The sequence below is a fragment of the Lethenteron reissneri genome, chromosome 13, assembly GCF_015708825.2.
Source record: "Lethenteron reissneri isolate LAM-NWPU_2019-01 chromosome 13, ASM1570882v1, whole genome shotgun sequence".
NCBI classification, from domain to species: domain Eukaryota; kingdom Metazoa; phylum Chordata; class Hyperoartia; order Petromyzontiformes; family Petromyzontidae; genus Lethenteron; species Lethenteron reissneri.
Genome location: NC_083791.1, coordinates 6339661 through 6483839, shown reverse-complemented (window position 1 = coordinate 6483839; position 144179 = coordinate 6339661). Strand labels below are relative to the sequence as shown.

The 144179-nt window shown below is 45.7% G+C and overlaps 2 protein-coding genes across 6 annotated transcripts; one reads left to right on the top strand and one right to left on the bottom strand.

Annotated features, from left to right (window-relative positions):
- Window positions 1-55631: 55631 nt before the first annotated feature.
- LOC133342050 (alpha-tectorin-like) lies at window positions 55632-97595 on the top strand. Its single transcript, XM_061550951.1, has 27 exons — window positions 55632-55765; window positions 57203-57268; window positions 64305-64438; window positions 68077-68364; window positions 68824-68955; window positions 70254-70413; window positions 72050-72576; window positions 73465-74023; window positions 75141-75742; window positions 77129-77708; window positions 78412-79013; window positions 79376-79937; window positions 80886-81496; window positions 81904-82492; window positions 82901-83496; window positions 84089-84653; window positions 85529-85728; window positions 87109-87498; window positions 88284-88573; window positions 89438-89706; window positions 90318-90416; window positions 91023-91222; window positions 92525-92685; window positions 94138-94383; window positions 94846-95008; window positions 95185-95263; window positions 96587-97595. The coding sequence occupies exons 2-27, from the start codon at window positions 57214-57216 to the stop codon at window positions 96694-96696; spliced, it is 8769 nt and encodes a 2922-aa protein (XP_061406935.1). The 5' UTR covers window positions 55632-55765; window positions 57203-57213; the 3' UTR covers window positions 96697-97595.
- A 7546-nt stretch (window positions 97596-105141) lies between these two features.
- Window positions 105142-138156, bottom strand: CEP164 (centrosomal protein 164). Of its 5 annotated transcripts, none has more exons than XM_061550954.1 (33): window positions 138106-138143; window positions 137898-138005; window positions 131707-131830; window positions 131053-131164; window positions 130396-130624; window positions 129717-129968; window positions 129520-129594; window positions 128823-128894; window positions 127962-128048; window positions 127736-127825; window positions 127444-127533; window positions 126783-126871; window positions 125267-125410; window positions 123334-123678; window positions 122191-122322; window positions 121757-121886; window positions 121501-121578; window positions 120892-121011; window positions 120425-120547; window positions 120139-120282; window positions 118878-118961; window positions 117994-118062; window positions 116586-116776; window positions 115892-116006; window positions 115225-115298; window positions 114516-114699; window positions 112072-112179; window positions 111342-111459; window positions 109423-109621; window positions 108822-108943; window positions 108118-108187; window positions 107345-107467; window positions 105143-106642 (listed from the first exon to the last, which is right to left on the bottom strand). In XM_061550954.1, the coding sequence occupies exons 3-33, from the start codon at window positions 131774-131776 to the stop codon at window positions 106546-106548; spliced, it is 3936 nt and encodes a 1311-aa protein (XP_061406938.1). In that variant the 5' UTR covers window positions 131777-131830; window positions 137898-138005; window positions 138106-138143; the 3' UTR covers window positions 105143-106545. The 5 variants fall into 5 exon arrangements, with proteins under 5 accessions (XP_061406939.1, XP_061406938.1, XP_061406937.1 ...); XM_061550953.1 differs by having other exon boundaries at window positions 137898-138026; window positions 138106-138141; XM_061550955.1 differs by lacking the exon at window positions 137898-138005 and having other exon boundaries at window positions 105142-106642; window positions 138106-138156.
- Between the last annotated feature and the right edge of the window lie 6023 nt (window positions 138157-144179).

Here is a 144179-nt window from a genome sequence, read left to right as displayed (position 1 = left end):
AAAATGGCGAAAATAAATACATCACGTTTTTTTTTATCTCACAACAGTGAAGATTTCAGAGGGAGTGCACAGTTCGTCCACCCTCCCGTACATCGTCAATACTTAATGTGCAACATCATCTGTGCCTTGTATTCCAGTTACAAACACAAGATTCGAACGCCATACAGAAGAATTCAAAGTACAGCTGGTATCAATTTGAGTAAAACAGCTGACAGCTGCACCATCAACCCATGGGTTTCCTGGGAGAGAAAAAAAAACCATAGTAATTTTCACAAACGGCTTTGCACCTCATCGTAATGATTTATATGTGTAAAAAAAAATGTACTGCCATTCCCAGCATTGCGAATCTACAAGCCACTGCCATTTAACAAAATTGCTCCACATACTGGGTAAAGAGATTGAAGCAACCTCAAAAAACCCTGCACACATAACATCACGATCTGCAGTCAGCCCCATCGTTCGATGTTGAGAATGGAAAGAAAAAACAAATCGTACGCTGAAGTCTACTAAATCACACTTTCAAAACTTTTACCAAATCAAATGAGCAGTTGCACAGCAGGGCAATATCTTACAATAGCCTTTTTTTTATTGCAGTTGTTCATTTTGCCAATTACGCTGAGGTTTGCCAGACAACTTAGATTGTCTGAGACTAAATGACCGCAGTCTGAACGAAGCCAGTGTATTGAGGTGGTGACCTAGTGTAATCGAGCACACGTTAATTGCCTGCAGAGGCGCCGTGAAGTTTACAGCAACGCGAATTCGTGAGGGAGCGTTGAATTATTGGCTATAACAAAAAAAAATCGGTGCCAAATAAACTCCATGAACCGCAAACAAAAGCTAAATTTACTACGATAATAACCGCATCTTGGATAATGTTTAATAAGCACGATGCACCTACAGTTCCCAAAAAAAAACTATTTTCTGAAGTTAATGAAACTAACTAAATCAAATGTGTGTCGTTTTTATGAGCTGATAACTGCCTGTGGCCATCGTGTGTCAGCCTTATTTAAAACAAAAAAGCATTAAAAAGAAATCCGAGGCGGGGCGGTGATAGTAATTTATATATTTATTTACATATTCTGACGACGTAGTTAAAGGCACGGTGATTTAATGAATCGCCGCGAGATTTGATTGTGGTTATGATGGCGGTAATAAACATCGCATATTTTACGTCAAGACGTCTGACGACGATGCTCACCGTTTGCACGCGCAAAGAGTGACATCCGATTTAACACTTGGGCTTTCGCGACCAATATCATCAATAATAGAGGGTTTTTTTGGGTTAGATCGCGTAAATTTAGTCAATTTAATAAATTTACGCGGTCTTACCCCCCAAAAAAATATTTAGGCAACTATTAATGCTTCAAGTAGCTTTACAATGCACAATTGTGCATTTGTCTGTCTAAGATGCAACCTATTACCAATTACGTCCAATTAAAGAAATCCCAGTTGTGTTTAGCTTTAAAAAAAATCCTTCAAATTAGGTAAATCTACACAAAAGAATTAAGGAATGTGCCAAATAAACATTTCAGATGTATTTGTGTATTTTTTAACCAAATCCCTATACATATCGAAATTAATTCACTTGCTGTACTACCATTCACCTGGCAAGGTGGCAGATGGTGACCTCGATAGCCAACGGGTAGAGAGAGTGTTTCATAAATGTTGGTGACCCACCAACCCTGGCCTACCAGAGTTATGAATTACAGTCATGAACCACCAGTATCTACGGTTACCTGGCGATGTGACTGAGGAATCTTGTGATGTTGCTAACTTATCTTTTTTTTGCAGCACTGAATGAATGCTCTAGCAGTTGCTCCAACGTTACACTTCAATCATTCTCAACATTAAGTCTTGTTGTTGTTCTTCGACCATACTTCACCATGCTGGAGAGCACGAGATGGCATGTTGCCTGCCTTGACATGGATGCTGACCAGGGGACACGGAACAAAATGTGAAAATTGTACAAAGGAACAGGGAGAGAGGCACGTTGCAAAATATAGCGAGCAACAGAAAGGGCAATAAATATGCAGATTAGAGAACAAACACTCATTGAAGATGCCACAATCACTGCGAGGGATATTGAGTGGGCTTCAGCAGAACGCGTCGCTAGGAGTGATGACCTATAGATGGGACTGGCGACAAAATGGCAGCCAAAGGACATGGTAGACCAGATGTCTTGTGACCCCTAATTAAATTAGTCCAAAAAATAATTCCTTTGTATATTAATTCATGTTTTAAATAAACCTTAGTTGAATAAACTTTTTTGAAGTTTTAGAAAATTAAATGGGGGGGGGGGGGGTCACAAGACATCTGGATCACAACTGTAGAGCGCACGCCCGAGAGGGCGCAACCACTGCGGAGATGGAGCTACGAGATCAGCGCGCGTTCAGGTACGAGGTGGGCTGTGGCATCACGGGACCGTACGAGATAGCAATGGGGTAGGGAGGCCTTTAAACCCAGCAGCGAATAGGGCACGACTGACGATCACCTATAATGCGGCATTAGTTTCCCGAGTCATCCAGTCACGAAGGAATAATTATCAATATAAAAACGGCACACACAAAAAATGACATCATATTCCAAGCTTAATTTTGAATGACGAAATTCCATTACTATCACATTCACAAAACAAGAGAATGTTTCAAGTCAAATTACCGAGTAACCTGGAGAGCTTACTATGGGAATTCTAAAAACATTCCAGGTATTTCTGCTATATATTTTTTTTTCGCAAAAACTGATTTTTAAACATTCGCATTAATATAAATGTCAGAGATAAAATAATGTGGCCGTCTGCCGCAGAAATGAATTCGAGCACACCTCTAACAATCCAATACCATTCAGTCCATTCTGTGGAGCACAAACTGCCCATTCAAATAGCTGAGGGAAAAAAAAACACTTTTAAAACATACCCATCAGATGTAGGTGAAGAAATTGTATATGAATTCAAAGTAGCCTTGACATAATGGCACTTACATTGATATAGGACCCGACCAAAAATTAGACGATGGAAGCTTGTTTTTTTCCATACACCACCAAACCCCTGCAGAGCCTACATTACATGGCAATTTAAAAAAAAAAAGTGAGTAAAAAAGAATATCGTAAATGTGGCCACCCTTTCAAAAATGGCAAAAGATTTCTTGAGACTGGAAATGAGATGCAGCCTTCATAGAAAATGGGGTCAACTGTACAGGGTTACGGTCCTAACTGTGAAGCCAATCCAATATGTTCCATGCCCCGTGTATGCATCATCCCAGCATCAATTTATTATGAAGCATCTCTCCAAAGTAAATGTCAATTTCAGTGCCAATGTTGCTTTCAAGCAGACAATGTATAATCAGAACACAGCCTGCGAGGAATGCATTGCCCACTTAAGCATTTCTCTGTGGAGCACGGGCAATGATTTTCCAATAGGAATGTATAGACAGAACTTCATTCTATCGTTATACCCCAATTGTTCCCTTGCTAATGTTCTCCCTCTGTGATTAATTGCGAGGCACCTGTAAAGGCGTCGCTGTTATACCCTGTATTCTTGTTGATAATACACAACGATCGCATAGTTACGTGACAAAACTTGTTTGATTACAAGTTATTCAAACTACAAATTACTCACTCTGCGAAAACTGAAAGAAAATGTTGCCCCACGACTGTGAAACACATCAGAATTCACTTGAAAAAAAAAAGTTTTAGGCTTTTCTGGCATATAAAATCTCCACAACATGCACACTTTATAGACTGCTTCCCATGGGCACCTATTGTATGTATGTATGTTTAACATCTTTCCTACCATACGTAGCCAACAGTGCCTAATGGCCCTGCCAGTGAGCGTCCAAAGCACTTGCTGGCTCCAACTCTGCATAATCCACCAAACTCACTAATAAGTCATCCTTGATTTGAAGCTTTCGTGACTGCAGCAATTATTCTTTGGTTCTTTCGGTAAAGTCACGTGTGTGTGTGTCTCTCTCTCTCTCTCTCTGTGTATATGTCTCTCTCTCTATCTCTGTATATGTCTCTCTCTCTATCTCTGTATATGTCTCTCTCTCTCTCTCTTCGAGCTTGCATTTACATAGTTCTCACCTGATGACGGTTGCTTGTGTTGCAATCGAAACGTCGTATTCTATTATTTATTTGATTTTAGATTTTTACGTGACTTTACCGAAATAACCAAAGAGTCACTAATAAGTCATTAAACTGCAAATTGTGCAATGTCTCCATGCCCATGCTCGTTTCCCAGGAGATGATCTCAGACACCTCTTCGATGTGTTTGTTTTTACCGTGAGTTGTTCGGCATCATATTCACATCTTGGAAGGTAACCCTCGATCTTTAAAAATTAACTTCCAGCACGTGCGGTGAAATGTCGGACATTGTGCTGAACAGCACGTGGTACACAACATGATCCTCACACCGGAGAACAACACAGCACAATGTCTAAATCCTACGCAAGTGTTGCTACGTAGTGGCACCAGATTTTATTTTTAGGGACCTGACCAGATATTCTGTGTGTTTGGCCATATTGCGCTGCTTACAATGATGACGAGCAAGCGCATCATATTAATTCTGCGTTCAAGAATTAAAAGCCAGGTTGAAAAGATACGACTTTAGAAGTTTTCCGAAAGATTTCTTTTTATTTTTCTCAGCGCTCAGTTCACTGGGGAAGTGAGTTCCAACAAGCCTTAGGCAGTCATCAGAGCCGTCTGCAGAGCGAAGACCAGCCCGTGATATGAGTTTTAGTATGAGTGTGAGGGTCTTGGACAAGTAGACTGGATAATTGTTCACGTAAGCCATGCGCGTTAATAGGCAGGGGTTCACACACTGCGGAAGAGCACTGGGAGCCAGAGGCAACTCTCGAATAGCGAGCTGGTGTGACCATGACCGTGGAAGAAGGAGAGTCCCCGTAGCCAAGCCTGGCTGCTGCTGCAGCCCGTAGGCTCTGTGAGGCAGCGATTGTGGATTTGGCGTGCAGAGTTGCAAGTGGTTGAAACGACTGAGAACAAGGCGAATGCCAGGTTTCCCGATCAAGGAAACGTCTCTGACCAGTCGCAGTCACCGAATGCTGCCACGCTGTTTCGTCGCTAAGGGGCCGTCCATAAATGACGTCACGCGATTTTGTACGATTTTTGACCCCCCCCCCCCCCACTCGTCACACGGCGTCATAAAAAGTCAGACCCCACCTCAAATTTGACGTCACAAAGCTCTGCCCCCCCCAATAAAAAATGCTTCAAATTACTTTAAACTATTGTCATTGTAGTGCGTATTTAATGTTGCGCTGCACTCTGATGTTCTAGGAGAAAACATTTATTAAAAAGCCGATTTAAGTAAGTAGAACGTGTTATCTATATATATTTAAAGTTGTGCATTTTGATGTGACGTCACATTTCTCAACCCCCCCCCCCCTCGTCACACATCGTCACAAATGTCTGACCCCCCCCCCCTAGGTGCGTGACGTCATTTATAGCCGGCCCCTAAGGTCACCGTCCAGCCCACACTCCCAAGATTCCAAAACGAAAAAAAACACAATTATATTTTTTACTGGCAAATGAGGTTCCAATGGTGTAAATGCTTACCCCGAGCTCTCATACTCTGATGGTGCATTGTCTTTGAGCTGTGCGCCTTTTGGCGTCATCTGGTCCAACACCATGTGAGACTAGGCTCTAAGGAAAGCTGTCTCGGGTGTGAACCAATCAACTTCAAGGATAGTGCATACATTATCAGAGTTATGTTTTTTGTTTGCATTACGACTGCAGGTATTGTGGTCTATGCAAACATGACTCCATGTAAAAAATGTGTCAGTTTTGTTGCCAGATAAAAGGGTAAAAAACCAATGATATTCCAAAACGACTCGTACAGGCTCAACTTTAGTGGCAAGTCTTGAAATACCCAAATTCGTGGTCGCTCGTCTTCCGAAGGTTTGTTTTGGCTGCCGAACCGGATTAGTTCGGTTTTTAAATCCTTTATATTAAGTTTGCTTGCTTGCTTGCGTGCTTACTTGCTTGCGTGCTTGCGTGCTTGCTTGCTTACGACCATGCAAATCTTTCGGTCGTTTTTTAACCCACTTCCCGTGATCCAATCGAGCTGACATTTTGCACACAGACTCGTTGTGCGAGACAATTAATGTTCGTGAAATTGTTTTTTCCAAATTTTTACACTGTTTAGGGAAAAACAAATTAAATATTTAATTACCAATTGCTTAATACTGGCAGACAATCATCTGACCCATAGGTGGCAGCCATCTCAAGCCAGAGGACGAGAGGACTCTAGCCGCCACGCATATAAAGGATTTATAGTGAAAAACTTTGTTTTTACGGGTTATACTTATTGTTCAGATTCGGTTTGGCGTCGCCTTGATGCACAACAGCCCTTGATCTCCGTGACCACACTTTTCAAAGTTTTTACAAGGGCCGTAGGGATATCGGTTAATTTAGTGTGAAGATGCACTTATCAGCATATAAGTGGTAGAGTTTTATCAAATAGCCACACTGAGAAAAGCATGTGAAATAATAGCGTGTCTTTATTGTTCAACGTCACAAAGAGATACACCAACGACAACGTTTCATACGGACACTTTACGTGCCGCGAGTTACATGTGATTCACATAGACGATGACATGAAATGCCTTGTAAACAAATGTATTACACATTACCCCACGAGTCTCTCCTTGTAGCTGTTATGGGCTGACGCCATAGCCTGATTTCTGCTCTTAGGAAATCCTATTTCATATTTCAAACCACAAAGTAGCTTAAAACTAGTACATTTTTCCCCCATTGGAATCCTGCGACCTCAGTATAAACGAAGTGACTTGCAAAAAGCATGAACGCATGAAGATTTAATTGCATTGCGATAGAAACCATTTGTCCTCTGCTCGACACTGATAGATAATAAGTCTACTGTGGGAGACTTGGTCTGCAAAGGCGAACAGGAATGTCTTGTAGTTATTAGGACAGCTGATTAATTCCTAATTGTTGATTGATGATCTTCTGATGCTTATCCCTAGAGAGTCACTGGTCTAGTTAAAGTATCAATTATATTACTTATATATGTATTACGGTTAGACTGGTTTCTCTGAAGCTAATACAGGTCGCCATTGCAAAAGAGGCAATGCTTCAGCTGAATCAACGGGTCTATATTTTATCTCGTGGTAAATACGAGATACTACGACTACTGTTGCAACGTGATTGATAGATATCAGGCCTTTGTCTGTAAAACGGCGTGTCCTATTTTGTGTTTGCAAATTTAAAATTGAAGTCATGTAAATTCATATAAAAATGTAGAACAACAAGAACAAAACAGCGGTGCAATTTAGCACTGTACTGTTAAACAGTGCATTTTAAACCCCACTCAAAACGTACAATAAATACAATTTCAAGTGAAAAACTAAACACAGCAACTAAAAAATGTTGCACGTCCTCTTGAAGGCGATGCATTCTTTGCTTAATACGACGGAACTATGTGGGGGGTTTCGGCCAAAATCAACCACACATTGGTCGCTCGCCGCATCGAAAGCAAAGAAAATTGCGAGCGAGACCGTTAACCCTCGGCAACACCTCGGCGCGCCTCGAGCCGCATGGCTCCTTAGCGTTGCCCTTTAATAATGCACTCGCAAGCCACGACCCCGTTGACCCGAGGGGTGTGCACTCGTCACGAAGAGAGCGGTGTACCACCGAAGAGCGGCTTGTCCGCCGAGCACTTTACAGGCTGTCGCCACAGGTGCCCAAGCACATTTGGGGACAGCGTTGCTGCCCTGGCCCGTAATGTTCCTGGCAAAGAGTTAATGTAATCACAGCCTATCACTTCCCCTTTGTGAGGACCAGATGCAGTGGTGTTTTTTTGTGGTGGGGGGTAAGGAGGATGGGGGGGATGATTCGGCGGGAGCAATAGTAGCCTTTCTACAAATTACGTTCTTTGTGTGCACTGTCATCAGCAGAGATCACTAATTACCATGCGCCCCTTGAATTTTAATTGCGGGGTCTCTTCGAGGTGACTGAGCATATTCAATTAGCGGGCAGCCCTTTCTTTTCTTGCCATATCTCCATTAGGTTTTTTTTTTATTAAATCATATAAGGCATATGTGAAAGAGAGAAGGGAAAGTATGTGGCCTATAAGATGCTCTGTCGTTTTTTTTTATGACAGACGGGGGAGGTTTTCTCACAGGGGCATTTTTTTTTTATTATTTTACAATTAAAATCCTTTTGGACAATTGTGTAAAATTAATTCAGAGTTCAGAGACAGAGCTGGCATGGAAATTTTAATTCAGGGTCCCAGGCATAATTTGCACAGAAACAAACAAGCAGTAAATCAAGCTTGCAGTGAAATAGCTTTGTGTGTATTACGTTATGGGCAGTAAGCACAAGGTTGTCGGGAAAATGCACTTGGTTCTGGGCTATGCGAATGTAATGTTTATTGAACTGAATTTTGCCTTCAGGGATTTTACGTGTTTGTATACATAGGTACCCATTACTATTTTACATATCTATTATTGGTGCACAATGCAAGACACATCACAACACCGTAATGCGTGTACCGTGTGTAACTTTTTTTCTTTTCACTCCAATGTGCTCCTAGGGTTCTATTATCGCCTCGTTCATCATTCGCCATCATTATCAGCCATTGGCAATCCACTGCTGGATGAAGGCCTCCCCAAGCTGTTACCATCTGTTATGATCCTGTTTTATGATAACCCACCTCATTAATGTATCATTTTCTTGGTTCTTTCGGTAAAGTCACGTAGAAGGGAAGTAATAAAATAATAAAAATAAAATATTTTATTATTATGTTTTATTTGTATTATTTTATTCTTTTCCTTCTACGTGACGTTACCGAAAGAACCAAGAAGATGAATCCCTGCAGTCACGAAAGCTTTAAATCGAAATTTAATGTATCATTAATACGTACTCCAACCAGATCTACAAACCTATACTTTATCACTTTCCAAGCAACATATATACATATACATTTTCAATGTTGTTTATGTGAACTTGTTAATATTATAGCATCCTTTAAATTCTGTTTCGTATATATACATCACAGAATGTATATTTTGCATAAAATGGATATGGCATGTTTTTACACACGATACATTTTTACATGATGCGCACCATGCTTGAAGGTTTTAAACTGTCATTGTTACCAAACGTTGAGACGTAAATATTGGTGGCACGCGTGTTCAGGACAATGGTTCTTATCAGAGTTAGGCTGCATGTCTGGGTAGCACTGATAGACCACCGCTATTATTAACCATGCCTTTCAATTCGTACTCTTTACCATATATATAGCAGTGTTTGGTAGTGACAACAGAAGACAACCTGAGCTTAATGGTGCTTTGGTACCACTCAAAAGGCTAACGTCATGTCCTGCTCAAATTAGCATTGAGTTGGTGGCTCATCTCCTGTTACAGCCCTAAGCAAGTCGTGGAAATTCCATGTTCCTATGGAGGGGAGTGGCTACCCATAGAACAACCATTGTTCACTTCCTCACAAAGCAAACACTGTACTTATTTTATTGACCACGGAGGGATGATGGGCTGAGTCACTCCCAACCAGGATTTGAATAAGCAACTTTCCGATTGCAAGCTATTCCCTCTATCACTGAGCCATCTGCCACCACTGCCGACAGTTTTATGCATTTCTGGGAAATTGCATAACATCATACGCCTTTCATAAATTATGTGGGTATTCCTCAACTGGTCGCATACATGCATCGCTTTGAAACAGTGCTGTTTATTCATGTATTCAATAGCAGATGGATTATTATTATCTCGAACCATCCACTAACCCTAATCTCCCTGCAGTCAGATTTCATGGGCAAAGCTGCAACAACATTCAGCAAACTGATGGACATCAGCTCCTGCAAGCAGCCCCATCTGCCGGTGATACGTGGAAACAATCAGCAATCGCCAACAACCGTGGGTTCTATCAACGCATTCACAATACAGACACGAAATTCTGAAGGCAGTTTTCAAGTAATGAAATAAAAATTAACTGTCATTTTTTTCTCACTGCCCCCCGTCCTGCCCCTTACCCCAGCCCCCCCTCCCCCACAACCTTTTGTAGATTGTCAACATGTTGGGGAAAAGGATTAACTACATTTGTCGAAGTCACCCCACGAATGAGGTTCTTTTGCAGGTGAACAAGCCCCTGATTGCTAAGAGCTAAAATTAGGGCAAACTGATCAATAGCTAATTGCTCAAGATGTATCGTCACGAGATGAGATTCGAAAACGCAGGGGACGAACGGCAGTTTCCACGCAATTTCCGCCTCTAGGCCACAGAGGCCGTGCAATCACCATTTTTAACTTATTCAATTACAGCACTGCCTTCCTTTGCCAAATGCAATTTCTGCCATGCATTCCATTAAACAACCCACTCAAGGCAAAGCAGCATGAAGACAAATATTTCTTAAAATCGTAAAAAAACACATGACATGCTGTGAGATTTTCAAAGGTAACAATTACGATCCTGGATTGTGTTAATTTACATCTCTTTGTCAATCCACTGCTAGTTGAAGACCTCCCCACACACTGTTGGTTATGGAGGTTGGAAGGCCAGACTTCACGATATGGGTGAGTGAATATTGTTGAAGGGGGGCCGATAACTCGTTCAGACATCACTCACCATATAAAATATATATTATTTTAAACTACGTGCATATGTAAAATGTGTCATACTTAAAAATACGTATTTATATGATTATTGCAGTATTTGTCATACCTTTAAGGTTATTCATGTATTTATGGGTTTTTTTTATTTCATATTTTGTGCATTAAAAAAAAATGTCGTATTTCAATGACTTGCTTACTTGCATAGCTTTGTCACGAATGTCTCCTTTGGCTTTGTGTCTTAGTGGCTCTCTCAAGAAAACACACAAGGAGCTGTGGTAGAGTGGTTAACATACTGCACTATGAACATGAAGAATACTGAGTTCGATTCCCAGCCACAGCTAATACCAGCGTTGACTGATATCTGAACTTTTTGCCAACCCACATTGACCGGCATGGTCAAGGATGGTCAAAGAACCCCCGTGACCGACCAACCATGGGGAGGCCTTCATCCAGAGGTAGATTGACAAAGGGCTACACACCATCTTAATTTAATTACATACACACGTTATATCCGAGGGATGTACTCCCAATATTCGGAAAAATCCAAAAGTCAGGCTTAGATATGACAAGCTCTTTGGTTCTTTCGGTAAAGTCACGTAGGTATAAAATAAAATAGATATGACATTTCAGACAATCAGAAAAAAATAAAGGAAGTGGTGTCACTAAAATGACATTGTTTTCCCACCAAAAATGATGTCCGTCGGCATTGAGTGGCGTTAATTTTGTGAGCACCAAGACACATAAATATACAACATAATGTAAGTAATACGAATATCTGAATCACATTAAACTTTTCCATAAAAATGCAACATCGATTTATTTCTGTATGCAAAACTCATCCATATTTGGTTGTATATATTATTGGATTTCATGGCTTTCTAAATTAATAAACAAGTCCAATCCTATTCCTGTACTCATATAATGTAACCTCTGTACAAGAGGAAGTATTGATATATGAGGGGGGGGCTGTTAAATCCATTTAACCCATTTAACATCCCATTGGTTGGAGACCTTTTCTCCTGAAGGCAATCACTGCCAATGTGGCTGTGCTGTTGGAGATATCCGTGAAAAAATGTGCTCCCAACCGCCACTCAAGAGCTGAAGCGGTAAATTAAATTAAATCCGACGCAAGCGATTATTCACACTCACTGTTACACTAGTAGCGTGAAAGAAATGTAATCCATAAATTATCGTACTTTTTTTTTAATAAAACCACAAATTAAATCAATCACTGCGGCTCTTTCACAACGGCATGAAGCTTCGAAAGCATACTGAACAACGTACCAAGCTTTACATTAAAGTGTGCTTGTTTTTTCTAAATTTCCTGAATTAATTAATACGTACTGTAGTTGACAAAATAAACATTAAATATGCCTACACATGCTAGCGGCTTTCTTGGCCTATTGGATACAATCAATTCAATTAACACAGTGATTTAAATTAAATTCCGATTAACCGATCTCTATTTTATAGAAACAAAAGACTAATTTGGAAGCCATACATGGACCATTGTCGCTCATGTCTTGCAATTAAAATAAGGATGATTTCACTAAACACTCATGCACAACAGCCTGCACTTTCAATGTCACAGCATCTTAAACATCCGCTTCACAGCAGACGCGCTTTCTCTCCTAATCCACGCCAATTAACTCAGCAGCGCAAGTGGTTACCACTGAATGATCCAGCTTGTCAAAAAATATATATATAAATCAGAGGTGCCCAGGTGGCTCAGACCACGAATAACAATTTCAACTTGTAATGTGCCGCTCAGTATTCGCTCGCTCTCGAAAGTGAGAGACAACCACTTGGAGGCCCATGGCACGGAAAAGAAAGCCATGCAATGGGCCAGCTTCAAGTTCTTCCCCCAAGCTCTGTGGTCCTCTATCAATATACGAAGGTGATATCGGCCGAATTGATGTGGGAGGAAGCCAAAGCACCCGGAAGAAAAGAAATCCACACGAACGAGTATGCAACGCTATTCCGTACAGATGGAACGGGTGGAGTTTACATTTGCCATGCAGGCGTGAACCACCACCACCGTGAACCACCACCACCGCCCTCAGCCAGCACTGCTAAAGGCATAGGTTGGCATCCAGGTACCCACCTGTGATGAAACATTGGTCTAAAGTTACGTGAGTTTTACTGCATGGAGGTGCTCAGATCAAGTTACCGTTGAGTGCACAATAAATATCACATTCAATTTGGTTTCCACTTCATACGGCTAAATTCCAGCTTTGAGGCCAAAAAAATAATATTGGTTTGACAGCCATCTGATGAACGTTTCTTTGATCATAGCATATGGGGAAAGTGCACCTCCAATTATGTGGCTATAAAAGGTCATCTGAAGTGATCTGAGAAGCAATGCGGTGATGTATATACTGCACTTCCAAGGGCCATTCTCAGGTAATGCACTTCTTTCTACGAAATCAAAATGGGATGCCTCTTCGTCCGGTGTCACGGTCGCTGGCGGCACAGTTGTAATGAAATTGTGGAAAAGGACGAAACTGAAATGAAGGAACGAGCTAAATTAGACAATATCAGTTTGTGACACGTGTAAGAAGGGGGTACAAAACGCGAGCAGGAAATTACGAGCACTGGATTAGAGGGAATCTCGGCTGTCACATCGCGGCAGCGCCGCCCGGACAAAAGATTCCAGCTCATTCCTTTCTTCCATCTCGGGTCAAATCAAAGCGGCGAGCTCTTTCAGCCCCTCCGAGGACGGTGGCTTTGATGTGTTGGAAAGCCCCAGTTGATTTGACACGAATGATAGCAGCTGGGCCAGTCTGCCGAATCCTCCGCGAGCGTCTAGGGATGGAGCTCCCTCGCTCCGATATTCAGTGCACGTCGCCACATGTGCTGCCTTGTGTCCGCGTGCCGCTCACACAAAAATCTCCCCCCGCCCCGTATCGCCTGTAACAGACTGTTGGGGCAAGTGCCCTTCGCGAGCACCTATAAAGGCCGGCACGGCACACGAGGGGGGGGGGGGGTGGCCAGCACCACGCCCGGCAGCATTTTGTCTCCTTTGTCTGCGATGTTTACACACCACAACAGGTACTCATTATGAGGCTGAGTCGACGTAGGGGAGGCTCAGGACCGGTTCTGATAATCGTAACTGGTGCTGGCCCTGATCGGGTATCGAACTCGGGATGCCCGGGTTCATTGAGCAGCGCGCTAACTGCTACACCACCGCTCACACAACCACACACGGCAAAGTGCCCGATCTCGTTTATATTTTTTTTACATCTACGTATGTATATGTACGTGTGTTGAACGTACTGATCGAAGGTGCGGGGGAATGCCAACGAACTAAACACAAAAAGTGGTTCGACATAAATGCGTTTCCAATCTGGATTCAAAGGTGCATCATAGCTCCCGCTGGCTTTCTAATATCGGAAGGAAGAGCGTTCCAGACGGCCACAGCAGCGCGTCTGAAAGCACGCGATGCAGCGACCGTCTTTGTCCGATGGCAAGCCAACAAGAACATCGAGGATGAAAGACTCATCCCATCATTCGGTACACGGTGGCATTCTCAACTCCGCAAACGGTTTGAAGAGGAGTGCACGCGTGTGTGCCTTACCCCCCCCCCCCCTCCTTGCTAAAGTCAGTGGATGTACTCGACATAAGGACACTAAGCACAAGGTGAGGTGCCTGAAGTAGCTGAAGGGGTCATCGATTCATTCAAACCAATAGGTGCGTCTCAAATAGCTTCTCGAATTAAAATCCTCGTAAGCAACTTGCGAATCAACATAAAAAAGCAAATAACTCTCGTTCGTCTATGTTGTCTGCATCTAACTAACCTCACTGCTTCTCTATATGTTGCCTTTATCTCTTCTCTGATGTCACGAGAATATTGTGACTTGTAACTGATAACTTATGCATTACGAATGTACACCACCACTGCGCAAATTCCTCTCCAGAGCGACGTCAGCAAAATGTTTGCGCCACGAAATGTTTGCCAACGTAGCCAACATTGCGTCGCTTACATATCACAGGACCGTTTTCACGTTGATAATTGTTTTTTTACCCTTTTACCTGGCAACAAAACTGACACCTTTTTTTACAAAGAGTCATGTTTGCATTGACCACAATACCTGCGGTCGGAACGCAAACAAAAAACACAACTCTGTTAATGTTTTCACGTTGTTTTTTGTTTTCTGAATCTATGAAACCCAAAATTGTATCGAGGCTGTGATGTGTTCATGAGGCCTGTGCCGTCCCCTGGTGGCGATTGTGTACACTGCAGGGGCCACTCTCAATCGGCAGCGTGAGATTACACTGGTCAACAAAAAAAAAATTCTGGCCTGGACTTTTGCAGCTGTTTTAGACATCTCATTTTATGCTATCGGCATATTCCATTTTAATTGATTTTACCCGAAATTAACTCTGTCGCTTATGATTGCAAGTTGTTGCGAGTCAGTGACTGCTTTAGTATTAAAATATGGTGCTGTATTTTTAGGATAGTGTGTTTATAATATCATTTTATGTAGATATCCACATTTATTTAATATTTTTCTTCTGCAGTTTTTATTGAAAATGCAATATTTGATATCTCAAAAACCTGATGTGATAGACAAAAACTGATGCCAGATTTGGAATCAGCAGCCCCAAAATTACCTTAGAAACCGTTGGAATAACTTATGCCAGAAAAAGTGTGTTGACCAGTGTTATTCGAGTCCAAAGCTGCGCCCGAATCAACAGAAGATGGAACAGCTCCGAGCGTGGACTGCGAGCGGTTTAAGGTGCAGATGTAAAGACGTGCGTCGAAAAACTCTTGGTGTTTGGTTCTTTCGGTAAAGTCACGTAGAAAGAAAATAAAATAAATAATAGAATACGACGTTTCTCTGCCCCAACTCACCTCTCGACATATATATAAATACCGCGTCACAGAGGCGTTGTTTCTCTGAGTGTCTCTGTGTGTCTCTCTCTCTGCGTGTGTGTCTCTCTATGTGTGTCTCTCTATGTGTGTTTCTCTGTGTGTCTCTGTGTGTGTCTCTCTGTGTGTTTGTCTCTCTCCGAGCTTGCATTCACACCTGATGACGGTTGCTTGTGTTGCAATCGAAACGTCGTTTTCTATTATTTATTTTATTTTATTTCTACGTGACTTTACCGAAAGAACCAAAGAGTAATTCCTGCAGTCATGAAAGCTTAAAATCAAGTTTGAACCACCTTTACGGGGAGGATTTCCACACAACTCATACTTAATTTCAAATTTAGCAATCATTGGAAGTACGTAATCAAGCAGGCAAAGTGTTAACTGTTGTGTTAGCCGACTCTCTGTGTTGCATTGCATTACATTTCTAAGTTGACTTGGTTTGTTTTCTCAAACTTCCAATTTCTCTCCCGCTCTCATTGACATGCTAATTTATCTCTATGTGTGTTTGTCTCTCTCTCTCTCTGTGTGTCTCTCTCTGTGTCTGTGTTTGTCTCTCTCCAGTCGCGAAAGCTTCAAATCAAGTTTAAACTCTTGGTGCTTAAGGCAAAGCTGCTGCCGTTACCTCCACTCATGGTCGTGTCACCGTGATCACTCAAAAGTCAAAGTGATGCCCTGCTCAAACGAGCGGAGCGTTGAGGCGGTGCTGATCTCCCGTTTACAGCCCTGAGCCAGTGGCGGAAATTCCACATTCCCATGGCGAGGGCGAGCGTATCCATGGGACAACTGCTGCTTACTTTTTGATTTAAAGCTTTCGTGACTGCAGGGATTCATATTCTTGGTTCTTTCGGTAAAGTCATGTAGAAGGGAAATAATAAAATAATATAAATATAAAACAATAAAAATTATCACGACGTTTCGACTGCAACACAAGCAATCATCATCAGGTGTGAGACTTTTTATTGTTTTATATTTATATTATTTTATTATTTCCCTTCTCCATGACTTTACCGAAAGAACCAAGAATATAAATTTAACAGAACTTTATTTTTCAGCAAATACATTTTTTTACGTGCTATTTTCTGCATGTGGGATGCTGCCATTGTGTATCGTTTAATAGCACACAGGACAATAAATTTGGTTTCATCCAAATTTAGCATCATCAGCTCAGTACAGCCATCTTTGCCAATTATAACGCTTTCTGTAAATTACGAGAAGCATATCAGCTAGAACGGTGCACGCAAGCTGTAAGCATTTCCTAATGCTATGCTGGCATAGCAGAGGTGTCGACTCGAGTCATGTGACTTGGACTCGAGTCAGACTCGAGTCATGAATTTGATGACTTCAGACTCGACTCGGCAAAATGTACAAAGACTTGCAACTCGACTTGGACTTGCATAACAATGACTTTGTCCCACCTCTGAGGTGTGGACTCGAGTCATGTGACTTGGACTCGAGTCAGACTCGAGTCATGAATTTGATGACTTCAGACTCGACTCGGCAAAATGTACAAAGACTTGCAACTCGACTTGGACTTGCATAACAATGACTTTGTCCCACCTCTGTGGCATAGTGATGCCACGTCATGCCAGATACACAGCATCAGCAAGCTCACGTAGCGCATATTTAACAACACACCTTGAACTTGGCACAAGGCTGAATCTAGTCAGGTGTGGAGCTTGTAATAATAACACTGCTGCACTTTTAATAGTTCCACAAACGACTTGCATGTCACCTGGTGAATTATTAGAGAACCCAATGGCAAACCCCATAAATGAATATACAGCTCCATACATTACACGGTTTTAATGACATTCTTAAACTACCACTTCTGAAAATAGCCTTGTGGCATATTTAACATCGTTCCTGTTTGAGGAATAAAACAGTTCTTGCTGTCTGAGTGTCAAAAAATAATTGCCGTAAATGTTTTGATTTAAAGCTTTCGTGACTGCAGGGATTCATATTATTGTTTTTTTTTCGGTAAAGTCACGTAGAAGGGAACAATAAAATAATATTTTTTATATTTTTATTATTTTAATGTTTCCCTTCTACGTGACTTTACCGAAAGAACCAAGAATATGCCGTAAATGTGTTACCCGTGGGGCCCCCGATATCCATTTATCCACAACACTGAAATCTAATCGAATGTGATCTCATTTTATATTTATAGAGCACCTTCACTGAAGGCACTTGACATAGTTTGACGAATGGTGACAGAATATAATTATTTAGATGGCAGGGGGCGTACAATGATTGAGGAATGGGTGACCACGATAGAGAGAGCTTAGCGATCAGGAAATGGTAGGGGAGGGATGGCAAGGAGTGGAGGGGTGAGAGGAGGGAGGAGGAAGAACATGGGCAATGAGGTGAGGCTTTAAGAAAGGAATGGAAGGTTAATGAGGGGGACTGCTTAATGTACAGGGGCAATGTTGAGTCTATGGGCAGTGTTCAGTCTATGGGCAGTGTTGAGTCTATGGGCAGTGTTGAGTTCAAGGGCAGTGTTGAGTCTATGGGCAGTGTTGAGTCTATGGGCAGTGTTGAGTTCAAGGGCAGTGTTGAGTCTATGGGCAGTGTTGAGTCGAAGGAAAGTGTTGAGTCTATGGGTAGTGTTGAGTCTATGGGCAGCGTTTATTATATGTGCAGTGTTGAGTCGATGGACAGTGTTCAGTCTATGGGCAGTGTTGAGTCTATGGGCAGTGTTGAGTTCAAGGGCAGTGTTGAGTCTATGGGCAGTGTTGAGTCTATGGGCAGTGTTGAGTCTATGGGCAGTGTTGAGTTCAAGGGCAGTGTTGAGTCTATGGGCAGTGTTGAGTCGAAGGAAAGTGTTGAGTCTATGGGTAGTGTTGAGTCTATGGGCAGTGTTTATTATATGTGCAGTGTTGAGTCTATGGACAGTGTTGAGTCTTTGGGCAGTGTTGAGTCTATGGGCAGTGTTGAGTTCAAGGGCAGTGTTGAGTTCAAGGGCAGTGTTGAGTCTATGGGCAGTATTGAGTCTATGGGCAGTTTTGAGTCTTTGGGCAGTGTTGAGTCTATGGGCAGTGTTGAGTCTATGGGCAGTGTTGAGTCTTTGGGCAGTGTTGAGTCTATGGGCAGTGTTGAGTCTATGGGCAGTATTGAGTCTATGGTGCAGTGTTGAGTTTTTAGGCAGTGTTGAGTCTATGGGCAGTGTTGAGTTCAAGGGCAGTGTTGAGTTCAAGGGCAGTGTTGAGTCTATGGGCAGTATTGAGTCTATGGGCAGTTTTGAGTCTTTGGGCAGTGTTGAGTCTATGGGCAGTGTTGAGTCTTTGGGCAGTGTTGAGTCTATGGGCAGTGTTGAGTCTATGGGCAGTGTTGAGTCTTTGGGCAGTGTTGAGTCTATGGGCAGTGTTGAGTCTATGGGCAGTATTGAGTCTATGGTGCAGTGTTGAGTTTTTAGGCAGTGTTGAGTCTATGGGCAATGCTGCTTCATGTACAGGGGAAGTTGATTGCAGTGGAGGGGTCCAAGGGGGGAGATGCACCAGAAAGGAGATTGGGCACAGGGAGAAGAAGGGACAGAGAGAGAGAGACAGAGACAGGATTGGGGACGAAGAGGACGAGAGGGGACTTGGAGGGAGATGAGAGAGGTGAGATGAGGTGGGCAAGACGTCAGGTTTTCGAAAAAACAGAGGTGAAGCATCATTAGACCTCCTTTGCCAGTACCAAAATATAATAATAGGGTTTTTCCCCTTTTTTCTGGCAACAAAACTGAAACCTTTTTACAAGGATTCATGTCTACATTAACCACAATACTTGGAGTCAAAATGCAAACAAAAAACACTGATAATATATGTATTGTCCTTGAAACTGATTGGTTCACACCAGAGACAGCTTTCTTTTGAGCCTCGACTCAATCGGTGCTAGACCAGAGAACGCCAAAAGGCGTACAGCTTGTTGCCATAAAAAAGGGGAAAAACCCTATTATTATATTTTGGTCCTGGCAAAGGAGGTCTTATGATGTAGATGCTCACCCCGAGCCCTCATTACTTTGATAGTGCATTGTCTTTGAGCTGTACGCCTTTTGGCGTCCTCTGATCTAGCACCAATTGAGACGAGGCTCAAAAGAAAGCCGTCTCCACTGATGGTGGAGAGCGAAAGACAGCGGGAGTTGAAGGAGGAGAGGCGAAGTGTGATAATTAAATGGGGGGATGGAAAATAACCACATGTAGAAGCATTTGAAATTTGTTAGAGGGGCAGTGAGAGCGGAGGCAGGGAGAGACCAAGAATAAGAAGAGAATCCCAGTAGTCCAGATGGGGCAAGGTCAGAGAATGATCCAGGAGTTTGGCGGCAGAAATTGAAATGAGAGGGCGGCTTTTGCTGATGTTGAACAGATGAAAGCGGCAGATGTAAGCGGTAGTGGAGGAGTGAGTGGAAATAGTGAGGGAAGAGTCAAAGGTGACGCCAGAGACAACAAGAGGGAGAGAGGAAAGGAGAGAAGCATATTGTGGAGAGCGAAAGAGAGGAAAAATATATTAATCGTATTTCTCCCCAACAAAATGTGTTGCCCGTGAGCAAGCTATGTGTGGTCTCTTAGTTTTAGCTTGTCACAATGTTACTCAATGTGTACACTGTTTGCATTGCTATTGTTTGACAAGTCGTGCTGCTCGCAACTGTTAAAATCCCCAAGTAGTCACAATGGGCACATACTATTTAAATCAACGGTTGACGTTTCATATTCCTTGAATCACGTGTAGACAAAAGGAGGTTTTAACTTAATGTTAGCATAAAGTTAAGGTTAACTATAGACAATGTTTTACTTCATGAACACTTTCACAGTATTACAGCAAACAGCATGTAAGTTAAAGTAGGGTATATCTTTAAATTCACCATTCCTCTTGCAATCGTAAAAAAACACATTCTTTTCTTTGTTGTGAGTTACACAAAGACCACTTTAAGACCGAGTAATTTGATATTTTCTCTCTGTCTTTTGTTTTTATTTTCTCGTTTCCCCTTTTCAATGAATAACGCTGGGTAGTTTCAGCCAAACAAACGTGTAGCATAGGCACAATACTCACAATTACATATACCGGATCCATCAACACCTCAATTGAGGCAAACATAAAGCACCCTATTGCCGTGCCTTTCCATCCAGTAGTGTGAACATGCATTGTATTTCCCAAAGGGTTTTAAGTCATAAAAGAGTGTCATAAATTGCGGGACACTCAGACCATGCACACGCATATAGCATTGACCAGAGCCATTGTATATCTGGCAAAACATCTCATGGCCAGTAACCGTGACCTTGACATTTTCCCAGCGTACGTGGTCACGTTTTATTTGAATGTGAGATGCAAATGAACGCCTACTCCGCTTCCTTGAAAATGGCAATTCTTTTTTTGGAACACTTATTTAAATGATCTGCTGCTGCCCTCTTGTTAAATAACATGTTCCCTTTATGTATGTATATTGAACTTATGTCGCACCGTACGTAGCCAACCGTGATAACTGGAGGTGCTATAGATGTTGACTGCAGTTTTGCCTCAAGTTGTAACCACAAAATTAACCTTTGGATCTCCTAACAAATGCAGCGTAAACGTCATTAAACTGCCATATATGTATGCTGTAACATTTATCAGAATGAAGAATGAGCTTATTGATTGTATTGTGTTAACTATTGCAGTGCAAAGTTACACCCATTATGTAATTTCGCATACAGTGAATTGATAAAACACGCATTTTCCTTTGGACACATTTAAAATGTTCCTTATCTGTAAAGTCACGTAGGTAGACATTAAATAAAATAAAAAGACGACGTTTCGATCGCAACACAAGCGACGTTCATTAGGTGGCTCCGATACAGCAGGACAACCGCTGACATACGAGAAACAGCTGCTGACAACAAAAGTTTATAAGAGGTCGTGGTGGGCCCAACTCAAGGTCAAGTGGGCGGAGCTAGAGAAGGAAGAAGGGGGGGAGGGAGGGGGGGGGAAGGTGAGAGGGGGTGGCGCAGGTGATCGGTGGAAGGCGGAAAGAAGCTGTGCCTGTAGGGCCAATGTGAGAAATTAGCATGTAAATGTAAATTAGCATGTAAATACTCAACATTGGAACCTCATTTGCCAGTAGCAAAAGATGATAATTGTTATTTTACCCTTGTATCTGGCAACAAAACTGACACTTGTCAGAGAGACGTTCTCTGATGGTGCATTGTCCTTGAGGTGTGCGCCTTTTGGCGTCATCTGGTCCAACACCATGTGAGACTAGGCTCTAAAGAAAGGTGTCTCGGGTGTGGACCAATCAATTTCAAGGACAGTGCGCATACATTATCAGAGTTATGTTTTTTGTTTGTATTTCGACTGCAGGTATTGTGGTCAATGCAAACATGACTCCTTGTAAAAAAGGTGTCAGTTTTGTTGCCAGATAAAAGGGTAAAAAAACAATTATCATATGTAAATACTCGTTGGTTATTTCGGTAAAGTCACGTAGGTAGAAATAAAATAAAATGTAACAATATGAGGATTCGGAAGGTTGCCCTGTTAATGTGAGAAATCACAAACGTCAGGCAGGATGGAAGTATTACAGCGAATTCCGACCAACCTGGTTAATAACGTCCTTCCAATGGTTGCTTAGCTTTTACCAATCTTGCCGGTTGAAATTATCTCTGTGTTTATATATCTGGATGGCTTCATACACAAATCTTTGAAGGTAGCCCGGCAGTTTGCAGAGCAGCTTGGTCTCGGAAAAAAACAATATCATACGAGCTCACAGCGTTATAGCAATGGTCAGCTACGGCAGAGGTATTGGTTATGCCGTGTTTCAGATCTGCCTTGTGTTCGTGTACACAGTCCGAGACATGTCGTTTCGTTTCCCCAATGTAACTGCTGCCGCCAGTACAACTCAGTTTGTAGACTCCTTGGCATTGCATGTCAGGAAAGACCTGCTTCACAGATGGGATTAGATCACGGATTTTGTGTACTGTATTGAATTGGACCTGGATCGTGTGTTTGTTTAATATATTTTTGTAACACCTACTATGTATGGTAGAGTGATGGTTTTGATTGGATTCTCAGGCGATTGTCTCTCCATGGTTGGAGAAACAGCTTTGCGAATATAATGGTCCGAGTATCCATTCATCTTGAGGGCTTGATGTACGTGTTCCAGTTCACTGGCTAGGTGGTGTTGGTCGGAGATGCAGTGGGGCCTATGGTGTAGTGTTTCGATGAGACCTTGCTTCCATTCACGGGCAAGACTTCCTCAACAGTAGCTAATTCAGGTCACTTGGTCTCTCTAATCAAGGACATCTCACTGTCTCCAGATGATTTGCTTGTCAGCTTTTATGTAGTCTCTCTGTTCACCAGGTCCCTGTACCTGAAACCCTAGCAATCATTGAAGACTTGGTCCAACATGGACTGAATCCTGATGTACCAACTTTGGTGAGGCACTGCCTTACCAACACTTACTTCATCTGCAATGGCACTTTCTACAAACAAAATAAAGGTACCCCGACCTATCCACAGCCACACTTTTGTGTAACTCGTTTTTTTTGCATTATATTGGTGCTGTTGTAAATGTCGGCACCCGAGCCTACATGTTGTATCATGCAAAGTGCCTCATCGCAATGTTGACTTTTGACCACAAGCATTAATTGCTATCAGCACAAGCGGTAGCAACGGAAAGCCCCTGCCGAGATACCCACCACCTTCATGGTTTCGACGGCTATTTCAAACGCAATGCACTTGTCAGAAAGACATTTTTTGAGCTGGACAATGCAGCGCATGCAGCGTGACCATAATTTACGTGACTTGTACGTGCGCTCTTGGTGTGTGAATAATAACGTGCAAGCGCATCTTGTGATCTACCAAGGAGCAGTCAGAAGCGTTTTCACAAGTGGCAGCTGAGTGACATTGTGACTTTTCGCGGCAGCTTCGTGTTCTGTCACTCCAAACGAAGCTCGAGGGGGGGGGGGGGGGGGTTCCCGACCACAAGAGCTCAGCTCCAATGGCTTCTTAATATCGAAAGGAAGAGCATGCCAGACGACCGCAGACAAGGATCTGAAAGCACGCGATATGGTGACTGTTTTTGTTCGATGGCCAGCCAAACGCCGCTGCTGCCAGGATGACTGGAGTTTGCGTGATGGTTGATGGTATAAGAGGATGCTGGGTCATGTATAGCTGGGCCGTGGTGGCAGACACCTGTCACCCAGCACTGTGGAGGCGAGGGTTGGTAGATCACACGATTGTTTTGAAACTCCTTTCCCGTGGTCATCGAGGTGCCATACCCTGACACGCCAGGAGAAGACAGTACAACAAAAATATGGACTCCACCTGTTCCGTCTGCTTGGGACAGTATTTCAACCTCGCACGCGTGGGGTTTCTCCAGGTGTTCCAGTTTCCTCCCACATCTAAGCACTCATTAATTCGCTGATAGCGTCTTTATATAGAGAGACCCGCAGAGCTTGGGCAATTTTAGGCGCCAGCTCACGGTGTGGCTATATTCCTGCTTGCCTGTGCTTCCTTGTTGCCTTTGAGTCGTTCTCTCTCTCCAAGAGTGAGCGAATACTGAGCGTGTTACAAGTATAAATTGTTATTCATTAGGCACAATCTGAGCGTCAGTGGTGCATCTGAAAATAATATCTGTCAATTAACTCTAAATTCCTGGGTCTGCCCCCTGAGTCCTGCCAAGGGAGCAATTAACAATTCACGTGCCCTCAAAGTACATGTGACCTTGAACATCACCTTCACTTCGTGGTGAACGGCGGTCGATGTGTATTCCGCGGCTCTTACATGTGTGCATAGGCGTGTACTGTGTCGCACAACTTTGAATGAGTTGATGAATGCTCTCTTGTGGCTGGCTCATTCACTTTAATAGCAAGTTTAGGGTTAACCTCTGAATACTGCTAATATTATATAATCATGATTATTATTAATTCCCATTCAATCATAGTTAATGATGTATGTAGCTTTAGTTGCACATTCGATGCTTGTGAGTTTTGCAAAAAATATATAAGGAGCCAATCTTGATTTGAAGCTTTCGTGGCTGCAGGAATCCATACTCTTTGGTTCTTTCAGAAAAGTCACGTAGATAGAAATAAAATAAAAAACACGACGTTTCGATCGCAACACAAGCGACCTTCATCAGGTGACTCCGATACAGCAGGACAACCGCTGACATACGAGAAGCAGCTGCTGACAACAAGAGTTTATTAAAGGTCGTGGTGGGCCCAACTCAAGGTCAAGTGGGCGGAGCTAGAGAAGGAAGAAGGGGGGGGGAGGCAGAGGGGGGGGGGGGAAGGTGAGAGGGGGTGGCGCAGGTGAACGGTGGAAGGCGGAAAGAAGCTGTGCCTGTAGGGCCAATGTGAGAAATTAGCATGAAAATGTAAATTATTATGTAAATGTAAATTATCATGTAAATACTCATTGGTTATTTCGGTAAAGTCACGTAGGTAGAAATAAAATAAAATGTAACAGTATGAGGATTCGGAAGGTCGCCCTGTTAATGTGAGAAATCACAAACGTCAGGCAGGATGGAAGTATTACAGCGAATTCCGACCAACCTGGTTAATAACGTCCTTCCAATGGTTGCTTAGCTTTTACCCATTTTCCCGGTTGAAATTATCTCTGTGTTTATATATCTGAATGGCTTCATACACAAATCTTTGAAGGTAGCCCGGCAGTTTGAGAGCAGCTTAGTCTCGGAAAAAACAATATCATGCGAGCCCACAGCGTTATAACAATGGTCAGCTACTGCAGAGGTATTGGTTCTGCCGTGTTTCAGATCTGTATTGTGTTCGTGTACACAGTCCGAGACATGTCGTTTCGTTTCCCCAATGTAACTGCTGCCGCCAGTACAACTCAGTTTGTAGACTCCTTGGCATTGCATGTCAGGAAAGACCTGCTTCACAGATGAGATTAGATCACGGATTTTGTGTACTGTATTGAATTGGACCTGGATCGTGTGTTTGTTTAATATATTTTTTGTAACACCTACTATGTATGATAGAGTGATGGTTTTGATTGGATTCTGAGGCGATTGTCTCTCCATGGTTGGAGAAACAGCTTTGCGAATATAATGGTCCGAGTATTCATTCATCTTGAGGGCTTGATGTACGTGTTCCAGTTCACTGGCTAGGTGGTGTTGGTCGGAGATGCAGTGGGGCCTATGGTGTAGTGTTTCGATGAGACCTTGCTTCCATTCACGGGCAAGACTTCCTCAACAGTAGCTAATTCAGCTCACTTGGTCTCTCTAATCAAGGACATCTCACTGTCTCCAGATGATTTGCTTGTCAGCTTTAATGTAGTCTCTCTGTTCACCAGGTCCCTGTACCTGACACCCTAGCAATCATTGAAGACTTGGTCCAACATGGACTGAATCCTGATGTACCAACTTTGGTGAGGCACTGCCTTACCAACACTTACTTCATCTGCAATGGCACTTTCTACAAACAAATAAAGTTACCCCGACCTATCCACAGCCACACTTTTGTGTAACTCGTTTTTTTGCATTATATTGGTGCTGTTGTAAATGTCGGCACCCGAGCCTACATGTTGTATCATGCAAAGTGCCTCATCGCAACGTTGACTTTTGACCACAAGCATTAATTGCTATCAGCACAAGCGGTAGCAACGGAAAGCCCCTGCCGAGATACCCACCACCTTCATGGTTTCGACGGGTATTTCAAACGCAATGCACTTGTCAGAAAGACATTTTTTGAGCTGGACAATGCAGCGCATGCAGCGTGACCATAATTTACGTGACTTGTACGTGCGCTCTTGGTGTGTGAATAATAACGTGCAAGCGCATCTTGTGATCTACCAAGGAGCAGTCAGAAGCGTTTTCACAAGTGGCAGCTGAGTGACATTGTGACTTTTCGCGGCAGCTTCGTGTTCTGTCACTCCAAACGAAGCTCGAGGGGGGGGGGGGGGATTTCCCGACCACAAGAGCTCAGCTCCAATGGCTTCTTAATATCGAAAGGAAGAGCATGCCAGACGACCGCAGACAAGGATCTGAAAGCACGCGATATGGTGACTGTTTTTGTTCGATGGCCAGCCAAACGCCGCTGCTGCCAGGATGACTGGAGTTTGCGTGATGGTTGATGGTATAAGAGGATGCTGGGTCATGTATAGCTGGGCCGTGGTGGCAGACACCTGTCACCCAGCACTGTGGAGGCGAGGGTTGGTAGATCACACGATTGTTTTGAAACTCCTTTCCCGTGGTCATCGAGGTGCCATACCCTGACACGCCAGGAGAAGACAGTACAACAAAAATATGGACTCCACCTGTTCCGTCTGCTTGGGACAGTATTTCAACCTTGCACGCGTGGGGTTTCTCCAGGTGTTCCAGTTTCCTCCCACATCTAAGCACTCATTAATTCGCTGATAGCGTCTTTATATAGAGAGACCCGCAGAGCTTGTGCAATTTTAGGCGCCAGCTCACCGTGTGGCTATATTCCTGCTTGCCTGTGCTTCCTTGTTGCCTTTGAGTCGTTCTCTCTCTCCAAGAGTGAGCGAATACTGAGCGTGTTACAAGTATAAATTGTTATTCATTAGGCACAATCTGAGCGTCAGTGGTGCATCTGAAAATAATATCTGTCAATTAACTCTAAATTCCTGGGTCTGCCCCCTGAGTCCTGCCAAGGGAGCAATTAACACTTCACGTGCCCTCAAAGTACATGTGACCTTGAACATCACCTTCACTTCGTGGTGAACGGCGGTCGATGTGTATTCCGCGGCTCTAACATGTGTGCATAGGCGTGTACTGTGTCGCACAACTTTGAATGAGTTGATGAATGCTCTCTTGTGGCTGGCTCATTCACTTTAATAGCAAGTTTAGGGTTAACCTCTGAATACTGCTAATATTATATAATCATGATTATTATTAATTCCCATTCAATCATAGTTAATGATGTATGTAGCTTTAGTTGCACATTCGATGCTTGTGAGTTTTGCAAAAAATATATAAGGAGCCAATCTTGATTTGAAGCTTTCGTGGCTGCAGGAATCCATACTCTTTGGTTCTTTCAGAAAAGTCACGTAGATAGAAATAAAATAAAAAACACGACGTTTCGATCGCAACACAAGCGACCTTCATCAGGTGACTCCGATACAGCAGGACAACCGCTGACATACGAGAAGCAGCTGCTGACAACAAGAGTTTATTAAAGGTCGTGGTGGGCCCAACTCAAGGTCAAGTGGGCGGAGCTAGAGAAGGAAGAAGGGGGGGGGAGGCAGAGGGGGGGGGGGGAAGGTGAGAGGGGGTGGCGCAGGTGAACGGTGGAAGGCGGAAAGAAGCTGTGCCTGTAGGGCCAATGTGAGAAATTAGCATGTAAATGTAAATTAGCATGTAAATACTCGTTGGTTCTTTTGGTAAAGTCACGTAGGTAGAAATAAAATAAAATGATACAGTATGAGGAATGGGAAGGACGCCCTGTTAATGTGAGAAATCATAAACGGCAGGCAGGATGGAAGTATTACAGCGAATTCCGACCAACCTGGTTAATAACGTCCTTCCAATGGTTGCTTAGCTTTTACCAATCTTCCCGGTTGAAATTATCTCTGTGTTTATATATCTGGATGGCTTCATACACAAATCTTTGAAGGTAGCCCGGCAGTTTGCAGAGCAGCTTGGTCTCGGAAAAAAACAATATCATACGAGCTCACAGCGTTATAGCAATGGTCAGCTACGGCAGAGGTATTGGTTATGCCGTGTTTCAGATCTGCCTTGTGTTCGTGTACACAGTCCGAGACATGTCGTTTCGTTTCCCCAATGTAACTGCTGCCGCCAGTACAACTCAGTTTGTAGACTCCTTGGCATTGCATGTCAGGAAAGACCTGCTTCACAGATGGGATTAGATCACGGATTTTGTGTACTGTATTGAATTGGACCTGGATCGTGTGTTTGTTTAATATATTTTTGTAACACCTACTATGTATGGTAGAGTGCTGGTTTTGATTGGATTCTCAGGCGATTGTCTCTCCATGGTTGGAGAAACAGCTTTGCGAATATAATGGTCCGAGTATCCATTCATCTTGAGGGCTTGATGTACGTGTTCCAGTTCACTGGCTAGGTGGTGTTGGTCGGAGATGCAGTGGGGCCTATGGTGTAGTGTTTCGATGAGACCTTGCTTCCATTCACGGGCAAGACTTCCTCAACAGTAGCTAATTCAGCTCACTTGGTCTCTCTAATCAAGGACATCTCACTGTCTCCAGATGATTTGCTTGTCAGCTTGTCAGCTTTTATGTAGTCTCTCTGTTCACCAGGTCCCTGTACCTGACACCCTAGCAATCATTGAAGACTTGGTCCAACATGGACTGAATCCTGATGTACCAACTTTGGTGAGGCACTGCCTTACCAACACTTACTTCATCTGCAATGGCACTTTCTACAAACAAAATAAAGGTACCCCGACATATCCACAGCCACACTTTTGTGTAACTCGTTTTTTTTGCATTATATTGGTGCTGTTGTAAATGTCGGCACCCGAGCCTGCATGTTGTATCATGCAAAGTGCCTCATCGCAATGTTGACTTTTGACCACAAGCATTAATTGCTATCAGCACAAGCGGTAGCAACGGAAAGCCCCTGCCGAGATACCCACCACCTTCATGGTTTCGACGGCTATTTCAAACGCAATGCACTTGTCAGAAAGACATTTTTTGAGCTGGACAATGCAGCGCATGCAGCGTGACCATAATTTACGTGACTTGTACGTGCGCTCTTGGTGTGTGAATAATAACGTGCAAGCGCATCTTGTGATCTACCAAGGAGCAGTCAGAAGCGTTTTCACAAGTGGCAGCTGAGTGACATTGTGACTTTTCGCGGCAGCTTCGTGTTCTGTCACTCCAAACGAAGCTCGAGGGGGGGGGGGGGGGGGTTCCCGACCACAAGAGCTCAGCTCCAATGGCTTCTTAATATCGAAAGGAAGAGCATGCCAGACGACCGCAGACAAGGATCTGAAAGCACGCGATATGGTGACTGTTTTTGTTCGATGGCCAGCCAAACGCCGCTGCTGCCAGGATGACTGGAGTTTGCGTGATGGTTGATGGTATAAGAGGATGCTGGGTCATGTATAGCTGGGCCGTGGTGGCAGACACCTGTCACCCAGCACTGTGGAGGCGAGGGGTGGGGGATCACACGATTGTTTTGAAACTCCTTTCCCGTGGTCATCGAGGTGCCATACCCTGACACGCCAGGAGAAGACAGTTAAATAAAAATATGGACTCCACCTGTTCCGTCTGCTTGGGACAATATTTCAACCTCGCACGCGTGGGGTTTCTCCAGGTGCTCCAGTTTCCTCCCACATCGAAGCACTCATTAATTCGCTGATAGCGTCTTTATATATAGAGACCCGCAGAGCTTGGGCAATTTTTGCCGCTAGCTCTCCGTGTAACTGTTTTTCTGCTGGCCTGTGCTTCCTTGTTGCCGTTCAGTCGTTCTCTCTCTCCAAGAGTGAGCGAATACTGAGCGTGTTCCTAGTAGAAATTGTTATTCATTAGGCACAATCTGAGCATCAGTGGTGCATCTGAAAATAATCTCTGTCAATTAACTCTCAATTCCTGTGTCTGCTCAATGAGGCCTGCCAAGGAAACGATTGACACTTCACGTGCCTTAAAAGTGCATGTGACCTTGAACATCACCTTCACTTCGTGGTGAACGGCGGTCGATGTGTATTCCGCGGCTCTTACATGTGTGCAGAGGCGTGTACTGTGTCGCACAACTTTGAATGAGTTGCTGAATGCTGTCTTGTGGCTGGCTCATTCACTTTAATAGCAAGTTTAGGGTTAACCTCTCAATACTGTTAATATTTTATTCTCATGATTATTATTATTTCCCATTCAATCATAGTTAACGGTGTATGTAGCTTTAGTTGCACATTCGATGCTTGTGAGTTTTCAAAAAATAGATAAGGAGCCAATATTGATTTGAAGCTTTCCCAAGCAGACGGAACAGGTGGAGTCCATATTTTTGTTGTACTGTCTTCTCCTGGCGTGTCAGGGCATCGCACCTCGATGACCACGGGAAAGGAGTTTCAAAACAATTGTGTGATCCACAAACCCTCGCCTCCACAGGCGAGGGTTGGTGTCTGCCACCACGGCCCAGCTTTACATGACCCAGCATCCTCTTATACCATCAACCATCACGCAAACTCCAGTCATCCTCGCAGCAGCGGATTTTGGCTGGCCATCACACAAAAATAGTCACCACATCGCGCGCTTTCAGATCCGCGTCTGCGGTCGTCTGGCATGCTCTTCCTTTCCATTTTAAGAAGCCACTGGAGCTGAGCTCTTGTGGTCGGGAAAACCCCCCCCCCCCCCCCCCAAGCTTCGTTTGGAGTGACAGAACACGAAGCAAAGTCACAATGTCACTCAGCTGCTACCTGTGAAAACGCTTCTGACTGCTCCTTGGTAGATCACAAGATGCGCTTGCACGTTATTATTCACACACCAAGAACGCACGTACAAGTCACGTAAATTATGGACACGCTGCATTGTCCAGCTCAAGAAATGTAACTCTGACAAGTGCATTGCGTTTGAAATAGCCGTCGAAACCATGAAGGTGGTGGGCATCTCGGCTGGGGATTTCCGTTGCTACCGCTGGTGCTGATAGCAATTAATGCCTGTGGTCAAAAGTCAACGTTGCGATAAGGCACTTTGCATGATACAACATGTAGGCTCGGGTGCCGACATTTACAACAGCACTGATATAATGCAAAAAACCGAGTTACACAATGGTGTGGCAGTGGATAGGTCGCGTAGCTAGGCATTTGAACGAGCAGCTCACAATTGTAAAGTTCAAGAAAGTACAAGTTTTTGGGTAGGTCAACATTGGTATGTCCTGTGGATTGTTTCCACCCTGCCATAAACAGGACAGTGGACTTTCCACCACAGGCTGTTAACAGGAGATAACCACTGCCTTAAAACACCATCGACCCCATCAGAACATGAACATGCCGATGCGCACATCTCCTTAACTCACGGAAAATTACAAACAAACCACAGTGGTGCGATTGTGGCCATGTAAGCCAAACTACCAAATCACGTCGTCCAACCACTGTAATGATAATTCATATATACAGGCCATAACCCTTAATGCTGTAAAGGTGAATTAATTATTAAACACACGCTTAGGTGCCTCTGTGGCCAGAGCACTGAGCAGGCAGCATTGAGTTTTTTTTATTCAAATCTGGACAGCCACTCGTGAATTAAAATGTAAATGGTCCTCAGGCCGGTCACCTATGACTGCACAAAAAGACGCGTCACATTAAATTATTTGATCGTTATGGCGGTACCCCGGGGTACCAAATAATACAAAATGGCCGAGGCAATTAGATATTTAATTTCTGGGACACTATTTTTTTCAAGGGGTGTACTTAACTTCGCGACTGGGGTACCAATCAATCCGGAGTCAGTGCTACTCTGCTATGTCGAAACGCCAAACATTAGCATCAAAAATCCGTTATAGAAAATTTAAACTTTGAATAGTGCATCGTGTATAGCTCGTCGAGATGAGTCGATTGCCGCATCGCTGACCATCAACAAACTCAAAATGACTGCATCACGGACATTATGCGAGAGCCGGGGTACTATGGTACCCCGAGATACCGCCATAAAGTTAATTTGTGCACTCAAGTTGGCTAAATTTCACTCATGATTGTGAAGAATATTGGTTTGACGATGTCACAGGAGGGGACATGGGGAAAATGCAATCGCCATTTTTTGTAAAAAATAAACAGGCTCCCAAAAGTGTTTGTCGAAAGTCGTCCTATGGAAAATATCTACAGCCATTCTCCACACTGCTCTACAAGATTTCCGGATGGATTATTTAGGTCATGCCACAATGACAATAGCACAATTGTAGTATACATTTGTAATAAAAGACTCTTAGGCGATGTTGGTCTCCGTCTGTCCTTTATTGGGTTCTTGTCTCACACCCCGCGATGTCCCCGGTCGGACCCGCACCTCTTCCGTCGCGTGCCCTCCGCACGCCGTTCGAGTCCTCCGCTCTCTCTGCAGCCACACCGCTGCCCGTGTGCCCCGCACACTCCACAGCCACTCCGCTGCTCCGTGTGCCCCGCACACTCTGCAGCCACTCTGCTGCTCCACGTACACCGCTGGCCGACGGTGCCGTGACTCCGACCACGTGGCAATTCGTGCCACTCCTCCGCCAGCACCCCGCGTGGCTTCTCCTATCTTCACTCTCTCTCGACTCCCGATCCCCTTCCGGTTCTCACCCTATATCCTCCTCTTCACGTGACCCTGACTCCTCCTCCTCCTCACGTGATCCTGACTCCGCCCCCACTCACCCCGACGACCAGGCTCCACCTCCCCTAATACTCCGGCCCGCGTGAGTGGTGCGGAGGCAGCACCCACCCTGTCCTTGCTCGCATTACACATTGGAAGGAAAGTCGAAATATGATATTTAGAAGTGTTGATGAGGACTCTGTTTAGCAATCTCAAAACCCAACTTCAGTGAACCTATGTGTGCTTCTGGGTAGAGAGAGGTGATGGTTGTGGATGGTGAGGGTGGGGGATTCGAACTGTCCACCTCTGGATTGCAAGTCAGGTCCCTTCACCATTGCACCACAGCAGCATTCCTAGATTATAGTATTTAAACGAAAGAAAAACACAAACTTTCAAAACAGGTGACTTTCTGCACTATACCCATTACACAATATCTTCTTCATTCTGGCGTACGTTTAATAAGGGCTTTCACATGTAAGTTATTGTAAAAGAAAAAAACAGACAGACCAAATAAATAATCGTCTAATATTGGCAGGTAGTAAGAGAACATCAAAGCAGTCAAAACTTTACCTGGTTGATCACGTCCTTCCAACGATTGCTTAATTTGTATCGATTATCTCGGTTGAATTATGTCTGTTTATAAATCTAGATGGCTTCATGGACAAATTTTTGATGGTAGCCCGAAGCTTTGCAGAGTACCTTGGTCTCGGAAAAGACAATATCGTGTGAGCCTACCGCATTCAAACAGTGATCAGCCATGGCAGAGGTATTGGTTCTGCCGTGTTTCAAATCTGCCTTGTGTTCACGAACACGGTCCGAGACATGTCATTTTGTTTCCACAAAATAACTGCTACCGCAGACACAACTTAGTTTGTAGACACCAAGGTATTGCATGCCAGGAATCACATCTTTCACAGATGGGATCAAATGTGTAGTGTGTTGAATCGTACCTGGATCTTGTGTTTGTTCAACATTTTGGAAATATTTTTGGTAACCACTGCTATATATGGCAAGGTGATGGTTTTGATTGGGTCCTCAGATGGTTCTCTCCCTATGGTTGGGGATACAGTTTTGTGGATTGTGCGATCCGAATATCAATTCATCTTGAGGGCTTGACGTACGTGCTCCAGTTCACTGGATAGGTGGTGCTGGTCGGAGATGCAATGGGCCCGATGGTGTAGTGTTTTGATGAGGGAATTCTTCTGGGCTGGATGGTGGTGGGAATCAGGCTTTAGATAGGAATCCTTGTGGGTAGCTTTCCTGTAGACAGAGTGTCCCAACGAGCCATCACGTCTCTTCTTGATCAAATCATCCAGGAATGGTAGCTTGCCATCATTTTCCACTCCCATGGTGAATTTTATGGATGGGTGTATGGAATTGATGTGATTGAAACATTGGTTCAGTGCTGGCAGGCCATGTGGTCAGATGACGAATGTGTCATCTACGTATCTCTTCCACAAGGAAGGACGTAGGGTGGATGTCTGGATGGCATCTGACTCAAATTAGGGTACCCCAATGGGTTATCTCTTATCGCCAGCGGTAGCAAATGTTTTCATGAAGAAATTTGAGACAATGCAGTCTTGAAATTATTGGCTTGCTTACTCCACTGCTGGTGGACAGGTCTCCACGTCGAGAAATCTCCAGGGGATATTTGCTCGACTCGTCCGTGCTGATCAGACATCTTGGAAGAGGTCGGGATGCCTATACTCTCTACCCCACCACACTCAACCTGCCGATCAACGAACTGTGGTGTACCCATTTACACTTCTTCTGCAATATTTTTGCTGTCTTTTCTTGAATTTTCTGTTTGCACTTAGTCACATATTCACTTTAAGATGTTTTTTGTTCATGTTTTTGTTTTTTGTTTTTTGCGGTTGCACCCGATTCAAGAGCTGAATGGCTCACAGGGCTATACCTAATAAATGAACTTGAACTTGAACTGCTGAGTAGACAGATGCGATGGGAATGATGGGGCGTGGGAGGAGGTTTAAAAAACATAGCTCTCATTGTTTTATCCGCCGTGCCAGGATATGGAATCGAGCCAGCAACCTCTGGACTCCAAGCGTGCCAACCATGACACCACTGCGGCACCTCACCCTGTGTTCGTCAGTTGCAAAGGTAAGCAGATTACATTTACATACACTAATCAGGTATTTGCTGCATTATTGACTGTTGTTGCAGGTAATGCAATAAAACATTATTGTAACTGCCCTGGTTTATATATTCTCAGTCAGTGGTGTAACTAAATTATCAGCTCAGGGAGTGTGGCAATCGGTCAGGGTGGGGCCCCAATATTTGATTTGTCTCACACGGTCGCACCCAGGATATTGTATATATGGCTCCTCTTGCCAAATCACATCGTTACACTCACGGTCTCGAACATTAAACGCTGTAGGCGGGCGCTCCCTCTTTACAAAATGCAGCCATTGCAGCTCCATTTGATAGAGGTTATCAAATCTACACCTTTAACTGACTATTGCCACATACAATGTGCTCAAAGTTCCTGTTGTTATCAATTGGGGGTCATCAAATCCACACCTTGGACTTACCGCTGCTAGATACCGTGTGCTGATCATCTGAATAAGGGAATCGCTAAAGAGTTTTAGTTTCAACACTACATTGCAAAGATTTTCCCAGTTAACATTTGGGTGTCTTAAACCACTGTAAACATTTTGCCTACATTAATTCGACAAACCGTGATGATTTAGAACACATATAACCAAGTAAATAAGATAAAAATGCCATACAACATTGTAATTCACGATTTTGATGAGAAAGGCGGTGAAAGATGCAGAGACAAGATAGTTACTGGTAAGTTTGGTTGGGGGAAATGATTGGTAAGTTTGACATCAGAATGAGGAATGCGAACCAGCAAAGACGTGAAAATAATTACTTATCTCAGAAATAATGATTACACGTGTAATAAAAGGACTTAGACACTTCTTACTGACTCCGTGTCCTTTATTTGGGGTTCGCGTTCTCCTTCCCACACGGCACTCCTCCTGAGACTCTCTCCCTGGCAGCCCCACATCTGCCTTCGCTCCCGTAGCCTTCCACGCTCCTGCAGCTCCGCTGCAGGCTCTTGGTGCAGCCCTCCGGCTGCCCCCACAGCAGCTCCATCGCTGCTCCCTGTTCCTCCGTGCGTGGCGATCTCGCCACCTCCCAAGTTAGCCCTTCGTGGCCTCTATGGCTACCTCGCCATCTCCAACCTCAATCCTCCATTCTCTCTTCCACCCCGCTGGCTGGCGCCGTCATGAGCCCCTCAGCCACCAGGCTGAGGCACGGCGACCACCCAACGTGTTCACCACCCTTCACTCCCCCGACTCCCCAGATAGCTTCCTGTCTCCCCGCTATAACTTCTCCCCCACGTCACCCTGACTCCTCCCTCTCGGATCGTCATATCCGCCCCGCCCATTTACGCCCGCATTACACTACCCTCCCCCGTAGAGAAAATCCCAGCCGTCCTCGGCTGAAACAGAACAAAATAATGCGGGCGAAGGCATCACAATCAGGAGTCCCCCAGACACAACGGAGATTATAACAACAACAACACAAGCAACGAAAGGGGAGGTATCAGGAACTGGAACAGAACACCGGCCTGTCCTCCGCGCAACATCAACAAGAATAAAAATGGCACAATGAACAAAAACGGCAACTGACACGCAAGAACGGCCAACGCGCACAATCCAGAAATGTGATGTTTTAGTGCGTGTCCATGTTGCAGTTCCATCCGCTCGGCTCAAGTCCAACGTCAAAGAGCAAGTGGTAGAGCAGAATGACGAACGGCGCTCAATTGCTCCTTCAAGTCCTCATCCAGCTAGCACACCAGGTAACACCCAGTGCGACGGGAGCTGAAGAATCTGTGACGAGAAGGAGAATCCAATCCCCTGAGGCACAGCACAACAACGCACATCCGCATGTCGTACACGACAGCCACCCGGCCTCAGGGTAGTGGAGATGATGTAAATCCAGCCCGCTTAAAAAAAACTCCCCATAAATACCCAAAATAACGCAATGGATGCCCCAGTATTTACATTTTAACAACAATATTATTTACACGTGACAACAACAACAACAAAATTTCCTGCTCTTACCCACCAGCAGTCCTCCCTTGAGGACCAGCAGACATCGCACGTACACAGCATGTACCCACGGTCACTCTCAGCAACCCAACAAAACGCCTAATCGCACACCCTCGCGTGGAGAGAGCCACGCTCCCCAGCGGTGACGTTTAACTCGCCGTAACCCTCACCGTGGTCGTCAACCCACAGCAACATCCACTGACCATACTCTCAGCTAGTGCAATTTCGGGGATGAGCAGCAACTCGGCCACGCTCCTCCCTTACTATCCCATCAGAGATGGACACACACCAGCCTCGTATAGTCCGATGCTTTATAGCCCAGGGAAGGTTCATCCCCCAGCAATGCCAGACCCCCTGTACTCTCCCCACGGGGCAATGTTCTCTTATAGAGACAATAACACCCTAACCCAGATCCCGTGAGCCCCAGGCACACCAGGTTCAGTCTGCCACCGCACAACTGAACCATGACTCCCCGAGCCATATGAGCACATGGCCCATTAGTTTAAGACATACCACGGAGGTTTCGCCTCCGGGCTGTCAGGTCAGCCATCAGCCATAGGCCGATGTGACCACAACTCGTGCATCACCCAATCAACAATGGCAGGCATAACAGATGGAATATTTGCCCCACCCCGGTTTTTCCCGCGCGCTCAAAAATGGCGTCCCCCTTCGCCCAGCGCGTTCGCGCAATCTCTCGCGCGCACTCAAAATGGCGGCCCTTTCCGCAAAGCGCATCGTCGCCATACCCCGCGTGCGCGCAAAATGGCGGCCCAACGTGCGAACACGTGGCCAGTTTTCTCCATTCGTGCACCCCAGCTTCCCTTAGCTGGGGGTCACAAGACGCATCCCCCGTCACGTTATAACAACCCCACCAACGATAGACGCACAGCCCCAGCTTGCTGCGCACAGCTGTCATATCGTGGAATTTTTAACCAATATTTTACCAACCACATTAGTTACACAACCCAACTCGCCAAGCAACTCGTGGCTGCATGCGATCAACCGAATACGCGACGCCACTTGGCGCCAATTTACGGTCCCATTAGCATTAACCTTTGAGACACCCACAACGGCGTCATCACGCACCCTCAAAGCGCGCTCTCTCTCTCAAAAAGCGCAATTACCCATAATATACACGAAATCTCGTGTGCACAACACCAATACAACCAAATTTTTGGGTCCCCCTCCAATTTGTTACCAATTTCCAACAAGTACGCACAATATAATAACAATCTCAATTCCAATAGTCAACCACTGCATCGCACCCCATAACCATACAGAACGGTATAACAGCACATGCAATCAGCATATCGCGATCACACGCGTACATTTAAGCACAATAGCAAGCAGATCTGCAGGCAACCAACACACCATTAATCCTGTCGTAACTTTGCAGCAACAACACAATTATTCTCTCTCTTGCAACAATCGCATCGCACACAGCACCTCGCAGCACAATACACCAAAAAATATATATATATTTTTTTTCAATTAAGCCCATCACACAAGGTAACCCACAAATAATACAGCGCAAGATACCCGACGCTCCCAAGTTAATAATTAACTTCACCATCAAGATAACAACTCCACGCAGCAGCGCACACACACAATTTGACACTCAGCAAATACAGCAGACTCTCCGTCCATTCTCAACACACGCACACACTTATATTGACACCAAGCAACAAGCAGATAGTGCGTTCATCGTTATTACACACATATACACACAGTCCGAACCGCGCTCCGCACAATCGAGCCATAAGAGAAAACCAAAATAGCCCCCCGGCCCTCGAAAGATGAGTGAGGTGTGTGTTAAGGCCGGGTGCGTATCGTTATGACTCGCCCGGGGCTGCAGCAAGAAGAGGACGGCAGGGTGGCAACTTGAGACGCCTCGCAGAACTCGTTCGGCGACTTGACGGCTCCGTTGTCACGCACCCGAGCCAGGACGGGAAGCTCCCGCCCCAGCAGCTGCAGCATCGGCGTCTTCTCCTCGCAGCACCCCCTCGAAAAACAGCAGCTCGCAGCAGGCTGCTCACCCCGCGGCACCTCCAGATGGCAGCGCAAGGCTGCCTCTCCGCCGCGATGTTGAAGATGGCGGCGTCCTCCCACCGCGGTGAAGACAAGATGGCGGCTTCCCGCCGTTTCTCCCCTGCCACGCCCAAGATGGCGTCTTCGTGCCACGTGGCAATGGCGCTGGCAGCGCAGGAAAGGCAGAGGCCTGCGGATCACCACCGGGCCTCCCCGACGTCGTCCTCGGCGTGGTGAACTCACACAGTTGCGCCAGCACGATTTTCAAGGTCCCCATCTGCATCGCTATCTGTCTCCATCGTAAGTTGGCGTCCTCCGGCACAGACAGGTCCACCGACGCGGCGACACCTTGCTCACCCGGACCCGTACTCGTTCCAGAACGGATCTCCTCTTCCATCGCAGGCAGGTCCACCGTCTGAGGAAGGTCGTCGTCGTCGGATGATGTAGCAGGAACATTATTTTTTTCTTCTTTCTCTCAGTTGTTTTGAGATGCCGTTTCACTTCTGACTCCAGTGTAATAAAAGGACTTAGACACTTCTTACTGACTCCGTGTCCTTTATTTGGGGTTCGCGTTCTCCTTCCCACACGGCACTCCTCCTGAGACTCTCTCCCTGGCAGCCCCACATCTGCCTTCGCTCCCGTAGCCTTCCACGCTCCTGCAGCTCCGCTGCAGGCTCTTGGTGCAGCCCTCCGGCTGCCCCCACAGCAGCTCCATCGCTGCTCCCTGTTCCTCCGTGCGTGGCGATCTCGCCACCTCCCAAGTTAGCCCTTCGTGGCCTCTATGGCTACCTCGCCATCTCCAACCTCAATCCTCCATTCTCTCTTCCACCCCGCTGGCTGGCGCCGTCATGAGCCCCTCAGCCACCAGGCTGAGGCACGGCGACCACCCAACGTGTTCACCACCCTTCACTCCCCCGACTCCCCAGATAGCTTCCTGTCTCCCCGCTATAACTTCTCCCCCACGTCACCCTGACTCCTCCCTCTCGGATCGTCATATCCGCCCCGCCCATTTACGCCCGCATTACACACGTATGGACGTGGAAAAAGCCAAATAAAAACGCGAAATCAGAAATGAGATCAAGTTGGTTCTGGCAAACCACAGATTTGTAGTAACAACTCTGATAGGTGTTATGTCTAAATATATCTTAATCGTATTAATCATTCTCCACGATATTTATTTGTGCATTTGTGAATAGAATCAGTCATGCACGAGAGTACTGGATACAACATTAACCATGTCAAAAAATTGCATAGTGGTCCATTGCAATAAACCAGCATTCGGCTTGGTCAACCACTAATTCTCTGTTTAACAGTATGCTTTTAAGTAACAAAACTGGAGGATTTCTCCACAAATCTGACTGTTGCCTGATGAAGCTTGTTGTAATTACTGGTGAAACGTCGTACTCGGATTGTAAATGTTGTGGCTTTTCTCTCCAACACACCGGTGTGCTGTACTAGTTACGAATTGGCCACGTTCTATTTACGTGACAAGCCCTACCAATTGGCTGTGTCGGTTGGTGACGGGTTTAATGACATATATTTACGCGATTTAACCCAAAAAACCTGTATTATGCACTAATTCTCTACTCACTCTTATAGTTAATTCATTTTGCAGGTTTCTTGAGATTTAACCAAATTGTCCAACACCCTATGAGCCAAAATATGGAACTTTAATGGGTAAATGTTCAATATTGAAAGGTTTCCTGTTGAAAATTGTCTGGATACTCCAAATTCATTATACTGTACTCTTGACTGAAACTAATCCTGATCGACTATTTCCAACCAATTACCTGACAAATAATTGGCAGTTCTAAACATGATTGATGGAATAAAAAATGAAAAAAGCGTAGTTGTAATCGTTATGTTCGCCCTAGTGATTGTAGAGATGCCGAGGTTGGAGGGAGTGGAAAGAAGATTGGGATGATCAACAATGTTCAAGGCAGAGGAAAGGTCGAGAAGCATGAGAACATAAGAAAGGCCAGTATGGAAGCAATTTGCAAGATACTTTGGACGATGAGAAGGGCTGTTTTCGGTGGAATGAAGAGGGAGAAAACTGGATTTTAATTAGGAATAGAGGGAATGTAAAGAAATGTGGAGTGATAGCCGGGCAAGGAAGAAGGGGGGTCAGAATGGGGTGGTCAATAGCGGAAGAGGTAGGGTGAGTTTTGGAAATGATCATGGAGAACTCAGGTGAAGATGTCGGGGTGAAGGTGGAGAGAGGAGGAACAGTGACCCAGGGATGAGAGCAGTAGGGGGAGTGGTAGATGGAAGGGATGACCTAATGAGCTCAACCTTAGAGGAGAAATGGTGATAGATGGCCAGAGCGGAAGCGGCATTGGAAGGAGTGGAAAGGGTAAAAGAAGAGGGATGGAGTCAATTCTTGATGGAGGAAAATAGTAGACGAGGGTGAGGGACAAGGGAAGGGATGTGGGACAGAAAATAGGACTGTTTGCAGATTCATGATATGCAAGAAATGTATAAAGAAGAGTGTATGGTAACGGGCATGGGTCTGGGCTGAGTGGGAGGCTTTCCAGCGATGCTTTGCAAGCTGAGTGGTGGTCAAGTCTGAGGGAGGAAGAAAGCCATGGTTGAGGGGGCTGAGGGGATGGGGAAGGAACACAGAGGAGCAAGGGTGTCGAAAGAGGAAGAGAGAGCCAAATTACGAGTATAAGTGGCGTCTTCGTTGTGAGGGAGGGAAAGTCGAAGGTGGGGGCAAGGGTCGTGGAAAAGAGGGATATCAGCAAGGAAGGGTCGAGGGCATGGAGATTGTGGTGGAAGGGGGTGTGAGGGGAGATAGGATAGAGATGGGACGGGAGGGTAAAGTGATGGTCAGGGTGAAGATAAGGTGATCCGAAGGGGGACAGAGGTCCATATTTATGGGGGGAAGCTGTGCAATCAGAAAGGAAAATAAAGTCCAGAGTGTTACCAGATGTATGGGTGGGGGGGGGGATGGAAGAAAGTTGAGATTAAATAAGCCAGTTCAAGGGAGTATAACTGTGGAGATAGAGGGTGAATTAAGGAGACCTATTTAGAGACCAAGTTCACGTAGTCAGCCAAAAGTGGACGATGTCAGGCGCTGAGCAGAGTGAGGCTGAAGAGGACCGCTCACAGGAGGGAAACAGGGCCAGGGTTCCGATGGATTTCCACCAAATAAGAGCTTAGAACTAGGCAAATGCAAAACACTGCAGACAATTGGTGTGGTGATGGAGTGGCCAGGCCAAGGCGATGGAGCAGCCTGGTGACCGAACAGCCTGGCAGCAAGTTGACCACTGCAAAGTAGGATAGCGGCCTGACGATTGTGCGACGCAATGATGTTGCAGTCAAGGCCAAGGCGATGGAGCTGCCTGGCAGTTAAGCGGCCCGGAAAATTGTTAACTGCAGCAAACAACGAGGTAGGCCGGTGAAGGGACCTGGTAGCCATGGAGGCTAGCCCCTTGACAGGCCGGTGACCCAAGAGCAGGCGAGAAGCGGCTGGGATCCGAGTTGCAGTGGCCCCATTAATGAGGCCTCGACGCAGAGGTGCCATCTCGGCCCAAAGAGTAACGAATTAAAATAGAGAAGTGAGTAGAAAGAGAGGTGAGGCAAGGTAGAGAGGAAGAAAGAGGACAACACGGAGGGAATGTGGAGAAGAAAATTAATGTACTGTGGTGGGATGAGCAGGAGGAGAGGCAGCCTGCAGGTATGGTACCATCTTGCAAATTCCAACTTTGTGTTTTAGCCACCTGGTGCTCCCGTTCATTGTTGTGAGCATCGCTGCTCTGCCCTCCATTGTTCGTGGAGGACGACCGCCTCTAACTGCACAGTCGGTGAAACTCCAATAAATGAAGCATAGTAAACATATGTTTTGTGCATGTATGTACTAAACTGTATGATACGCCATTGTATGGATTTAACCTTTACAATTAGCAAAACAAATGGGTATTCTGATCGATAGAAGAAGCAGTGAATACATTCTTAACAAAAAGCCAGTTAATTCCATCAAACTACATGCAGTTTCAAAACGTATACAGGTAGGAACAACAGTTCCACACTGCCCACCAGGGATTATTTGTCTGTCTGTCGTGCATATTTTCTGTCGTGCACGAATGCGCTGTCCAACCAAGCTCCTACCTGCCCACTCTGAAGGAACGTGTTTAAAAACCGCCAAAGCATTTCGTTTGTTGTCATTTCCCACACTTCCGACTAGCACGGTTAGCTATGTACGTTGTAAAAGAAGTTCAACATACATATGTAATAAAAGACTCCGTCAGGCACTGCTGTCTTCGTTGGTCTTTTATTTAGTTTCTTTCTCTGCACCCCGCTGGGTCCTGTCCACGGACCAGCGTCGTCTCGCGCGCGCCCCGCACGCGCTCCCTCGTCAGCTCCTCTGCTTTTCCTTCACACCCCACTGGTCCTCATAGTGGACCAGCGTTTCCTTGCGCGTGCTCTGCATGCGCTCTCCTCGCGACGTGCCCCGCACGCGCTCTTCCGTCAGTCTCTCCATCCTCGCGATGTGCCCCGCACGCGCTCTTCCGCCAGTCTCTGCAGCTCCCCCCCCCGCTCCGCACACCGCTGGCCGACGATGTGCCGAAGCCCCATCAGCCACGTGGCTGATGGCGCGGCAGCCACCCAACGTGGTCCCGCTTCTTCACTCCAACAACTGACCCCGATCCCTTCCGGGCTCCCACCTATATCTTCTTTCCCACGTGACCCTGACTCCTCCCCTTCCGGATCGTCAGATCCGGCCTTCCCATACTGCCCTGCTGGCTCCACCCCCATTCACCTCGCTTCCAATTGGACCCTGAGGTGAACGGCGGCCCCTCCCACACGCCCCCCATACTGGGCTCCGCCCCCCAATACCCCGGGCTGTGTGATTGGGCCAGAGCCCAGCAGCAACCCCATTGACGCTCGCATTACACATACATGCAAGTTGCTCAGCGGTCGAGTGAGCAGCTCGCAAAAGGAAGTTTTATGTTCAAATCCTGGTTGGGATTTTGCATCTCCTCCATTGCCACGAACATAGCCCAGCCTAGGTCCATCAAAACTATGCAGTCCCACATTGTGTTAACTTTGATGGTGTTGTAGCCAGCACCATGCGTGCCCATCTCTATCTCTCCCATGTCGATGGGCTCATTGAATTTTGGAGATGCCCAGGCCATGTTCAAATACCAATCTCTCTTCATAGTGTAATAAAGGATGCCGAGTCGCTCTTCGTTTATTGCGTGTGTTTGTGTAAACTCTTTATTGTTCAACTTTATTATTGAACTTCACCTCAACATAAAAACGCCGACTCCCGTGTTTTTCCTGCACCGTGTACTCATCGCCAAACGCCCACCCATGGCACGAGTGGGTGGCTAACAATGCCTGCAAACATTTGCGCTGTGCTTGAGCGATCCAAGTATTATATTACATCAGTACTCTCTGCCACTTTGTTGCCACTGTTGTCTGTCGTCCGAGTTGCCATTGAAAAAAAGCTCTATAGCTTAATGGGTCATGGGACCTTTTTTGCCAATATCACAATATAATAATTGGTTTTACCCTTGCTGGCAATAAAACAGGTGTTAAGATGTTAAAACACCAAAACAAACCTTTTGCAAGGAATCATTAACCACACCTAATTGTGGTGAATATTCAAACAAATACATGCTCTTACCAGAGCATATGCTTTGTCTTTGAAACTGATTGGTCCGCACCAGAAACAGCTTTCTTCATAGCCTAGTGTCAAACAGTGTTAGACAAGAGAACAGGGGCGGTTTCTTCATTAGGGCGATTGGGCGACGCACCACCAATGTCATTCAACCACAGAGTCACGCTAGCCGTCACTGTGCCTCTGGATATAGTCCAATCAGCGTCATGTCACGTTCTGTGGAGTACCGCCTCTTTTTGGGCGATTTCACTCCGGCTGAGAATCGCCCCGAGTGGCCCCATAGACTTACATTCAAAGATGTTTTTTTTCGAACGGGGGGCGCTGCAGTGCTTACGTCATCATACGTAAGCACGTTTCATCCAGCAATATAATTTGTCGCCACCTAGTGGAATCTTTAATAAAAGAAACTTAAGTGGATTGTATTAATAGTGAGTATAGAAACAAGCAAGATGTATTGTAAGAGTAACTTTATTTTTCATTAATATTAAAGAAGTGAAGTTGCCTTTACATGCGTAAGCTGTTAATTTATCCATTGCATGGGTGGACCTTATCCTTATCAATCATCCAGACATTCGCCCCCCCTGAGAGATTTTGCAGGAGCCGCCCACTGCAAGAGAACACCAAAAGGCGAACAACACAAAAACAATGCACTATCAGGGAATTTATAGCTCGGGGTGAGCAGCTACATCATTGGACCTTGCAGACATGATTCCTTGCAAAACGTTTCTGTTTAGAATTTTAACATCTTAACACCTGCCTTATTGCCAGAAACTGGTAAAACCAATTCTAATAGCTTAATGGGTAAGTCCAGCAATCCCGTGTTCAGTGTAATAGATAAAAGCGATGTTTATACATGTGTAATGACAGGGTGCCACCTGTCGGCCTGAAGGGGTAATCGCGGTTAATGGGCATGTTACATAACGTCTAATTATAAGGAGGGCGTATCTGGGGTAAAGTTGAAAGGCGGAGTCAGTCGGGAAGCTCCGGGAACCTGCTCGAAGGTTCTGGAAGGGGGCATGGCCGTAGGCGGAGCTTGGCCACGCCGGGGTGTACATAGGGGGGGCCGAACCAGAGGTTCATTGCTGTTGCAGGTCCTGAGTCCTGGCTGCGTCGCTGCTGGCCGTCATCTCTCTTGGTCATCCGGCCACGTGGCCGATCTTCTGCAAGGATCTCATTGTCGCCGTCGCTGCGCTAGTCAGACAGCTGTGTATATGGATGCCGACGATGGGGTTGTGTAGAAGGGTCGGCTATGTGTAGCTACGTTGAACGTTACATAGAAGTACATAGATGTATCGCCCATTGGTGTGCTTAAAGTGTGAGAATAAATAATAAGCCCTCTCCACGACGTGTCTCGGAAGTCGCTCACTACACATGCATGCAGACACTTTCTCTTATGTATGGCAAAGTGAAATTTTCCAACATTGTGTGTATATTAAGGTTGTTATTACGAAGAACACTACCAATGACATTCTTATTTTTTTTAACAATTAAGACAGGTCCATGCCTATTATCTTGCTACTGAGTTGGCTATACGCTTGATTAAACACGAATTGCAATCTTCTTGGTTCTTTCGGTAAAGTCAAGTAGAAGGGAAGTAATAAAATAATAAAAATAAAACATAATAAAATCAAATAATTCTCACGACGTTTCGGCTACAACGCAAGCAGCCGTCTTCGAAATTTAACCGCCTCTACGGGGAGGGTTTCCACATAACTTTGAGATCCTTCACATTCTTTTGTTGAGGCTCTCTTCTTCTTCCACCTCCAACTCAGCTTATATATAAGCTCTTAGCTTGGCAGTGTCTCATTCTTCACCTGAAGACGGCTGCTTGCGTTGTAGCCGAAACGTCGTGAGAATTATTAGATTTTATTATGTTTTATTTTTATTATTTTATTACTTCCCTTCTACGTGACTTTACCGAAAGAACCAAGAAGATGAATCCCTGCAGTCACGAAAGCTTTAAATCGAAATTTAACGACTTGCAATGTTACGTTGAAGTTCCAGGAGTGAAAAATAGTCAAGCCTTCATCTCTTAATTATCCAATTTTGGCTAAACCTCACAATATCTCAAGTCACAGCATAGAGAATATTACTAGTTTGCATTTCCACATAGGGATATCTTGAAACTGGACGACAGGGCCATCTTTAAACCTGTGTCAATCAATTAGGATCAAAAACTGCAGTTATAGGACACTTGCGGTTGTTGTCAGGAAATCACTTTACATGTGATGTTTTTTTTTATTGTTTTGCCTGATTTATGTTGCTCTGCATGTTTTCACCTGTACTGTGTGATGATTGTTGATTCTAGGGGGGGGGGAACAATTCTTTAAAAATATATCCAGATGAAATGTCCTGGTATAACCAGTATCATCTGACATCCAACGTCGTTATCCTGAGAAATCTGTAATGTTGACACATTAAAAGTCTAAAGTTTGTATCAGTAATGTAATAACAAGGACTTGGATCCTCCTAATAACCTAAACACACTTGGAGCATGTGCCTGTTTGCGAGCATCTACGAAGGCCGGTAAAGTACCTGAGCGGCTTCGTGGCCAGCTCAATGCCCGACCGGCTTCGTGTCCCACAGTGGTGATGTTTACGCACCACACCAGGTACTCATTTGAGGCTGAATTAACCTAGGGGAGGCTCATGACCGGTTCAGATAATCATCGCTGGTGTTGGCCGTGAGCAGAAATTTAACTTGGGTCACCAGGTCCGTAGCGCAAAATGCTAACCTCTACACACCCTCGTGTACCTCACACACTTGTAGCAATACGTGCATAACACTAGCCAAGGGAGGGGGGCACGTACACAGACCAAAATGTACATCAACACCTTTGTCGGCATGTCATACTCAACTTCCTTCTTGTATTATACACTCGTAGGAGGCAGTCTTCTGGCAAGGGTTGTATTGCACAGGCCTCACTCGCAACACATACGCACACAATAGGAAGCCGTCTCTCCAAGCGCACCCCAATCTCATGCCACAACCCCGTTTTGGATCCTCCCAGAAGATTCTCGAACCTTGCAGCAGGTTCTTCTCTATGCCCTCCGTCTTTACACCAATCCGTCTTCCCCTGATATCTCTCTCTCCCCACCTCGAATCGACTCGTGTCCCTCATTTCCCTTTCCCGCATTTACCCAATCGCCCTCTTGCTCATCCCCCCCCCCCCCCCACCGGCTGTGTCGCAGACATCGTTTATGAACTACGCTAGGTAAAAGTTTTCAATAAATATCATTAACCTGATGTGATTTTTGTACAATTTTAACTACGATCAGACACTAACAGCTGCTGCAAAAATGTATTTTTCTGCAAAACAAACCAAAACTGTTGACTTTATTAAACTTTTTTATATTTAAATATGTACCCATCGGAAACCGCTCAATTTAAAGATTCCGTTCTTTCGTTCAAACCCACTTGAATCCTAAATCTCTCAAAAATAATCAAAGATAGAACAATGCTTCTTGCTTCAATTGTACAATATTTGCTGTTTAACGCTCCATCAAACGAAAAAACCCACAATCTTATATTTTGAACGGTTTCCTAATGACACACACAAACGTTTTTATGGGGCAATTAAATTCGAGATTTTGCGGCCTTAAAATAAAAAAAATCGGATTTTCTAAAATGTCCCATTGTTTGTGTTCTACAAGCTACCTGCAGTATGTACCAGTGATGTGCGGTGAGGTCAATAGCTGGGGAGGCACTGGCTTGTGTCAGAGCCAGATTCACACACTGAGGGGGGCGTGTTAGACACGTCCCCCTCAGTGAGGCAGATGTGATAGCTGCCTCCCCTGGTGCTTTTTCATTGCAGTTTCATGACGAGACCAGCGAGCCTAAATATATCTATACACAAACGTGAAATAAGTTACCTGGAGTATGGAAGGCGAGGACATAAAATTAAGGGATCTACAAACATTACATTGGCGACATACTGAGATAGTAACAGGCACGCGCTTATTGCCCACGCTCCATCCAGTTACTGAGGGGTTGCGCAATCAGAGGGGAGGCTGAGCTCGTCGCTGCCTCACCTCTCGTTTCTTCCTGTATTAGCAGCGGAGCTCCGCAAATTTGGCGATTTGGACTATAAAAATGATTGGAATCGTACAGAAATTACATTTATAACACAGATCATTGGAAAAATCTTAATATTTATTTTAATTGATTATTCTTTTTTTTTTTCGTAACAGCTATTTTCATTGGAGTATGACAGGTGAGGCTCTGCCTCCCCTGCCTCCCCCGACCGCACGTCCCTGCTATGTACCAAATTTCAGATTTTTACCTTGTCCGGAAGTCCCTCGAGGTTATTGAGACGTACGTACAGATTAAGGTATTTATTTATATTAGATTCATGAGACCTTTTTTGTCAGTATCAAAATGAAAAAATATATATACACACTGTATATAACAATAGGCTTTACCTATTATATGAGCATGTTTGTTTGCAAGGTTTTCCACAAGTATGTGTGGCTAATGCAGACTGGATGCCTTGCAATAAGTATCTATTTGTTGTTTGAACATCTTAACACTCGCTGTTTAATTGTCAGAAAGGGTAAAGCCTATTCTTATTTTTCATATTATTTATTTGCTTAAGGTGTCCTTACACGACTCCTCCGTTACGTTAAGGTTTTTTTTTAAATGACCCTTACACACGCACAAGCTTACAATACCAAAACGAAAACAACTATATGTTACAAATTTTAAGTAATCACAAACAACCGTTTAAGGAGCAGGGGAACAGGGTTTCCTATGTGCATTTAAAAAGTGAATTGCGTTTTAGTGTTGTGCTTGTGCATGTGTGCTGAAATGTGTTCAGGGCAATAAAACAAGATTTGTTTTTTGCACCCTGAGGTGTCCAATTACTCATAAGCCAATGACTCAGTGTCCTTGAAATGTAACCAAAGTCCAAAGCCCCATATGAGAGACAACTATCAGAAGACACGATAATCGGTGTTCCCCATTTTTTTCTGGCAACAAAACAGGTACATCATTGGACCTCCTTTGCCAGTACCAAAATATAATAATAGGGTTTTCCCCTTTTTCCTGGCAACAAAACTGAAACCTTTTGGGTCGAGGCTCAAAAGAAAGCCGTCCCTTGGTCTGGACCAATCAGTTTCAAGGACAATGCATATATTATCATCGTGTGTTTTTGTTTGCATTTGACTGCAGGTATGAATCCTCGTAAAAAAAGGTTTCAGTTTTGTTGCCAGGAAAATGGGGAAAACCCCTATTATTATAACAAAACAGGTGTTAAGATGTTAAAACACCAAACTGAAACATTTTACAAGGAATCATGTCTGAATTAAACACACTGCTTGCGGTCAGAATGCAAACAAAAAACATACTCTGATAATAGATGTGTAGTGACATTGGGGATGTCACTGTGTGGTGCCGGCCCTGGGGGGCCATGGCGTGCGATGTACTTATGTAGCGGACAGCATCGTGTGTGTTGCTGAGTGAGGCCGGCTCTAGCAGAGCATGGTGTGCGATGCACTGTCATCACGTATACCCTGTAGATGGGTGTAGTACCAGCCTAGCGGGGTTTGGTGAATGCTGGGATAGCAAGGGCACCACGCATGGCGTGCAGAGCGGGAGAGTGAAAGTCCAGGGACAGGGTTGCCCCGGGCCATGGCACTCTGGTTGACCCCGTAACCACGTGATCCGGAGTGTCCATATAGAGGCCTCCAGATGGGGGGGGGGGGGGCTAGAGGGTGATCACGTGTCCGGGGAGAGCTCTCGAGAGGGATCGAGAGAGAGCTGGAACGCTCGCAAAGGTGGGCGGAGCCGAAGGCAGAGCCGGCCCCAACCCGGGAGGACATAAGGTGGAAGCTCCACATTCTACGTCTGAAGAGGCACCAACACGTGGCCCGGGACCCGAGTGGGAATCCGGTCCATCCTAGCCATAACTCCTGTATGGTAGTGTACTTAGCTGGGTGCTCACCACCCTAGGCTGTATCTAGTAAAGGGGCATCTACCCCTTTTGTATGTACGTGTTGTGTAATAAATGTGTTGCCTCTGAAGAACAACGTCTGTGACTCAGTTGGACTCACTCGATATGCATTGTCCTTGAAACGTATTGATCCACACCAGAGACAGCTATATTTTGAGCCTCGTCTCAAACGGTGTTAGACCAGAGGACGCCAAAAGGCGTACGGTAAAGTCACGTAGATAGGTTAAAAGAAAATAATAATAATAAATTAAGAAACGACAACATTTTGATTGCAACACAAGATGAGCATCAAGGATATGGACTTTGAGGGACATCCTACAGCCCATTGTGCCGTAGTTCTTCACCAGAGTCTCAACCAGCTCCACGTAGTTTTCGATCTTGTGATTGCCCAGGAAGCCATGAACCACTGCGACAAAGCTGTTCCAAGCCGATTTATCCTTACTAGTTTGCTTCTTACTAATGACCCTTGCCTCAGACAGCTTAGGGAAGAAGTCTTGAAGGTACTTGAAGGCTGCCGACTCCTTATCTACAGCTCTGACAAATTGTTTCATAAGGCCCAATTTGTGCAGTGGTGGCATCAGCACCTTCCGGGGGTGCACCAGTGGCTGCCACTTGACGTTGTTCCTCCCCACAGAGAACTCGGTCCGTTGTGGCCAGTCCCGCCTGTGGTACTGCGCCTTGGTGTCTAAATCTTTCGTAGTAATTTTTTTATTACTTTAGTATAAATACATGTTAGTTTTTATTAATATGTTGTCTTTTTTCTGATTTTCTCATTGAATATAGGTACATTTCAAAATATCACCATCCTGGTCACAGAAGCAAAGTTTGTGGGGAATAATAGCCATTTTCTGTACTTTTTAGGCATAAGCAATAAGGAAATAACACTTACTACCCAGGAACAAAAAATAAATAAAAATTTGTTACACAGTGTTATTATTTGTGACCTACCAATGTCTGCAGCCAGGATCAATCGATGACAATCTTATTACCTGCAGATATTTAACATATGAGATGCGTTGCACCGTTAATTCCCCCTGTTTGATACTACTTCTCTTGTCCATATGCATGTGCAGATCGGTTTTTTTTCGCGGTTAAGCCATAGTCCCCACATACCGCTCGTAGAGTAACATTTGTATTAACGCTTGTTACAATATGAACAGCGCACTGAAAACGCGTACTATTTCATGTACTGCTTACAAAATGTGTTCACAAATCCACACTGAGAAAAACGATGATTGACAGACGGGTGTAAATTATTTTTTCGATAGTGTATTTAAATAGAGGTACTGCAGGTAAGTAGTTTTCAGTTTTAAATGCATAGTTTAACAAGACAACACTTGCCACCATCCTTAAAACCCATTGGTGAAAACGAGCAAAGTTATAGTTTAGTTTAACACGTAGGCTTTCGCGACCAATATTATTCATAATCAACGTTTTTGGGTTTAGATCGCGTTATTTATAAATGTGTCGTAACCCTCCACCACCCGACACGGCCAATAAGTAAAAAAGTGTCACGTTGACAAAAGACAAATAGTTCACTGCTTTAGCCCACCGGTGTGTTGAAGCGTGAAACCACAACATTTACAATTTTTTTTTAGTTTACATTATAATATGTTTATGCGAGAGCCAGGGGATTAAAGGACCCCGGGGTTCCGCCATGAAGTTACATTTATGGTTTTTAAAACTCCCCACGCTAACTGGAAAAGTTTATGATCTCATAGCACGGCGGTGATACATTGAACGAATAATAACCACATCACTGCGCTGTGTCAATCCGCTCCTGGATTGCACTTCCCATGCCATATTGGCCATCTGGATTGTTTGGCCATACCTCAGCATACTGGGTCAGTGTACTGGTGGGGGGGGGGGGGGGGGCAGCCTTCATTGTTTAGCTGTGGCCGGGAGACAAACCTCAAATCGGTGGGGTTGTTTTCTCTCGGTGCCCGCGAATCACTGCTTCACGGCCCACCGCGGTCGATGATCGTTTTTTTATAGCAAACGTGAAACGTTGAGCTAACGCTGGTCCAGCGGTTCCAACCACGTGTCCCTGTCAAATATGAAGGCAGCACCTCAGCTGTGCTGGTATTCGACTCGGTGTCTTAATGTCGTCGTCAAACATCGTCTCGCTCCGTTCTGAACAAACACCGCTTCCTTCATCCACAACAAAAAAATGGCAATGCAAACACGTGTCTGACAAAGGTAAATATACACTTCAACATTTAATATTTGCAGAGTTCAACAAGCATTATTACGCATTTTTTGGGTCTTTCTGTAAAGTCACGTAGATAGGTTCAACGAAAATAACAAAAAAACTACGACGTTTCGATCGCAACACAAGCGGTCGTCTTGACTTCTGAAAAATAAGCCGTCATGACGACCGCTTCTGTTGCGATCGAAACGTCGTAGTTTTTAGTTTTTTTGTTATTTTCTTTGAACCTATCTACGTTACTTTACCGAAAGACCCAAAGAATGTGAATTCCTGCAGTCATGAATGCTTTGAGTCAACATTATTACGTAAGCATTGATGGAAATAGATGCTGTGGTATGTTGCATTACAATTGTCTTGTTGTCCAGGCTGTTAAAAGCACTCAGGTAAATGAGGTCATAATCATGACTCGAGCAATTTCCGACGTAGGTTAAAAATGTTCATGCGTGAGCTTTGTATTTCTTTCCTTATATCTGTAAAGTGAAGTCCCAGTAAACATGAATGTTGGGCCAACATTGGGCCAATGTTACCTGTTTAGTGCGATTACGATCAACTCTGAAACATATATAATCCAATAAAGACTACATTGTATTATAAAGTTGTGTTGGCTGTCAGGGAAAACTAACCTGTAGACAACGGGTAATAAATCCCCCCCAAAAACTGGTATGAAACGGTAAGCCCTTTTTGTTTGACGCCACACGCACACGTCCAGAGGATCGTCTTTACTCGCAGCATCGAGCGTCTTGTATATGCGCGTGTATGTTGAACTTCATTCGTAGCCAACCGTGCTAACGGGAGGTGCGTTCTCCGACTCGAATGCTAAAGGCAAATCCATCATCATCATCAGCCATGATCGATCCACCACTTGCGTAGAGGCCTCGGCAAGCCCGCCACCATTTCTGGCGTTCCTGTGATTTAACAATAGACCCCCGATCCCCAACCCCACCTGTATGACCATAGGGTTTCCCCTTTCTGGCAATGTTTGGAGTCTGCGTGTCTCTCTCTCCCCGGGGGTCGCGTGGATTTTTTTTTTTACCTCCGGGTCCTCTGGATTTTCCCTCCACATTTAGAAACATGCATTGAGATTATTTCGATTGTTTTGCTGCTATAAATGTGCAAATAAGAAGCCACATTGTTGAGCTGCCATTTATGGCCAAGTCACTTCTGAAAAATAAGTTAATATCTCAGTGGGCTTTGCCTGGTAGGATGGGGATGGTTTCGTTTTATTTGTATGTGTTTGGGTGATTTTTTTTACCTTTCTTGAACTTTGCACTACTATCAAGTGTTTGCACTGTTTAAATCTTGACTTAAAGATTTCGTGACTGCAGGAAATCATATTCTTTGGGTCTGTCGGTAAAGTCACGTGGATAGGTTCAACAAAGAAGACGACCGCTTGTGTTGCGTTCGAAACGTCGTAGCTTTTTTTTGTATTTTGTTATTTTCTTTGAACTTATCTCCGTGATTTTACCGAAAGATCCAAATAATTTGTACTGTTTGTTGTTTGAACGTTCTTACCCGCCCTTACTGGACATCTGTGAACAAGAACTGTATAGCTCACCGGATTCCTCCTCCGGTATAAATACATATTCTGATTTCTGTTGATTGTGCAGGAGCATAGATTTTGTTTACGTGACACTCCTCGCACGTCGGGGTTTATGTTCTGTATCAGGCTCTTGTTGAAATAAAATTATAAATATATATCGAGACCTAGCATCTGCACACCAGTTGGTGTCATCGCGACATCTCCAAGCATGGACGTCCTCTCAGACACGTTCCATTCCTTGGCTGCCACGTCATCGTTATTGAGATGTCGTTCTTCCCCCGCACCTCCGATTAGCAGGGTTGGCTTCGTACGGTGCGAACGAAGTTAACCATTCATACATTCGGCCATCATCCTTTCCAGCGACATTTACTGACCAACAACAATTTAAAGCTTTCGTGACTGCAGGGATTCATCTTCTTGGTTCTTTCGGTAAAGTCACGTAGAAGGGAAATAATAAAAGAATAAAAATAAAACATAATAAAATTCTCACGACAACGCAAGCAGCCGTCCTCAGGTGAAGAACAGGACGGCTGCTTGCGAACACCTGTTCTTCACCTGAGGACGGCTGCTTGCGTTGTGGCCGAAACGTCGTGAGAATTCTATTTTATTATGTTTTATTTGTATTATTGTATTATTTCCCTTCTACGTGACTTTACCGAAAGAACCAAGAAGATGACCAACAACAGTTTCAGTCATTAACCGTCTCTAAAAATAAGCAACACTTAAGTACGAACGCATGTGTAGAGAGGGAAATAAATAATCGACGTATATGAATGATGTTTCGTCTTGTTTTTGTGAATAAAAGGTATTTGGATATCCGTGCAAAAAAGCTACCTAAATTTCAATGTCATATTTCAGGGAAGCAAAAGTTGAAGATTTTTGTGGCAAAGTTCAAAATGCCCCAACACCAGCCTCGACACACCTGTGCCATGCATGGTGGTCATTTTTCCATGCACTACCCAGGTAAAGCCACGGTTATCTTCCCGAGACCTGACGGACATGTGTGGCGCATTGCATGTGATTTAATCACAGGCAAATGTTACCTAATTAGAGCATTTATTTTGTGATACTGCGTTGGCAGTAGTGCGCAAAGCACACACAACAAAACCTAAACAAATTTGTCGATAACGCTTCCAAATAATTTTTTTTTATTACATTGAAAATCTACTAATTGATATGGCGGCCAAAAGAAAATACGAATACAAACATAATTGAAGATTTAATATTCAGTTTTGGTCTTACGTGTCAGTTGGCCCTCAAATCAGCGACCTGGTAAACAACGTTGGTATGTGGAAACGTTGAACGAACGTCCACCCAACGTTCGATGTTTACTGGATACATCTCTTTACCCAAACTACAAAAAAACAGGAAAGAATTATGCAAATCATCTGTAGTCTGAACGTGCCCAGGGCGGATTACTACTCGACTGTTTCATTCGTGTTGTTTATCGATGTTCTGGGTGTTTCCACAGAGCGTAATAAAGCTACATTATTTGGGAAGTTGCTTCACCTGATAGGCGTTGTGCAATCATATCCGCTGAAGGGGGTATAAAAACCACAGCCGTTCCTCACTTCTACGAGGTGTGAGCATTCAGTTACACACACCTACTGGATTCATCTCCGAATCCCCCCCTCTACCCACGTGAAGCAGTGGCGTGTGTGGGTGCCTCTCTCTTGGTAAGAAATCAGCCACTCGTACAAAGCCTTTCGCTCTGCCCACCATCTGTTAACATGTTACTGTTGTGTGCATTCTATATGATAATTGCAAATGTTGTACTGTTTGTTATTTTGTGCTTGTTATTGCAACGTTCTTACCCGCCCCGCCTGGACATCTGTGAAAAAGAGCGTTACAACTAATCGGATTCCTGCAGTATAAATCAATCTTTTATTTCGTTGTATTGTAATTGTTGTATATAGATATCACCATCATTATTATTTAGCTGTAATAGTGGCATATTGGGGTGAAGTGGTGGCGCGGTGATTAGCGCTGTGCGGCTATCACGTCAATGGCGAGTGGTTTCTGAACCGGTCGCAGTCCTCGCCCCTCCTTCAACTTGCATTGACTTGCGTGGTGAAGTATGGTCAAACAACCTTCACAACCAACACAGCATGGGGGAGGCCTTCATCCAGCAGTGGAGTGATACAACGGCTGAAAACTTTAATCTCGTTTTTTTTGTTCTTGGTACATGTTTTCTTGTTCATATTATTTGGCAGTTTTCCTTGAATTGTCAATCCACTGCTGGATTGAGGGTTGATTGACCATACTTCACCACGCTGGTCAGTGCGAGTTGATGAAGGCGTGGGACAGACGTCTATAGTCTTTGATGTAGAAAGCTGTATTTTTTTGCATTCATATTTGCTGCCTTCTAATTTACGATAATTGTGAGTACATTATTTTCAAATGGTCTTGAGCTATCGGTATTTTAACTTTAATAATTTGATCGCATGGCTCGAATCTTACGTGTAATTCCTCAATAACACCGCCTTAAAAGCAAGACATATACGAAAGGCGACGTGTCGAGCGATGACCCTTCTTCATGTGCCATTGCCCAGAATGTCACCCTAAATAAATGTGTTCGTTCAAGGAAGTGTGATTGACGAATGCGTTGTTGAGTATTCCTCGTTAACGCTGCTGGTGTAACCACTGCCAACGCAGCAGTAGCAGTAGCACCGCCACATTTGTGTAACATAACATTTGCGTAAACAACAGATATCGATTCTAAACAGGTATATGTTGCTATCTTTGCAGTAGTGGGTAATACACTAACGTACGATATACTTACTAAACAAAACATTCGTATTTTGCTAAAACACAAAAACGGTAGGAATAGTCGAATATATAACGGAGTACAAAAAAAATTCTGCTGGGTCATATCTCAGAATCACACACACACACACACGTTTAGACAACGCATACAGATTTCAGACATTAGACAGCACACACGTATCGATAACGTGAACAACTTCAGAATCAGAATCTTGATTTAGACGAGAAGAAATCCGATGAGCTATGAAGCTCTTTTTTGTCACAGATCTCCAGCATTGGCGGCTCAGCAAGTTACAATTAACAGTGTCTATGCCCCCTTTCAAATTGATTTTTTGAACTCCTCCTAGGCTGAGCAGCGATGGCTCGTCGTTCGGTGGGGCTGCTGCTGATGGTGTTGCTGGCCAAGGTGTCAGGTGAGCACAGTACTCTGCATCCCCACGTGATGTTCACGCACAGCCCTCTGTCAATCCACTGCTGGATGATGATGGCCTCATCCCAACGCTGTGCACATCGTGGGGTGTGGAAGGGCAGTGCCGGATTAGCCTAGTAGCAAAAGTAACGACATATGCCCCGCACTAAATGATTTCAAGCTATCAATTCCGGTTCAGTTATTCTTCACTTGCTCTATTACTATAGTACTATACTGCCTTCAATTTTTATGAACGACTAGTTGTTTAAGGTTAGCGATTTGTTGTATTATCTGGCTGTATAGCAAATGAAAAAAAGACAATTATTTTCATCTTGATTTGAACAGGAATCCATACTCTTTGGTTCTTTCGGTAAAGTCACGTAGTTAGAAATAAAATAACGCAAGTAAAAATTTGTGTTAATATATTTTATTATTTAAGGCCCCTTTATAACATAATATGCTATAGGCCCCGCACTAGCTTAATCCGGCACTGGGGGGAGGGGTGTCGTTTGATCACACTTAACGGAGTTTGCTACAATGCCCACTTAACCTAGCCTCGCAGCAGACGACAACAACCTGCAGCTGTGCCTGGTGGTTACCCATCCTAAGCACTATCCTTGCTTATATTCCGAGGTCTCAGTGAATGCTAACAGCAATATGAGTACATGTTATTGCAAGACTGCGTTAGCGGTGAGTAAATAGGAGTAGATGTTAATGGTGCACGAGCACGATTTATGAAAACTAAACACATGCGTCAATAAAACTTCCTTAAAACAAGCTACTGTATATGCCTAGTAGTAATATATAATAGGTGACGTTTTCTGGCAATATACGGGGGCCATTACCCATGATGTCACAAGTTTAGTTATCTTTTAAGGTAGTTTTATTGACGACGGTCAGTCTTTTATCAATGTGACTAAGATCGCTCTGCGAATGACATTGACCCCATTGTTCAAGAACCGAGTTTTTCGAAGCATGCCCGCAGAATCTGTACGCAAACCTTCGACTCTTGTGGGTGTCCAAAGCCAACCCGGTAATGTGACTGTTTAAAGGTAGCTGCAAACAAAAAACTCAACTCAACGTTATAAACAAAGTCAACGAATGCTAACCGCAAAAACAGGCGGAGTCACAGATGCGATTCGCTGTTGTCCGTTGTGCATTCTACTCTAGCTCTCTCACCCACATGTACGCGGTACACGAGGACACTAACGGGTACATTTAAACAACGCGTTGCATATTGTACAGATCCCCTCTGAACATTGAAGTAAAGTATACAGGCCACAATTGTTTACTTGAAGAATGTACGGTGCTTTTAACAGAGGAATGCCGTGACCCTGTGACTTACTTTAGAGATATGTCCAGATGATTTTAGAAGGTAAATAATTCTACAGTTTTATATCTTAGGTTTAAGGAACTGACCTACTTCAACTATTTTTTTTATCCGGGGTGCGAGAACTAATTTTGAGAACCAGTTGGGTGCAGGCTGCAGTCAAGGTTAAAGCACCATTGGTCTAAATCTTGATTAGAAGCTTTCGTGACTGCAGGAATCCATACTCTTTTGTTATTTCGGTAAAGTGACGTAGGTAGAAATATAAAATAAAACAAAATAAAATACATCACGACGTGTCGATCGCAACACAAACGGTCGTCCGTCAGCTCTCTCGCTGGTTCAGCAGTTCCACTGCTGGATTATATTTTTTCCGCCTGAGGACAACCGCTTGTGTTGCGATCAAAACATCGTGATATATTATTTTATGTTTGCTTTTATTTTTCTACCTACGTGACTTTACCGAAAGAACCAGAGAGTATGGATTCCTGCAGTCACGAAAGCTTCAAATCAAGATTTAGACCAATGGTGCTTAACCTTGACTGCAGCCTGCACCCAACTGGATAAAAAAAAACGTCGAAGTAGGTCAGTTCCTTAAACCTTAGATATAAAACTGTAGAATAATTTACCTTCTTACATCATCTGGCCATGCCTCGCGCCCCAAGAAAGGGCATCTCGCACCCCCATGCGGTGCGTCCACACCAGGTTAAGAACCACTGCTTTATACGAACATATAATTAGGGGCCGTCCATAAATGACGTCACGCACCTACGGGGAAGGGGGGGGTCAGACATTTGTGACGATGTGTGACGAGGGGGGGGGGATTTGAGAAATGTGACGTCACATCAAAATGCGCAACTTTAAATAAATATAGACACCACGTTCTATTTTATTAAATAGACTTTTTAATAAATGTTTTCTCCTACAACATCAGAGTGCATCGCCACATTAAATACGCACTACAATGACAATAGTTTAAAGCGATTTGAAGCATGTTTTATTTGGGGGGGGGGGGCAGAGATTTGTGACGTCATATTTGAGGGGGGGTCTGACTTTTTGTGACGTCGTGTGACGAAGGGGGGGGGGGTATAATCGTCCAAAATCGCGTGACGTCATTTATGGACGGCCCCTTACCCATTTTTTTCATGACATATACCCGGGGAATATTCCGAAGTCCGTTTCTCCGTTTGTGAGATAGAGCTTTGCAGCTCTTGAGATTCATCCAGTTCTGCCTCCGTCTGTGGACTCTTCACACAAGTTTAGGTGGAAACAATACATTCCCTTAAACAAGCCCACTTCCAATCTCACCCGCCATTGGTGGACATGCACAAATAACAAAAATAACTCAAGATATTCGTCAACAACACTGTGGCCTTAAAAATAAAGAAAGATATTTAATAAACGACGTTTCGGGAAATTGCCCTTCTCCAATAGCACGTGAAGAAGGGCAATTGCCCAAAACGTCGCCTATTATATAGTTTATTTCAAGGCAGTGTGATTGACGAGTGTATCGAGTTGTTTGTGTCACTACACAGAGTATAAAATTGGCGACATTTCGGGTAATGACCATCCTTTACAGCAGATATAAAACCCCTGGGGAGATGTTTTTGGTTTTATTTCACGAGTGTGTCATCGGGGTGTATATATAAGTTCGTTTAGAGGCCACGGCTGCGTTCCAGCGCAATATGTGCGCTAGACCGCGTGCCCGTGAGCGCACGCCCACGTGCGCTAGAACGAGGTTTGCTTCCTGCCATCGTTTTTTTTTTCCCAGAATCGTCGTGCTTCTGTGTTTTTTAAAATAATGTGTCAGGCTTCCTGCTATCTTTTCGAAATAAATACACGACCCAAGCAGTTTGTTCTTCTTCTGGATATATACCGGGTGGTTTAGTTTTACCACAGAGGTGGCAACCCCAGCTAGAGCTTGTGTGAGTGTGGGTGTAAGTTCACTGGGGAGCGGTGGTGCAGCGGTTAGCGCTACGCTGCGCTACGAACCCTGCGACCCGGGTTCGATTCCCGCTCACGGCCAACACCCAGTGACGATTATCTGAACCGGTCCTGGGCCTCCCCTAGGTCGACTCAGCCTCAAATGAGTGCCTGGTGCGGTGTGTAAACATCGCCACTAGGGAGACAAAGGCGGTCGGGCGTGGTGCTGGCCACCCACCCCCTCGTGTGCCGTTCCGGCCTTCATAGGTGCTCGCTAACAGCACTTGCCCCTACAGTCTGTTAAGGCTACACGGGGGATCTTTGTAAGTTCACGCACCTATGGGACAGCCTTAGGGTTAGTTGCTATAAGTTTCCGCTTATATTTGTTTGTTATTGCATGTGTTTTATTTTACGTGCACATTTCTTTGCACGTTAAACTCGCTCGTGAGTTTATTTTTGGGCAATGCCTCACATTAGTGGCATAGTTAGGGGGGGGGGCGGTGAGCAACGTTGTGTCCGAAGTTTTACGAAGCATTCGAACATTGCCTCGGGGATCATTAACAAGATTCGGGCTCCCTTATTGGCCTGGCTCTGTGAGCTTGCGCGTATGTATGTCGAACTTCTTACGCACCGTACGTAGCCAACCGTGCACGCCACTGAAATAACGACGCCTGATCCTCTGTGAAACGTTATAGGGGCCGTCCATAAATTACGTCACGCACCTGGGGGGGGGGGGGGTCAGACATTTGTGACGATGTGACGAGAGGGGGGGGAGGGTTTGATCAATGTGACGTCACATCAAAATGCGCAACTTTAGATAAATATAGACAACACGTTCTACTTAATTAAATAGACTATTTGATAAATGTTTTCTCCTACAACATCAGAGTGCAGCGCCACATTAAATACGCACTACAATGACAATAGTTTAAAGCGATTTGAAGCATTATTTTGGGGGGGGGGGGCAGAGCTTTGTGACGTCATATTTGAGGGGGGGGGGTCTGACTTTTTGTGACGTCGTATGACGAAGGGGGAGGGGTAAAATCGTCCAAAATCGCGTGACGTCATTTATGGACGGCCCCATACCGCACGTGACACATACAATCCTGTCATATATATCACGTTTCGATGTGACTCCTCACCATTATCGCCATCATCATCATTCCCACAGGGGTTGTAAAGTGAGTTCCACATGATGAGGTTGTACTGCACCACTTGGTGAGGTTGATGTCAGGTGGAGACTTGGGTTCCAGTCATAAGGAATGTGAAAATTCACCACTGGCTCAGAATGCCCGAAGCTTGTTTTGGATATGGACATTGCACTTCGATTCTTTAGATACAACAGAACATATGCAATCGCCTAAACTCTGAATATGGGGTGTGAAAGACGCGAGGGTTACTGAGCTGTATGTGCCATGGTGACAAAACATAGTGCGTGAAGTGACTTAAATACATTACACAGATCTTAACACGAACGGGTGTTTTATTTATCTCTATATAATTGTATTCGATGATAATTTAATTCAGCCAATAATGCATTTTGTGGTACATGTTTTAATTCACCTTGTTCCTCTATTTATTTGTTTTCGTTCTGGCTGTGTATCCAACGTGGGCCTCTCGATCTCCGGTGTAAACCAGACAAAATCAACATTGCCCCTTGTTTAAGAATAATGAGCGTAGGTTAAGCCCAAAAAAATAAAGGGCGTGTAAACACATTGGTCAATCAGTATGTATGTATGTTGAACTTCTTTCGCACCGTACGTAGCCAAACAGTGCGACAAATTGTTTGCCAAGTTCCATTTGTAACTGCCCAAAGTCCCGAGAGAGGCGGTGTGAGTGGGCGAGACCGGAGGGGAAGTTCACCGCAAAGTCTAATCGGCCCAAGTCAAAAGCCATGTCCGAGCTTGCCACATCACATCCAAGCTTGCCACATGTATACAACATTCCCCTGAGCTCACTTGAGATGACTCAGTTCCTCATTTTATATACCCCTTAGGCAAATACAATCATTCTCCCCGTGTACTCGGCTCATCTGGGTCAGTCACAACGCCCTTGTCCAACATGGGGGTTCATCTAAATCCAGTATTTGCTAAGTGTGTATTTGATTATTGTCAACGAGGAGGAAAAAAAATGTGAACCTCCTCTTGGACTTGTTGAGAAGCTCACAAATAAATTACCACAAAAGCCTCCGTCTCGAACTTCTGGCAGTCGGCCAAAGTGACTTTGGACGCGTGCTTGTTGATCATCTATTTACACTCACCGAGCACACAACAAATGATACTTAAGTACAGGCAGTCCCCGGGTTACAGAAGGGTTAGGTTCCTGAGAACGATCGGTAACCCGAATTTTACGTATGTCGGCAACTGAACAATTTTCCCCCAAAATTCAATATTAATTCCATTGACCTCAATACGAGTAAAGCTCGAACGAGGCGTAAGGCGACTGCCAGCCTTGCGCCTCCTGGCTCCACAGTGTTCATCGGCAACCTCACCGCGCTGCACTTCTTGCGCTTACGAAACTAACGCAACATCTTTTCACGTGTCGAATTTTTTTACACGATTTATGGGAGAATGTACGTAATGTCAGATTTCCGTAAGTCGGGTCTTCCGCAACCCGTGGACTGCCTGTACGTATTGTTTGTAATACAACCTCTATCATTCCACTGACGGATGAAAACCTCCCTACTCCCTTCGGTCGTGCGGGCTGTTTGACCATACTTCATTGTGCTGGTCAATGCGGGTTGTCAAGACGGACAGCATAGATGTGGAAGAATTGAAGTCGAGTGTAACAATGGATTTTCCTGCCCTCTGCTACCCATAATGCCAACTGCATTATGGGTAGCATAATGCCAACTGCATTATGGGTAGCATAATGCCAACTGCATTATGGGTATCTCTTCAAGCACTTTCAAGGCTCAACCCTGATTTGGTTATGAGCGATGTTCTCTTACCTGCTTTTAATTTTGAACATTAGTAGGAGAATTTAAGAACAAAAAACATGTAAGAGAAAACTCTGAATTTTGTTATAGCATAAAACCGATCATACGGTTGCATGATTGCAATGTGATGTTGGAGTAAAAGTACAGTTAAATAAAGATTCCGATTCCAAAAGTGACAGTAAATATTCAGTTTCATTCTAAAATTCTGTTCTGGAAGTGTATTCTTATAGTCCATTTTACTGTTTTCATTGGTAGTAATTAGGCTGATTATATATTTTTTCAGTTTACATGAAATAAATACTTCACAATATACTGCAATTAAACAGAATACTCTTTTGCAAGACATTGGTTGTCCATTAGCGTCCTTGTACCAAATATTCTTTGGTTCTTTCGGTAAAGTCACGTAGAAAGAAAAAGAAAAATAATAAAAAATATGTTTTTTTAAGTTTTGAGTCGTGATTTGCAGAAGTTACGGAGGGTGGAGCGGGAGCTCCAGACAGTTTGCTTGGTTTAAAAAAAATGTCGTTTGAAAATATTGGTCTGCTTGAAAATATATGAGGTTGATAGGCCGATGGACTAAACCATATATCCATATGTATATGTGGAGACAAGGAACGGACTTCTGATTAGTATATGCTAAATACAATTACAGGTTAGTTTAGTTGACAAGACAAATATTGTAAAACAATTGCAATGGACCTAAACCATGCACACACATTTGTAATTACAACCGCATTAACTCAAACATTTCCGTGTGCATGAATTATAGCCATGACTTATAAATGTGCATGGATCCTACTTTTTAGGAAAGTGTGATATCGTTATTCCTTGTTTCGTTTTTCTCTATTTCAGCTCTTTCACATTTCTACCCATATGGAGTGACAACAGGAGATTCTGTAAATCCACAAGTTGATGATGGTGGAAGTCCATCCGTTCCCATTGCAACCTCCTTTGCGTTCTTTGAAAGAGCGTACCAAGCACTGTTTGTAAGTATATTACATCACATTTCCTCTGCTTGCTTAAGGTCCGTAGCATAGATATATGCCACAGACTGCTGAAACTGCTTCCTGTGTATAGTTTGTTGTCCTTCCTCTGCACCTCCAATTAGCACGGTTGGCTACCTACGGTGCAAAAGACGTTCAACATACATAGACTCACACAGAGACCAATAGACTCACACAGAGACACATAGACTCACACAGAGACACATGGACTCACACAGAGACACATAGACTCACACAGAGACACATGGACTCACACAGAGACACATAGACTCACACAGAGACACATAGACTCACACAGAGACCAATAGACTCACACAGAGACCCATAGACTCACACAGAGACACATAGACTCACACAGAGACACATAGACTCACACACAGACACATGGACTCACACAGACACATGGACTCACACAGAGACACATAGACTCACACAGACACATGGACTCACACAGACACATGGACTCACACAGAGACACATGGACTCACACACAGACACATGGACTCACACAGAGACACATGGACTCACACAGAGACCCATAGACTCACACAGAGACACATAGACTCACACAGAGACACATAGACTCACACAGAGACACATGGACTCACACAGAGACACATGGACTCACACAGAGACCCATAGACTCACACAGAGACCCATAGACTCACACAGAGACACATGGACTCACACAGAGACCCATAGACTCACACAGAGACCCATATACTCACACAGAGACCCATATACTCACACAGAGACCCATAGACTCACACAGAGACACATGGACTCACACAGACACATGGACTCACACAGAGACACATGGACTCACACAGAGACACATGGACTCACACAGAGACACATGGACTCACACAGAGACACATAGACTCACACAGACACATGGACTCACACAGAGACACATAGTTTGTACTTCGTCTGCACCTCTGATTAGCACGGTTGGCTACGTACGGTGGTGCGAAAGAAGCCCAACATACGTACGTCTACTTTTATTTCTGCAACAAAAAATTCAACAATGGGTTACAGTAGTACAAAACGGGTTGAGAACCACCTGCTCTAGAGGACAGTGCCATGAGAAACCAAATGCAGGACTGCACCTTTACCATTGTTTTATATAATATATGAGCAGCAACAAAGCCAATGTCTTTGTTTGCCGTCTGAACAATGGCTGGATAATGTCACCGGATGCGAATCTTTTCGGACTTGAATTACTGGTCACAAAGAGCGCCAGGTAAAGTTAAAGTGCTCCTTTAACAGAAAGGATAAAACACATTACACACCATTCACGAGAGTAATGTATTTGCAATCTGTGGAGAAACCTTTAATGACAATGCGTGGGCGGCTCGCCCTTCAAAAAGGTAGAGGTGGCACTCGTGATGTAGGCATTATTCATTGCGCTGAGAAAAAAGATTGTCCAAAAAATCCTGAAAAAAGTCTTCAATCGCGTTGAGGATGTTTCAATGCAAATCGTTATAACTTCATGGATAATCATTCGCATGACTGTGATTTCACATTACTCTACAGCTATGCATGTACTCTGTTGAATCTATTTGGTAGCGTACGTAGCCAACCGACGCTAAATGTAGATGCGGGGCTAGGACAACAAACAAAGCCAATGCATTCAGGAATTGTTTCTCTTTTACCCAATTTTATTCGTAGTAGTAGGTTTTAACCCTTTTAAACTGGTACAAAACTGACACCTTTATTCAAGGCATCATGTTTGCAATAACCACAACACAAGTAGTCAAAAAAGCAAACAAAAAAGAAGCAACTCTGATAATGATAATAATATGCACTATCCTTGAAGTTGATTGGTCCACACCCGAGACGGCTTTCTTTAGAGCCTAGTCCCCATTGGTGTTGGACCAGATGACACCAGAAGGCGTACAACTCAAACACAGTGCAATATCAGAGTATTGAGAGCTCGGGGTAAGCATTTACACTATGATATCTCTTTTACCAGTGGCAAAATATAGTAGTAGGTTTTACCCTTTTAAACTGGTACAAAACTGACACCTTTATTCAAGGCATCATGTTTGCAATAACCGCCAATTGAAACTCTCGCGGAACGCAGCCATCATCCCATGATAATAATAGTAATGATAAGTTACGATAATTTCAACTTGTAACGTGCACAGTATTGGCTCGCCCTCATAGAGAGAACGACTTGGAGGCGCAAGGAACCATTGACAAGCAGGAAGGCAGCCACGTGACAAGTGGTTGCCAAAAATTGCCCAAGCTTTGAGGCCCTCTGTATATTAAGGCGTTATCGGTCGATTCGTGAGTGTTTACATGTGGGGGAAACAAAACCAGAGCACCGGGAGAAAAAAACTCACACTTGCGAGAAGGGAAACACAAAATAGCCTGTAGTGGGTGATATCACAGTTGCTAGTTCTGATATCTCTTCAAGTGTACGCGAAACAACACTCGCAGCACTTTCCCGCATGCCTTGCTACAGAGATGCCCGTGGAGTGACAGCAACACCAATTCTCACGAATTATCAAGTGAAGTTAAAAAAAAAACTAACTTAATGTGATTGTTTTCTTGTGCAGACTGCGACAAAAACAAGTGACAACATCTGAGAACCCAGCTTAGTGATGGGTGGCAAAAAACCCAGATTCAAACTCAGGATCCCAGTCAGTGCCGGATTATCCTAGTCGCAAAAGTAGCACATGCTACGGGCCCCGCATTTTCAAGGGCCCCTGCGCTAAATGCTTTCAAGCTATCAATTCCGGTTAAGTGATTCTGCACTTGCTCTATCACTATAGTACTATACTGCCTTCAACTTTTATGTGCGACTGAGTGTTTAAGGTTAGAGATTTGTCGTATTATCTCGTTGTATAGCAAATAAAAAAAAACAATTACCTTACTATGCAAGTCAAAAATTGTGATTTGATATTGTTATTTATTTATTTAGGGCCCCTTTATAACATCATATGCTACAGGCCCCGCACTAGCTTAATCCGGCACTGATCCCAGTGCTGATGGACTATCTCCCCGATGAACCTCAGCCATCCTTCAAGTCAAGTCAAAGTGATTTTCTGCTCAAATGAGCATTGACGCGGAATGCATCTCCAGTTGACAGCCCTGAACCAGTCGTGGAAATTCACCATTCCTCTCGTGGGGGCGAGTCTCTCCATTTGGTAACACACGGTTGACTTCCCTACAAAGTGGTACTCATTTTAATGACCCTGGAGGGGTGATGGGCTTCGTCAACCTCGACAGGATTACTTCTTGTCTGAGTTTGACTTGGATATTTGTAACGAAATCTGGTACTACGATTGTGTTGAACCTCATTACAGTATACTGCTTTTTATGTTTAGTTTGTTGTCCTTCCCCCGCACCTCCGATTAGCATGGGGGACTACGTACGGTGCAAAAAAAGTTCAACATACATACTACATGGTTTGATCGATCTTGGCTGACTGAGAAATATGCCCATGTGAGGTCTGTGGAAAAGGACGCAACGCTAACCCCCAACCAGGATTTGAACTCGCAACGCTTTCCAAATGCGAGCCCGCTTGCTCCACCGCCGCTGAGCCTCCGACACCGCAACCTCCAATGAGTAACGCACCGCACGCGTGCGTCTTCTTTGCAAACCCCCCGCAGGTGAACAACAACGGCGTGATCTCGTTCGAGGTGGCCGTGGCAGAGTTCACCTCGCAGGCGTTTCCGCTGAGCGACGGGCGAGCGTTCATTTCCCCCTTCTGGGCCGACGTCGACAACCGCCACAAGGGGCAGGTCCTCTACCGAGAGACGACGGACGCTGACCTCTTGCAGAAGGCGACCGAGGACGTGCGCGCCTACTTCGCCGACTTCCAAGACTTTGCGGCCACGTGGGTTTTCATCGCCACGTGGGACCGTGTGACCTACTACGGAGGAAGCGCCGTCACATCGGTAAGCGTTTTTTGTTCGGTTTTGAAAGAACGAACACCCACGGTGCCGTGTTTTTTTACATTGGAGGAAACTGATTTCTAAGTTAGCCATTCACAGTTTTGAAAGTAAGTGCAGTATCAGAGCATGAGGATTTTGGCAAAAAAATATTTTAATCACCATGTTTAATAATTTACTGTGCTTTGTCAATCTACTACTGGATAAGGCCCTCTTTACGCCGATGTAGTCCATGGGGTTGCTTTGAACGTGCAGGCGACTGGCTGGACACTTGTTCTGGGGCCAAAGCCGCCCATACATCACAGCTCATCCACATCCAATGTTTAAAATATTGTTTTGGCAAGTTGACCAGGAGTACATAATTCATTCATTAAAATGTAACGTTGCTTTTAGTGACCAAATTGGGCTGAGTGCCAAACTGGCTATTTCCTCTTAATGTTTTTATGTGTCGCTTAATGCTTGCAGGAGAACACCTTCCAGGCTTTGCTTATCACCAATGGGACGTCATCGTTTGCAATGTTCAACTACGGAGACGTGAGCTGGACTACAGGAACGGCGAGCAATGGAGTCAATGGTGTTGGAGGAACTCCCGCTCAGGTGTGATGTCCCAGCTCACTTGACCGCTAGGGGCTGTCCGAAGCCAGAAACAACAATAACAAATAGTCAAAGTTTTACGAAGTTGGGATACTGTACATATAGCAATGATTGATGCCCCCCTACTGGCAGACTAATGTCTGTTCGCAGTCCAGGTGCTGAAGTCACCTTGTGCCGCCTAGGGACAGCTGCTACTGGGGGTGCCCTTTTAAATGTGTTGAGATGAGATATGATGTAAGTCACTAATTGTGTATGAAGCGCTTTTAGATGCCCAGTGTAACAGGCGCTCTATCAAAAATAAATAATTGTCCATGTAATATCATGTGCTTTAGCGTGGGTTAGTTTATATATATAGTCTCTGTGACAGCGGCACAAGCCAGGTCAGGGAGAGACAGGTGAGATCAATAAAAGCCAAAATATAAATAACACTTCCGTCCCATATTTGACTTTACACACAAACAATAAAAGTACATTTGTACAACCCATCCGTCGCCTGAGAATCACATCTTGCCAGCGGCATTGAATTAATACAAGCAAACTATAGACCCATTTCGACATTCATCTTCTCATGAGGTCACTTGAACCAAAATTGGCGAACGGCCCGATGTTTATAGGCAAGGACCCTCTCATAAATGGTTTCTAGTTCGTTGCAAAACATATACTGAAATGTATGTGTACAAAAGCATCCATTAGCATCGCTGTGGAGAAGGTTATTAACAAAATACTTAAAACACATAATAGTTTCCATCATTACATTGCACCTGTGAGATTATCAGCTTCAGTGTTGCCTTTGGTGCCATCTTTTGACCGAGGCCTTGGACACAGGAGGGCTCTTCCTGGCACTACTTTTGATTCTCAATTTGCAAGCGGAACAATGGACTAAAGTTTTTCGATCGATTGATCGAAAAGTTATACTAAGGGTGAAGACAGACTTTTCCATTCCCCTGCACCTCCCATTAGCGCGGCTGGCTATGTATGGTGCGGAAGAAGTTCAAAATAACTTTCAAAATACACACATATATTCTATTCTATTCTAATACGAAGGTTTGATCCTATTCATAATAATGTGATGACAATGATCCAAACATAATTCTACCTCTCAATTAATCATCAGCAGCGTGACGATGCTCTCTAACGCACCCGTGTGCTGCAGCAGTGATACATTGGCACGTTTCGTTCACGTGACAACTTTTATGAATTAGCTGTGTTTGGTGGTGGAGGGCTCGTGCGCACACATTTTGCAATGCGTTGCATAGCCACCAAAGTTGCAGCTCAACCACTATGTTGCTTTGTGATTTCAGGCTGGGTTTAACAGTGGCGGATCGACGCACTATTTCAACATCCCAGGATCAAGAACCGCGGACATAATTAATGTAGAAATGACCAGCAATGTCAACTATCCGGGCAGGTGGATTTTCAGAACTGACGCCTTTAGTGTTGCCGGCGGCTGTTACGCCAACGGTAAGGCTCCGCACGTCATATTGGTAAAAAAAACTACCACATTGGTTGACCACACCTCAGTCAAACCACATCTTCCTCATCTTTTGCACATGTGTGTAATGGTGGTGCTGCAATAATTAATGTATATCTTGTATTGCGTCAGTACTGTGCCTGACAAAACACACTGATTTCACAGTTTAGAGGCAGCCGGGTGGGTCAGATTTAACACCACTGTGAGATCCTGGCTTCGAATCTGGTTCTCGGCCAGCTGTGATTAAACCGGGTTACTCAATATAACATGTCGGCTTTCACAAACAATATTATTCATAATGGAGGGTTTCGGTTAGATTGCATGAATATTAGTGTGTCATTAAACCCGATACCATCACGTAAACAAAACATACCAATTCGTTACTAGTACAGCACACCGGTGTGTTGGTGAGTAAACCCAACACGGTTTGCTGTACTAGCAACAAATTGGCATATTAGAGAGTAAGCCCAATACACTGAATTACAAATATTAGTTTGCACATGAAATTAGACAATCTCTTAGCAGACTGTGGGAAAGTGTGACCCCTGCTGTGTAAAGGATGCAAAGGTCACTTGAAGTCTCGTGGGGTAAATTATCTTCTGCAGCCATTCTCTGAGACGCCGGGGTACAATGCTCTGTAAGATTTCTGAATGGATGCCTCTCTCATGACGTGATGCTGATCGCACGACTATGAATACATTGCTGGGGGAAAGACCCAAAATAATTCAGTTTCCTTAAAAAGTAACTACATATTTGTTGAATGATAATATAAATCATATGCGATTATTAAAACACTGCAGTGCATAACATTGCACAACACTTTCCTCCACTTGCTGTACACTGCTGCGTTTGTCAGGTATTTCCAATTGGGGATTTAAATGTCTTGAAGTCTGACATTTAAAAACAGAACACACTATGATCCACATTAACCAAATAGAAAACAGGGTTTAGACTAGTCACATGACCCATCAACAATTAAGTATTGACACTCACAAATTTCTTATTAGCCTCTACTTGTGCACGCTCCCCGAACTACACCAACCCGCACTGACCGGTGTGATGAAGTATGTTCAAATAACCCCTACGACCCGCACGGCATGAGGAGGCCCCCCATTCAGCAACGGATTAACCATGGGCTTTTTGTTTACCTGGATGTGTACAAGCGCATTATGGTGGAGGATAGAGAGTGTGTGCCCAGGGCCGGATTAACCCATAGGGCTAACAAGGCTTTAGGCCCTCATATTGTGTAAACTCTCCGTTCCACATTCAAGTAACAGCTGACAGACAGTAGCGGGGCCATCGAAGATTTTTTTTTAAATCTTTGAATTATAGTGATATCATTCGTGACTTAGCCACAGCTAAAGCTTGGAATGATTTGCTTTTTTAGAAACGAGTGCAGTGAGTCCTTTATGTTACATTGACATTGAGTCGCATACATTAGTTAATTAAACATCGGTAAATAAATATGTTTGATGACTTCAGAATTGTTACCTGCAATGTGTAATAACATCCCTAGGCCCTTCCCTTATGCCGCTCATAACCTTAATCTGACCCTGCGCACGCCACTGGCAACGAGCGTCGCCCTTACACCTCACACCGGGCTGCCGTCTTTACCGCGAACGGCAGGGAAAATGCTCAAGTACGGCGACGTTTACTGGACCGACGGCAGCTGCACCACAAGATGCAAGTGCGTGGGTGGCGAGACAGCCAACGGCTTGGAGTGCAGTCCCAGGCCGTGCTCCGATTCGGAGCACTGCGTCCTGCAGGACGGCCTCCATCAATGCGCGCCGCAGGAGACGCGAATCTGCACCGTGTCCGGCGACCCGCACTACAACACCTTCGATCGTGTCGTCCACCACTTCCAGGGCACGTGCGCCTACACGCTGGCACGCACGTGCCCGAGGGGCATCCGTGAGGGCCTCGCCACCACCGCCGCCGCCGCGGCCCCCTCCACGGGAACCACGGGAAACGTGGGCACGACGAACGCCGCAGAAGACGCCACGACAGAAAGGTCGACGGAGTTGTCTTCGTTCCACGTGATCGCCAAGAGCGAGCACCGCGGCAGCAGCACGGTGTCCTGGACCAAGCTGGTGCAGCTCGAGGTGTACGGCTTCACTCTGATCATCAACAAGGGAGATCGTAGCAGAGTCCTCGTAAGTCTCCGTCAAACGATTGGATGGGCTGTTATTTGACTTGAGAAGTCTCGAGACTTTTTGCAGAAGGTGCTCCTTGGAATCTTCTTCTTCCTGGCATTTTCCTGCTCGTATAGGGGTCTGCCTAACCCTAAAACTGGTCCTTTTTCCACTCATTTCTGTCCTGGGCCAGCTTCTCCACATACACTCAACGATCCTTCATATCCTATTTCACCGCTTAGAACCACTTCTTTCTTGGGCTGCCGTTTTTGGGTTGGCGACTGGTAAGCAGCCAGCCATAAACATACCGCCAAAGGTACCTGTTAGGGATGTGATTCTACTGTCACATTTAGGATAATGATGCACACAAACCTGTCGTATTAAAGTACAGAAAACAATGAGGAATAATGAAAACTAGTTTGTATGTATATTTAACTTTTTTCACACCATACCTAGCCAACAATGCTAATCAGAAGTGCAACTTTGGTACAAATGAGAGAAGAACAATTGATTCTGGAATTGAATGTCGATCCTGAGACAAGACAATTTATTTATTGGATTGCTGGTGGTGTGAGAATTGCTACATTGCTCCTCGTGGGAAAAAAGGGGTGATAAATTCCTCCACAACAAACCATCGGTAAGAAAAGTAAACCAAAGGTGACGGTAAATTCAACAATTAAATTAATCCATCAGCTTCAATAAGTTAAATCATCTGCGCCTATTCGCACAGATCAGAAGAGTAAAATGTGTAAGCACGGATAATGCGATCAGCAGATGCAAGTGTAATAACTAATCAGTGGAGCAAAATGATCCAGGTAAATGGCCCCGAAGCTCTGCATCAAGTTTCGAAATATTGCATTTCTCCGAGAGGACTTGTCCCATTGGCGATCGTTTTGCGGTCTCGTACAGGTCAACGAAGAGCTGACCTCGCTGCCCTTCACGCTGCTCAACGGGCGCATCAGGGCTTCCCAAAGCGGCTCCTCCGTGGCAATCTCCACCGACTTTGGCCTCACCGTGACATACGACGCCGACCACTACGCCACCGTCACCGTTCCCGGCGCCTTCAAGGGCCGCCTGTGCGGAGTCTGCGGCAACTACAACGACAACGAGCGGGACGAGTTCACGATGCCCAACGGCACCGTGACGACGTCCGTGACGGAGTTCGGCAACAGCTGGGTGCAGGAGGCGGGCTGCGACCAGGTCATTTTGCCTCCGCCAGCCTGCACCGAGGCCATGCTCAGCACCTACCAGGGTGACAGCTTCTGTGGGGTCATCAGCAATCCCAACGGGCCGTTCGCCGTGTGCGGCACCATCCTGTCGGCATTCAACTTCCTAGAGAGCTGCGTGTTCGACATGTGCGCCACGGGAGGCGACAGGGACGTCCTCTGCCAATCTCTGAGCGCGTTCGCCAGCGCCTGCCAGGCTCACCGGGCAACCATTCAAGCGTGGCGACAACAAATGAATTGCCGTGAGTAGTGTAGGAAACTGCATGGGTTTTAGCTCCCCATGGTGAATTGCGCTAACTCCAATCTTAGCACCTGACCGCAGCGTTATTCATCGTCATTACGAATTGTCAGGTATGTGTGCGTGTGCATGTGTGTGGTGTGTGCAAATTTAATTGTGACGTTGATTTGAGAAAATCGCACTATGAATGCATCCAATCCCATCGGATCTCGGAAGCTAAGCAGAGTTAATTCCTGGTCACGGCTTGGATGGAAGGTTGTCAGTAAATACCAGGGGTTTGGTTGCAAGGAGGCCAAGACTTGGCAATACAGCAATGGATTATTGAATCTCTCTCTCTGCAGAACTTTTTAACCCCCTCTTATGTATGGGTTTTCTCTGGGTACCTTTGGTTTCTTGGCATATGTCAAACACGTATTAGTGGAAATGGCCACACATTCAAAACTGCTGAAGTCTTGGAGACTCGGCAAGACTTTCCTGGATAAATGGAAAAAAATCTAAATCTTTTAAAACAAGTAAAACTCATGAAGCCAATAAAAGGTATTTCAAGACGAGCTAACCATTTTCATAAGGAGTGCCACGATATCCTATGCATCAGACACTGTCCACAAAATGAAATTTCCTTGGCAGAAAGAAGGAAAACGAACTCTACAATTCTATCATCTGCAGAGAAAGTTAATATGTTGTCCTGCACCCTGATCGACGGTGTTCAAGCACTGCGCTTCACCCTTTCCAGTTCTGAGACATCTGAAAGTTGCAGGATGGGTCCTGTTCACTGCTAAATCTCAGAACACGCGTTAATTTTATTAGCAGCATAGCGCCGCTGTTTTTAAAGACATTGTACTTATCGCGGAGAACTGTAGCGACACGACCGCACTCTATGATAGCGGGTGCCAAATTGTGCCACACGCCCTCCCGCATGGCCTCGTGGGAGTCTCGGTAGTGATTAACTAATTTTGTTTTAGTTTTTCTTCAATAAGTGTACGTCATTGGTATGGAATCGCACAGATAAGAACAGAATCGGAAGAAAAACTGAATGAGAAAAGGTTAAATAGTAACACTACACCCCACCTCCGCCTGCGCGTGTGCCATTGGTTCCCACACGCTCTCTCTCCCTCCCACAGCCATGACGTGCGGCGCCAACACCGCCTACGAGCTGTGCGGCACCGCGTGCCCGGCCACCTGCGGGGATAGCACGGCGCCCAACTTCTGCACGCGCCCGTGCACCGAGAGCTGCCAGTGCAGCGCGGGCCTCCTGCTCAGTGGCGGCATGTGCGTGCCCGCCGGCACTGGCTGCGGTTGCATGCACGACGGGCGCTACCACCACTCGGGCGACACGTGGCTATCGGACAGCTGCACTGCACGCTGCCGCTGCGACGCGGGCGGCCGCGTCAGCTGCGTCGAGCCGGGGTGCGAGGGTGGCGAGCGGTGCCAGCTGCTGAACGGCACGCTCGGGTGCGCGGCGGGGCGTGTCGGCGCCGAGTGCTCCGCCTACGGGGACCCCCACTACCGCTCGTTTGACGGCCTCGCCTTCGACTTCATGGGCACCTGCCGCTACGCACTGGCGAGCTCGTGCGGCGCCACCGCCGGCAGCCTCGAGCAGTTCGCCGTGGAGGTGGAGAACGAGAACAGGGAGAGGCTGTGCGTCTCCTGGACTAAGGAGGTCACGGTCAGGGCCTACGGCCAGGAGGTCAAGCTACTGAAGACGTTCACACACAAAGCGCTGGTAACGTAAAGCCTTTGCACGGTTGAGGACATTGCTAGAGCTTTCGTTGTCATTAAAGTGTTTTATATATAGGGGACTAGCAGGAAGTACCCGGCGTTGCCTGGGTCAAAAAATATTTCAAAACTACTCTTAAAAATCTAACAGCAGTGCATACTGACTGTGGTGGTACCTGCTATGATTACAGCAGTGCATACTGTGGTGGTACCTGCTTTCACTGCAGCAATGCATACTGTGGTGGTACCTGCTATGATTACAGCAGTGCATACCGACTGTGGTGGTACCTGCTATGATTACAGCAGTGCATACTGACTGTGGTGGTACCTGCTATGATTACAGCAGTGCATACTGACTGTGGTGGTACCTGCTATCACTACAGTAGTACATACTGACTCTATAGCAATATTTATGGACTCTATAGCAATATTTATGGACTCTATAGCACAAAGTACTCACCTGACAGAGTGGCGTGGTGAGGCCTAGTCCCATGCAGAGCCTCCGGCCTCGCCTAGATTGTCCAGCCGGCCGAGGTGGCACCTTGGCAGGCTGGGGCTGGGCTGCTACCCCTGACCCCCCTCCCCCACCCCCAGCCATGATCTCCCCGGCCACTCTGCAGTAATATCTACGGCCTATAGTGGTAACATCTACCGACTGTATAGTAGTAACTGGATGCATCGGGTGGGGGGGACATCACACAGTGAAAAATGTACCTCAGCATTTAGTGTATTTTCTTGCATTTTTTACGCGAAAGAAAATATCCCCCTCACTCCCACCGAAGACGTGCGACTTGGCATGGGCCGTCCCCCCCACCAAAGGCGCATGAGTCGGTATGGTCGTGCACGCGTCATGAATAAATAAATAGAAAGCACACAAAAATTGCACTAAATCGCTAATTAAACTAATTAAAAGTTGACGGATGTGAAAAAGGAATTGCGCTTGCTCACGGCGGGGCTTGTGGTGTGGTACCCGGCTCTTTTTATTTTACGTAAACCCCACCGTTGGAGAGCCAAATCCTTCGCAAGCGCGCGAACACACACAAAGCCACAAACACACACACAAACCCACACACAAACAATTTTTTACTTTTATATATATAGAAGAAAGATAAAGTGTGGGTTTTCCCACCTCTCGCGAGATGTCTCGCCAGCATGGAAGAGTCGGCCAAAATACCCCAGAGAGGGGATCTCTAGAGCTCCCTGTAGTGGAGGCCTTTCCCCCTGCAGTGACGTGAGCAAGCAGTTCCAGTGCTGCTGCGCATTAACCTTCACCTAATTTACATATCGAAGCTGTCGCTGGAGACCTTTCCGCAAGGGAGAGCAGTGAACTGATAGAAGGGTGTCGTTTTTGGCATTGCGTTCACAAGTTAATTCCTCTGCCGTTTTCTCCCAGGTGAACGGCTTGTACATGGACCTCCCGATTTCGCTGGCGGCCGGCAGGCTGCAGGTGTTCCAGAGCGCGAGCGGCACTCTGCTGCTCACCGAATTCGGCCTCGAAGTCGCCTTCGACGGCAGCCACGTGGCGCGGGTGCGCGTCCCCCAGGAGTACGCGGGGCTCACGTGCGGCCTCTGCGGCGACTATAACGGCGACCCGCGCGACGACCTCCGCCTGCCCGGCGGCGGGGTCGCAGGCGGCGTCGTCGAGTTCGCCAAGGCGTGGAGGGTCGCTGGGGGAGAAGTGGCCTGCAGGGACGACGTCGCAGAACCGTGCTCGGCCGGTGGGGATAACGACGGCAGCAGCGAGCCCCAGTATGGCAGCGACGGCCACTGCGGCGTCCTCCTGCGAGCGGATGGGCCTTTCGCGGCATGCCACAGCCTCGTGAACGTCACGGAGTACTTCAAGGATTGCGTTCTGGACGTGGGCGTCACGCAGGGTAGCGCGCAGGTGCTGTGCCGAGCGCTCGAGGGCTACGTGGAGGCCTGCCAGGCCGCCGCGGGCACTGTGGCGGCATGGAGGAACAGCACTTTTTGCCGTAAGAAGAAACTGGAGACGCATTCCCGATTTTTTGTATTCGTCCGAAATAAGTTTAGAATCTGGGTTAGACGTGAAATTTCGGACAATACGAAAAGAAACATTCCTTCAGATTTATCTGAATATTCACTTCTTGTGAAGTCACGTCCGCACTTTTTCTGCCAAAAGTGCCGTCATGTGACAAATCTGGCTGTCGCCTGATGAAGCTAGTTGTAATTATTGGCGAAACGTCATGCTCAGATTGTAAATGTTGTGGCTTGGCTCACCAACACACCAGTGTGCTGTACTAGTCACGAATTGGCATGTTCTGTTTACGTGACAACCCTTACTAGTTGGCTGTGTTGGGTGGTGGTGGGTTTTAATGACACGTTTTTTATTTACACGTTCTAACCCAAAAAAACCTGTATTAAATTAGTTTTCATTTATTTGTTTTTGATTTTCTAACAGGTTCAAACGATGAAGTCAGTTTTTATATAAATTGTATATATGCGGTGCAGTGTCACAAGGCAAGGCACGATGGGAGGACCATTGCCACGGTCACAATTTCACAATTTTACAATTGTGCCTTATCTCGTAAAACACCTTTTTGTCTGTTCCGTTCAGAGCAAAGCAGCCAATGACTGTCGCCACGATTGTATTTTCCCCGCACCGACCTTTCAAGCGAACGCCATGTCCCCCCCCCCGCCCCCCTCCTACATTTCCAGCAAAACAATGCGGAGCAAACAGCCACTATGAGGTGTGCACCAGCAGCTGCCCGGAGAGCTGCGTCAGCCAAGGGCAGCGGTCCCGCTGCGGCCTTCCCTGCCACGAGGGCTGCCAGTGCGACGAGGGCCACGTGCTGAGCGGCGGCCGCTGCGTGCCGCCCTCCGCCTGCGGCTGCGGCCACGGGGGCTCGTACCACGCGCTCGGCGAGGCCTTCTGGGAGGACGCCACGTGCTCGCGCCGGTGCACGTGCCTCGCTGGCGGCGCCGTCGGCTGCGAGCCGGCGAGCTGCGGCCCGTCGATGGTGTGCGGCGTGCAAGCGGGAGAGGTGGCGTGCATGCCCCAGGACGGCCCCCCCGCGTTCTGCCAAGCGGCGGGCGATCCGCACTACTACACGTTCGACGGCGCCGCCTTCGACTTCATGGGCACCTGCCGCTACACCCTGGCCAAGACGTGCGCCGGAGGTGGCGGCGCGGTGCCGTTCAACGTCGAGGTGGAGAACGACGACCGTGGCTCGCTCGTCGTTTCGTACACGAACCTGGTGAAGGTGGACGTCTACGGCCATTCCATCATCATCGGCAGGGCTGACTACCCTCGAGTCAGGGTAAGGCTCATTGTGCTCATGCCGGCTTTTGTATCTTTATAGTTATTGTGATTTGCCCAAGTTTTTCTGTCACAATGTTTGTTCCGCATAGGTCAAGATCCTTGATTTTCATTTACAGCTTCAAATTACACTGGAAATACTAGCGACTGTTCTAAAGTAAACATTCAATTTGATGGAATGTGTATCTTCCAGTTGTTAATAATAATCATGATACATCTTACATTTCCGACGTGATTTCCGCAAAGAACACAATTTTATTGACTGACAATTTACTTTATTTGGCTCCGAGTGTTCCCGGCTGTAGCGGAGAGAGACTCACACGCGCCGTGTACTCTAGGGCTCACATGTGCCGTGTACTTTAGGTCGACGGTGTCCTGGTCAACTTGCCCATAACGATCATCCCCGGGAACCTCACGGTCCAGACCGGCAGCTCCACGCTCGTGGAGACGAACTTTGGCCTCCGCGTTCAGTACGACGGGTATCACGTCGCCACCGTGTGGCTTCCACGGGACTACCGGGGCCTGACATGCGGCCTCTGCGGCAACTACAACGGCAACGCGACCGATGATTTCCTTCTGCCCGACGGGAGCCTGGCTGCGTCGCAGAATCACTTCGGGCAGGCGTGGACGGTGAGGGGCGACGGAGACTGCCAGGCGACGGAGCCACCTTCTGAGCCCTGCCCCGACGCCGAGCGGCCCCAGTACGCGAGCGGCGCCTTCTGCGGCCTCCTCGTGGAGCCCGAGGGGCCCTTCCGAGAGTGCCATCGCGTCGTGCGTCCCGAGCCGCACTTCGGGAGCTGCGTGACGGACGTGTGCGCGCTGGGCGGCCGCATCACGGCGCTGTGCGACGCGCTCTCGGCGTATGCCGCAGCCTGCCAGGCGGCCGGCGTTGGCGTGAGCGGCTGGCGGAACAGCACCTTTTGTCGTAAGTGGAGCCGCCGTTCAACTCGGATAATCAAAATCGGAAAGTTTATTTACACTGGAGGAGGAATTCCGATGAGCTGTAAAGCTCTTTTTCCCAGATATCCAGGAGGGTCACGGGGTCAGAACGTTACAACTACAAACAATACAAAAACAGTAAACAATTGTTTTTATCTTACTAGATAAAGCCCACTTAGCGATTAGCTTCTTTTTCATGAACGACCTGGCCACAAATGATAGCTCAATGAAGTGGCTTATCATGTGGAAAACTACCTAAATACATGTTTCTGGTTGATAGATTTGATGTGGGTGTTTTAGCAGCTGCTTTAAGGCCTTTTTTTTTTTTAGTCGGGGCTGCGAGTTTGAGTGATTTGTCGCGCAGGATTTCATCACGCGCTACTCTCCGTGGACATCTTCACAAGTTGAGGTGACAGAGAGAGTCTACGATTACGCTTGGGTTTGTTAAGTGGTTTCATCGTTAACAGATGCCTTTGACGAGTTTGACCTTTGCTCTGATGTCTCGCAAATTTGCAATGCCCTGGGGTAGAAAGTGATTTGGTTGGTTCAGTTGAGTTCGGGGTAACGTGTGGGTAAGTTACGAACTGTAATCTTTATGTGGGGGGATATACCTTCACATTATAACTAGGTACGAGGTACGACTCGTGAACCACGGAAATTAAAATACATCTATTCCTCCAGTATTGCTTTAATCAATGCTTCAGGAACTGAAGCTCCTAGCACATGGAGCGACAACACGCTGGTGCAACCAGAAAACACATCGAAGAGATAAGCAGCGCAACTTCAAACGCCTACACCGAGCGCAAGGAACCGTCATTATTTCTCATGAACCCTAAGTACAAGCTTACTGAACCGGCACCTCGACAACCTAATAACGACGGGGCGGGAGCGATCGATGAACATTAACACCGTCCCCGTGTTGTCCCCTCCGCAGCCCTAACGTGCCTGGCGCACAGCCACTACAACGCGTGCTCGAGCCCCTGCCAGCCCGACTGCTCCACCCCGCAGGGACCTGCCGCCCCCCAGTGCGGCGGGGGCCTCTGCTCCGAGGGCTGCGTCTGCGACGACGGCCACGTCCTCAGCGGCGGCGCCTGCGTCCCGCGGAGCCGCTGCGGCTGCGTCGACCCCGCCAGTGGGCGCTACTTGCTGCCCGGCGAGTCCTTCTGGGCGGACGACACGTGCCGGAGACGCTGCTCGTGCGCAGCGGGCGGAGAGTTGAGCTGCCAGGCGGCCAATTGCGGCGCTTACGAGCGGTGCGGCGTCGAGAACGGCGTGGTCGGCTGCCACCCGACTGGCTCGGCCACATGCCGCTTCTACACGGACCCGCACTACGTGACCTTCGACGGGCGGAGCTTTGACTACCATGGCACGTGCACGTACGTGGTGGCGCGCGCGTGCGGCGACCACGGGAAGGTTGCACCCCCGTTCGAGGTGCTCGGCAAGAACGACCAAAGGGGCGGCTCCATCTCGTGGCCCTACTCCGTGTCACTCAGCGTCTACGGTTACACCATCACCATCACCAGGGAACACGTCCACCAAATCCTGGTGAGTCCCTCCGCTGCAGGGTGCCACGGTAACGAGATGTTTACTGCTTTGCCTGGTATACAGGAAGTTGTGGGTTCGATCCCAACCCTGCAGCCTGAATATTTGGAGTTTGTATGTTCTCCCCATGGTCGTGTGGATTTTTCTCCGTTTTTTCCCTCTACATTTAGAAACGTGCGTTTAGAATATTTAGCTGCTATACATTTCCACACAAGCCACTTGGTTGAGCTATCATTTGTGTGCCAGTTCGCTTCTAAAAAAGAGCTATATAGCTCAGTGGGCCTTACCTGTTGAAATATAAAATAGTTTATAGGACCAAAAGAATCGACTTTAAGCATTTAAACAATGCATCGATACGTGCCTAATAATACAAATTATCCAAATGACAACGCTTTTATTTTATGTTTCAGGTAAATGGCACCGTGATGAGTCTAAACTGGGCGCTCCCGTCCAAACAAATCTGGGCTGTAGCCCAGGGAGGGCTTGCCGAGATCGTGACAGACTTCGGTCTGAAGCTCACCTACAACTGGCACAACCAGGCCTCCATCACCGTTCCCAGCAGCCTCAGCGGCCTCACGTGCGGCCTGTGCGGCAACTACAACGGCGACCCCTCGGACGACTTTGCCCTGCCGGATGGCACCACCGTGACCTCCGCGAACGAGTTCGCCGGGAGCTGGCGGGCGGAGGCCGTGGCCGAGGACCAGGGCTGCCTGGGAGGGGGGGGCGCCCCCCCGCCCCCACCACTGCCGGTGTGCCTCGCGGCCGACCGAGATCGCTACGGCAGTGGGGCCTTCTGCGGCGTCATTGCAGACCCCACAGGGCCCCTGCGAGGCTGCCACGCTGCGGCGAACCCCGGCACGTACTTTGACAGCTGCGTGAGCGACGTGTGCCTCTATGGGGGCCGGCGCGACATCCTCTGCCAGGCCCTGGAGGCCTACGTGGTCGTGTGTCAGGCGGCCAATGGCACCGTCGACGCCTGGAGGAACGACAGCTTTTGCCGTGAGTGACAAGGGGCCCCGTGCACACGTGTGTTGTTGTTGTTTGTTAGAACATCGTGGTAAATTATATTTTTCAGCTCCTTGGTAATGAATAAAAAATAGAAGTTGCTCATATGATCGAATGCAACTCAAGAGAAAGTGTAGGAAATATAAACACAAAGATGAGGATGAAGAAGCTATTGGAGTCATGATATATTTTTAGTTTCACCAGCGATTGAAATGTCAATAATTTTTTGAGCGCTTCATGTCAATGGTATCAAAATACCAGGTCGTAAAAAACATAAATTGAAGCTTTCCTCCTCCCCGTGCCTCTTCTCCTCTCCCGTCCTGCTCCCCCTCCCGTACCTCCAATGCATTCCTCACCTCCGCGTTCCCGCTCTTGCTGCCCGCCGGCTCTCCCATCAAACAGCAATGAGCTGCCAGTCCAACAGCCACTACGAGCTGTGCGGCAACACCTGCCAGAGGAGCTGCAGCGACCTGGCGCAGCCGACCATCTGCTCGCGCGGGCCTTGCGCCGAAGGCTGCCGCTGCAACCCAGGCACCGTCTGGCGCTCCGGCCGCTGCGTGTCCCTGGCCGAGTGCGGCTGCTTCCACGGCGGTCAGAACTACGCGAGCGGCGAGGCCTTCTGGCCCGACGAGCTGTGCCGGGAGCGCTGCGAGTGCCGGCGCGACGGCTCCGTGGCGTGCGAGGCCACGGGCGGGTGCGGCGTTGGCGAGAGCTGCGGCGTGCTCGCCGGCGCGCGGGGTTGCCACCCCGCCGGCAGGGCCTCCTGCAGGGCCTGGAGCGACCCGCATTACGTCACGTTCGACGGCCTCGCCTTCGACTTCCAGGGCGCGTGCACCTACACGCTGGCGCGCAACTGCTCCCGCGAGCTGCCACAGTTCGAGGTCCGCGCTCGCAACGGGAACCTGGGCTCCTCGGCCGTGTCCGTTCCACGCCAGGTGACGGTCGCCGTCTACGGACAGCAGGTGGACATCTTCGCCGGCGATGGCGCCAACGTCCAGGTGAGCTGCGCCTCCCTTTCAGGGCCACTCAAGCGTGAAAATGCCTTCCCCCGAGTCGCCTATGTCGTTGACTTGCCTGCTCTTTTTAGGGTTGCCGGTTGTCCTGGCTTTTTTCCAAGGATTGTCCTCTCTTTTTGAGGTAGCTATCTTGGGAAAATCTGTGCAGCATTTTGAGATGCGGTCATACTTATAAACTATACAAATCCCCAAAAATAACCTGTTGCCAATGATTTTTTTTTTTTACCAGGTAAGACCCACTGAGCTATATAGCTCTTTTTCAGAAGTGACCTGGCCACAAATGATAGCTCAATGAAGTGGCTTATCATGTGGAAATTTATAGCGGCCAATTACTCTTAAGCGCATATTTCTCAATGTGGATGGAAAAACTGGAGGACCCAGAGAAAAATCCACGTGACCACAGGGAGAACATGTAAACTCCAAATATTTAGGCATCGGGGTCGTAATCAACCTCCTGCAAGACCAGGCGAGGTAGTTAACATCTCGCCACCGTGGCTGGTAATGGGACAGCATGCACGGTGGGCAGTGTGAAAAAATCACCGTATCTCCACACCTGTTTTTTCCCCCACTAAAGCTGAACGGGCTCAACCGGAACCTCCCGGTGAGCCACGACAACGGGAGACTCAGCGTCTACAGGAGCGGCAGCAGTACCGTCGTGAGCACCGACTTCGGGCTGCAGGTCTCCTACAACCACCGCTACCACGTGACCGTAGAGGTGGCCTCCACCTTCCAGAGCAAGCTCTGCGGACTCTGCGGAAACTACAACCTCAACGCCACGGACGAGTTCCTCTCCCCGGAGGGGCGGCCCGTCGCCGACCCCGTGCAGTTCGGCATCAGCTGGAGGGTGAACGACGGCTCCGTGTGCCACGACGGCAGCGACGCGCTGCCGGTGTGCGACCCCGAGCAGCGGGCGCTGTACGGTAGCGACGGCTACTGCGGGATCCTGACCTCACCCGACGGGCCCTTCGCCGGCTGCCACGCGACCGTCAGCCCCGACAGCTACTACGACAGCTGCGTGTTCGACCTGTGCGCGATGGGAGGCGGCGCGGACCTGCTGGCGGGGGCGCTGGAGGCGTACACCGGGGCGTGCCAGTCGGACGGCGGGACCGTGGAGGAGTGGCGCAACGACACGCTCGGACGTGAGTGAGCGAGCGGTGGAGCCGCGCTCGCCGCCACCCTGTCGGCGGCAGTGGCGCGCAATGATGATGGTAATGATTTTAACTCGTAACGTACAGTTAGCGCTCGCTGTCGTTGAGAGAGGCTGACCTCAGAGGCACGAGGAGGAACCACAGAGAAGTGGGAAGGCAACCACATGGTGAGCCGGCGCCAACAATAGCCCGAGTTCAGCGGTCTTCTATATATTGAGGTGTCATCGGTCAATTGATGAGCGTTTACACAGTTGGCTACGTACGGTGAGAAAGAAGTTCAATGTACATACATACGGAGCACCTGGAGAAAACTCACGTGTGCGAGGGGGAAACGCTCTATCCCTTACGGATGAAACAGCTGGAGTCCGCATTTTGCTGTACCGCCTTCTCATGGCAAGTCAGGGTTATGGCACCTCGATTTTCGCGACTTTTGTGCGATCCACCAAGAGGTAACGTGTGCCACTACCGCCCAGCTAGCTTTAGTTTCTCGCAGTAAAAACTAAAACTCAACGTTTTATTTTACCAGGTATGGCCCACTGTGCTTTGTAGCTTCCTTTCAGAAGCGATTTGGCCACAAATAATAACTCAACCAAGTGGCTTATCTTGTGGAAATGTATAGCAGCCAAACACTTAAAATGCATGTGGAGGGAGAACTGGAAGACCCAGGGAAAAATCCACACGACCACGGGGAGACATGATCGAACCCACAACCTCCTGTATACCTGGCGAGGTAGTTAACATCTCGCCACTGTGGTGTAGTGACAGTTCCGTTTCATTTCCCGCTTCCGATGCACGGTGCATTGGGATCTACAGATGAAATGTGCCTTTTTCATTATTGATCGTGTCTCTCTCTCTCTGCCCTACAGAGCACAGCTGCCCGCTGCACAGCCACTACGAGCTGTGCGGATCGGCCTGCCCATCCTCATGCGCGGAGCTGGCCGGGCCCGTGGGGTGCCACAGGCCTTGCGGCGAGGGCTGCCAGTGCGACAGGGGCTACGTCTGGAGCGGCGCGGAGTGCGTCTCAGTGGCCCAGTGCGGCTGCGACTACAACGGGCGCTATCTGCAGGTGCGTCGGGGTTCCGGTAGTTGGTGGTATTTGTCATCACGTCGTAACGATATCGTCGTCGTCGTCAGCCGTGGCCAATGCACTGCTGTGATGAAGACCTACCATAGCTGCCGCCACGACTTTCCATGATCCTGCGATGTAGGAATCCACCCGTCACCTGCACACGAACTTACTAAATCGCCTCCTCACCAGACGTCCTCTTGGAAGTCGAACATTATCGCCAAAGTAAAAAAAAAATTAAAACGCACCACGTTCTTTATTAACACTGCCTTACATCACATGTATAGAAGGTCGATAGTTCAGGCAGTGGCCTTTATCGAGAGCACAGAGAGGGAGGCAGAGGGATGTACCGTGTTTGTAGATTGTGCTTTACACCCTGGTGCCCTGAGATAGCTGGGAAAAGATAAAGAAAAGTAAACATCACATTTAGGGTGACAAGGATTTACCTTGATAAACCCTCTGGTTTTTCCTTACACATTTAAAGTCAACATGCATTTGGAGTATTTGGCTGCTATAAATGTCCACGTGATAAGCCACTTTGTTGAGCTAACATTTGTGGCCGGATCGCTTCTGAAAAAAGAGGTACAGTACAGCTCAGTGGGCCTTACCTGGTAAAATAAAATAAAAATAGTTGAAATAGTTTTCAGTTACTGAAACCCCAGGGATTAAGCTTTGTTTCAGACGATCACACGTAAAGTGTCAATGACGCGCACAAGGAGTGTTCATTTACCAAAGTGTTGCATTGTTGGAGAGCGGAGGAAGAGGCCATCTGCAGCAGAGAGGCACGAGGCCTGCTGAAGGGACGCCAACTTCCGCAAAAGCTCCTCCGGTCATTGTGTTAAAAATGAACGGGCAGTTAAGGGAGTGCGGCGGCAGTGGTGTTAGATACAGGCGCGAAATAACACACTCGGCAGGTTCATCGTGAACATTGCCTTATAACAGAAACATACAGAGTAGGCTGACATTTCGTCTGACGGTCCTTATTCAGGGCATAGAGGTAGCAGGCAGAGAGAGCTGGAGATCACACTTTACACGGAGGTGCCTCACAATTTAATTCAAACACCAGGCAATTCATTTTTAGTTTTTGGGCAGTTACCAACTTGATACGGGTCGACATTCCTGCGACTGAAAACACGGGCATGAGGCGGGAAGTTAACGGGTAATGAGAAGCAGCACCTGCTCAGTGGCCTGAGCCTGGCGTGAATGGAGACCCTGGGTTTAAATCTGGACAGCCACCTGCGACGAAACCGGGTCATCAAGTGAAGCGCGTTTCACCATCAGCCACAAAGTTTCGTCGCGAGGCATGCGCCACCCGCGCCACCCGACCGGGCTCCAGGATCACTATCAACCGATCGTTTGTCTTGACGTTTTGTGCACCAGGCGGGCGAGGCGGTGTGGAGCGACGGCTGCTCGGAGCGGTGCGAGTGCTCGACGGGCGGCCTCGTGCGCTGCTCCCCGGCGTCGTGCCCCGTCGGCCTCTCCTGCTCCGTGCGCGCCGGCGCCCGCGGCTGCTTCCAGGCGGCCGCGGCACGCTGCACGGTCACCAACGACCCCCACTACTTCACGTTCGACGGCGCCGTCGTCCACTACCAGGGCGTCTGCGCCTACGACGTGGCGAGACCGTGTGCCGGCAGCGGCGGCGAGCAGTACCCTTTCTTCCGCGTCGTTATGGAGAACAAGCGGCGGGGCACGGCTGCGGTGTCCTTTATCTCGGGGGTGCACCTGATCGTCGGCAGCGCGCACGTCCTGCTCCGCGGGAGGGAAGTCCTGGTGAGGCTTGCGACAGCGTCGGAAAATTTATTACACTCTGTGTGCCCTCTTTTATAACAGTGGGTTTAGCTTTTTTTTATCCGTACACTTGAGGTCGGTTGCTAGAGGAAGAAGTCTTCACTCTAAGTGATTGCGGGGTTGGGAAAGGCGGGTGGCATGGAGGGCGAGGGGGAGGGGAGGCGCGGGGAGGCCCCAGGTCAGTATGAGACGTCGCTCGTGACTGACCTGAGCCGTGACCGTGAACGCAACTCCGGTCACTGGATTCAACCATCGAGCAGCTGCTCCCACCAATTGGCGACAAGGTTATGAAATTAATTCCAGGCACATGGGGGTAGTAGCGTTCGTGTGAAGAGAGAGGCCTTCATTTGGCTGTACATTGAAAACCTGTGGATCTCATCAATCAGATTTTACCGTTCCTTTCTCCAAAAATGTAGACAGATGTGTCAGGAACTCTTAATCATTGTCCCCAAATAAGTATGGGTTTCATCCAGACACTTGAGATTTCTCCAATGTCACTGATTCACCGTAATGGTAGTATTGCATTGCCCAAGTGTTCAAATTCAGTGGTGGGACAGTTATTAATTCGAGATTTGAACCTTTCGTGACTGCAAGGATTCATATTCTTAGGTTTTTTTCGGTAAAGTCACGTAGGTAAAAAATTCAAATTAATAAAAGTAAAATAAAAAATAAAATAAAAATCACGACGTTTCGGAGGCAACACAAGCTTCTGTCTTCAGTTATTCACCCGGGCGTCCATGCTCTCCCCGTCCACCGCGCGCGCAAAGGTCAACGGAGCGCGGACGTTGCTCCCTGTCGTCGTCGCCGAAGGAGTCGCCCTCTCCGAGGAGGGGAGCGGCTTCGTGGTGGCGCGCACGCCGCACAATGTGACCGTGCGTTACGACCGGCTGTACACGGCGCACGTGGAAGTGGGCGCAGAGTACGCGGGCCGCCTCTGCGGGATGTGTGGCAACTACAACGGCGACCCCCGTGACGACCTCCTGACCCCGTTTGGGGAGATCGCCCTGGACGCCCGGCAGTTCGGCCGCAGCTGGAGGGCACCCGACGTGGATGCCGGGTGAGTGGGTAGTGGGCAGGCGTACGGGCGAATGCCTCAATAAACTAAACTATTTTTATTTTACCAGGTAAGGCCCGCTGAACTATGTAGCTCTTGTTCAGAAGTGACCTGGCCACAAATGATAGCTTATCATGTTTAGCAGCCAAATACAGAACTCGAAATGCGTCGTTGCTGCCTCCACCTTCTCTACCTCTTGCCTGAATCTCTCTCTACTCCTTCTTGTCACGTTGTATACGTATGTTGAACTTCTTTCGCACCGTACATAGCCACCTCTGCTCATCAGAAGTGCGGGGCAGACAATAAACTAAACACAAAAGGGAGTTTTAAAGAAAAACATTTCAATTTAGATTTGAAAGTGCATAGCTGCAGTGATTTTCTAATAATAATAGCTCCTAATAATAACAGCTTCCTACTAGCTCCATTGGTCTTGGTGTGATTAGACCATTGCAATATGCATGTCAAGTGATAGCTGCAGCTTATTTATATATTCTATATGGTCTGTGTGTGCGTGTGTCCCTTGGGGTGCCATGGTGGTGAAATGTTAACTACCTTGCCTGGTGTGCAGGATCGAGGTGGGTTCGATCCCAACCCTGACGCCTGAATATTTGGAGTTTGCATGTTTTCCCCGGGGTCGCGTGGATTTTTCTTCGGGATCTCCGGTTTTTCCCTCCACATTAGGAAACATGCGATTAGAGCATTTGGCTACAATAAATGTCCACGTGATAAGCCACTTTGTTAAGCTATCATTTGTGGCCAGGTCGCTTCTGAAAGAAAAGCTATATAGCTCAGTGGGCCTTACCTGGTAAAAAAACAAAGTACGTTGTGTGCGTGTATCTAAACTGGACCCATTCGCTCACTCCCCAGCTGCGAGGACACCATGGACCATGTGGAGCCGGGCAGGTGCGACGAGGAGGAGATGCGGGGACACTGCTTCGTGCTGTCCGATCCCGATGGTCCCTTCCGAAGCTGCCACTGGTTCGTGGACCCTGCGCTCTACCTGGAGTCCTGCGTCTACGATCTGTGCAGCTACGAGGCCACCAAGCTGCAGCTGTGCCGTGCCCTCGAGGCCTACGCACAGGCCTGCGGCCTGGCTGGCGTGCCACTCGGCGACTGGAAAGGCCCCAGCGGATGCCGTAAGTGCGGCACCCCATGGCCGACTACACGACTCCATTCCATCGTCCGGCAGGACACATTAATTTAGGTTGTGCTGGCGGTAGAGCTTAATAAAATGTGCCTACAGACACGGGGGGCTTGCGTACATCTCCACTTTCCCTCGTGTATCCACACTGTTCAACCACCACTGCACTGCTGGCCAAAACACTTCTCTTTCTGCTTCTTCGCTCGCACTGCTCCCTCTGATCTTGCTCAATCCAAGTAATGTGTTAACCCTTCTTTTCGATTATAACTTTTATAGTGCTGTTTGTTGCTGGCAATTTGACGTTTTGGCCCTTTGGGCACTGTGCTCTGCAACTATGTAAACAAACAAAAAAAGCAGTAGTTGGGCGCTACGGTAGTGAGACGTTAACTACCTAACCTGGTATACAGGAGCACGTGGGCTTGATCCCGACCCTGACTCCTGTATATTTGGAGTTTGCATGTTCTCTACAGCTCTCTCTTGTTTATCTCTCTCTCATCTCGCGAATATTTATCTCTTCACGTCTCGGCGAGCCATGCCGGTGAGCCACTCCACATGAGCCGTGTTTGCAAGTCAACGTTTCCTTCCACGTGGTTGTTTCTTTTCCAGCCGCCTCTGACCCATGCAGCGCCATCTCCTGCGGTGAACGAGAGTGGTGCGGCTCCAACAGTGGGATTTACGGATGTTACTGCGATGAGAATTCGCAAGGTACGCACACGGCTGTGCACAAACCCGGCGCATTTTACCAAAAAATCACTCAACGTCATTTCTTCTGCTTTGTTATATAATCCAGCCTGATGGCGGAGCGGGCGACTCGCAACAGCGAAGGTTTTGAGTTCAAATCCTGATATGGTGTGACCTAACACGCTATCCCCTGGGGCTGATACATACCACTGCTTGTGGAATTCAACAGTGACTGTAATATATATAGTCTTTTGTTCTGATGGATAGAGGTTCTAATGGAAATGCATAATTTAATTGATAAATATCAATTCTTAAGCTCGCAGCACATGGCATCGCATACATTTAACTTAATGAGTTTGCGTCACCTCTGCAGCCAAAAGTGGCCGCTATGTTGACCGCGTGCATCAGATTTTGAAAAAAAATATTTTCTTTGTAAATGACAATCTTGCAATTGACAGTTGTGTCTGGCCAGGCCGAATAACATACCAATATTAGTATAATACTAATAATAAAAATTATGGTGAAAGGGATACTCAGATTCTGTGCACCAAAAGATCGGAAGCCGCCAAAACTCTGCGAATCCCCCAATGAAAACTCGTGGTGCGTCCTGCGCACACCTATCGTCCACAGGCCCCTCTGTGAACTACACGCTCAGCTGTGAAGCCACCGAGATGAACATTGCCCTGTCCAGCTGCCAGCTGTTCCACAAGGGATTCACAGTGCAGTACCTGCACCTCAACAGCCCCGCCTGCCGAGGCAATGACACAGGAGGCCAAGTGTACTTCTCCACAATCCTCAGCACCAGCGACCACTGTGGCAGTCAAGTGACGGTATTCTGACTTTCCGTTCAACCTCCCGCCTGCCCGCCCATTCGCCTCCACTCGCCCGCCCGCCCATCCGTCCACCAAAAACCTCAACACATTTGTCAGTATCACAGCTCAGAAATATTTTCTGTTTAAATAGACGACATTTTGGGCAATGGACCTTCCTGGAGATGATGATCTCTCTGCTATGAAGGAGGGCCGTCGCCAGTAACGTTGCTTGTTATAAATGTTTTCCTTTTAAGGCAGTGCTACTGACGAGTTGTGTTTGAGTCTTTTTGTTATTGGTGCTTGTGCACCACAAGCCAATAATGCAGCATCACAAACAAACTCATTATGAACAAGGCTGTCTTGCTATGACCGCCCACCCATCCATTTGTTTACTCAACAATGCTTTGCATTTGTTTTATCAGCTCGTACCGTTGGGCTATGCAGAGAGGGCAGTGATGCTAAATCCATTCTTGTACTCTGCTGGTCTTCCATGTCTATGCTTCACCGCCGTCACCAACCCGCACTTACCAGCGTGGTAAAGTTTGGTCAACTAACCCCCATGACCCATACGTTGCAGTGAGGCCCTCGTCCAGAAATCGCCTGACAAAAGGGGCTGTTCGTGAATATATGTGGCAGTTAAACGTGAGCATTTATACCATTGTAAAAACTATGAGTACGCACGCTGTCATTAAACTACCCGAATTGAAATCATTCTAATAAAGAAATAAAATACGTAGACATGTGGAGTGAAGGGGACTTTAACAGGATCAGGTAATTGTAAAACTGATAGGACAGGACTTTGTTGTGAACCAAAGCAGCGGCCCAATCAGATACACAGGTGTAAACTGTAGGATGTCATTGTAAGTGGTCACAATTATCCACGTAATTCCAAACTCATTCATCCATCCCCCCTGGTTAAATAATACGTCTCAAAGTCATCTGTTCGTTTTGGGGTGGAAATGCTTTGAGATGGTGATGCCCACACTGGCTGTAAACATCCGTTTACAAATGTTGTGCATTATCAACGAGTTCGATTCCTGCTCTACAGCCAGCATTGGTAAATAATATCTGAACCGGTCCTGGGCCTCCCCTAGGTAAATAGCACTAATGTACCGAGTTGGCTTTCATCCGTGGTCGTTAACAGCACTCGCTCAAACAGTCTGTTAAGGCTATATGGGGGATCTTTATTTTTCTTGTTATGAAGGTGCATTAGAATAATGCATTGCTCTGTGGTGCTGAGCAATGAAAGTGGTGCCCTACGCTCAGGCGCCTCCGCCCTCCAACAACTGACGGTGACTGTTTGGCGTTTCACCCCTGCAGACGAACGCAACCCACATAATCTACACGAATGCCGTCAGAGGAGTCGTGGATCCAAGTACTCACCCCGCGATTACGCAACAGAAGAAGATCACCATAGAGTTTGGGTGCGCGTACCCCATCGAAAATAACGCCTCGTCCACGCCCGTGCTGCCGACCATCAAGTGAGTTGCCCTGGGATTGGCCAATGCCACTTTTGGAGGAGGGAGGCACGTGGTTCAGGAGTCAAGAGCACTGAGCTGCCACTGACGAGATGATGGGTTGAAATCTGGGTTTCAGCCACCAGTGATATAAAAGGGTTCCCAAGTGTAGCGAGTTGATAGAATATTTCAGAATCATAATATTTATTCACACTGGAGGAACCCGATGAGTTATAAAGATATTTTTTACAGGTGTCCAGTAGGGGCGGGTAAGAATGTTACATCTTGATTTGAAGCTTTCGTGACTGCAGCAATCCATACTCTTTGGTTCTTTCGGTAAAGTCACGTAGGTAGAAAAAATAATAGATCACGACGTTTTGATCGCAACAATGGTGAAGACAGCCTCTTGTTGTTGAGATCGAAACGTCGTGATCTATTATTTTTTCTACCGACGTGACTTTACCGAAAGAATGTTACACTAAACAATAGAAAAACATGATAGTGCAAAGTACAAGAGAGGTAAACAAATCACCCAAACGCATACAAATAAAACTAAACCATCCCCATCCTACCAGCCAAAGCCTACTGAGATATTAACTCATTTCTCAGAAGCAACCTGCCCACAAATGATAGCTCAACAAAGTGACTCATCATTTGGGCATTTATCGCAGCAAAATAATCTAAATAGTCTCAGCTCGGTAAGCAACGAATGCATACAAAATACATAACCTTAATTTTCAATTTGGTATTCATTAAGCCAGGGGTCGGCAACCTACGGCTCCGGAGCCGCATGCGGCTCTTTACAGGCTGCTTCTTGACGATATGTACGTATGTACAGTATGTACTCAGATGCATTGCGGCTCTTTAAATACTGAATTTTGTACTGAATTGGAAAGAAATGGCTCTTCGTGTTATTTTGGTTGCCGACCCCTGCATTAAGCTGTTGCAAGTTGCACACGACTGCTAATTGCTAAACGTGTCTGACGTAATGTGAAGAGTGCAGATTCAAAATGAGTGAGAGAACTTGTTTGTGTGTGCGTGCAAGAGTGTGCATTTGAGCAGTGACTCGAGTAACTAAAACATAGCGAATTGACACAGTGGGGAACACAGGTGGTGCATCTGCCAGTCATCTCAGTTGGTTAACCCATCACACCTGGGTCTGTCCCATGGCCTCCTGCCAGCGAGTTTTCAACATTACACATGGCCTCTAAGTGCACCTCGGCTGGCACAAGTGCTGCGGAGGACTGACCGTTACCTCGTGACGAATTGCAGCTGTTTTTGTGTCTACATGTTTGTTGCATGAGATTGATTCAAATCAATGATCGTTTATCAGTCATCTGGCACGCATAGCATGCAAAAGCAGGGATGTCGCGGTTTAGCAAACGCTGGTCTACGCGGTCACAAATTGAACCCAAGGCGACATGTGAACCGTTACTTCGTCAAAACTAATAACCTTCGTCTCTTCATCGGTTGCAGCAACACGGAAATCACGATTCCGACGCAACCGGGGAAGTTCCTTCTGCAGATGCGCCTGTACAAGAGCGACGCGTTCACGAGCGTGTACGAGTCGACCGTGAGCCTTGGCACCGACGAGTTCCTCTACGTGGGCATCACGTTGACCGGCGGCGACCCCGCGCGCTTCAAGCAGCAGATCCGCGATTGCTGGGCCACCCCGACCGCCGACCCCAACCACCCAGTGCAGTTCATCTTCGTCACTAACAGGTCACAACCAGCGCCGGGGGACGGCTCGTTCGGTCGCACCGGGCCCGCGGTGAAATGCGCCGACCGCAAAGGAATCGTGAAAATAATGAGGGTATATATGGCGATAACGGTGCCCGACCTCTCCCAAGCCACTGCTGGAGGAGAGTTTGCACGCACCGTGTCGGCTCGACGGTGTTTGCTCGACTGTGCATCGCCACGCCGGTCGTGGGTAGGGGAAGTGAGGGTTCATGGGCTGTCTCGGATGTCACCCGCCACCGACGTCAACCATGATTGGGAAGTGAACTTATTTTAATGGGTTCATCGTGCGGCGCACCAACTACTGCCACGGTGTCAACACTGCCCGACACATTGTACAGATGTGTTTTCTCAGCACTGTATGTACAGTACGATGATGTTTTTGTTTTTTTGCTTCAATACGTAAGCTAACATATTCCCCCCCCCCACCTCTATGCACACAAACAGCTGCCCGGCCACGCAGGATGCCTCCGTGAAGATAATTGAGAACGGGGTGTCGCAGTTTTCCAAGTTCTCCATGAAGGTCTTCAAGTTCGTCGGCAACTACAACCATGTCCACCTTCACTGCAGGGTGGCCGTCTGTGATTCTCAGTCCACAGTGTGCACCAAGGTACCAGACAGCACCACCACCACCCCCGTGGTGCCCACCGCCACGTCTCTCAAACCTAACGGCGTCGTCGTCGTCGTTGTCATCTCCGCCGCTTTGATAAAAGATAAACGCGTGTGTGGTTCTGGCCGAGTAACTGTTGTTGTTATTTTGTTGTTGTTGTTGTTTTGTCGATGCAGAGGTGCTCGCTGAGAAATGCAGTTCCCGATTCAGAAAAGGACACAAAGATCATGACTCTTGGTCCGCTTGAACGAAAAGGTAAAAGGGTTTCGAATAAACACGGCGTGATAGAGCAACGATATAGTGACCTCGAGATGGCACCGGTTTCTCCAAACTGTGAATGTCCACTTGGACTGCCTACTATAGAATGTGTTTGTTCCTAAATAGTTATTAGATAGTCGAAGCAAACCTTGAGTTTACAATTTTAAAGGACCTACATATACAGTACCATAACTGTGAACCCATTATCAGTACCTACCTTTTTACAGACCAATTCAGACGTTACTGGTCACCCCGTGCCCTCATAAATCTCAACATTCATTCTACAAAGTCCCATCACAAAGGAGAAAAGCAAATGTTTGCCAATATTGAAACGGCTGTACACCGTATGGACCTGAAAACTCAAATTCCCTATACAATAATACAGGTACACCGTATGGATTGACAGGTATGCAGTACTGATAAAAAATAGTTAATTGCTTCCCATAATGTTTATTTATCAGTTCCGTAAGAGTGACGCGCCAATTAGCTCAGTCCTGATTGGTAGCATAGTCAACTGCAGTGCTTTCTTTATAAATTGTTCGACCGTGCCGTGGTTCATGGGCTAATTGAAATGTAAAAGTGATATCTAAATGTTCTTCTGCTATTAATTTTGAAGCGCCTGCAAATCGGAAAGCGAACGCAAAATTACAGAAAGAATCTTAAATTTACATGCAACGTGATCTGACGGTGAAGTTGAATTATCGACGGGCACCAATCGCTTTATTTGTTTTACATTGGGCTCCCAACCCCCTGGAAACCACCCGCCACAACCCCCGGCCCCATCTCCCCCGAGAGGGGTGTGAAATGGACGGAGAAATATTTCCTAGAGCTCAGCCGGGAGAACTCCAGCTGAAATTAACCCCGGATTAACACAAAATTACAAAATGATGCAGATTTTTGGAAAACAGTTTTAACTGGAAACCGGATTATGAATCGTGTTGTTTTGTTTGGGAGAATGGGTAAGACATTGGTTAGTACTGTATAATCATCCATAATAAGCGAACACAATTCGCAACAAGTCAACAGCAGGTCATTACTCGAGTACGCTGCCTGCTGTCAAATCTTACAATAAACACCCTGCAACACCATTCACAGGTGTAATCCATGGTGTGCCTTTACCAACATTACAAACAGAAAACTTTCCTGCGCCCCAACTAGGAAAGGTCTTCCAAGTAGCTACCATTAGATCCAATCTCCAATGAGAAAAGAAATGAGCACTGAATCTTAGTTGGCTTTAACTCGGGCAATTGATGAATAATGAATGATTGATTGTTGACATGTTGAACGGCTGAACTAACTGATCTTTGTTGTGTCCGACAGAGGAAAAGCCGAGCACATCGGAAGGTCAAAACTCGGCGGCTTCCAAGCCAGCCTACCAGACTGCAGCCCTGCTGCTCCCTCTCGCTTTCACGGCTTCTGTTCTCATGTAACCGCCGAGAGCCACCGTTGTACGACGACGCAGGGACGCTGGCGGAATATCCTTCCATCGCAATCTCAAAGGCGCGCGACCGTAGGAGAGATGCATTGAACCCAACGCAAGCTCTTAATTTTTTACATACCTGGCAGTAGATGCGAAGTCGGAGCCTAGTGAAGCAAGCACAGCCTTCGTTAGATAAGGCAATGCGATAAAGAGTTAAAAACGATGTCTTGTTGTGTCAAGAAGGATGGAACCGATAGTTTGGTAGAGAAGCAGGAATTAACGCCCGTGCCAAGACGCTCGATTTATTAGGCTCTGAACTGCCCAGTGATATAACTGTCAGGGGTTATAAACAACCAATATCAGTGCCAGTAGAGTCCCACAGAAATTATCTTGCCTATTTATTGCAAACGATTTTCGTGTTTGCCCATATTAACTCGGGTTCTATACATGCATAACTGCAGAGCCAGGCTGAAGAGATGTTATTATTGTCCATCATGAACACAAACTGTAGTGCCTTCTGCTGTGCATCATGATAGTAGTAGCGTTTCCAGTACATACATCTGTCACTTATTCTGACAGGTGGAAAATGTGAAGTAGGTTTGTTGATTTTGTTTTTCAAAAGTCATTCTCTGCGAATCATTATTTTATGTTACATTGTTAATTCCAGAATATACGTTGCAATCTATCTTCGGTTTTAGTAGTTGCTTTTATATATCTCGTTAATGATCGCCTTGGTTTTTTTTATGTGTTTCACATTATAAGAGGGAGTTTCGAATGTTTTTTATACAATCAGGGAGAAATGTCTTTAATTATGCAACCATATAATTCCAAATGATGTGTGCTTTGTAAAAGTAATCAAATTTGCATTGTTTTACTCGAAGTATCACAATAAAGAATGTTTATAATTGACTTTGCTTTACTCCGAGCATTACAAGAAACATGTATTTTCAAAAGGACATTCATTTTAAATTGTAACCATATTCTTAAAACACTCTATAAGAGAATGCTGTATAGTAAATCAAGAACGCAAACCTACACACATGACGGCATGACACGATTGCCCGATTCAATTTAATAGATCACATAAAGTCAGTACATACAACAACACATACAGATTGAAATACATCAGTTCTTACACATGTGATGCACTACATGAGCATTATTATAGATATTGATTAATCGAATGGATCATTACACCTCTACCATACAAACATTGCAATATAAATATATGACACCAACACATTGATCAAAACCACTGGCCTGAAAAGGAAAACTAGAAATATACAATATATAATAGGCAATGTTTCACACAATGGCCCTTCTTCATATCACATTAATAGAGGCCCCCACTGCCTTTTCACCTGCTTGGCTCACAAGTGATGCCATCACATTTATCCATCTATTTAAGAAGGTAAGAGGAAGATGACTCCACAAATCTGGCTATCCGCCTGATAATGCTAGTTGTAATTAAATGTGGGTTTACTCTCCAACTCAACCGGTGTGCTGAACCAGTAACTCATTAGTACGTTCTGTTTACGTGACAAACCTTACTAATTGGCTGTGTCGGGTGGTGACGGGTTTAAAGACACATATATTTACGCTATCAAACCCAAAAATGCATCTTATGGATAATAAGAGTTGGTAATTGGTAACTGCTCTTTACATCATGGGACCTGATGAGAATAACATTTTTAAAAGTGTTTTCTGATACGTTTTTAAATTGGCATATGAATAGTTGTCGAATAGTAGTAACAGATAAACCATCCAATAATAATAAAAATATGACTAAATAAACTAATTGCTATTACAAGTAAAGTTGTAACATGTTCGCTGGTACATTGCATTGTGGGGAAGATTTGTTCTTGCACAATCCACCCAGTAGTGCATTCATTGGGTCCAATATATATAGCTAAAATAAATCAAATGAAACTAAAAACGGGTAAAGTTTGTCCAGCGCTCAATGATAGAGTTGTGTTTTTAAGTGAAGGTTCATCCCGGCCAAACGGCTGCACGGTGTTCAGTTTGAATGCCAGTCGAACCCCTGTCCCCTTTCTGGTCTCACCACTGCACCGCTGCCAACGCAGCATCACCAAATCATGTTCAACATAAATGCCGTGGGGTCACATTACTAACACGCCAAATGGAAACTCAAAAAAACGCTCCAGTGTGCGACTGTGGTTATCCAAAACAGATCCGTACAACATATCACGACGCGATGCCCGATCCATAAAACACAAAGGAAACATCACAGCGATGACACTCCGCTGCTACTGACGCGGTTGTCTGGCTAGACCACCTGCATCTACGTCAGCCGTACAGCACGAAGAAGATGTTTGAATGCAAGTCGACCTCCTGTCCTCTCTCTGGTCTCAGCACTGCACCGTGCGCTGGCAACGCAGCATCACAAAATCATTTGTTTAATAGAAATATATTAGCGTCGCATTACCACCGTGACACACATGCTACGGGTTTTAAAGGCCACAACTCTCCAATATTGCCTCCAACCGTCTGGGATCATCACGAAGTATTGTGTATCACTCTGCTTTATAAACTTACAAGACATATAAATACCACGACGATCTTCCAAGTACATATGCGTTAACTACAGCAGACACAAATAATACCAAGAATATAGAGTCCCTTTGTATTAAATGTTCCACATGGTCTTAAAGTGACGTTTTATAATCGACACATTTTAAATAGACAGCAGCATATTATCATTCATTATTTGCATTACAAACATTGCTTTTATGTAATAGACCTATTTCAACCACATTCTGAGTGATAAACTTAGTATTTCTAAATTCAGTTTGCTGAAACTCGCCAAAACAAAGGTCAATGTTAACCGTTGATTTGGGTCATGTTGAATCAATTAACCGTCCCGACCAAGTGGAGAGCACGATGAGTCAACATTTCCCTTTGGAACACGGAGCAGCCAATCGTCATCAGGCTGGGTGCTACTATAGGGCAAAAGACTGCGAAGCTTCGCGTTCAGCTGCTCATCGCGTTCGTCTTCCGACTGCTTCAACATCACGAGAACTGATTTTGACGCACCACCCCGCCAAAGTTTCTGACCGTAGTTGCGAATCGAGGGAAAATAAATGTTTTGAAAAAATAATTTTCGTTTTTATACCGCGCACAGTTGTACTAGCAATAGGTTCAAATGTTAAATATAATTTCGTGTAATGTACAAGAGTCAATTAAAACTTTAATGTAGGGCCCCCTGAATTACTTTATTGTGTTAAAATCATCGGTAATCACAAACATCGAAAGAAACCGATTCACAGTTATTATTTTTCTTGGTTTTTTCGGTAAAGTCACGTAGAAGGGACTTTACCGAAAGAACCAAGAATATGAATCCCTGCAGTCACGAAAGCTTTAAATCGAAAACAAAGTCGTTATTTTGTTTCATTCATTGCAATGTGTCCATCCGGCGTTTTAAAATCGTGTAACGTGTCTTTTAAATGCCACTGGCCAATGTTGTGAGCGTGATGAACCCCCATTTGCGATTTGACCGATCTGCACAATTCAGAGAATGGTGATGGGACGCGCTTAGCATGGGTAAGCAATCTTCTTCGGCTGATAATATCTCCACAGTGCAAGGAGTCGATTGTTGATGCATCCCACTTTAAAAAAAAGTTTAACTTGAGTGTATATAATGCCAACAATATTGCATCCTGCGTATCTATCAAAATGTATCTTATATATCACCATTGGCAAGGCAAGTACTGTAATGTACTATCTTGTTTAATGTCAACCCAGGAATATACAGCATATTTAGAAGGTGAATGGTAAATATTTGCGAAATCGTGAATTGTTGTTCTCGAATGTTGAGGCTCGAAAATCGTGGCTTGCAGACGACTCACCAAAACTCAATAGCCATCGTAAACGTGACATAATTTCTGAAAAAGAAACACAACGGAACATACGTGGCAGCGTACACTTTGAACAACCACACATTGCAAGTAAATGTGCATACAAAATATTTATATATATGTTACTTTTACAGAAAATTGTAATCCTTCATTCAGCAATAAATGTTGGCCGATGACATGGCAGTGAAATAAGCTCATGTGCAGATGCTCGGTGGATTATAACATCACGGGGTCATAAGAGGTGACTGCGGCTTGGGGGATGCCTTCATCCAGCAGTGGAGTGACCATGGCTGATGATAATCGTGACCGTAGTCAATGATATGCTGACATGTGAAAGGAACGTGGCAATAGACATTTTGTAGTGTAAATACGGTAAGAATAAACATAACCTTTCTGTTTGTTAATATTCATACGTAAAGTTTCACTTCCTCGGTGAGGTTTACCATCACTCTGTGAGAAGACAAATGTCCCCCGAATAGGCTCAGCATTCTTTTGAGACAAGTGCTGTTAGCAAGCACCTACGAAGGCTGACACGGCACACGAGGGGGTGAGTGGCCAGCACCACGCTCGGCCGCCTTCGTGTCCCCTTTGGCGATGTTTACACACCACACCAGGTACTCATCTGAGGCTGAGTCGACCGAGGGGAGGCCCGGGACCGGTTCAGATAATCGTCACTGGTGTTGGCCGTGAGCGGGAGTTTAACTCGGGTCACCGGGTTTGTAACGCAGCGTGCTAACCGCGACACTATTGCTCCCGTACGAATGCCGACACGCACTCATACGCACACACAACAAAGATCGTCCGTACAGATGTTCACATTGTTATGGTAAGTGCTGTTAGGGGGCACCTATTTAAAAGCAGCACAGCACATGACAGAATGGTGTGAGCAACATCACACCCAGCCCGCTTTGTCTCACCCGTGCTGCTGATATTTACGTCTGGTTTAAAGCTGTGCCAACCTAGGGCAGACCACTTACAGGGTTCTGATAACACTTGCCACCGATGTTAGCTGCGGCTGGGAATCAAACTGGGGTCCCTGGATTTTTTGGAGCACAATGTGCCAGCCACTGGGTCATCATTTCCCACTCTACCCATATATACATCACAATAATCGCAATAATAGTTATTATGAGTGCCTTTGATGTATAATGAACACTTTCTATGCTGGTAGTTTTTCAGCGGTAAAAGTGCCATTCGGGAAAACTGAGCGATCACCGTTTTCTAAGCGGCTCAATTTACACGGCCAGATGAAATGAATCACATTGGTCGATTCCAAAAACTTTCAAAAGCATTTACGTGTGTGCGCAACACAGCATCAAAACACGAAAGAAAAACGCGTGGTAGTATAGATCGCGGCACAAATTTGCAACGTGGATGAGATGACACAAACTCAGGACCGAGTTGCATTGATAAATACGCGTCCCCGCCACACGAATTAAGTTACATCCGCCAGTGGTAATACATTTGTGAGCGACCACGTGCAATCAACTGCATGAAAACGGTTGGTCAATAATCATAGAACTGGCTGTGGAGAGATTAAAATCCCAGGCAGGCGCCGAGCGAGCAGTCCATGGGCTTTTCGAGTCGATAAAATTAAGTGCCACAGTGATTGTCCTTCGGGTAAATAAAACCTCCGCACGTCAATGTGAAATCTCCACCGCACTCTAATTAGGAAATGGGTGCGCTGCTTCAAGCTTTGCCTTGTTGAGAAAGTACTCTCGGGGGCCTTTTCTTTCTTTCTCTCAACCAATTAATTTGGACATACGGGCACGAAACTTTCTAATTAATAAACTCCGCAAGAGGTCACGCTATAATTCATTCTATTAAGTCAATTGACTGAGCACGACGAGCCTCAATCCCTCATGTGCTTAATAGGGGATGGCGTTCAGGTGAAATGCTGAAACTTAGACGCCAACCGTTGCCCCCCCCCTATGAACCCTGCCTTGATCTAGGGCATGTTGAGCTCATTAAAATGTATAACGTTCACGGGTGGCTAAAGTGGAAAAATCTGGCTCAAATACATGATTAATACCTTTATTGTGTTAACTATTAATATTTGTTGTGCGTTTCTCAGAATATTGTTGCATTTCTCTTTGGGCAGAGAAATGCCGAGGTCAATCCCCGCATGATTAGATCAAGATCTACTTTACACCCATTGAGTCTCCCCCTTTTCCATTTAAAATGTCAAACTATGTTGCTACAGCGGTTTTCGCGGTTGTGCTGTATGGCGCTCCAATCCGTTTTCGGTAGGGTCGCCACGTTTTCGACTGTTGACCAAATCCTGACATTTCTCAATCAGCCCTTGGGCACTGCCACATTCTGTAATAAGGTTCAACACAATACCAGTCCCAGACCTCGGTACAAATCAATGCTTGCCACCCAAACACACACACGTACCAATTCCCAGACTGTCGGGAATCAAATCTAGGCCAGGTAGAAACTCGTTTTTTTGGGTTGTACCGCGTGTTTTTTGGCATGATGTCCAACGTCTGAAATCAGTTCCTTAAAAATTAACCAGTAAAAACAAAGTTTTTCACTATAAATCCTTTATATGCGTGGCGGCTAGAGTCCTCTCGTCCTCTGGCTTGAGATGGCTGCCACCTATGGGTCAGATGATTGCTTGCCACCATTAAGCAATTGATAATTACATATATTTATTTTTCCTTAAAAGTGTAAAATTTTGGAAAAAAAATTTCACGAAAATAAATTGTCACGCACAACGAGTCTGTGTGCAAAATGTCAGCTCGATTGGATCACGGGAAGTGGGTAAAAAAACGACCGAAAGATTTGCACGGTCGTAAGCGCGCAAGCAAGCGCTCAAGCAAGCAAGTGAACTTAATATAAAGGATTTAAAAAGCACCCAGTACGTGAAGAGAAACGTCGGACTTTATGCCAAACAATGCGTGCAATGACCCAAAAACACATCAGAGTGAAAGCGTGCCACTTAATTTCATACATTTTCAATGTTACAATTTTTTCAATAGAAATTTGTTTATTCTCAATGCCATTTATTTTGCAATCGTTACTTTTTGGAAAGTTTGAGTAAATTGATTGACTGCGTAAGAAAGCGAGCAGTTGTTTCCATTTCACCAACATTGAGAAATGTGGGCCTCCTCTGTGCGTGCAAGTAAGATTGGGTGGGTGATTCCAGCTCTCGGCAACACCAGGGACGATTATCTGAACCGGCCCTGGGTCCTCCCCTACGTCGACTCAGCCTCAAATGACTACCTAGCACGGTGCGTAAACATCACCACTCGGGAGACAAAGGCGGCCGGGCGTGGCGCTGGCCACCCACCCCCTCGTGTGCCGTGCCAGCCTCCATAGGTGCTGCTACTCGCTCACAGCACTTGCCCCAAAAGTCTATCAAGGCTATACGGGGAACCTTTGTCTTTGACGCATTCTTAACACCTGAAAGGGGCCGAGATGGAGCAACGGTGAGAGAGGGTTGAGACGCACACACACAGGTGTCCGTACCTCTACTCTGGAGCTGCGGCGACTCTGCGAGACAGACAGCACATGCCAGGGCAGCGGGTACTGCAGCTGGTACGGGACGGGCTGCTGCTCCTTGCTGAAGAAATCAAAGCTCAGCTGTGGAAGCGCAAACAAGCACGTTGCGGATTGCATTGCGTCGCCCCGAATGTTCAGCCACCGGGGCCCGCTGTCAAAGCGAACGACCCATTCGCAAAGAGCTGTGTCGTGTCGCGTTACCACTCGAACGTCGAAAATCCTCAGCCCTCGTCACGTTTTAAAAGGTGCACTTTCAAATCAAGCGTCGTTGGCCCATTAAAATGAGCAACTATGATTCAACAAGAAAGTTAACACGGGTGCATATCAACTCTGAAAAAAAAACCATCGTGTCAAGACTTAAGCAACGACAACCACTCACTCGTCTTATTATTGCAAGGTATACACAATGAATGTACGCTTCTAAAATGCACATTGATATCTACATATAATGTGCGCGCACATAAACACCACGGGGCGCTCACCTCGCTGACCCTGCGGGTTACCACGTACAGGATGGCGAACAAAGTCGCCAACATAGTGTCCACGGCGGACGAGAGGGATTGGAACCACATGGAGCTGGTTCGGGTGCCACGCGTGGACTCCCGGCTGCGTTCGGGGCAGTTTCGCTTCTAGCATAAGTCGCTTAAGGCCAAAGGGGAGGTGGTCACGCTCCCCACTCTCTCCCACAACATTATCTCCTCCACACATCCACCACGCCAGCCATCTGGGGGGGGTTCCTAGACGGTTGACCGGAGGCACACGTACAATTGAAGTGCAAATAACTGCAGTATGCTGGCCACCCTGTTGGTATATCACATAGGACTAGAGGCCCAGCTATGTGGGTGTTTTTTTATATAACTTCAGAGATTTTGAGTAACCAAGGCAACTAAATCAGCCACGCTCGTCTCTTCCGCAAAACATCCCACACAAATCCGCCTCTCCCCATCAGTGTGTCCCATGTGGATACATAATCCTGGCAAAGCTCTTAATAGGCTTTCATTTGCTCTCAAAATGTCAACACTAAACGTACATCAGATGCAAATGGACCAAATGTACAACTTGTAAGCGAGGGTGTTTATTAAGTGCGGTATTTAATTGTTTAAAACACACACACGTATGGAACAAAAACCCAAGATGAACGTAGAGCAATGATGCAACACAGCACACATACAAAGTAAAATATTTGAATGTCACACGAAAGAAAACTTTGAGATTTTGCTCAACAACAAACACCATTTGATTGCTTAAAATACATTAAAACCAATGCTCACGTGTTGGATTAGATGTGATTCCCAATTCCCGTTGAATGTATCAATTGTAAATGTGACATTCACAACGGAAAAGTTAAATCTCAACAAAGCAGGCGTGCACATGGGTCTAAAAATGCCACGTACAGTATTACAAAACCTTAATTATAACATTTATACAACTCAACTGTGTATAAGCAATGTTCTAAACTGATTTTAAATAACACACCTTTACATACATTGAAGCAAAAAATATACAGGTGTTGCGGTGTATCCTATCAAATACAAATTACATTCAATTACCATTTTTAATGTTATTGCTTAGAAAATAGATTATGTTTTATAAAGTTAAGGCTATACCACTGTGTAAGATGGTTATGTCTTTATTGAACAAGATCAAGCTCATTCTGTTCTTGCGTATGGCAAGATGTTCAGCAGCTAAATTCAAATGTGGAGGTCTGATAGCCACGACAGGGCTTCAGGAGAGAGCTCGTGTCGATTTGCTGTTCCTCCAATGAAGCAGCGTGGATGACAGTGGTTCACGATATGGTCCATCAAACCAGTTTAAGTTTCATATGCAAGAAGTGTAACATATTTGTTACGTAGGAATAATTATTCTTTAAAAAAAAACAACGTAGTTGTATCAAGAATTTAAATTGTAACCATGTTAACATCTTCATTGTACAATTAAATTGGTCACGTTTAAACACATATGACGTGTGAGAATGTATTACCCACAAGCTCATTGCATTTTGAAGGCACTTTTTAAGAGTGATTTCAAAAATGAGTGGCTTATCAGCAAGTACCGAGATGAGTTACATCATCACAGAGTGAATGCTTTTTCCTTAAAAAAAACACTTCTTAAAAAAATAAATTGTGCGGTGACAGAACGAGTTCTGCATTTCTTCTGAAACAGGTCACAAGTGGCCTCTGTCGTACATTATTTCGTGCCTCCAAAATGACGAACACGTATCACAGTAAAATTAAGTAGTGTCTTCCATTTGGTCAATCCGCGATACAAGCTTCATCTTTAAAACAACGCCTTTCAATTGTGCTGGCCACCTCATTTTTATTAAACGCACCCAATCACACCACCCATCAGGACTTAGTTTCGAAGCTATTGCAGCTGTTGCTTCAAATGAGTCAAGTAAACATTCTAAAATCCGCTAAGTGCATAGAACCAGGATCGCGCAGCACACAAGTTGGTAGTTCCCCGTCAGGTGGCCTCCGTCACTGTTGATAGACGTGGATGCTGTTGTGTTCATCCAAGCCCAGCTGGAGCGGCCGACCGGACAGGGACATGGTAGTACTGGCAGGAATCAGAGGGCTGATCCATTAAGGAATAATTTAACCTTCAACAATGCAACACAGTTTAGTGACATGCCACCAACTTACTCACACAAATATTTTATATGCACTTCATAATATAAATGCAACCTGTGCATGCGTGCGTGCAACTGCTGAAATGCCCTCGCACAGGTTATGTTACAGAGTAACTGCCTTAGGTATCCTTAGGCATCCGGCTGTTATTTGGCTCCAAGTCGCTGGTTGTATTTCATACCAATCGCGTGCACGTGCAGTCATTTTGTTCAACCCACTGTTGGAAGAGGGCCTCTCAAAGCCGTGTGGGTCATGCGTGTTGACTTGAGCAATACATCACTCTTGTGAGTGCAGGTTGGTGAAGTCGGGGAAACATGTACGTCGAAGAACAGAAGTACCGTACAACAATTGATTGTGCTGCACTGCTCCCTGTTGCCCGTCAAGTAGTCACCACTCTTAATAAAAATGATAATAAACACTAATGGTAGCGTTTATCATTATTATCATAATACACTGGTAAAGAATCACTACTGATGATAGAGCATGCGTTGCTATAACCACCAGCCAACCTTCAGCAATGAAACTGTTGGCTCTGTGCAAACCGAAACACTGGAAAAGGCCACACTGCTATGCTACCCAAATGCGTGAATATTTTGGCATTGCTATAACGCCGTCATTGTAATTAACGTCACCACCATTGTAAGGATACGATTTGCTGTCTTTTCTGAAGTCGTGCAGCCACTTTCTGTGTTGGGCGATCGAGTCCTGCAGGCTGGATGGGTCCACACCGACTCCTAAGGCTCCAGCTTGTTGGAATCGGCGTATCTGCTCACTGAACACACCACCATCCACTTACTAAGCACATGCTCCCGTACTAAACTGTTTCACTTGGAGTTTGTTCATATGGGTACAAAACTGTAATAAATAATGAACAGAAGTGTTTGCAGAGGTTTGTTTTGCAGTTTCATACAACAGCAAATTCAAGTCAATATTCACGATGCCTTTTTTTTTATCCTGATTGTGTTATCGGTGTCACATCATCGTGACAGAACGTATCCATTCAGATCTCTCGCATTGCAGTAAAACCCATGTGCTAGAGAATGGCCCACAAAACCTTTGGGCCACAAACTTGACCTTTGGGCCGCATGCGACCTTTAGGCTGCAGAAAATCTTTGGACTGCACCCAAGCTTTGGGCTGCACGCTAACCTTTTAGCCCAGCAGAGACAAACTTTTATAATCATTGTGTGAAATGATAGCGTATCCCATGCAAATGCGGCCAGGGTGGTGGGAAGTGGGTGGTGGCATTAAGTCAGCACAAACCCGGCTCAACGCTGTAGGATGCGGGTGACGCAGATGTGTGCGGTGACGTTAACACAGCGCAAGCGCAATTGGCCATATTCCAGGCAGCCAGGCAGAAATCCAGGTGGAAAACCTTTTTTTCTAATATAGTATGAAATTAAGTAATTCACCACATCTGATACCTGGCAGATAGGTATCCCATCATGTTCTCCGTCCTGATAGTGGAGGTAGATCCAAGTGGGGGAATTCCTCCTAAATGTGGGGGAACATAACCAATGAGATGTGAATAACAAGATAGAAATAGTGCAGATGGACAATGCATACTATCAGTTTCAAGTTGTGTATATTAATTTCTGGAAACCACAACATCTATATTTATGCAGAGCGTAGTCTTGTGACCTATTGCTCAATCGGGATAAAAATAGGCCACAAAAAGGCTCGACTTGTTATAATGCAGAAGTAAGGCTCTGATAATGAAAACCCAGTTCTACATCTGAGCGATCAGTTGTGCAACAAAGTCGCTCTCAAAATCGCTAAAATGTATCGTTGTCTGAAACTGCTTTGACCACATCTGAGCCAGTAGTTGTGCAACAAGGAAATTAAGCGACTTATTCAGGATTGCAACTTCTAATCGCATTACCCAAATGTGTGCATGTGATTAAATACATCGCTACAATAGCTGGGCGGATCGATGCTTGAAGATAGAGTCCACCTCTTCTGTAAGCAATCGGCTGTGCAACTGCTTCCACGTTTTAGCAAGTCGGTTGCATGCAATCAAGTTGCATGTAACCGACTGCTCCAGGCGTGGACCCGGATTTCAGAGTTAAAAGTCGAAATTCACAGCGGAGAATGTTTGGCTGCAGAATGGGGCACACGTCCCACAAACCTGGAAAATACTTGCGCCACTTCTCAGCCATCATTTCATCCACAGACTGAGTGACACTTGCCGGCACAGGGCCCCAAGCATGAGCCAGAGGAGCAGAAGACCCAAGGCCCATCTGGGATGGCCTTCAAGCATACAAGTTAAATAATGTTAACAAATGGTATCGGAACTGGATTACATGTGTGTACATGCATGGGTAAATATACTGCAAACGTTATTCTTTGTATATTTTAGGAATACCAGAATCCCTTTCCGCTTAAACACAATGATAACTTAGTTTAAAAATAAAGATGTATTCTTATTGGTTTCATTACTTTTACGTATAAAATCTAACAATTGCCCCGATCTGTCACTAACTGAGTAAAATGTAGTCACTTAGTAACAATATGATCATATATTTGATGCAACTTTTAGTGACTTAAACTACCGTTCCCCAATAAATAAAACGATACTTACTCTACCCCGGATTACATTCACATTTACAACTTTACTCTGACTGAAAAAAGGGGTACCGAGTACTTCATCACAAATTGCTGCAATGCTACTGCATGATACGACATTGCAAAAAACTCTCTGATGCAGAACACGAGAGGGCGTGTGGTACCTGAAGTATGCCGAGATGGGTACACCCCCGGTCACAGCTGGCGGTAAGGCACCTGTTGCAAATCGAGTGCCAAATGTTGTTAACGAAGGCTGCGCCTGTCCCAGCAATGTGAGAACGTTTGTAAGTTCTCGACTCAGCCTCTGTATGGAGGAGCTTAGGTGCTGCACTTCAACGCCTTGCACAGCAGACTGTGGGATCCCTATATAAAAAAAAACAATATAAAAATGTTTTACCATGTAGGCTTTTGTGACCAATATTATCCATAAGAGGTTTTTTGGGTTCGATCGCTTAAATATCAATGTATCGTTAAACCCGCTACCACCCGACACAGCCAATTATTACGGTTTGTCACATAAACACAACGTGCCAATTCGTTACTCGTACAGCACACCGGTGTTGGAGAGTAAACCCACAACATTTACAATTCGACACCGACGTTTCGCCAGTAATCTGGATGTCGCTTGATAATGCTAGTTGTCCGATGATGCTAGTTGTGATTACTGGCGAAACGTCGTAAGAAGATCAAGATATGTAGTGCGGACACAAGACTGATTAACGTTTACGAATTCAATTGATATTGAGAACGACGCATTATATTACACAAAACTCCATTTTACCACCAAATTAATACGGATTCCATTGGCTACGAATTCAACTGCAATTTTCACGAGTATTACAAATCCATGGAAATCATGCATTTTTTGCCTTGGTTTTCTTACATTGTCACAGATAAACAAAAATGCTTTTAGTTTCAACTGAAACTCCTCACATATTAAAAAAACAAACATATTTTGACGTAAAGAAAAGCGTGACATGTGTTGGAGCTTTAGTGGCATGTATACCTTTGCACTTCAGTGGTTTGTAAAGCCTGCGGATTATCACGTCAAAGCCACACACGCAAATGCGCAAATAAAATCAGCTTAGCCAAATCCAGGGAGATTCTATTTTAAGAGTTGTCCTTGGGAGCATTATTGTCCCAGCTGGTGCTTAAAAGCAAATATCCTGGCTGCCTACATTGAACGTTCAATTTAACAGTTTGGAATGGAAAAAAACCATTACATTTTGTTGGCATATTCCACGTGACATCACAAGCCAGGAAATGTGGCTCATCAACCGTTAATATCCTTTGTGATTACACGTGCCCTTGCCAACCGAACCATTATGCAGAGTTACTCAACTTAACTCGATGTAATGCGTGCAATTGACGCAGACTCATTTAAATCAATTTAAAATGTTGTGACCATTAACATGTAAGACATTAGTTAGTACACGATATAATGTTCCTTAACACAAATGTATTCTGACACAATAAATGTTTAATTGTCATAATAACAAAAAGGGCAAATTAATCTGAAATGTTTGAGCCACAATGTCATCATTTTTATAAGTGTATAATTGCAACTTGTGTAACATGCATGATGTTGTGATGGATTAGGCTGTGCTAACCCTTTCGTCTGCACTTTGCTGGTATATTGTAATTTTTGATATCTTACAAACTTTATGAATGGTACCTTACAAACTTTATGAATGTTCCAGATAGACTGGTCATATGTACACGTATGGCCCTTCGTCAATCCACTGCTGGAAGAGGGCCTCCCCATGCTATACAGGTCATGGTGGCTATATGATTATACTTCACCATACTGGCCAATGCAGGTTGGTAAATGCAAGGACCATAGAAATGGAAGTGTAGAAGTGCAGTGAAACAATGGATTAGGCTGTACTTTCTCTGTTGACCAAAGCGTAGCACCACAGCAGCCTATAAAAATTGTTATATTTATGGGGGTCACCCATCCTAGCAATACCCAGGCTCAAACCTGCTTTGCTTTCTAGAGCTGACAAGAAGAAGCGCAATCCAGGTAATCTGTTCAAAGGCATTTTAAAGATGAAGGTCAATTTCTAGAAAACGTTTTGCTTACGTTGCTGAGAGCTGAAGTCCAAGTCGATTTCGCTGCTGAGATCGTCCGATGACATGTCGACATCAAATGTAACTCTCTTGCCATCCAGTGGCACTCCTTGGCTTTCTTCATCTGACAACTAAGGCAGCAACATTAAGACACAGGTTAAAAGTACTTTCGTGTGATAATTAAAATGTTGACCTGTAACACAAATAACTGCAAGTTTAACGGTTATTGTGCACACCATTTACAAAGTTGAATGTGCGTTCCAAGTTAATACACTCTTCTTATGGAGCAAACCAAGTGATGTCATATAATCAGGTTTCGGAAATGATCAGGTGATTCTCACCGTAAAATATTTCTCTTACATCTTTATCGTGCCAGTATTACTTTGCTCTAGATTTAACACAGAAAACACTTTTTTGCTAAATGTCAATCCAATGTGACAAAAAATACACACTTAAAATGGACAATTATTATTAGTTCCATGGTTGAAATACACTTTTTAATTAAGTTTAAAAACTAAACATGGGAATTGAAAGTTATGTTTGTGCTTGATTGCCTTGGCTGTCTTATTCCTGTACTTGACTTTCTATAAATGTATTTGACATTGCATAAATGTATACTGTGTATGCTGCAGCTGTAAAAATTATTGTACATATGATTAGATGTTTGTGTTTTCTACGTCGCTATCCATGATGTCAAAAAACAAGCAAAACATTTCTAAAATATATACGTTAATTCTCTTTACCACGTCCATCACGGACTCCTTCAGCAGCCCCAATTTCTCCTCCTTCTCCCGCAGAAGGCTGAACCCTTTACGCATTGTGCTTCTAAACGCAGCCAGATGCTTTGCTTCCTGCATGCAGGAGCACAAAATGAATCACACATCGACCACAAAACCTTGCTGATCTCGTCAAGGAGCATAAACCATCACATGAACTCCCGGTTATTCTCACAGCAGCAGAGGATGTTGGCTAACCATCGAAGAAAGATGGTCACTGGATAGTTTGGTTTCAGATGTTTCTTTACTCCTTTGGTTCTTTCGGTAAAGTCGCGTAGGTATAAAATAAATAAATCACGAAAAAATAAAAATAAATCACGATTTATTTTATTAAAAAAATAGATCACGATTTATTTTTATTTTATACCTACGTGACTTTACCAAAAGATCCAAAGAGTATGGATTCCTGCAGTCATGAAAGCTTCAAATCAAGATCAGATGTTTCTTATTCATGTTTTTGTTTGTTGCGGTTGCACCCGACTCAAGAGCCGCATGGCTCACAGGGTTATACCTAATAAATGAAAGTGAATATAAGCCACTGGAGCTATGCACTTTGAAATCGAAAACGCATGTCTTTACAAATTCTTGTGTTTAGTTTGTTGTCCTTCACCCGCCTCCGATTAGCACGGTTGGCTCCGTACGGTGCGAAACAAGTTCAACAGTCATAATAGAGTTATTTTGGGTTAGATCGCGTAAATATATAAATGTGTCGTTAAAAGCCGCCACCACCCGACACAGCCAACTAGTAAGGGTTGATTTTCTTTTAGTCTCGTGCTGATCATTCGTCCTGTTTGCCCAACATAACATTTTCCACACATGCAGTTAATCCTGTACACACCTTCTGTTAATAGCTTCGGTAATACATCTTTTGTACCAGATATTAATTTCTGTATTTTATGTACCGTGCCAAATGTGACTCGGGTGTTTTGTTTTTCCAAACATGTGGCTAGTTTATCAGTTACTCCCGCAATGTACGGTATTTGGATCGTCTTAATTACTTGGGCAGTTTCAATGCTAGTGTTATTCAAAAACCAAATCAAATAAACCGAGCATTGAAACTGCCCAAATAATTAAAATGCACACAATAGACCGGAAGGACAAGATGAAAGGGCTTTGCATAATGCACATGCATAATGTAAGTTGACTCAGTAATCCCCACACTTTGCGCAAGAGTGCAGAAACGTGGTCACCATATAAGGAACGAAACAGTTAGACTTCTCCACAAATCTGGCTGTCGCCTGATGAAGCTAGTTGTAATTACTGGCGAAACGTCGTACTCGGATTGTAAATGTTGTGGCTCGGCTCTGCAACACACCGGTTAGTGCTGTACTAGTGACGAATTGCCACGTTCTGTTTACGTGACAACCCTTACTAGTTGGCTGTGTCGGGTGATGGCGGGTTTTAACTACACATTTATATATTTACGCGATCTAACCCAAAAAAACCTCTTATGGATGATAATGTTGGCGAAAGCCTACGTGTTAAACCAAGTTCAACAGTACACAGACAACACGAACCATTCTGTCACTGTGCACATCACAGCATGTGTTCCTGAGCTACACAATGGGCAGCAAAGGGCAGCGCAGAAATATATAATTGTTCGACTGTTTGTCATTGCTCCCATGTCTTTGCTTCCCACCTGCAGCAACACACACTGACCCAGCATGGTGATGTATTATCAAATGACTCTCCACACCCCGCACTGTATAATACAGCCTTCATCCAGCTGCTGTGCATTGAAAAAAGGGCTGAACATTTCAACCTTGTGTCACACAGCCAAGGGCAAGCAGTCTAGGTTATACACATACAGTCGTACCTCAGTATACGACCGCTTTGGAATACGTCGAATTTGGTACACGTCGTGTTTTGACGAGAAAAAAATGTCTTAGGATACGACGTCTTGCTTGGGATATGCCGCGCTTGCTAGAACTTGTATGGGTCGGGATGAGTCACCGCGTACCCGCGTAGACCCCGTTCCTCACCACCATCCTCGTAGGCTATCTACTCCTCTCAGCAAGGTAAAGTGATGTTAAATTGTATTTTTATTTAATTTATTTATGCATTTATTTTAATTGATGTATGCATTTTAGTAATAAGTAGTGTCTAAATTATTTTATACAACCCCATTAATGTATAATATGCCATATAAAATATAATTTCTTATACTCTGGAACGGATTATTTCCTTTCCCTTTATTTCTTATGGGAAAAATTCGTTTGGTGTCTACGTCATTTTCGGTTTAAGTCCTACCTTCTGGAACGAATTACCGACGTATACCGAGGTACCACTGTACAAGACAACATATGATTGTTTGTTTGGGGATTGTGTCTTCCCTTAAATGACAAACTTCGTGGTAATCCCCCTTAGATGTTTATGTAACAAGCCGATGTGCTCATCATGTTGCATCGTACCTGCTCCAGGACCCTGTGGGAGTTGTCCCCCTCCGCTGTTGTGCCAGAAATGCTGAGCGTGCGCTGTGATCTCTTTGCTGACCTCAGGGCATTGTCCTGGTGGCGCAGGCTGCTCATCTGCTCGGTTATGAAGCGTTGTGCGCGCTGCAGGGAACATTCCTCCTGGGCAATGTACTGTCTAATGCTAATGACAAACACAGAGAATACTGCATGGGAAACTTCCCGTGTTGTCTATTCAATAGGCATGCAATGCAGTTGAAATGACATCTTATTGGGAAATAGCTTAGGTCTCTCGTTATCCGTTAATGCATAATCAAGAACTGCATATGAATAAAATCAAATGCAAATTCCAACAATGTCAAATGTACCCTTTAGCCAGTAGTACAGGGCTTATAATTGTTTTTTTTTTCTAAATTTGAAGCTTTCGTAAAGTCACGTAGGTAAAACAATAAAATAAAATAAATGAACACAACTAAATTATAATAGTTTTTTAACTCAGAAATTCAATTCACATTGGTTCCTGCTTGAAGTTTGAGCATTTCAAAATGCTCTAAAACAAAGGCACTCTCAAGACAATTACTTATTTGCCAATTCCAACAAAAAATCACATGTACTCCCACTACATATAATGTTAAAACAATTAGGTTCGATACTATTGTCAATATTTGATTATCGCATACATGCAGTGCAAGCAATGTGGGGCACAGACCTGCTGATATCCTTGAGCTTATTTTCAATCCGTTGATCCTCTGCATTGCTTGAGCCTGGTTCCACACTCGATCTCTGTGACATTTCACAAAGTGGACAAAGAGCGTCTAAACAAGCTGCTCAGTAGGAATTTACTTAAACATTATTTTTAAATCTACTTTTAATTATTCATATGCGAATGGAAATAACAATGCTTCTATATTCGAGGGTTAGAATTTGGTTTTCAACGCTTACTTAATGTTACATTTGAAATGTGTTTATATATACTATATATTACATACTTGTACATTTATATGTACATATATGTATTTGTATTAACTCAACGTAACTCAGGTTACCAGGACAGGAGATAATATATCAGGGACATTTGGCACTCCAACATTGACTGAAAAGTTCTGAATGCAGAGTGAATAAATTCCTCGAATTGTATTTCTTAAATTCAGTCATTTTTGTTTGGATTCAGCTGACAATATTCACTTTTACGCATTACGCCCAAAGGATCTTGAACATCCACTTTACAGCAAAGAGCATGGTTTGGTAATGACATACATTTCCAACATAAATGACGTGAAATTAAATGTCGAGCCCTTCGGTAAGATTGCTCATCCATTAGCACACAGGATTGAAAGTGAAACTGTAAGCTTGGCTGAACAAAGCAATCCACTTACCGTCACCTCAGGACCTGTGAGATCCTCTGCACGAAGCTCTCCATGAGTATCTTCGCTTAACTCCCTGAACGCAGCCTCCACGCCCTCTTGGCGGGTAACGCTTTCTTGCAGTTCACTGACAGATAGAAAGTCAAACAACGCATCGTTACCCAACATAGACATGCACATTGCGTACATAGACAGTCCTTTAATCAACCCACTGCTGGATGAGGGCCTCCGCATACTTTTCAGGTTAACCATACTTCACCATGCTGTTTCGTAGCGATTGGTGAAAGTAGGGAGCATAGAAACACAGAACATCAATTGATTTTATCACACTGTCCTCTGCTGCTCAGATCGTAACTCCGCGAGTATGACAATCAGCTCGTACATGGTGGGTTAACCATCCAAGCTCAATCCAGGCTCAAACCTGCTTAGCTTTTGAGATCTGGTGAGATTCGATACATTCAGAGTTCTAAGTTAATGCAACGTGGCACAGGTATGCATTTAATTGAGATGGCAAAATTAAGTGCCATGTCACTGTAGAAACACAATTTAATCCACTTTAATAAAAAAAAAACACAAAAAAATTTAATGGCATATTTAATTGCTTGTCATGGTCAGAACTTATAGAAATTAACATCTACAAAAGAAGGAATAGAAAAATGTAAACAAATACTACAACTTCTGTTAATTGGTGCGGTGCGGCACGAACCCAAGTTTATTTTTTAGCCGGACACCCTCGCCCTTCAAGGCATCCAACTCGGCCGCCAGTTTAGCCTTCTGCCTCTCCATCTCTTGCAGATCTCGCCGAGCGGTGTGCATCGACGCCTCAAGGGTCTTCTCCTCCTTCTGCAGGGCCTCCACAACCCGGGCCATGCGCTCCTGCAGCTCCCCGTTTTTGGCCTGGGTCACAGCATCGCCTGCCGTTAGGCCTCGGCATATACGCACACAACTGTGTCTGAACGCCGCTTGGGAGCGGCAGCAGCAAAGTTGTTAATGTTTAATGAATTTGTGAGGTAAAACTAGAAAGGTTCTGTAGTCAATGACTTGCGTTCTATAAAAGCTCACATCAAAGACCAGTATGCCTTCAGTGCTTTAGTTGTATTTTTCAAACTTTGCTTGAGATGGCAACATCAAAGGGAACATTAAAAATGTATATTTTCTAAAGATGAACATAACATTCACAGAGCTTGATTTGAAGCTTTCGTGACTGCAGGAATCCATACACTTTGGTTCTTTCGGTAAAGTCACGTAGGTAAAAAATAAAATAAATCACGACGTTTCGATCGCAACACAGGACGACCGCTTGTGTTGTGATCTAAACGTCGTGATTTATTTTATTTTATACCTACGTTACTTTACCGAAAGAACCAAAGAGTATTCACAGAGCTGTCACGAAATGTGTTACCACAACATGTCGTTAGCATACCTTTTGTTAAAAAACAAAGCCTCGCCATCCAAATTTACATTCAGGGAGTTAAATATGCATTACTATGCACTTTCTTGTCTTTTCGCATGAGAAACATGTTTCTTCATATAAACTGTGAACTGGTTTCCGAAACTTGACACTGGGACAGCGATGCCATGATCACTTAAAATCGTTCATTAAAGCCTCAACTGTAAAAATATGTTTTCAATATTCTTTGGTTCTTTCGGTAAATTCACGTATAAAGAAAAAATAATAAATTAAATAATAGCATACTACGACGTTTCGATTGCAACACAAGCAATCATCATCAGGTATAAAATAAATAGCAACACAAATCTAACCAGAAAACTATAGACAGACATATAAGCAGACAGATATCACAAAGATACACAGAGAGAGAACACGTATCGGCACTCTCTGTGTATATTTGTGATATCTGTCTGCTTATATGTCTGTCTATAGTTTTCTGGTTAGATTTTTGTTGCTATTTCTTTTATACCTGATGATTGCTTGTGTCAAAACGTCGTAGTATGCTATTATTTAATTTATTATTTTATCTTTATACGTGACTTTACCGAAAGAACCAAAGAATAATTCCTGCAGTCACGAAAGCTCCAAAATCGAGAATGTTTTTAATAATCAAATAAATAATCCATCAACAGTGATCGTAACGATGTAAATAAGAGAGTACTTGTATCTCCTTCTCATATGCATCTTGCTCTTCTTTCCTCAGCTGCATCTGTTTCCTTTCAACCTCCACCTGTCAACATCCCAACAAATGGTCGATCATCAGTCTTCATAATTTATGGACAACATTTGCATTCCAACACTCTCTTCGAAGATCAAGCGCTCACTAAATTGAACCTCACAATTACATGTATTTAAAAGCTGAGACGTATAACGCCGCAATGGCAAGTAGCTTGATAACCTTGTGATGTATCTGTATCCCAAACCTGGTGTACTACTATTTCAACTAACTGCTGACAATCAAAGTACCACATTGAACAGATTTACTACTATAATGAGCCAAGAATGTCTGTGTGTCCCGCGCGTGACGTCACTCCACGTCGGCCAGCCCCCCTCATTAATAATCATGAACAGATGACGTCTTCCAAATGGACACCCCCCTCCATTAATAATAATTAGCGGGTGACGTAACTCCACATGGAGGGGGGGCGAGGCGCCTCCTCCCCCCTCCTCAGCGTCAACTGACAACCCTCACTATAAAGGCAGAACCCTCACGTCACGCGATCTCCGTAATGCTGTTGAGACATCGAAGTAAAAAGGAAGTCATGATGAACAAGGGATCATAACCTTTAAATTAACTAAGTCTGTGTCACCGCGGCCTTACAAATTGCATACGAATTGATGCAATGAATATCACATCGCGGTCTGCTTTTCGCTTGCAAGTTTCAGATTTACTGAAATACACCCGTCCTTGGATGGGCAAAAGGCTAGTTTATTAGATTTAAATTACCCCTTGCGTACTGCATAATAATAATAATAACTGAAGTAGTACTTGAGGCAATTTCTAGAGAAAAAAAAACTTGACAATGGACATTTTCTACTTCCAACCTCATTCTGCAGCTGCAACTTCTTTGCAGAAAGGTCAAGAATGTTCAGCTGTAAACGCTCATGTTCTTCCTTCCAGTCTCTCTCCTGCAAGCACAGATAAAACAACATTTTAAAATCTTACAAAATAATGATTAGCTTGAACAAATTTAACTTTTACTGATTAATAAGTTCATAACTGTGATTAAATATTTTTTTAAATGCGCTTGTCCATTACATTTCCAATAGTGTGCCGATTAGCACGGTTGGCTACGTACAATGCGAAAGAAGTTCAACATACATAGTGGCAATAAACACATCCCTGCGGAGGGAGCTGGGAGGAACGTTGGGTTGCTCGGTCAATGGCCAGGGTCAACGGCGGCGTGGTGTATTCCGCAAATATGGCTGACTGTGAGGGCGGGCACAAGCCGGCGTGAGTAGGTTAAACGTAGAGTTTTATAAGGGCACCACGGAGTGACCAGCCCCTCCCCACCCAGCCTCACCCCTCCCACCCCCCACCCAGCCCAGCCCAACCCCCCCCTCCCCACCCAGCCCCTCCACACCCTCCCCAACCAGCCCCTCCCCACCCTCCCCTCTCCACCCAGCCCCACCCCTCCCATTTTTGGATGCACGACGGACGGACACAATAATCCCCTGTGGGCTGGTGTAACCAGGAGGTTCCTACAAGTATAATCTGTAATCCTATAATACTTTCCCTATAACTACTGAAGTTAGGCAATCTGTGCAGAGCAGGGTAGCAATGTATAAAGTTTAATTATATATGTGATATCTGTATATAAACGTGACCAGCACTGGAGTCGATGCACACAAAGAAAGTTCAGATGTTGCTCGTTATATATGGAGTGAGGAGTAACAAGAGAGGGGGAGAAGTGGGAGAGGAGGCAAGAGGGAAAACATTAACGAGAGTGACTGGGCTCGGTCACATAAATGTGAGAAAGTCAAGTGGTGAATCAATAAAGGGGGACCAATTCCTCACGGACCCCATTTACGATCCTTGAGACAGAACAACTTGCTGTTGCGAGATGTTAACTACCTCGCCTGGTATACACGAGGTCGTGGGTTCGATCCTAACCCTGACAGCTGTATATTTGGAGTTTGCATGTTCTTCCCTTGGTCGAGTGGATTTTTTTACAGGTCCTCCGCTTTTTCCCTCCACATTTAGAAAGGTATGTTCGAAGTATTTGGTTGCCATACATTTCCAGATGAGCTACCATTTGTGGCCAGGTAGCTTTTGAAAAAGAGCTAGATAGCTCAAAACACCAACCCGCTCTGCGTTGGCAAGGGTCAGCTGCTCCAGTCTCCTCTCCTGGTCTCGTCTCATCTCTGATAGCTCCTCTTCGTGCCGCTCCTGAAGCCTCTCTCGCTCCTCCTTCCAGCTGTCCATCAGCGATCTACGTAGATTACTTTCCTGTCGTGGTTTAAAAATGTTAAATACACCAAAAACAACTCGGTTTAATTCAAGGGAAGCATATCGACTTTTATTGCCTTCACAATATATTTTACAACAGGCTTAGACGTGCACTGGCAGTCGTGTAGTGAATGTATCTCACCTCTTGCATGTGATCCTCCCGGATTTTGTGCAGACTTTTCGTGTGGTCAGCCTTCATCTCATCAAGCTTCTGCACATGCTCCCTTTCCACATCAGTCCTTCGCTCTCTCATCAGTTCACTGAGCTGATTAACAAAAAAAAATCTTATCACACGACAATGAATGAAGGCATGCATCCGGTAGAGTTTTGAACGTTGTACCAGCGTGATCAAAAGCTTTCGTGACTGCAGGAATTCATATTCTTTGGGTCTTTTGGCAAAGTCATGTAGACAAGTTCAAAATGATTAATAATAAACAAAAAAGCACGACATTTCGATCACAACGTCTTTGTTTTTTGTTTATTTTTAATAATTTTGACCCTATCTACGTAACTTTACCGAAAGACCCAAAGAATATAGTTGTACCAGCTGTTCGTCGTTATCAAGTTCAAGCAAGAGTAACGCAGTAAGTGGAAACGAATGAACAGTACCTGTTTTTCATAATCATCCACCTGCTGCTGTCGAAGTTGTGCCTTTTTAAGTCTCTCCGTAACATCGTCTTTTTCCAACATCTGAGTTTCCTCCAGCTCTTTCTTTAAATGATCAATATCCTATACAAATAAAGTAAATTGTCAAATCAATGCTAACGCAGTTAAAGGAGAGAATGGCCTTCAAATTCCCACATTTCCCACCAAGTACAAACTTGACAACTCTGAGCAAACATGGCACATTTCAACTTTAAATCAACAGTGGTTAGTTAAGGAGTCATGAGGATGTACAGATATGCGCCATTTCATCTGGAACATTTGACATTTTAAAAAGCAAAATAACTGGACATTACAGAATTTAGATCACATTAAAACTGTTCAAATTTAGTTCGTGCTTTTCATCATGCAGTTTTGATTAAAAAAAAAATATATATATATATTTTACTTAAATCAATCAATTCAATATGAACATTTTTAACAGAAGTTGAAAAGTAAATCCAGTTCCATGGATTACAATGTATCCAGGTTGGGATAATCCTTGAAATACTTCATGCTGGAACCAGCATATAAAAGTTTTCAAGTGTGTAGATTCAAGGTTACATTATTACAAACCTTTCCATGCCTCTCTTGGACTGCAGACTTCAACTCGTCCAACTCATGCAAATGTGTTTCTTTTAGCTTTTCCAATACCTGCAACAAAATAAGAAAACATGAATATCCCACTAATTGTGCTTCGTGTGTCCCTACTCCGATCTACATAATCAGCAGATTTAGAGGCATATGGGTATAAGTATATTTTTAGGACATTGCAAAGGATGCTTTGGCACAAGCTCTGCGTATGAAGTCGGTTCGTCAAAGACCTCCTCACCTGCTGCTTCTCAGCTTCAAGCTCCTCGCGCAGCGCTTTCAAAGCACCTTCCTTGTCTGCTTCAAGCCGATCTCTTTCCATCGAAAGAAATAGCTCATTCTGCTCCTGCAAGGTCTTTTCTTTCTGTAGCCTGCATAGTAACACACGAACAGTGCTAAGCATTGCCACCGTTATTTCACTCACCCTATCTGCTTTCTGCATGAACTGCTTTTGAGATTAAATCTCATGCCATTTTCTATGATTGATATTCAACCACAAATGATTAAATATACCAGTAGTAAAATGGTAGAGTTTACCAAATTAGAAGCGGGTCCAATCCACAACCATTCTTTCTCATGCATGCCAGATGAAATGGAGATTATTGCTAATGATAGGCAACCTGGAAATACTGTGGTACATTTGTAATAAATAGTGTGATGCCAGTTTCTCCTCACTTTAATTTCCGTTCCTCCTCCTCAGTCTCCTGCCGGAGGGATTCTCGAACGCGCACGAGCGTCTGCGCGTATTCCTCCTTCAGGCGAGCCTCTTCTCTTTGCAGCTCATCCCGATGCTGCTCCTCCACAGTCCTACAGGGAATCCACCAATGGCTGATTGCAACTTCCATGTGCTTCGTTTTGGGTTGTTTCTTTACAGCCCTTTGTCAGTCTCTCGCCATACCAAGTCCATCATGCGGGGTTGTTTGATCATACTTCACCAGACTGATCAGTGCGGGTTGGTGATGGTGGAAGCCCAGGATCAGTTCAGATATCACTCATCGCTGACGTTAGCCGTGACTGGTTCATTGCACAATGGAAAACCACTGTGCCACTGCTCAACCCCGTGATTCATTTATTCAGTACAATTTACACGTGACATCCACTAAAACTTAACATGAAGGCAAACATTGGTAGTTAAGATATGATATGCTGAACCTGAAGCATAAGATTGGAATCAAAAATTAAATCACCCACAACAAAATCACTTGAAATATGTCCGATCTCAGAAGCATAGCAGGTATGATCCTGCTTAGGACTCGTTTGGGAGACTATCTGGGAAATACCAAGTGTTATGGAGTTAGGTAACAACATTGATTGAAACAAACTGTGAATGTTATTCCCTCGTATTCACTGAGGAATGAAACGGGCCAAACAACTAAATGCAGGACTCCTCCTAAAAACAAATTCGTAAGACTTGGTCAGCCTGTCTTTGATAAGTAAACGTAATTATTGTAAATGTGTCCGCGATGACCATATAATCCGTTATGCACCAAATCCTGTCAGATCTCAAAAGCTAAGCATGGTTGACCCTGAACAGCGCTGTGATGCATAACAGGTGCTGTAAGCTATAGAGCTACATTGTGGGATGAGGGTGGTGCAGCCATATTCATCGTTATACTGTCCTTGTATATTTCCACCAATCTGTATTGATCAGCGTGGTGATGTATGGTCACAAGCCCTCCCGCGATCGGAAATATGCGTGAAGACCCTCATCCAGCAGTGGGTTGACACGAAAGGGCTGTACATACGCATTCTGACTTAATTAAGACCATTATAAACGTGTCAGCTTTCCCGATCGAGCCTATAAATGTCGCGACCAACCTCTTAGTCTTCTTCAGCTCCTCCTCAAGCTGCTTTGCCGTGTCGGTTTCTTCTTGCTGAAGTTTGTTCCTGAGCTTCCGGAGGCGCTCTTCCTTTTCTTCTTGCAGCTTCTCCTCCTGCTCAGTCAACTCCTTCTCCAGCTGCTTCTTCAGCTCCTCCAGTGCATCATCGTTGTCCTTCTGCAGCTGCTTCTCTCGGCCTTCTCGTTCATTTCGAGGTTTATTTTTCAAGCAATCCGACACTCTTCCCTCGCTGTCATGCCCATCTTTCACGGGATCCTCGACAACCATGAGCGGCACGCTTGAACTGCTTGCCTCCAATCCAAACTTGCCTGATGAAAGTGGTCTGTGAATAGATACATCAACTTTCATTTGTTTTGTATGCAAGGCAACAAACAATTGAATTTTAACTTGAGGCTAACTTTAACGAATACAATTTCAAGACTTTCAAAAATTTACACGTGGAAGCACCAGACATAAAAGCAACAATTAACAAAATACCATATTATTTTACCATATTATTGTAAATAAATACGTAAATATTCAATCGCACAAAAAGGGAGTATTGGTAATTCCTAGAATGGCAAATGCTAACAATGATTTTGTTGAAGAAGATTATCTCCAGAACACAAATATGTATGACAGCAAGTTCACTGTAGTAGCCTGTCACGAGTTAAATCTATTTAAATAAGGGTACCTCAGTGTTGTTTGATCGACAACATTTTGGGATATTTTTTAAATATTAAATATGCATGGAACATGGCAATAAATCGGAAGTGAGTCTATAAAACAGACATAATATGTGCTAACCTCTCTGCCCGTGATGGATTATGCCGATGGAACACATTGGAAGCATTTGCCACGCCAGGTATTACCGACAAACCCCAGACTCATGAGCTAATAGCCAACATAACTCTCCTCCGTATGCTTAATGCACTCCTGCACTAGATGCTTAGGGAAAGCCACATGCATAATAAACTAGGTAAGACAGCTCACACACAGTAAAGTCCATTGCGCATGCATGATAGTTACAACACGTGTCGTAAATCATTACACCTTATGCGTGCGTTCATATATCAATTACATGTCATTTTGTTAGCGACTATCAGACACAAAGCAGCAATATTTTAAATACAGAAAAGTATCAACGTGACTATAAGCACTAACAATGAGCCATTATGTTCCTTATTTTTTGTATGTGATTTTTCTCTCCCCAAAGACGTTTAAAACAAATGTAGATTCAGAGATTTCAATATGAAGCAATGTTTGCATCATCAGGATATTAATAATACAATGTATGAGAAATACCGAGGTAGTTTTCACTATTCAAAGTTGTAAGTTTAAAAAAGGTGCATTCTTAACATTTTAATAATTAAAATGTGCGACCTGGAAATTAAATGAGCCTTTATTGCAAGTAATTAATTTAATCAAATGTGCTTATTATTTGATAACTGTTTAGTTATGTTGATATAATTTTGCGTGTTAATTATCAGAATTTATTTTACAAAAGGACATAATAAATCAAAAAAAGCTATTAGTTTTAAGATACAAAAACAAAGAAAATGTTACAAGCAATTGTATGAAATTCTTATACAGTATATAACTTATATTCTTGGTTCTTTCGGTAAAGTCACGTAGAAAGGAAACAATCAAATGATATTTTTATTATTCTTTTAATTATACATATATTTTTTTCCTTCTACGTGACTTTACCGAAAGAACCAAGAATATGAATCCCTGCAGTCACGAAAGCTTTAAATCAAAAGTATATAACTTATTATTTTTGGAGGAACAGACTAAGGTGGGTTTGTGAATAATGCACGAATAATGATCTACAGCGCACCAGTTACTAAGCATCGCACAGCTGAGAATGGCAATGCCGATAAACTTCTGCAACACAATAACAAAAGCATAACATGCAAATATTTTCTTACTCGTCAGCCTCTGAGTTGGATACTTTTAAAGAATGTACACTATGGACACTGTCTTCAGGAGCCTCATCTATGAGGCTCTGTGTCACATTTGCATCTCCGCTGGCTGCAAGAGAAACTTTTGCCTCCTCTGACCAAGCTTCATGACTTCAGTGTCGGCATTGAGAAAACAAAATTACAATCATTTGAACCTCTAAAAACTTAACAACAAATTGCCAAGCTAGGAGGTAGGTATGCACACCAAATAACTAGGTATACATTATACTGGTAGTAACCTCCTGGTTCCACCAGCCCAAGGGCATTATTGTGTCCGTCCGTCGTGCATCCAAAAATGGGAGAGGTGGGGCTGGGTGGAGAGGGGAGGGTGGGGAGGGGCTAGGTGGGGAGGGAGGGGCTGGGTGGGGAGGGGAGGGGAGGGGAGGGTGGGGAGGGGCTGGGTGGGGAGGGTGGGGCTGGGTGGGGAGGGGCTGGGTGGGGAGGGTGGGGAGGGGCTGGGTGGGGGGTGGGAGGGGTGGGGCTGGGTGGGGAGGGGCTGGTCACCCTATGGTGCCCTTATAAAACTCAACGTTTAACCTACTCACGCCGGCTTGTACCCGCCCTCACAGTCGGGCATATTTGTGGAATACACCACGCCGCCGTTGACCCTGGCCATTGACCGAGCAACCCAACGTTCCTACCAGCTCCCTCCGCAGGAATGTGTTAACACTCGAACGCTTTGTTGTTACCCAGGAAAGCTTCCCTGAGTCTCAAGACTCCTTTTCAGGAGGGTCCTGCATTGGAATGATTGGCCAATACCATCAATGAGCATTACACGTCTGTAAGGAAACCAAAGCATAAGTAGTCCCCGAGTTACGGAAGACCAGACTTACGAAAATCTGACTTTATGGAAATGCTCACATAAATAATGTAAAAAAATATCTATTCTGTAAGCGTAAATGTTTGCATTTGTTACGTAAGCGCAAATAGTGCAGCGCGGTGAGGTTGCTGATGAATACTGCGGAGCGAGGCGTAAAAGGGGCAACATACAGTATTCCACAAGGTGGTAGAGTACTGTATAGCACTTTGAATCACGCTATTACACTGTTACCATGAGTATACTGTACTTGCCACACCGTCTCGTAACTTCTAGTGTAATATTACCCTTAATGGTATTGCAATAATGAACATTTATCTCCCAGCCACCTCACATCTGAGCAGGTACGAGAGTTTTCAATACATGAGCGAACCACCAACCTTTAACTCATGCACAACCACAACTGCCAAATATGCACAGACTTCTCTTGACAATACTAACCCATTGTGTTAGTAATGAGCCAAACAAAAATAAAGATTTGGCCACAATACTGTTAGACAGTAATATGCTACAATGAAACATTCTATTGAGCTTTCTAAATCTGCAGACACATTAAACAGAATAACCAATTTAATTGCCAAATGTATTAATCTGCAAACCAACAATTGCCAGATACAAGTGTAACAACAATAAGACACAAAGACACATGATGCATATTTAAATTACCTTTTAGTCGTCTCATCTGTCTTCCCTTTGTCTTTGTTTGTTTTGTTGTCCACATCATCATGCACAGGAAACACGGGAGGGTCTGCGTGCTGCACATTGGAAAAATGTTGAAAAGCAATAATCAGCTATCGTTCGTACACAATAACACTGTTGCAGGGTGCCAACACCAGGACGAAGCCTTCAGTCACGCTTGGTAAACCAAACAACTCGAGCATCTTTGTGAATTGAAATAAATTATGACACGTTATCCATTAATTTACACGTCGATACATTTTAGGTCAACTTAACAAACCTAACCCATGGACACAATAGAAGCATAGCATGCAAAGCTCTTCTTAAGCATCAGCCAGTGTTGTAGATCAGTATTCGTGAACTATTCATAACCCCATCTTGGTCTGTTCCTCCAAAAATGGTCATTAACCTATGCTAGGATATTTTAAAACATTTGCGTTGGTGAGAAAACCCTTAATTAAAATCTGTATCTTACACGTTCTGTGCACACTGCCTTTCTTTATTGCAATTTGGTTCAAGCAAAAAAACAGCTGGCATTCTTCAAACACCAAAGACAACGAACTTAGCTTGATGAAGTGGATAACATACATAGACAGATGTATTCATCAATAAAAGCAAGCAGTCCATGCGCACCCAATAATTTACCCACCTCTGACTTTTGATTATCAAGCAGCGGTGGTAAGTCATCAATGTCCATTACGTTAAAACGACTTGAAAATTGATTTGGAAGAGCAGACACCTAAATTGAATGAAAAGCACATTATTACTTTACACATTTAGTGTTTACTTCATCTAAAGCAGAAAGAGACTATCACATGTTACGGACAAGGCAATTATTTTTTTTAAAGCATAACAAATACTATTTGATGAATTGCGTAACATAAACAACTTTCAATGTATCATTAAACAAAAACTATTCATGCTGCCAATAAAACACCTACCTCTGTTTTTTTATTATCAAGCTGTGGTGGAAAATTATCAAAGCCCATTAAGTTAAAACGACTTGACATTTTGCTTGGAAGAGCAGACATCTGAAATAAATAAAAGAAGCTCACGTGATTAAGTTAATCATTTACAGTTTGTATAATCACATCTGATATGCAGTAATGCAATAATACATGAGGGTAAAAGTGGTGCAAGAATAATGGTAATATTTTATATGCCCACAGCAGGATCTTTATCGAGTGTAGCACCATCTTCATCAGTGTCTTCTGTAACCTGCAGCTCTCTGATGTTTTCACTGGCTTCAGATTCCTGGAAGAAGCAGTTAAATATATCAGTGCCCAATGACCCATGTACAGTGTTTAGTTACAAAACAATAATCACAACACAATCACACCCAAAAAAGGAGCACAACATCGTGTTGCTCTATCATGTTCATAAAATACAAAACAACCTGCATTTATATCTTGTCGAGATACAATCGGAGCTCTAGATACCATAAATAAACAATGTGCATATTTATGTTATACAGAGAGGCAGTCAGTAATAGGCAGAGGAATAAAAGTAAGTTATTGAGTCCCCCCCTCCTCTTCCCCCCACACCCTCTACTCCTTAAGTTCTTCTTCCCCTACCTTCTCCTCTCCACATAAGTACATACAGTATACCCCCCTCGCAGCCCCCCACTCAGTGGTGCAGTGAACCAAATCTCCTCCCTCCTCGAAGTTCTGGAGCACAGAGTTTGGCACTTGTGTCCGCGGACTTTCTAAACCCTCTACCCTACGTCGCGGTTCGTGCTCTGTATCGGGCTCCTACTGAAAAAATAAAAACAAATTTAAAGGAAGGTATTCAGCGTGGACTTGAACAGCACAGATGCCTGGAGGACGTTTAGGACACTAATGGCTGGGGGAAGGGAGTTCTAGACTATGGGGGCAACAGAAGAGGATGAACGTCTTCTGACTAAGTAGAGGGTGGCATTTATAGAAAGCCTTGGTTGCTGAGGTAGAGAGCACATGGGAGACAGAGGCAAGTGAAATGAGATGGAAGAAATAAAAACTGTTCACGTATTAGCTACCTACGACTACTTACCTCAAATTGAAAATCGTCTTCATCAATGTCCAAGTGCAGATGTTTCAGAAATTCTGCTGCGCACAGAGGGCTCTACACAAGAGAAAACAGCATCACACTTATTTATGTTTGACGATGGAAGAAATAAATAACCTAGACTAACGTTTTATATATCTATAAAATAAGTAATATTAAAAAATACTTTTTTTAAACACGCTTTAATGAAATGTACCGTACAAGTAATGGCAGAACTCCACGACTCCAGGATTAGTCCCCGAGGCTTGCCATAACGTAAGGGACCGTGGTGATTTACAGCCAACGTTAGTTGAGCGTGGACAATTAGACCCAACCCGAAACATAACATGTAAAAATGAATGTTTAAAAATACTTTTTTTATGGAATATAGTATTGTCATCAGTATGACATAAGTATACCCAGTTTGCAGTCGATACCACATTGGGAAGTGGGTTAAAATTGAGTTAAAATATTTGAGGATACGACAACAACAGACAGAGTGAGTTAAATAAAAGCATGTAATAAAAAAAGAAAGATGTTCTATGTTCCCAGACAAGAGGATAAAGAGGCACCAGCCCTCTGGCAGGCATCTGAATTGAAGCCAAACCTGCTAGTTTTACTGGAAAAGTAAAGCTTAGCGTGTAACCTGAATTTGTGAAGCTGTTCTGTATCACATGGGTATGTGATAGAGCGTAGCACACACCTCATCATTTTCAACGTCATCACCAATACCAGCCTCACCGCCAAAAGTATTCTCCTTTTTTTTGCCTCCACCAACCTTCACAAAAAACGTACGCGCACTTTGTACGAGTCACTTCAAAATGACAAAATGTAATGTAAAATGTAGGCTTTAACAATTTGTTCTTGCAACAACAGCAACAACGGCTGTTTGACACTCACCCGACCGCGATCCACATTCTTCTTGGGCCCCTTCAAGAAGCCAAGGCTGTCCATTGAGCTGCTGGGTGATACCCCAAGGTTGTCCAAAGACTCCACAGGGCCGCGTATGGGGGCTAGGTTCCCAGACAGAGGCTGAAGAGGCGCCAGACCTCTGGCAGGCATCTGAATTGGAGCCAGGCCTAGGAGAGGCTTCTGAACTGGTGCCAAGCTTCCCAGCGGTGCCTGAACCGGGTTGAGGCCTCCAGTTGTTTTCTGATTTATTTAAAAAAGCACAATTCGAGTTCCAATGTCATCAAAACATAAAGGCATACCAGCTTATTCATTATACTGCATTATTGACAGCTTTATGTAGTAAAGTATTCACCGTATGCAAGGATAACTACCAAAAAAGTATGGTATTTTCAAACACGTTGCATTCAGAATGTGAAAATCAGACATTCCTGTTCAACTTTTATTATTCTATTGCTAGATGCATGCCACTATCCGTCAACGGACAGTAAATATATCAATAATAAGTATGTGGACTGTTATCCTACGCGTGTTCAATAGCGATTTGAACACTGCTGAAAATAAAGTTCTGAAAATTAACAAACATTTCAAAAGGTGCACAACTGCACTCTTTGCCATGCATCTAATAGCTACATATTTACTTTAACGAAATGCTTTTAAAGCCACTTACCAGTGCAGGCTGTTCCCCTTTTTTGTCTTTATTATTATCTTTCTTCTTCTCTTTGGTCTTTTTCTTCTTCTTTTTATCCTTCTGGTCCTGTGCTTTCACTGTCTCTTGCTTAGCCAGGCGCTCCCTCTCCTTTTCCACCATTTGCCGGTAATATTCGTCACATGGGTGGTCCCAGCTGGACATGCCCGTGGAGAAGTTGAAGTAATAGATGTCTCCATTCACGTCCTGGCTGTTTACAAAATACATTATTACCTCATACAAGTATATGTGTAGAAATGTTTTCGTACCTTTTAGATTTAAAGCTTTCGTGACTGCAGGGATTCATCTTCTTGGTTGTTTCGGTAAAGTCACGTAGAAGGGAAATAATAAAATAATAAAAATAAAACATAATAAAATAAAATTCTCACGACGTTTCGGCCACAACGGCTGCTTGCGTTGTGGCCGAAACGTCGTGAGAATTTGATTTTATTATGTTTTATTTTTATTACTTTATTATTTCCCTTCTACGTGACTTTACTGAAAGAACCAAGAAGAGGATTTTCGTGCCTGTTGTAACTGCTCAATCACAACACATTACTTCAAGACAAACCTGTGATAGACCAGACCAGAATGATGACAGCATCAGGCATGCAAATATGGCATTTGATTTGATCTTACCAGGGCTTCCACTCTTTTGGGAGAGGTGTAAAAATGCCTTCCCGTGCCAGCCACATTAACTCTGGCTCCTTCTCTGGGTCAATGCCAATCTCCATGGCATAATCCATTATCTCTGTAAAAACACAAGCATCTCAATTGATGTAAAAGATGTCTTTAATCTTGACTAGTTGCCCAATATAATTATAGAATTCTATGCTCTGGTGTCTTTTTTTATATTGAAATATCAAAAAAAAAATTAGCTTCTAATACAAAGGGGGTTAAATTAAATGTTATATTTGCAAACATTAGCGAAACAACATACAGTAAAACCTTGGATTGCGAGTAACTTGGTCTGCAAATGTTTTGCAAGACGAGCAAAATGTTTAAATAAATATTAATTTGATAAACGAGCGAGGTCTTGCAATACGAGTAGTACATGTATACGCTTTGTCTGCCGAGTGCCACGTGATCACAACCGATATACGAGTGCTTTGGATTACAAACACGTTCCCGGAACGAATTATGCACGCAATCCAAGGTTTTACTGTATTGTTGTTCATTAGGTACCAACAGAATATTTACATTTAAAGCAAAACCAGGGCATTCACTTTATAACTATGGTAATGTTGCTTTTTACGTGAAGTTTGTTCGTAAGCCTGGCTTCTTCTGCCTTACCCAGTTCTGAAGGGATGAAATTGTCGTCAACATTTTCTTCCAAAATGAGCTGCTCCCCGGTGACTTCCATTTCGCACTCTCCCGACAGTGACGTCGGTGCCAAAAATCAACTTCGGAATTCCCCCTGCACAAAAGTAGAAGATGCATATTGGTAAAGTACAGTCACACTCTCTACTGATTGCCAGGGACCTACTTTCTGTACTTCAACACTGGCACTTACAGGTGGATTCCTCAAAAAAGCTCCGTTTGTAGGTAATCTACAAACCCAGGACTCTATGTTGCAGGATCACAGAGGTGTGCTCTCAGCACAGCGAGCGATAAAGATTTGACTTCATAGGACACCCAAATGCCTGAGCATCGCAAAGCACCTTACATCTCATCTCAACCATTCCATGACTCTGTGGCAGCCGAGCCAAGGTGACCCCCAGTGGCAATCATCCCAATGCAACACAAGATATAGGAAAGCTGGCGTCACATTTTTTAACTGCATATGTAGAGCTCATATTAAAAAATCACGGATGCAGCTCATGCGTTAGTGGATGGGTCAGTTCCTCCTCATGAATTTTCCCATCGAGTTCAATAAGATGGCAAAATTCTGATCCAGGCAGATTGCTTCTGATTTGTCACACATACGAATTACATACATCGTCAGCAATGTTGCCTTCAGCTTAACACGTAGGCTTTCGCGACCAAGATCATTCTAATACAGGTTTTTTTGGATTACATCGCATAAATATAAATGTGTTGTTAAACCCGCCAACACCGGACACAGCCAATTAGTGAGGTTTTGTCACCTAATCAGAACACACCAATTCGTTATTAGTACAGCACACCGGTGTGTTGGACAGCAAACCCGCAGCATTTACAATTCGAGTACGACGTTTCGCCAGTAATTCCAGCCAGCACCATCAGGCGGACAGCCAGATTTGTGGAGAAATCCTCCTCCTGTTTCGTTCCTTAAACACATTCCTGCAGAGGGAGCTGGTAGAAACGTTGGGTTGCTCGGTCAATGGCGGCGTGGTGTATTCTGCAAATATGCCCGACTGTGAGGGCGGGCACAAGCCGGCGTGAGTAGGTTAAACGTTGAGTTTTATAAGGGCACCACGGGGTGACCAGCCCCTCCCCACCCAGCCCCACCCTCCCCTCCCCACCCTCTCCACCCAGCCCCTTCCCACTCCACCCAGCCCCACCCCTCCCATTTTTGGATGCACGACGGACGGACACAATAATCCCCTGTGGGCTGGTGTAACCAGGAGGTTCCTACCAGTAAAATATTGTGTACACAAAGACAAAGAATCCCTTATAGCCTGAACAGACAGGCTCCAGTGCTGTTGGCGGGCATCTATAAACGCTGCTGTGGCACACGAGGTAGGTGGCCTGCACACCACGCCCAGACGCCTTCATCTCCCCCAGTGCTGATATTTACACACCACAAACAGGTAGGACTGAGTCAACCTAGGCGAGGCCCATGACCGGTTTAGAGATATGTGCAATGTTGGCTGCGGGCAGGAAATCGAACTCGGGTCGCTAGGTTCGCAGCAGAGTGCGCTAACCACTGCACCACCACTCCCCCATCACACGTGTGTAACGCAGCCACTGAAAAATAAACACAGGCACTTTGACACATTCTTCAGCAGTGCCTCATCCAGCAGTGGAGTTGACAGCAGGGCCGTGGTGCATGTACAGCTGTTGCTGCAGCGTCTCATCCAGCAGTGGAGTGGCACAAGGGCCGTGGTGCGTGTACAGCTGTTGATGCAGCGTCTCATCCAGCAGTGGAGTGGCAGAAGGGCCGTGGTGCGTGTACAGCTGTTGATGCCGCGTCTCATCCAGCAGTGGAGTGGCAGCAGGGCCGTGGTGCGTGTACAGCTGTTGATGTAGCGTCTCATCCAGCAGTGGAGTGGCAGCAGGGCCGTGGTGCGTGTACAGCTGTTGATGCAGCGTCTCATCCAGCAGTGGAGTGGCAGAAGGGCCGTGGTGCGTGTACAGCTGTTGATGCCGCGTCTCATCCAGCAGTGGAGTGGCAGCAGGGCCGTGGTGCGTGTACAGCTGTTGATGCCGCGTCTCATCCAGCAGTGGAGTGGCAGCAGGGCCGTGGTGCGTGTACAGCTGTTGATGCCGCGTCTCATCCAGCAGTGGAGTGGCAGCAGGGCCGTGGTGCGTGTACAGCTGTTGATGCCGCGTCTCATCCAGCAGTGGAGTTGACACAAGGGCCGTGGTGCGTGTACAGCTGTTGATGCCGCGTCTCATCCAGCAGTGGAGTGGCAGCAGGGCCGTGGTGCGTGTACAGCTGTTGATGCCGCGTCTCATCCAGCAGTGGAGTGGCAGCAGGGCCGTGGTGCGTGTACAGCTGTTGATGCGGCGTCTCATCCAGCAGTGGAGTGGCAGCAGGGCCGTGGTGCGTGTACAGCTGTTGATGCCGCGTCTCATCCAGCAGTGGAGTGGCACAAGGGCAGTGGTGCGTGTACAGCTGTTGATGGAGTGTCTCATCCAGCAGTGGAGTGGCAGCAGGGCCGTGGTGCGTGTACAGCTGTTGATGCAGCGTCTCATCCAGCAGTGGAGTGGCAGAAGGGCCGTGGTGCGTGTACAGCTGTTGATGTAGCGTCTCATCCAGCAGTGGAGTGGCAGCAGGGCCGTGGTGCGTGTACAGCTGTTGATGCAGCGTCTCATCCAGCAGTGGAGTGGCACAAGGGCCGTGGTGCGTGTACAGCTGTTGATGCCGCGTCTCATCCAGCAGTGGAGTGGCACAAGGGCCGTGGTGCGTGTACAGCTGTTGATGTAGCGTCTCATCCAGCAGTGGAGTGGCAGCAGGGCCGTGGTGCGTGTACAGCTGTTGATGCCGCGTCTCATCCAGCAGTGGAGTGGCAGCAGGGCCGTGGTGCGTGTACAGCTGTTGATGCCGCGTCTCATCCAGCAGTGGAGTGGCACAAGGGCCGTGGTGCGTGTACAGCTGTTGATGGAGCGTCTCATCCAGCAGTGGAGTGGCAGAAGGGCCGTGGTGCGTGTACAGCTGTTGCTGCAGCGTCTCATCCAGCAGTGGAGTGGCAGAAGGGCCGTGGTGCGTGTACAGCTGTTGCTGCAGTGTCTCATCCAGCAGTGGAGTGGCAGAAGGGCCGTGGTGCGTGTACAGCTGTTGCTGCCGCGTCTCATCCAGCAGTGGAGTGGCAGCAGGGCCGTGGTGCGTGTACAGCTGTTGATACGTCTCATCCAGCAGTGGAGAGACAGCAGGGCCGTGGTGCGTGTACAGCTGTTGCTGCTGTCTCATCCAGCAGTGGAGTGGCAGCAGGGCCGTGGTGCGTGTACAGCTGTTGCTGCAGCGTCTCATCCAGCAGTGGAGTTGCAGCAGGGCCGTGGTGCGTGTACAGCTGTTGCTGCAGTGTCTCATCCAGCAGTGGAGTGGCAGAAGGGCCGTGGTGCGTGTACAGCTGTTGATGCTGTGTCTCATCCAGCAGTGGAGTTGACAGCAGGGCCGTGGTGCATGTACAGCTGTTGCTGCAGTGTCTCATCCAGCAGTGGAGTGGCAGAAGGGCCGTGGTGCGTGTACAGCTGTTGCTGCAGCGTCTCATCCAGCAGTGGAGTGGCAGCAGGGCCGTGGTGCGTGTACAGCTGTTGATACGTCTCATCCAGCAGTAGAGAGACAGCAGGGCCGTGGTGCGTGTACAGCTGTTGCTGCTGTCTCATCCAGCAGTGGAGTGGCAGCAGGGCCGTGGTGCGTGTACAGCTGTTGCTGCCGCGTCTCATCCAGCAGTGGAGTTGCAGCAGGGCCGTGGTGCGTTACAGCTGTTGCTGCAGCGTCTCATCCAGCAGTGGAGTTGCAGCAGGGCCGTGGTGCGTGTACAGCTGTTGATGCGGCGTCTCATCCAGCAGTGGAGTGGCAGCAGGGCCGTGGTGCGTGTACAGCTGTTGCTGCAGCGTCTCATCCAGCAGTGGAGTTGCAGCAGGGCCGTGGTGCGTGTACAGCTGTTGATGCGGCGTCTCATCCAGCAGTGGAGTGGCAGCAGGGCCGTGGTGCGTGTACAGCTGTTGCTGCCGCGTCTCATCCAGCAGTGGAGTGGCAGCAGGGCCGTGGTGCGTGTACAGCTGTTGATACGTCTCATCCAGCAGTGGAGAGACAGCAGGGCCGTGGTGCGTGTACAGCTGTTGCTGCAGCGTCTCATCCAGCAGTGGAGTTGCAGCAGGGCCGTGGTGCGTGTACAGCTGTTGATGCGGCGTCTCATCCAGCAGTGGAGTGGCACAAGGGCCGTGGTGCGTGTACAGCTGTTGATGCGGCGTCTCATCCAGCAGTGGAGTGGCAGCAGGGCCGTGGTGCGTGTACAGCTGTTGCTGCCGCGTCTCATCCAGCAGTGGAGTGGCAGCAGGGCCGTGGTGCGTGTACAGCTGTTGATACGTCTCATCCAGCAGTGGAGAGACAGCAGGGCCGTGGTGCGTGTACAGCTGTTGCTGCAGCGTCTCATCCAGCAGTGGAGTTGCAGCAGGGCCGTGGTGCGTGTACAGCTGTTGATGCGGCGTCTCATCCAGCAGTGGAGTGGCAGCAGGGCCGTGGTGCGTGTACAGCTGTTGATGCGGCGTCTCATCCAGCAGTGGAGTGGCACAAGGGCCGTGGTGCGTGTACACCTGTTGATGCGGCGTCTCATCCAGCAGTGGAGTGGCACAAGGGCCGTGGTGCGTGTACAGCTGTTGCTGCCGCGTCTCATCCAGCAGTGGAGTGGCAGCAGGGCCGTGGTGCGTGTACAGCTGTTGATACGTCTCATCCAGCAGTGGAGAGACAGCAGGGCCGTGGTGCGTGTACAGCTGTTGATGCAGCGTCTCATCCAGCAGTGGAGTGGCAGCAGGGCCGTGGTGCGTGTACAGCTGTTGCTGCAGCGTCTCATCCAGCAGTGGAGAGACAGCAGGGCCGTGGTGCGTGTACAGCTGTTGCTGCCGCGTCTCATCCAGCAGTGGAGTGGCAGCAGGGCCGTGGTGCGTGTACAGCTGTTGCTGCAGCGTCTCATCCAGCAGTGGAGTGGCAGCAGGGCCGTGGTGCGTGTACAGCTGTTGTTGCCGCGTCTCATCCAGCAGTGGAGTGGCAGCAGGGCCGTGGTGCGTGTACAGCTGTTGCTGCAGCGTCTCATCCAGCAGTGGAGAGACAGCAGGGCCGTGGTGCGTGTACAGCTGTTGCTGCAGCGTCTCATCCAGCAGTGGAGTGGCAGCAGGGCCGTGGTGCGTGTACAGCTGTTGCTGCAGCGTCTCATCCAGCAGTGGAGTTGCAGCAGGGCCGTGGTGCGTGTACAGCTGTTGATGCGGCGTCTCATCCAGCAGTGGAGTGGCAGCAGGGCCGTGGTGCGTGTACAGCTGTTGATGCAGCGTCTCATCCAGCAGTGGAGTGGCAGCAGGGCCGTGGTGCGTGTACAGCTGTTGCTGCAGCGTCTCATCCAGCAGTGGAGAGACAGCAGGGCCGTGGTGCGTGTACAGCTGTTGATGCGGCGTCTCATCCAGCAGTGGAGTGGCAGCAGGGCCGTGGTGCGTGTACAGCTGTTGATGCAGCGTCTCATCCAGCAGTGGAGTGGCAGCAGGGCCGTGGTGCGTGTACAGCTGTTGCTGCAGCGTCTCATCCAGCAGTGGAGTGGCAGCAGGGCCGTGGTGCGTGTACAGCTGTTGCTGCCGCGTCTCATCCAGCAGTGGAGTGGCAGCAGGGCCGTGGTGCGTGTACAGCTGTTGATGCGGCGTCTCATCCAGCAGTGGAGTTCACAGCCTCCGAGTGAGTGGAGGCGAACGCGTTCCCGTGACGACCGCCAAGCGGCGTCCCCCTTTTCCCCACGTCCCCTCCACAACAGCAAAAACAACAATCACAACAACCACCACAACAACAGCAACAACAGCAGCAACAACCACAACAACAACAGCAGCAACAACAACAACCACAACAACAGCAGCAACAGCAACAACATCAACAACCGCAACAACAACAACCACAACCACCACCACAACCACAGCAACAACAGCAACATCAACAACCGCAACAACAACCACCACAATCACAACAACCACAACAGCAACAACAGCAGCAACAACCACATCAACAGCAACAACCACAACAGCAACAACAAACCACAACAACCAAAACCACAACAAAACAACCACAACAAAACAACCACAACAACCACAACAACCACCACCACAACAACACAAACCGGCACCACCTCCTCTGCGCTTACCTCTCTGCGCCTCAGGCGACGCGACCAGCGTCAGTCAGTCGCGCGATTTCAACAACGAGCGGCCGCCAACACGATTTTGCTTGCTCATAACAACAACGACAGCAGCAGCTGCAATAAAACAAATAACAACTAATGACCCATTAACCCGGGCTGTGGTGGTGTTAGTGTTGTTAGTGGTGATTGTTGTTAACGCGAACTTGGTGCCCACCAGAGTTCGTGTCCCCGCGTCGTTCTCGGCTTCCCGCGCGCGGGCGCCGTCAGCGCGGGGAGAGCGCACGCGGATGACGTCAGCTGCTGAGAACACCACGTGGGGTGGTGGTGGTGATGATGGTGGAGGTGGTGATGATGGTGGTGGTGGTGGTGATGATGATGGTGGAGGTGGTGATGATGGTGGTGGTGGTGGTGATGATGATGGTGGAGGTGGTGATGATGGTGGTGGTGGTGGTGATGATGGTGGTGGTGGTGATGATGGTGGTGGAGGTGGTGATGATGGTGGTGGTGGTGGTGATGATGATGGAGGTGGTGATGGAGGTGATGATGACGGTGATGATGGAGGTGATGATGGAGGTGATGGTGGTGGTGACAGTGGTCGTGGAGGTGGTTCTGATGGTGGTGGGGATGGTGGTGGTGATGATGGAGGTGGTGGTGGTGATGGTGATGGTGGTGATGATGATGGAGGTGATGATGGAGGTGATGATGATGGTGGTGATGATGGTGATGGTGGTGGTGATGGTGGTGGTGATGATGGAGGTGATGGTGATTATGGTGGTGATGATGGTGGTGGTGGTGGTGATGATGGAGGTGATGATGGTGGTGATGATAGTGGTGATGATGGTGGTGGTGGTGATGATGGAGGTGGTGGTGATGATGGTGGTGGTGATGATGGAGGTGGTGATGGTGGTGATGATGATGGTGGTGATGATGGAGGTGCTGGTGATGATGGTGGAGGTGATGATGGTGGTGGTGATGGAGGTGGTGGTGATGATGGTGGTGGTGATGGTGGTGGTGGTGATGATGGTGGTGGTGATGATGGTGATAATGACGGTGGTGATGGTGATAATGGTGGTGGTGGTGATGATGGAGGTGGTGGTGATGATGATGGTGGTGGTGGTGATGGTGGTGGTGGTGATGATGACGGTGGTGATGGTGATGATGGGGGTGATGACGGTGGTGGTGACGGTGGTTGTGGTGGTGGTGATGGTGGTGGTGATGGTGGTGGTGATGAGGTGGTGGTGATGGTGATGGTGGTGATGATGGTGGTGGTGATGGTGGTGGTGATGATGGAGGTGATGGTGATTATGGTGGTGGTGGTGATGATGGAGGTGATGATGGTGGTGATCATAGTGGTGATGATGGTGGTGGTGGTGATGATGGAGGTGGTGGTGATGATGGTGGTGGTGATGATGGAGGTGGTGATGGTGGTGATGATGATGGTGGTGATGATGGAGGTGCTGGTGATGATGGTGGAGGTGATGATGGTGGTGGTGATGGAGGTGGTGGTGATGATGGTGGTGGTGGTGGTGATGGTGGTGATGATGGTGGTGGTGATGATGGTGATAATGACGGTGGTGATGGTGATAATGGTGGTGGTGGTGATGATGGACGTGGTGGTGATGATGATGGTGGTGGTGGTGGTGATGATGACGGTGGTGATGGTGATGATGGGGGTGATGACGGTGGTGGTGACGGTGGTTGTGGTGGTGATGGTGGTGGTGATGAGGGAGGTGGTGGTGATGGTGATGATGGTTGTGGTGATGATGGTGGTGGTGGTGATGGTGGTGGTGATGATGGAGGTGGTGGTGATGATGGTGGTGGTGGTGGTGGTTGTGGTGATGGTGGTGATGATGATGGTAGTGGTGGTGGTGATGACGGTTGTGGTGGTGATGACGGTGGTGTTGGTGGTGATGATGACGGTGGTGTTGGTGGTGATGGGTGGTGATGGAGGTTGTGGTGATGGTGTTGATGACAGTGATGGTGCTAGCAGTGATGATGGTGATTACCGATGGTACGGGAGGATGTGAAATTGAGTGGACTTGCCGACGACGGCATACCGTGTCAACCCCTATACGGTTTATTACCCCTTATTCTTTTACAGGGAAATTGAGCTTTCAGATCCATACGGCCTACATCCGTTTCAATATACGGGCAATTTTTGTTTGTGTTTGTCCCTTGTGATGGGACTTGTGTAGGATGAGATGTATAAGGGGCACGGGGTGAACAATAAGATCTGATATTCTTAGGTTTTTTTCGGTAAAGTCACGTAAGTAAAAAATAGAAATTAAAATTAATAAAAATCACGACGTTTCGGAGGCAACACAAGCTTCCGTCTTCAGGTGGAACCGTCACAGCCACGACAGCTGTATCAAGTAAATGAGAGATTACAAGAGCTACCACTCCGTATATATAATGGTTGAGGGGGGAAGGGCCAGCAAAGGCCTCACCTTACCATATTAATAAAAAATGTTCCTTTCCGGGCCCTTCCCCCCTCAACCATTATATAAACGGAGTGGTAGCTCTTGTAATCTCTCATTTACTTGATACAGCTGTCGTGGCTGTGACGGTTCCACCTGAAGACGGAAGCTTGTGTTGCCTCCGAAACGTCGTGACTTTTTATTTTAGTTTACTTTTATTAATTTTAATATAAATTTTTTACCTACGTGACTTTGCTCTATCACATCTCATTTTTATGCTATCGGCATACCCCATTTTCATTGATTTTTACCCGAAATTAACTCTGTCACTTATGATTGCAAGTTGTTGCGAGTCAGTGACTGCTTTAGTGTTAAAATATGGTGCTGTATTTTTATGATAGTGTGTTTATAATATCATTTTATGTAGATATCCACATTTATTTAATATTTTCTTCTACAGTTTTTATTGAAAATGCAATATTTGATATCTCAAAAACCTGATGTGATCGACAAAAACTGATGCCAGATTTGGAATCAGCACCCCAAAATTACCTTAAAAACGTTGGAATACCTTATGCCAGAAAAAGTGTGTTGACCAGTGTAATGTTCTGCTCAATTTTTTCGTCCTAGGACGGGCAAAGATGCTAGTAATATTAATAATAGTGCAGAACCATGAGTTTAAAAACAACACACATGCAGAAGAAATGTTTACAAAAAGCAATCAGCCTTTGTGTTTTTTTTCTAATCCTGCCTAAATTGCATATTGTGGTCCTTGTGTCTTATGTCAATCTTATTGTTGTCATATGGCTGATGTAGATGCAGAGCAACGACTACAATTTCACATTCAAGTGGTCAAGCCAAATAACCACGTCAGTAGCAGCGGAGTGTCAGCGCTGTCACGTCTCCTTTGTATTTGTGGATCGGGCATTGCGACGTTATATGTTGTATGGTCTGTTCTGGATGACCACAGTAGCACACGACTGGAGAGTTTTTTTTATTTTACATTTATGCATCAGGTATCCGCATCTACTGCCGTGGTTTGTGCGGATGCGATTTAGGGTGAACCATGAGCTTCGTGGAAGATCAAAACACAGTGCTCTCCTGTGTTGGGTCATTCACAAGGTGTTCGTTTGCAAATTATTTTGAACTCCACCATCTATTACTCTATTGCTGCTCTAATAGGACTTTTGGTGGTGGTTATTGCGAAGCAGCAAGCCTTAGGCCCTACCGCCCCAGCCACCTCCACTACCAGTAACCAGCCCAACCTCGTGTGGGAGGGAAGGGGCGGGCCTAAAGAGAAAGGGGCGGGGTTTAAACAAGAAGTGGGCAGGTCCTAAAAAGGAAAGGCGCAGAGGAAAAGGCTGGGGACTAATCAGGAAGGGTCGGGTCCTCGTTGATTTAAGACAGGGGTCGGGAACCTTTTTGACTGGGAGAGCCATAAAAGCCAAATATTTCTAAATATATATAGTATTTTTTACGTATAATAAATTAAATATGTCTTACTTTTAATGCGACTTCTGGTCACGGGACCCGTGACCCGAGAAATTTTATCTTCAAAACTAATTTCTGTTTACTTTAAAATGACACAGTATTATTAAGCAATATCACAAGTATTTTAAAATCAGTTCCAAATTGATTTTATTTTATTATTATTATTTTTTTCAACTCAAAATTGTCTGGGAGCCATATGCCGTCACCGGAAGAGCCATATATGGCTCGCGAGCCATAGGTTCCCGACCGCTGATTTAAGATAACACAAGCCACGGAATCAAATACGTGTGTAGTGTTGAACACGTTGGCACACACTTGACTTGGAGGCAACACGTTTATTACACAGCCCCAACAGGGCTAACTATATAAACGTCCACACTCTAGACCCTAACAGGGTAACTACATAACCGGGTCAGTAACGACCGGACTGACCCACAATGCCGAGCAGAGACCGAAGATCGGAGAGACATGGCGCCGAGAGTTGATTGCAGAGAACAGCCAAGAACACTCCGGGGACTGCCCCTTTATGCTCCTGAGCGTGGCCTCGCTCCGCCCTCGAACACGCCCCCTTCGAGACCTTTCCCGAAGGTTCTCGACCGAGCATCACGGTGTCCCTCAAGCCCCCCTCGAGCCCCTCTCACTACCCTGTCCAGGTCACGTGCCCTCCCGGGTTCTCCCAGTGTACCATGCCCTGACTTGCCCTCTCAGGCCGTCACCAGGACGATGCCCAAGAGGGCCCGTTCGCATGCCGCACTCACTCTGGCCCCAGAGAGATGTTCCCGACGCACAGTAGCACTCTTATGACTGTGCCTGGCGCTAACACCATAGTGACACCCTTAACGTCACCACACGTGTTGCAGGCGGCATACCTTTAGTGCCGCAGCGTGCAGTCCGAGGCCAAATAGTTAAATACATTTGACGGACTGACAGCAGCGGGGAGACCCAGAGAAACCAACTGTTGACCGGTTTTGTTCATTCGTAGGACTCTGCTGCAAAGTCTGTTTCTGGGGACCATATATGTTGTGTTGGTAGATCACACGCATCTTTTCAAACTCCAATCCCATGAGCGTCAAGGTGGTGCCATACCCTGGCTCGACAGGGTAAGGTACAGCAAATATGGACTCCATATGTTCCATCCATGAAAGTATTTCCCTCTCGCATGCGTGAGGTTTCTCCGGGTCTTCCGACAACGCCTGAGTACAGAGAACTGCAGAGCTTGGTGGGAAAATTGGCACCAGTTCACTGCATGTCTTGCAAGGCCGTATTCAAATATGCTCAAAATGTCCCCCCCAATATATTGCTAGAAAACAGATTTCTGTTTATATGATTGTAGTTATGGTTGTACTTTATGAATCCCTAATCTCTGCCATTACATACAATGAAACAAGAAAAGGTAATGCAATACACTATTAGACATTATTGTAAAAAATATATATAAAAAAATTCAACCCCATGTGTTAATTAATTATTTTTATTTTAGGCAGGAAATTCATTTTAAATTGAGATTTTTTTTTTCTGGGGGGGGACCCCCAGGAAGATTTGGTCCCCCCCAGTGTTGACTCCATGGCTACGGCCTTGATGTCTTGTTTTTGTTTCCTCTCGCCTGAGTCATTCTCTCTCCTCAAGAGTGAACAAACACACTGTGCGTGTTACAAGTTGCTATTATCTTCGGTCACTATCGAAATAAATTTGAGGAAATGTGGCCGAATGACAGGCAGCAGCGAGGCAGACAACCGTTAGGCGGCTGTTATAAGAATCGTTAGCACATTAGTCACGAATGCTCACTGCTGCTAAGTATGCGTTTGGAAACTGAAGGTGGAATTGATTACTATCCGCCAAGCAAAAGGGCCCCAAATAGTAGAAGTGGGGACTCCACATATACGGTTGTCAGAGGCAGATTTTTCGGCAGTCAGAGCATCAGACAACAGAACTATACTGAGTCAAGGCTACATTACAGCCTTGAACGGATGTTGAACATTTTTACACTTCCAGAAGCTAAAAAAACCCACCGGCAAACGTTTAGATGTGAATTACTGTATTTTAACCTGCATATCGGTTGAAACTGTATACTAAATATTACAATTTATAAAAAGATTGCTTTATGAATGCACGTCTCGTGTATTGGGCGCCCTCTTGCGGCATCGCTGTTTTGTGGCCAATCACAAACTCGCTCCCTTCCACGACTGCCTCTGAAAACGTTTGGATAACGGCCCTTCTCCAGGGCAAATTAACTAGCTAGACTACTCAATTTATTAACCTTTTAAGGATTGATGCCCATCAACATATTCTAGTATGTTTATGCAAAGGCACCACTGTCAGATGAAAACTTGATCGAGGGGAAAGGCCAAAAGGCAGAAAAAATCAAAGACGCTGCTTGAAA

Coding starts and splice junctions, on each gene's coding strand:
- CEP164 (XM_061550955.1), bottom strand. CDS start 131,776: ATGGAAGTCACCGGGGAGCAGCTCATTTTGGAAGAAAATGTTGACGAC. Junction 121,579..121,756: donor TTGAAGCTGAGAAGCAGCAG/GTGAGGAGGTCT, acceptor ATTTTGTTGCAG/GTATTGGAAAAGCTAAAAGA. Junction 118,962..120,138: donor CCCTTGCCAACGCAGAGCGG/GTTGGTGTTTTG, acceptor CTGTGCTTGCAG/GAGAGAGACTGGAAGGAAGA.
- LOC133342050 (XM_061550951.1), top strand. CDS start 57,214: ATGGCTCGTCGTTCGGTGGGGCTGCTGCTGATGGTGTTGCTGGCCAAG. Junction 57,269..64,304: donor GTTGCTGGCCAAGGTGTCAG/GTGAGCACAGTA, acceptor TCTCTATTTCAG/CTCTTTCACATTTCTACCCA. Junction 68,365..68,823: donor GAGGAAGCGCCGTCACATCG/GTAAGCGTTTTT, acceptor TAATGCTTGCAG/GAGAACACCTTCCAGGCTTT.